We start from the raw sequence: 135,424 nt of genomic DNA, 5'->3' as shown, positions 1-135,424 counted from the left end.
AGTTCTGAAAACTGTTCTCCCAGTGGGCCCTGCTATTATTTTTACCACGGCTTTAGCTGGGCTGCCTAGGCGCCCAAAGGAAGGCATTTAATTAATTTCTTCATACCGGGTACACATTCACCTCACCCGGGTTGGATGCAGCACAGTGTGGATAAATCTCTTGTTGAAGGATATTACGCCATGGCCGGGATTCGAACCTACGACCCTCTGTTTCATAGTCAGAAGACTAATCCACTGGGCCACAACGCCCCACATAAAAAATTAACATTCCGAGCACTTTTTGTAATCATGAAAAACGGATTAACATTGTTAACACTAGGTGTAACGATCAATAAAATGTTATCAATATTTATATTCTTTATCACCATTTTTATTATGATCATCACTAGTAATGTCTTTATTATTCTCTATATTATTATTTTTATTACCAGCTCTTATTAAAAATGACATCACCTCCAATACAAATCCTATTATCTGGAGATTACTCGCACGCGACCAACACACTTAATCCCCTGCATCTTGAAACCAGCAATTGCTGAGATAAAATCGAAATTAATCGTATGCTTGATCCGGACGCCTATTCTTAAATCAAATACATGCTTTGGCAACAACACACACATGTATCATCGTTCGTTATTACTATTATTGCATAATATCCTGTTATCTTGTAAGGACAACATCATTCTTGTTACCAAAATGAATTAATTTCATTTTCGGAAATACGAAACTTATTTAATTTTCGGACTAACGAACCTTATTTCGTTTTCGGACTAAAGAACCTTTGGATTAACGAACCTTATTTCGTTTTCGAATTAACGAACCTTCGGAATTACGAACCTCATTTTGTTTTCGGACTAACGAACCTTCGGAATAACGAACCTTCAAAATAACGAAGCTTTGGAATTACGAATGTATGCGGAAAAATAGGCTAATGACGAACATTTAGCACTGGTGAAATCCATTGGCGGTGGAGCAGAGGATTATCTTTTGTGTTTGGGGGACCGCATACATTTGTAATTCCGAAGCTTCGTTATTCCGAAGGTTCGTAATTCCGAAGGTTCGTAATTGAAGGTTCGTTAGTCCGAAAACGAAGTGAGGTTCTTAATTCAGAAGGTTCGGTTAGTCCGAAAACTAAATGATTAGCTTACCTTATTTCGTTTTCGGATTATCGAACCTTCGGAAAAACGCCACAAACGTTCGGATTAACGAACCCTTTTACAATTTCGTGTTTCAGAATTACGAACCTTCGGAATAAAAAACCTTCGGAATAAAAAACTTTCGGAATTACGAACCTTCAGAATTACGAAGTGTAACCGGGGGACGCCTATTGTTGCGTCCCCCCCCCCCCCCAACACAAAAGCACATCCTCTACTCCGCCGCCAAAATGGTGAATTCAAATTACAATCATGAATTCAAATTGTACTCCAGAGATGAATTACAGTTAATTTCCAATTGAATAACGGTACGAATATTGCGAGTGAAAGGCTTGACCTCCAAAACATTTTTTTTTTTTTGGGGGGGAGATGGGGGGGGGGCAGATCTTCCATCGGTAACATTCGTTAATCCGCAGGTTCATTATTCCAAAGGTTCGAATATTCTGAAGGTTTATCTTTTTCGAAGGTTTGTTATTCCGAAGATTCGTAATTCCGAATGTTCGTTAGTCCAAAAAATAAATAAGCTAGCCTGTGTCCAAATTTTCTTTATTTTGACTGAAAGGCATTTGTGTAGTGTGCTTGTGAAGTTTGATTGTTTCTTTGGAACCTAGATATATATATATTGTCACGAAATGGGTTTTATTTCGTGTTTAGAAAATTTTCTTTGGTTGATTTCTAATGTTTTTTTTTCTCGTAGCTGGCGGTACTTCATGGATGCTTCTAAACTAATAATGATGAAGATAGAAACATGTAAGTTTAGCATATTTTGTACGGTTTTCCTGGAATAGTTATTTCCTGGAGTTTTAGTTGATTTATTTGGTTATTACAAATATTAAATTGAAGCGTTCATTTTGCTCCAGCTAGTGATAACCAAATAAATCAGTTGAAACTCTCCGGGAAATAATTATTCTAGGGAAACCATACAAAACATGCAAAACTTTCATATATAAGCATGCATTGAGTACCGCCAGCTACGAAAAAAAACATTATACAGTCATCAAAATCATACAGTCAATCAGAAATCATTTAGATAAATATTTTGACAATAGAAATATGAAGGGAAAAGACAAATTAAAACAAAATATCGTGAGTCGTGATTTAGTATTACATAGAAGCATGAATACATTAACTACTGCCCTCTAGAATATCCTGTTTGCATTTTCAGCGTCGGTTCAGATGGAAGAGACAATATGACAGACAAGATAAAACACCAAAAAAGATTTTGCGTTTATGATACTTGGCGTTTATATTTTACATATACATGCATTTCTATTTGAGGTTTGTCTCTAAGCGTTTGTGTTGTAAGCGATGATAATGCAATGTGTATCGATTCCAATTATCGACCTCTGAAATTGAAAACGCCAAACATCAAAATATAGATATCATAATTTGAAACAATTTTTTTTAATTCAAGCTTTGAAACAAAATTTTGATAGATTTTTCTAAACTTTCCCGGGTTTTTTTTACGCACTGTAGAGTGATGTGTCAGAGCAAAGCTCCATCCAAGAATCATTGATTAAGAGGATGGCGGTAGTATTATGATCCTATCTTAATATGCGATTCTTGGATTTTCAAAATATTAGTCTCAAATTCGAATATTATACAAAAATATTGCACAGCCAGACACAAAACCGCGATTATAAGGGACTAAGTTATTGAGTATATTGATCAGAATTAGAGCAATATTTTAATTCCTTCTCTTTTTTAGCGTATCCCATTTCAGTTCATATAGATTGTCATTCCCGGATGAATCCCAGGGGTAATATTAAAAACGCAAGATCATAGTCGCCGGAAACTGGGGGGGGGGGCGGGGTTGGGGACAGGTTCCCCCTCCCCCTGAATTTTTAGTTGATAACCTTTTTTTTTCTTTCTTTTTTTTGGTCTTTTTTCTTTGCTTGTCAATTTTGTTTCCTGCGTCCCCCCTAAATTCCGGTCGACCCCCCTAAATTATTCCTGGTCCACCCTAAAGCTTTGGTTGATAGCCTTCTTTTTCCCTTGTCAATTTTTTTCTCTGTGTCCATCACAAAATTTCAGGTAGACCTCCCCCCCCCCTCCTAAATTTGTGGGCTTCCTCCGCCAATGCGAAAGATGCCCGATTTGAATCTTTTGGAGGCTGTCTTTTAGACATTTGCCACAATTCCCCCTTACTTCATTACACTATGATAGATGAGATGAAATCAAAACATTGTAGACTAGTACATAAACAAACCGCTACTACATTTCTTCTGTGTGCTCTGAATTTGTTTTTCCTATGACAAATTCTCATCTGAATCTACTCCTAAATGTTTGTACTAGCTAACTCTTGTTCGGGGGGTTCCATCAATTTTAATATAAAGCGATATTCATCACACGAGCATCCTGTTGAGGATTACCAAAAAAAGGTACTTAAAACAAGTAAAATGTCCCATTTTCAGGCATGCACAGCACTCTCATTAGGCCAATTAATTAATGAGATATAAATCTTTTTCATGAATTCCTTCGTTAGACCTATTTCGGAATAACAACTAGATTCAGATTGCATTATTGAAAATAGATTTTTCCCTGAAGAAAGATCGTGTAACACAAGAGGCGGGAATCCCAATATTGAAACACTGATAAAGACTGAATCTGTTAAAGGCACTTTTTACGTACAGAGGCGCCAGTATCTGGAACTCGGTGCCCACAGATATTCAAGCTGCACAAACAAAACACAATTTCAAGGCAGAGCTCTTTGTAATGTGGATCACTAATGTTTTATGTCTTTAATTATGTTCAATTGGTGTTATCAGATATGAACAGACAACTTTTTTCTGATTGATTGCATTTATTCTTTTTCATTCCAAAATTTAACAAAAGTTACAATGTAAAGCATAACACAAAAATATCATATACAGAAATGAAAAAAGGGAACCCACTGGAAAGCAAAGCTTGTTAGTTTGGGTTCCCTGCAATAAATAGTTAATTAAAGTATATCTTTGATCAGTGAAATTCAATTCGTAAATTAAAAAAGTTTGTACAATGAAAAAGAATACCAGTGGGGTCAAACTTTTTATGTTTACTCACTAAGTTACAATTAACAGAAAAAAATGTTATATCATACCCTGTTGTATAAAAAAAACCCCTGAGTTCAGGAGTGTGTGAACAGACAATCACTTGGACAAGACAGGACGAATACTAAAAACAAAAATACTTTCTAATCATTGTTGCCCAGTACTTGTATTAATTTGCAATAATTGTTGCAAAGGTTTCGTTTTTGTTTTCCATGTTCAGTGTTAAGTTGTCACAAATTTGTTATTCATTTTAATGGATTTAGTTATTAGCATTGATAAATCATGTATTCATTTTTACACGCTTGATTTTTCATTACAGAAACATCATTTTACTTGGACATTTTCTTTTTATGCCCACATTTTTTGCCTTGTATATTACACCGCATTATTCGATACTCGATAGATACGCAACCACATTAATTTTTTTAATACTGTTGAAGTCTTAATTTTGTGAACGGTATATCATTTCTTCGTCTCCTTATTCTTTTGTTCCTTCAATCTATTGCTCTTTCTTTTGCTCATTTTTTTGCTCCTTTTCTTCTTCTTCTTCTTCGATCTTTTTCAACTTCAATTCTTCTTCCTCCTCTCCCTTACTTTGATTCCTCTGTAACATCTTTTTGATGTTTCTGTTCATGTTTCTAACTTTTTATAGTGTAAGTTCCTCATTGTTTTTTTATGTTTAATATTTCCATTGTATATTATGTGCCACGACGGAAATCAGTCTGTGAACTGTTTGGGCATTTTAACCGTGTATGAATAAACTCAATCTTATCTTATTTAATCTTATGTATCCTTAATTCGTGTGAAAGGATTAAAGTAGATCAAAGACACCTATGAGGTGGTTAATAGGATGATTATTCCTCGAAATAGGCTGATAATCCACTTTTGTTTTCTTTGGAATTACTTAGAAACGTTTACATTTCATCACTTTCCACGATATCTAAGCTTTAAAGGAGAATAAAACATTTGAAACAAGATAGCTTGTGTGAAAATAAAAAAATCAAAGAAACAGATCAACAAAAGTTTGAGAAAAATTGGACAAATAATGAGAAAGTTATGAGCATTTGAATATTGTGATCTCTAATGCTATGGAGATCTTCAAATCGGCGATGCGACAAAGGTGTGTGATGTCACTTGTGAACAACTCTCCCCATTACTTTAGTATATATTTCACTTGAATTGCCTCTGTTATCACATCTATCAGTAGATCGTGTTTTTTTTTTATATGGGAGGCCATGTAATAAAGATTTTTAAAGATTAAATCATACATAAAGAGTTTGCATCACCATAAAAAAGAGCAAAAAGAGACATTTTGAGGGTATTTTATAGTCCATCAAAGGGGAAGTTGTTCACATGTGACATCGCACATCCTTGTCGCATTGCCAACGGGAGGATCTACATCGCATTAGTGATGGCAATATTCAAATGCTCATTACTTTCTCATTGTTTGTCCGATTTTTCTCAAAATTTCTTTGTTCTTATTCCTTGATTTTTCTGTTTCGACACAAGCCTACTTGTTCTAAAGGTTTCATTTCCCTTTTAGTTGCTGAATGTAGCTACCCGTTGCCCGTTTTTATGTTAGAGCCTATCCGACTTGACACTTCAACCCGTAACACGCAACGTAAACTTTATACTATACATTGTAATTTGTCTTTTTAAATTGCCAATCAAAATTTGGTATCAAGATGACGTCTTATCGGCTTTGAATTATGTTCAGTTGTTTTTACGCCCGACATTACCAGTAATTTAAAAAATATAACACGGAACGTAATTTTGGCGCACTTTTAACTCATCCTGGACCACTGTGCGGTGTAATGAAAATATGCTTTAGCTTTGAAACGAATTTTCATTTTTTTTTCGATGAGAAGAAAATGGTATGCTTTGGAAATTTGTGTGTAAAAATGGGGGTCCTGTCCACGGCACATACCCACTACGCATTATTTACTGAGTGCCCGCCCCCCCCCCCCCCACTGATGGATGCATTAAATTATCTGGAGATTGAAGAGCGCCATTACACATGTAAAACTGGTTAATGTGCTTAAAATCATGCAGCTGTCTTGAGTTTTTAACATCATATCTTTTCATCCAACACGCTTTCGATGATTTACTTTTATGTTCTTAAATATAGCTGTTTCCTACGGAATGTTAAAAAGTATCTTCTTGTTGCTAGCCGTTTAAAATAATTCTCTTTCAATTCGTAACTCTACCAACGATATAAATTCGAGTCAAAGGGTCGAGATACCATTTCTTAAAACATGCCTGCAAAAATTGACCGATTTTTTTTTGGCGTATTCTCTCACATTTTTTAAAGTATTTTTTTCCCAGGATATGGTGCCAAAATAGAATTGACTTGAGTCATTACAAGTAATTATTTGAAGAAAAAAAATGGTCAAGATGGAACATGCATCTTTGTTGGGTCGCCAAAATTACGTTTAATTGTTAATCTTGCACAAATTGGCGTATACTTTACACATCACTATGATTTTACCCAACAAAATTTACATTTACCGTTTCAACTCAATATTGGTGATTGTTTTTTACAGACCACTTATAATAACTCCTTTAGAAAAATCATACTAAAAAGAAATAGAATACGCTTTGGAATTCGGTCGATTTGGCCCGAAACTGACTGCCATAAAATCTTTGATAGTGTATTGAGTTGCGCTGCATATTATTTATCATGCTGATTGACAAATTTGTAATTTGGGAATGGAATGTCATTGGACTCGATTAAAATCCTCTGTGGAGTACATGAGCATTTAATATATACTGTGGGTCTATATACATAGACCGTTTTCATTGTGTTTTATGTCTTTCAAAAGCGATGTAAAGTGGATTCGAAGAAAATGCTGGTATCAAGATATAAGGGTATAACGCTCATTAGGCCTTGTACTTTGGCCCTGCTGGAATTTTAGTGGAGTTTGTCTACACTCGTGACACCGCGATCAGCTGTGTTCTTCACTCACTAGCTTGACGAATCTTGAAAGGCAAAGGTCCCGAAGCTCACCCGTCAGCCCTTATGTACCCCCATCTTAATAGTTCAAGATGATTTGAATAAACAGATCTGGGAAGGCCTAAAATAGAAATTTGATGAATTAATTCCTTGATTGAAATGGTTTAATCAAAACTGCAAATAACAGGTAAGTAACTGAATTACATCCCCTTTACAGAGTGGTATGAAATTTTATAGTAAATATTACGTCTTCGGATACATCTTCTCTGAAAGTTAGTAAATATAAACAAGGTTTGGTGTAAAAATGTCACAGGTAAAAACATGAACAAAATCCGTAGTAAAAATGAAATTCATTGAAATTTGCAGAGGGGGAAATGCCAAAGGAAAAAAATTAATAGTAAATGTAAAAAAGGGCAAGGATACCAAAAATTAAGACTTATACCCAATGCAATCAATATTCCATAGCAAAGCCCCCGCAAATATAACGGATTAAAGTATTAAAGAAAAAAAAACAGAATTAATCCTAATTTATATTACAGGATTTTTCAGCAATTTACCCAAAGGGGTCTATTAAAAGGAGGAGGGATTTTTTTTCATCACAGGAAATTGGTCTGGTTTCCTACACCATATACCTTGTACACAAATGGCATGTGATAATTTTACACAATCCAAGATTACATGTACATGCTACAGCGTAGTTGAGACACTGCTGCAGGTACCATTTTAAGAGAAAGCGTGAGCATGCGTAGTAAGTGCTACATTCTATCTACGAGCTTCGCCTGATACATGCATATCCCTTTAATATCAATCATGAAAATCAATCGAAGTCATTTTGGCAAGTGTGATGAGGACCTATAATAGTAAGAAAAAAACGCACCCGCACACACACACACACAAATCAAATGGAATTAAAATCCCGGACAAGCAATGGTTACAAAATATGACAATATTTTTTTGTATCCTACTAATATCGTGTTCTGGCATGTTGTCATATTTGCCCATTTTGTTTTACAATAGGCCATATTAATTATACCCATCTCCGTTTCCTGCCAGATGAGAAACGAATTTCCGGCTGATCATGTATATATACTTTTTTTTAAATTAAGTCTTTGAATATATATATTCAAAGACTTAATTTAAAAAAAACATCAGAAAAGGTATATGTTTGCAAACTACCACAAAGTCAAAATGAAAAGCTCAACATCAGCTTAATGGTTTACATAGACCAACACTATACACTTCTTAAATGTTATTCATGTTGAAAACTAAGATCTACGGATATAAATATGCAATTAGTAACGTTTTCGTTGAATTGAACTTCTTGCAATAAGTTAAATCACAACATATGAGTAATTTTCCTTCAACTAATAAGCGATATCCATGGTTATGAAGATGCTTATAATGGTGATGCCGATTATGATGGTGATTACACTCTAAAAAACGAAGAGCTAATTTAGCTCTTAAAGAGCGTGTATAGTGACTGCACTTCAGAGAGCTGATTTGTCTCGTTCAAATTTGAACGAGAAAAATCAGCACTCTGAAGTGCAGTCACAATACACGCTCTTTAAGAGCGAAATTAGCTCTTCATTTTTTAGAGTGTATAATGAAATGATTACTCATTATGACATTGATGGCGTCAAGGTGATAATATCATGATAAATACACTTTCGATGACATTTTGCTTTAATATAATTTTCATCACATTATGACGGTCCTTCTTATTCTATAGAATAAGAATGACCGTCATAATGTTATACTGATGAAGGCCGACATGTGGCAATAAATAGAAACATTATTTGAAGAGCTACGTCTCACGCATTATTATTCCTTATGTTTCATTGAATAGTTAGTACCTGCATGCACATTTTACCATGAGGGACAGCTTAGATCATGAATTTTGAATTGAATTTATTACAGAACGTCACCGGCAATTGCCAACATTTTGTTCAAAACAAGAAAATATATACATAAACAGATAAACAAAAGCAAAATAGTATTTTTTGTCAAACAAAACAAAAACAAAATCAAAACAAAACATAACAAAGCAACTTATATATAAAAATATACATGTAGATTTGTAAATCTAATACCCCCAAATCGTAATGAAAATATATCTCGTAAAAAGTATAAATATAGCTACCAAAAACCTCTTTGGATTGAAGATGTGACGAGCAATTACAATTTTCGATTGTTCGACGAGAGGGACGCTCGTTAAGATAATTCAAATGTTAAATAAGGCAATAACAACATTCATTATCTTTCCACAATGTTAATTAAAATACATATTAACCAAACAATTTCAAGCTATTGTCTCTTTGCTCCATTTTCAAGAACTATACATGCAAGTGAAATGACATCGGATAGGCGTATTAAGTGGTTTCAAATAGTACTTTCATCTTTGATACACTACACTGGTTAAAAAAAAACGCCGAGGTGCACAAAATGCACCGTTATCAGTTTAACAACTCTTTTTGTTACGATTTTATAATGTGTTTGTTCTTTGACAAAACCTAATGTGAACATAATGTATTTTATTATATTTCCCGATATCATTTCAAAAGTGTTTTTCTTCTATGATAAAACCATTGATTAATATATACATTTATACAGCAGAATCGATATAGAGTACATTTCATGAAAAACAGCAGTAATGTAATTTGAGCAATGAAGATGGAGATAAGGATGAAGATGATGGTGAAATGGTGAAGATGAAGGCGATGGAGAGGATGATGATGGTGGTGATGATGATGATAATGCTTTAATGATGACACATCGACAAATAAATTTTACTTCAAATATTCTGATATCAATATAGATTCAACATTTGCCTTAAATGAGTAAAGAGACGTGAATCTTTTTTATAGATTCTGGTAGAGAGTTCCACAAATCCGGGACCATGGTTTCTTATGGATCTCTGCGCAATAAGCAATTTGGGGTTGATTAAATGGAAATTAGAAGAGTTCCGCGTAGGGTATGAATGGATAGATGTGTTCATAGTATAAAAATTGTGAAATGAAGGTGGGAGCATGTTATTTACGTATTTGAACATAAGCAGTAAGCTTTGAAATGAATTTATGTTGAAAATGGTTAGAGTTTTTAGTTTATGGAAAAATGAATTTGTGTGTGATAAATATTGCGAATTAGTACAAATTCGAATTGCTTTTTTCTGTAATAAATATATTGTATTAATTTTAGTTTTTGCACAGGTTGCCCAAACTATATTGCAGTACGATATATACGGCAATATTGATAAATGATTGTATAGTAAAACAAGTGTGGTATGAGAATTTTTTTTTTCATTTTGTAAAGTACACCTACGTTTCTGGAGATGTTAGTAGTTATACAACGTATATGTTTATTCCAATTTAAATTTTCATCTGTTGTGACACCTAAAAACTTTGTTTCTTTTTTTCCTTTTGAGAGGAATATTATCTATGCTTATGTCGTACGGAAACTCAGTAATATGTGAACTTGTATGCTTAAAATACATAAAGTTTGTTTTGTCTATATTAAGTGAGAGCCTATTACATTTAAACCACAAAGATAGTTTAGGTAATTCACGATTAAATGTATCAACTAAAGTTTCTAAGCTAGTGTTTGAACAAAAATGATGTCACTCACTCACTATTTCTTTTGTTTTATATTGTTTGAATTATACAATATTTCAATTTTTACAAATTTGACGATTAGGACCTCCTTGCCTGAAGCACAAAAAATGTTAATATAATGGAATTCCACGTGTTTAGTGAGGAATGAAACTTCACGTCACATGGCAATGACGAGAAAATAGAAATATTTCATATTTCATATAATAAAATACAAAAGAAATAGTGAGTGAGTTATGTCATTGGTTCCTCATTTGCATACCAACCGAGATGTGCGTATAACTGTTTTGTGAAAATGAAGCGAAACTTTAAAATGCCATAACTTTCTTATTTTACATCCGATTTTCATGAATTTTTCAGTGTTATGCTTGTTGAAGTTTTTTCTTTTTATTCAAATCAAGTTTTGTTGGGGTGGACTTGTCCTTTAAATTAGCTTTGAAACGGATATTGATTTTTTTTTCGATGAGGGAAAATGGTATGCTTTGGAACGGAAATTTGAGTGTAAAAATGAGGGCACATATACCCACTACGCATTATATACTGAGTGCCCCCCCCCCCCCCATGATGGATGCCTTAAATTGTCTGGAGATTGAAGAGCGCCATTACACATGTAAAATTGGTTAATGTGCTTAAAATCATGCAGCTGTCTTGAGTTTTTAACATCATATTTTTTCATCCAACACGCTTTCAATGATTTACTTTTATGTTCATAAATATAGCTTGTTGTTGCTAACCGTTTAAAATAATTCTCTTTCAATTCCTTACTCTACCAACGATATAAATTCGAATCAAAGGGTCGAGATACCATTTTTAAAAACATACCGGCAAAAATTGACCGAATTTTTTGGTGTATTCTCTCACATTTATTAAAGTATTTTTTCCCCAGGATATGGTGCCAGATAGAATTGACTTGAGTCATTACAAGAGATTATTTGAAAAAAGTGGTTAAAATGGAACATGCATCTTTGTTGGGTCGCCAAAATCACGTTTTTTTTTCAATTTATTCAAATTCCATTTAATAAAAAACACAAGATACAATATCGGAGAAATACATAATTGATAAGAAAGCCATTAAACATGCATGAATACAAAATGAAATTTGGGAGACTGCAAAAGACCGAAAGGCCTTGTCGAGGCAGACCCCGGGTGCCATCATGGCGATACGTACATGTATATTGACATAGGTTTAGGTGGCCCAGTGGATTGGTCTTCGGACTTTGAAACAGAGGGTCGTGGGCTCGAATCCCAGCCATGGCGTATTTTCCTTCAGCAAGAAACTGATCCACGATGTGCTGCACTCGACCCAGGTGAGGTAAATGGGTACCGGTAGAAAGTAATTCCTTAAGCTGTGTGCGCTATGAACGCCTAGCTTAGCCGGGTAATATAGGAGCGCCTTGAGCACCTAACAAGGTGGATATGTGCGCAATATAGATATCCTATATTATTATTATTAGTAGGTATAATTCATCTAAATACACTTTAAGAAAATTCATGAGTAATATGATGATATGATATGTTTTTTTAGCTTACATTTAAAAGAATAAAGCGAAGAACATTCTTTTATTTCACGAGGCAGTGAGTGCCAAACATAGGGTCCTCTATGTCTGATGGATTTATAAGCAGTACTGTTTTGGGATTACTAAGATAAAAATTGTTAGAACGTCTGGTATTGTGTTCATGAACCTGGGTATTGCGTATAAACATTGAATCAAATTGCTTGGAACCAAGTGATTAGCATAATTGAACTTAAAATTTGCAGTTTGTAAGATGTTGATATCAGATATTTCTAATATGTTCAGTTTTTTTTTAAATTGGATCAGTATGGGCTAAGTAAGGAAAACTTGTGCAAATTCTTATGGCTCTTTTCTGCAATAACAGTAAGGAATTAACGTTTCTTTTGGTTCCACAACCCCACGCAATATTAGCATAAGATAAATAAGAAAATATGAAAGAATTGTACTTTGGCATTAACGTATCTTTTAGTTTGAACATAATACCAATAATTCTAGAAATATGAGTTCTTAGATGCTGAAAATGCAAACTCCAGTTTAAATGTTGATCGAGAATAACACCAAGAAAATTGACATTAGTTTTCCTTTCAATTAAGGTATTGTCTATTAAGATTTGGCTCTGGTCTTCCCTAATCTGTTTGTTTCTGCTGTGAAATATAACATAGTTTGTTTTACTGAGGTTGAGAGATAACTTATTACGTTGCAGCCAGTTAGTTAAGTTACGTAATTCTATATTGATGGTGTTGATCATTTTATTAAAATCGTGATGAGAATATAGCAGTGTCGTTTCATCTGCAAATAACACATAGCTAAGCATTTCAGAAGACTTTACAATATCTTTCTTATGTATTATAAAAAGAAGCGACCCAAGTATGGATCCTTGTGGGATTTTTTTTTGATTTATGAACATCGACCTCAATGTATTGAATTCTATTTTTTAAATAATCGTTAAACAATTCCAGAGGCGTACCCCTTATGCCATAACATTCAAGTTTATGTATCAAAATTGAGTGATCGAGCGTGTTTATGTGCTAATCTTGCACCAATTGGCGTATAATTTACACATCACTATAATTTTACCCAACAAATTTACATTTACCCTTTCAACGCAATATTGGTGATTGTTTTTTACAGACCACTTATAATAACTCCAGTCAAATCTATTTTTGCACCATATCCTTTAGAAAAATCATACTAAAAAGAAATAGAATACGCTTTGGAATTCGGTCGATTTGGCCTGAAACTGACTGCCATAAAATCTTTGATAGGGTATTGAGTTGATCATGCTGATTGACAAATTTGTAATTTGGGGATGGAATGTCATTGGACTCGATTAAAATCCTGTATGGAGTACATGAGCATTTAATATATAATGTGGGTCTATATTCATAGACCGTTTTCATTGTGTTTTATATCTTTCAAAGCGATGTATAGTGGCCTCGAAGAAATGCTGGTATCAGTCATCGCCCTTTGGCCCTGATGTAATTTTAATAGAGTTAATCTACACTCGTGACATCACGATCAGCTGTGTTCCTCAGTGTCTAATTTGGTGGATCTTGAAAGGCAAAGGTCCCGAAGCCCCGGAGGGCCACTTACATTGACGAGTGGATACCATGCGCGACCAAAAAAACACGTAAAAGGATGTCTTTTTCACGATAGGGCACGTTAGGTACGTAACGTGATAAGGGTGTCAAAAACACAAAAAATAATGGAAAAAGGGTATCTATTTCGCTAGGAAAATTACGTGTTTAGGGTCGAATTTGCGGGGAAGATAAAACAAAATTAAAATGTTTTGTAAAGGATGTCATTTTTGCCCCAACACTTCGTGTTTAGAGTCCGATTTGCGCGAGGTGTAGAAGGTGGGGTCGTACTAAACCAAATAAGGTAAAGCCGACGACCGAAGGACCCGTAACATTAAAACATTCCTGTACTTGTTTAGGGGTTCATTTCAGGGAATATTTGCCAAGAGTATCGTTTTGTTTTCAATACTTGCTAAGGGTAGGGTTCGGAGACGCCAATACTTGTTAAGGGGTGCATTTTCAGAATATGGAAATTACGTGTTTAGGGTGCTTTTCGAGACCCCATGGTCGCGCATGGTATCCACTCGTGAATGGAAGTGCCCCCCCCCCCCCCCGGGCCCGAAGCTCACCCGTCAGCCCTTATGTACCCCCATCTTAATAGTTCAAGATGATTTGAATAAACAGATCTGGGAAGGCCTAAAATAGAAATTTGATGAATTAATTCCTTGTTTGAAATGGTTTAATCAAAACTGCAAATAACAGGTAAATAACTGAATTACATCCCCTTTACAGAGTGGTATGAAATATTATAGTAAATATTACGTCTTCGGATACATCTTCTCTGAAAGTTAGTAAATATAAACAAGGTTTGGTGTAAAAATGTCACAGGTAAAACATGAACAAAATCCGTAGTAAAAATGAAATTCATTGAAATTTGCAGAGGGGGAAAATGTCAAGGGCAAAAAAATAAATGGTAAATGTAAAAAAGGGCAAGGATACCAAAAATTAAGACTTACACCTAATGCAATCAATATTCCATAGCAAAGCCCCCGCGAATATAGCGGATTAAAATATTAAAGAAAAAAAAGAATTAATCCTAATTGATATTACAGGATTTTTTCAGCAATTTACCCGAAGGGGTCTATTTAAAAGGAGGAGGGATTTTTTTTTCATCACAGGAAATTGGTCTGGTTTTCTACACCATATACCTTGTACACAAACATGACAAATGGCATGTAATAATTTTACACAATCCAAGATTACATGTACATGCTACAGCGTAGTTGAGACACTGCTGCAGGTACCATTTTAAGAGAAAGCGTGAGCATGCGTAGTAAGTGCTACATTCTATCTACGAGCTTCGCCTGATACATGCATATCCCTTTAATATCAATCATGAACATCAATCGAAGTCATTTTGGCAACTGTGATGAGGACCTATAATAGTAAGAAAAAAAAACGCACCCGCACACACACACACACAAATCAAATGGAATTAAAATCCCGGACAAGCAATGGTTACAAAATATGACAATATTTTATTTTACATCCTACCAATATCGGGTTCTGACATGTTGTCACATTGGCCCATTTTGTTTTACAATAGGCCATATTAATTACACCCTTCTCCCTTTCCTGCCAGATGAGAAACGAATTTTCGGCTGTACATGTATATATTCAGAGACTTAATTAAAAAAAAACATCAGAAAAAGTATATGTTTGCAAACTACCACAAAGGCAAAATGAAAAGCTCAACATTAGGTCAACACAATACACTTCTTAATTGTTATTCATGTTGAAAACTAAGATCTACGGATATGAATATGCAATTTGTAACGTTTTCGTTGAATTGAACTTCTTGCAATAAGTTAAATCACAATATATGAGTAATTTTCCTTTAAACTAATAAGCGATATCCATGGTTATGAAGATGCTTATAACATGTATAATGGTGATGCCGATTATGATGGTGATTACACTCTAAAAAACGAAGAGCTAATTTAGCTCTTAAAGAGCGTGTATAGTGACTGCACTTCAGAGAGCTGATTTGTCTAGTTCAAATTTGAATGAGAAAAATCAGCACTCTGAAGTGCAGTCACAATACACGCTCTTTAAGAGCGAAATTAGCTCTTCAATTTTTTAGAGTGTATAATGAAATGATTACTCATTATGACATTGATGGCGTCAAGGTGATAATATCATGATAAATACACTTTCGATGACATTTTGCTTTAATATAATTTTCATCACATTATGACGGTCCTTATTCTATAGAATAAGAATGACCGTCATAATGTTATACTGATGAAGGCCGACATGTGGCAATAAATAGAAACATTATTTGAAGAGCTACGTCTCACGCATTATTATTCCTTATGTTTCATTGAATAGTTAGTACCTGCATGCACATTTTACCATGAGGGACAGCTTAGATCATGAATTTTGAATTGAATTTATTACAGAACGTCACCGGCAATTGCCAACATTTTGTTCAAAACAAGAAAATATATACATAAACAGATAAACAAAAGCAAAATAGTATTTTTTGTCAAACAAAACAAAAACAAAATCAAAACAAAACATAACAAAGCAACTTATATATGAAAATATACATGTAGATTTGTAAATCTAATACCCCCAAATCGTAATGAAAATATATCTCGTAAAAAGTATAAATATAGCTACCAAAAACCTCTTTGGATTGAAGATGTGACGAGCAATTACAATTTTCGATTGTTCGACGAGAGGGACGCTCGTTAAGATAATTCAAATGTTAAATAAGGCAATAACAACATTCATTATCTTTCCACAATGTTAATTAAAATACATATTAACCAAACAATTTCAAGCTATTGTCTCTTTGCTCCATTTTCAAGAACTATACATGCAAGTGAAATGACATCGGATAGGCGTATTAAGTGGTTTCAAATAGTACTTTCATCTTTGATACACTACACTGGTTAAAAAAAACGCCGAGGTGCACAAAATGCACCGTTATCAGTTTAACAACTCTTTTTGTTACGATTTTATAATGTGTTTGTTCTTTGACAAAACCTAATGTGAACATAATGTATTTTATTATATTTCCCGATATCATTTCAAACGTGTTTTTATTCTATGATAAAACCACTGGTCAATGACATATTGATATCTGCTCATAGGCATGATAGGTATATTGTACTATCACAACAATACACACAATAAAATCACCTTGTCTATAAAATTAATAATATTATGTAACCCCCGCAAAACTAAACTCCATATTCAGACAGGCAGCAATGGCCTCTCCCTCGAATACTGACCAATCAAGAGAGGTATGTGACATCGGATCCCCCGCCTGAGTTGCACGTGAGAGATTAGTATATTTAAGCGGGTGATATTTCATATAAAAAGATTTGGGCTTGGTGCAGGTTCTTTTTCATTTTCAGAAGGGGATTCTTCGCCTTTGCAACTTTTACCAACCACATATAGTAAGTAATGCTTTAATATTAACATGCAAATTTGTTTCAAATGCTTTCGTTAAATGTTTTATTCTCCGATTTGATAAAGGCCGTTAAAGTAAAATAAAAAGATAAATATTGAAAATGAATCTAATGTCTTTGATATATTTTGCACGGAATTACTGAGCAATGTAATAATGGATACCATTTATTTTGCACGGAATCACGGAAAATGTAAGAATGATTACCATCTTCACCAGAAAATGGAGACAGCATTAATATTAACTGTATGTTGATAGAATTGTTAACTTTTTTCTGGAAATAGGAAAAATAAAAAGAGAATAGAATGCAATATACATTTATTTTCATCAAGTTTTCAAAAATTATTGTTTGAAGACCCTTCTGGCTGCAGGGACAAAATAAAATATTTCTTTATCAAGATCACTTATACTGCTTGAAACATAAGTTGCTGAAGTTTTTTTTCTTCTTTTCATTCTTCTTTCCTTTTGCCTTAGTTTACTCTACTTACATTTTCTCTATCTTCGTCTTTTATTAATGTAATTACTCTTTTGTATGTTCTCCCTCTGTTTTTTATCTTTAATCTCGTTTTGTTCGTTATTTATCCTTTTTACATTTCTACTTACTTTTCTTAATCGTGTGCTTCTTCTTTTAATTTCTTCGTCTTCTGTTTCTTCTTCTTCCTACTATAACTTTTTTTTCTTTATAAGCTATTTTATCATCGTTTTTTGCTTATTAAATTTCCATTTCCTTTATATTTTTTTCATTTTATCCCTTTTTCTGTATTATTCTTTTCGTCTGCTTCTCCCTTTCTTTATTTTTTCTTTTTCATCGTAGACCTTTTTCTTTTATTTCATTCTAACGTTATTATATAAAATACAATATCCTATTTATATGTTTTCATGCTTCCCCCCTCTAACAGCTTTTAACATGAATTTAATTGCCGTCTTTGTGCCACTTTTCTGCATGTTTACATCAGGTAAGTATATTTTGTAATGAATATGCTTCATATTGAATACTACTGGATGATTTAGTATGATCATTTGTGTTTAATAGCTCCATGGTATACTAAATAATAATATAGGATTTGTATAGCGCACGTATCCACCTTAGGTGCCCAAGGCGCTCCAATATTAACATGATCAGTTCTTTGAAAATTTATTAATTCGTGAAAAAAAAATGACCTTTGCAAATTATGGTTTTAATTGGAAAACAAAAGGATCCTTGTATTTAGAACGTAAATTTAATAGGCATCAATTGGGTGCTAATTATGATAAATTATGTAATACCCCATATTTAAGTCTCCATCTGTAGTTAGGTTAGCTTTGTAACCGCACAAGCAAACACTGCGAGTATGGTACATTCCTTTCCAGAGCGATACAACGTAGTCTGTTGTGCAAACCCTTTACTCGAGTTAAAGTTAAGGGGCCTGAATGCAAAGCCTAAGGTGTCTTGTTTACTCAATGCCCTCTCGCTCAGGCTTAGTCTTTCATGAAGACCCACCTGTTGATCAAAGTTTCGAGGATAGTCTGTACTTGAGGAATCCATGCAGCTAGTATGCCTGAACATGCTAAGTGTATTTGATAAGTACATATGTACCTCAACTAAAAAGGGCCTAGAAAACATCATAGGTTAATTCGTTAAAATGCTGGTATGCACGTGGTTCAGTAACCGGAAATATAGATTATTTTATTGATTTTATTCATTATTTTCAATTTCTCTTAAGTTTACTTAATGACCCCTGATGTACTTTAAAATTTTGTTCCATCGATAATAATCTTGCAAATAACCGACAAATAACCGACGACAGTAAATAGCAGACAATGATTACTAAAACAATTTGTTTGGACAAAATACAGTAGATTTTCAACACGCACGATACTCGAAGCTTTATCAAAGTAAGAATTTATGATGATTAACGAGCTTGGGTGCTTCGTTTTCCATTTTTATTTGTTAATAATAATAATAGCTGTATTTAAAAAGCGCCTTTTGCCTGGGGATACAAAGCGCTGCTATTATTACCCCGGCTTTAGCTCGAGCTACCATCACCGGCGCTCAGTGCATGCAAAGAAATAATCCTGCCGGGTACCCATTCACCTCACCTGGGTCGAGTGCAGCACAGTGCGGATAAATTTCTTGTTGAATGAAAACACGCAATGGTTAGGATATGAACCCACGCTCCTCTGTTTGAAAGGCGAGAGTCAGAACCACTAGACCACGACGCGCCCGCTAATAATATTCAAGGCGTCAACTAGGAGCTATCATTTTCCACTACCCGAAGTTAATTTCTTTAATATTTCTGCCTCATTATTTCTTAATTCTTCAACTGGAATGACTTTGTTGAATGTGCAGTTTTACCTTTACTAGAGGCTTATTGCCAGGGCGTACCTAGGATTTTCCATGGGGGGGGGGAACCCGTCTGCCAAAAAATTTGACAAGCAAATAAAAAGGGGTCATCAACCACAAATAAAGGATTTCGTACCCCAAAAAAATTGACAAGAAAAAGAAAAAAATAATATAATATGTATACATATATAGGGCGTGTGAAGCTATACATGTACAACAGCTTTGGCAACTCTTTTATTTTTAAATATTGTGTAAAAAAAATGGATGAAAAGAACAATGGTAGGCGTAGCTTAAATCAAGGTTCCCCAGAGCTATCTACCCTTTGGAAAAAATTGGTGATGCCGAAAAAATGTCTCTGCCGGGAATCGAACCCGGGTCCCCGGCTTTGAACGCCGGTACCTTAACCACTATATATATATATATATATATATATATATATACATGTATGTATATGTGTGGGGGTGTATTAATACTGGGCTAATTTTCTGGACATTGTCTTTTCTCCATATTTTATCCTTTATCAGATATATGACAAAATCAGTATTCTGGTGCATGGATGTCATAAATTTAGTCATATCTTTTAGTACCAAACATCCCGATATCCTGCTGACTAAATGTCAAGCATACAGTGATATTATTTAGACTATATTGGGTTATTGGTTTCACTCATCATCAATGACAACTTTCACAAATATGTTTTCATGTTACAATTAGGCCCTGCGTTTTAATTCTTCATTCTTTCTATGTTTTTCTTCTTTTTCTATTTTTCTTCTAAAATCCTTCACAGCTCCCCGTCTCACCTTACAATTAAGCGCATCAATACCAGCAACTGTGTTAGGTGTACACCCCATGCACCTGCCACGGGGCCTTCCTATTGACAAGAAGGGTTCCCACTGCGAACTAAAAAATGATTTTAATTTGTGGAAGCGCCGTGGTGTAGCGGTTCTGACTCTCGCCTTGTGATCAGAGTGTCGTGTGTTTGAAATCCCACCATGACCTAGCGTCCTTTCGCAAGGCGTCAGTCCACAATGTGCCACTCTCCACCCAGGTGTTACATGGGTACCCGGTAGGATGCGAAAGCCTATGTAGTATGCCTAGCAATTAAGTCTTGAAACTCTTGTTAGAATGCTGCCCAGGGAGTGGAGAAGGTGCATACATTGTATGCGGGCATGCAAGGATCCGATGACCGGAGTAATAATATACCTGTAAAGCGCTTAGAGACATCGTTCCGACGTGTTAGGTGCTAAATAAATGCGGAATAATGTTAATAATACTTCTGAAAAGATGGGCAGGAACTAAGAAAGATATGAAAGAGAAAAGACAATGTTCAGAATACCGATTTGTGACAATCATAGCGATGTCATATCTCGGAGAGAAATTACAGAATTTATGACAGTGTTCCAGAATACCACACCTGGATATTATATCCGTCAGGCAGGATGAAAGTTTCCGTGTAAAATTACCAAATTTATGTGTAAACATAGATTTTTATTTCATATCTTTCACAATTATCATAACTCTTTTGTGACATTCCGTTTTCAAGGATTTGCAGGACTAAAATAAGGATGTTGACTCTTGCATATGGCGTTTTAATTTGATGACGGCTCATAAAAAACATATAAAATACAAATAGTGTAATTTGATTTCGCATGGCAGCTATAATAAACCGAGGAGATGTCACTCTAGCATCTCCTTGAAAGAACCATGTCATTTTGCCATTTGCATAAATTCGACTGATCAAACTCCCTCTATACAAAAGGAAAAATTGAATAGCCCCATCTTACGTTGAGATTGCAATATGCTATTTAAAAAAAAACAAGTTCACACCTAGTTACCATTAATGCATATATCATTTCCATTTATTTGAAGGCAGGATAAAAGAGCATTGTAGATTAAATGCCTTGCTCACGGGCATAGCTGCCGCGGCCGGGGATCGAACCCCGGACTTGTTCATGTACATGTATAGCTAGGCGCCTTAGACCACCCGGCCACGGCACTATTAAAGTATAACCTATTTACACTATAAGTCGATAATATTATATCTAATAGACGGGTTAATATACGACCACAAATAACCTTACCCGGAACAGATTGCAACAAATGGTTTTCAACGTTTGTTTGGTACTATTCGACCCCCTGAATAATTTACATGTATTAAAAATATACGATTTACCAAAATCCGCATCCGGGAAAGTGGGTATTTACAAGATGGAGTCCAAGATGGCCGCCATTCACTGAACATGGATGTTACTCACTTAAAAAAATATTGGGTTTTCATGAGTTTGTGTAATAAATCACAAACAATCAGAAACAGTTGAAAAACCGTTTGTTGCAATCTGTTTCTGTTACAGTTCGTAATTCCGAAACACGTAAATTGTCTATACCTCGATGTTCGTTAATCCGAAAACGTAAAAAGGTTCGTTAATCCGAAAATTTGTGACGTTATTCCGAAAGTTCGATAATCCGAAAACGAAATAAGGTTCGTTAATCCGAAAACGAAATAAGGTTCGTTCTTCCGAAGATTCGTTAGTCCGAAAACGAAATAAGGTTCGTTAATCGTTACGTTTTCGGAGTAACGAACGTTCGGAATTACGAACATCATTTCGTTTTCAGATTAACGAACCTTTGGAACTATGAACCTCACATTGTTTTCCGACCAACAAACCTTCGGAATATCCGAACCTTCAGAATAACGAAGCTTCGGAATTACGAATGTATGCGATCTGTTTCTATCAGGGTCAAACCATAATTATCTTGACCGGTCTATAAAAGCGGTGAATGACTGAGAGTTCGTAGTTTATTTGCAGTCATGCATCGATCCTCTAGTTATATCAAATTCGCTTAAATGAAATTGGTGATGATTTAAAGTTGTTTACTTTTAAACCAACATTCGTAATAACATAATGTAAAATCGCCATGGTTATAAATAAAGTCTCACCAATTTCGCTCACCACATTAATCAACAACGTAAAAAAACTATCACTGGTGAAGTTACACACGCCAGTTGACCCACTTGATGATTATCATGGGTCATTATGTAATTTGTCGTTGTGTCCTAGGGCATATTTTCATATGACATGACACAATAGCTTGCGCTTTAATATCTTCATCTTATTGATATATCTGTCTCCAATGTGAACGTTCAATTGTATACATTTGTCTTATTTATTATGAATAATGGTGATGTATTGTATTGTTTCATTATTAATGATTTACTGTCTTTTGATGGACGTTACATTGTATCTGATATTTTATGACATATGAAAATAAACCAAACTGAACTGAAGATGAATAATAATATCAATAATAATAATCATCATTATTGTCATTATAATTAGCTTTATCATTATCTTTATCATTGTTATTATTATAATCATCATTATCATTATTATTAGTAGTAATTCATCACTTTATTAACATTCAAATCATTCACACAAAGGAATAAAATATATACAAACATAGAAGAAAGGAGCGCCCAGGACATATCTCAGTAACAGAACAAGCAGGGCATACATAAATAACATAGATTGTATTAACATAATAGCATATACAATACATTACTATAATTATTTGATTCTTTTTTAAACAGGAGAGGCGATAACATGCATTATGTGCAGTGACATCACGACTACAAACAACGCAGCCTTAAACCTGACTGATCTCCCACCAGGGACGTGTGAAAAACCACAGGAGTCAGATTGTACTCCCGATGCCAAAGGTTGCATGACCATGGACTATAAAATCACCCTGATGCACAAAACTGGTAAGCAAGAAATAGGAAAAGTAAAACACTGATAACGGCTTATTATAAACACTCGCGTCGCGTTCGAAATCACTCGGGTTTTGGATTTTTGGCGATTTTTTAATATTTTGGTGCGATTTAAGCCCTGATAACCATACCCTGACTCTTAATTTCATCAACTTAGCCACACGCACAAACCCGTATCTTTCCTTCAGCAAGAGTTACACACACACACAACAAAATTTCCACAATAAAGTCGAACCAATACTACCCAAATATGGCCTGATTCGGATGAATTTGTTGGATTCGGAGCCTACTCGTCTCTGATTCAGAAAACTCCCCGAATCAGAGACGAATGCACGTACATGTTGGTCGGGATTAAATCCCGAATCAGAGCAGAATCGCCAAGAATTGAACCAAATCAATTTTTGCCATCCTGAACAAAGCCAAATGCCAACCCCCAAAAGAGACTCTACATGTAGCCAAAGGTGGCAAAAATCGAGCCGCATGTTGACCGAATGCTCCGATTACAGCCGAATAACTACCCGAATCGGAAAGAATATTGCTGAATGCGCCGATTACGCCACCGAATTCCACAAAATTAAAAGCGACCAGATTGGTCCGTATTGTACCCAAATCGACTTATTCGGCTGCTACTCAGCTGACATTCGATAATTTTCTTGCTTTTCGGCCCACTCGCCTCTATTCTGCTCTGTATTTAGGTCACAATTGAAAAAGCAATTTTTGTTTGTGCTAGTCTTTGCGTGGAGACACACTGTTGATCAAAATTTCACTCAGGGTCTGTGCCTGCAGACTAACCAAGACCAAGGATGAGCAATAATGAAAAGCCTGTCACGATTGGAAAATACATGTAAAATCTATATTCTATAACCTGAGAATATGATATGTCATTAATAGAAGGTAAAACCTTTGGTCTGTTATCATTATAGAACCTAGTCATTATAATGATTGATTTGCTAATTGATCACTTGAGGCGTAACGGGTATAATATTGACGCATTTTAATTTTTTTTTTCTTAATTTACAGAAGGTAAAATCGTCATGACAAGCATTGAGCGAGGATGCGCACCCCCTAACTACAATTACTTGATCCCCGACGGGGACGCATGTCTCAACGAAACTTCAACGGGCGTAATCGCGGCAGCTCTGCCTGATCCGTCCACTGTGCTTCCTCCTAATCTTGGGGCGACCTATGATAGTCATCAACTAAGCTTGTGCGTGTGCGACAGCCAAGATCTGTGTACACCACCAGAACCGGCCAGTCCCACGAATCAAACGGTTCCAAACGCCGAACCGACTCCAGGTAAGATCCCGTAGGAATGTGTAGACGCGTCTTGAACTACCATAACAAGGTATATATATATATATATATATATATATATATATATATATATATATATGTAACAATACAAAATACTACCATAGTAATCATCATTATTATTGTTATTATCATATATATATATTGTTATAATTAATATTATTTTTAGGCCTATTATTGTTGTTGTTATTGGATTAGTTTTATTATTATTGTTATTATTATTTATATTATTGTTTTAAGGGATTGGGATCACATGTCATCTGTCTCTCATTTAGGAAGACAGCACATTACATCGTATAACATACGATTTTTTTCTCACGGCAAGAGTAATAAGATGAATATCAAGTTATACATGTATATGCTGTTCATTAGCGTCATTGATCGCGCAGTCACGATGTCACGCACATACATGCGCACACACGCTCACGCACATCCACCACATGCGTTACATTAATGAGTAGGTCATCAACTTAAAAATCAGAGAGTACGGAGATACATATTGAAGGAAAATGATTATAAACTTAAAAAAAGTAAGTTTTTGATACCTTTTGAACATGGATAAGGAATTTTAAAAGCATTCCTTCTAAAAACGACTGGCAAATGTTAGTACTTAATACCACTGATATCCGTAAACTGGGTGGAGCTTGTACGCTTGCAAGCAATTCCTCAACTTACACACGCACGCATGACGTTTGAGGTGTAGAAAAAGTACTCCACGACACAATAAACAGTTTATGGGACCATACCAACGGGTAAATACGCAAAAAAAGTTTGCAACTTTGTGCGCACTTGACCATTTAGAGTAACCTTTGGTGTTTCCGATGATCTTAAATTAGCGCGCGGAAGCTTTTTACCCCTACTGATATTGATGCTTGATACTTGATTCCATTTCCAACCAAAAATATAGAGGGAGAATCAGGGTATATTTTGAAGTATCAGTATTTAATAAGTTTTGTTTCTAATACGTTATTTGGTTGTTGTTTTTTTATATTCCGCAGACATGGCAGGTACGATAACTACTGTTGCATCCGATATCACCACGTTGTCCGACTCACCTGGCTGTGATGAAGAAGTAGATTCTGCAGCAAAAGTGCTTATTGCAAGTTCCGTACTCGTTGTTGGTTCTCTTCTTAACGTCTTGTTATCCATATAATATAATACACATGAATCGAATGATGTTACTTGTATGCACTCTAAAAAAAGGATTGGTCATAATGACCAATCTGTTGGTTAATATGTGTCCGACCGATAAAATTGGTCAAAAGCAACCAAATTATTGGTTCAAATCGACCAAAATTTCGGTTGATATTGACCAATTTTATCCTTTCTAAGAGTGTGGCACGTTTTAATACTGCTACCACGTCACATTCGGAAGCGACTCCGGATCGACAAAACATACTACATTACCTCCAAAGCCATATACTATCGGTTGGTGTGGAGTCAGTGTACGTGATGTGACTGTGACGTTAGACCCGTGACTAGTAACACTTGATGACGTCACACTTTGCAGATGACTTTTGCCGAAAACAAAATGATGCATAAATATATTTAAAAACAACAACAAATGAAGAGTAATTGGATGATGAGGGTTGGTTGTTGAAATGGAATTTTATTATATTTAGTGACTGGTCTAATTGGTTTTGGAAAGCTCTGTATAAAGCGTGTTTAAAAAAGGTGGTCCAACCTTTGAGGGATTACATTAAGAAACAATTCAAACTTACCAAACAATGAAAGAGCAAGTTCTCAGATTTATATTGCAACCCTATACTTGTATCTCTTTCACCACTTGTGACTCATATTATTGATTTGAAGAAATCAGGTACGAATTGAACATATTTTTAATATATATTTTTACAAACTTTTGGTAACTACACCGAGATTAAATATTCAAAGATGTTTTATTCACATGATTAATCGGAATAGCTCTACTTTAGGCTTCAATATAGGGCTGAAGAAGTCGTATTTTTTTCAATGATCAGCTTCCCTTCACTTCAGCCATTTCAACAAATTTGGAATAAACATCTGTAATTATCGTCAGTAATATTTTTTTTAGTTATGCATGATGTCCGTGATACAAGTTGGGTATCAATAAAACAACGAGGATTTGCTCTTTCTTGTTATTTTTAATCTAGACTGAACCGACGAATCGACCCGGAGTCGTTTTGATAGGATTGACTGTCGTATATTTTATAATTTCTTTTGGTGTGTATATATAATCATTGAAAATAATGCATTCTGTGAGGACAGAGAGGGGGAAGGGATGGGGGGGGGGGTGAACACTCTGTTTTGTCCACATAGTATTAAGAAGTCCAGCTTAGATTTGGCAGTGTCTATATTATTCTGTTCTAATGGGAAGTAAGATAATTCAGAAATATTTTTGCAATAGCATTATAAATCAATTTGGTTAGTGACCTCTATTGAAGATCACCTTTTAAAAATTGATTATTCAAAATCAAACTTTAACTTGAATCATTTTTTTTCTTCTTAGAGGTTTAAATCTAATTCAGGTGCTCGTCCGGTCACTGGACACAGCTTGTGTTGATTTATTTCCAAACTATGTAATGTGTATAACAGTAATTTAGAGTATTCAAATTGTATATTACAGTGACTTTATATGTACAGTCTACATTTTTTTAATTATTCCAATATTATACATTAGCTGCATTATCTATAACTATACGGACGGAGGTCTTATTAATGTATGTATGGACAACCTTTACCTCTTTCATGTAAGATATCATAATTTTCAGTACAAATTCGCGCAGACATACTGTAATGTCAGGCGCTGAATTATTGTTTTAGTGGCACAAACATGGAATAGTGTGTATGTGCAGTTCTTTGTAACCGAAAGGAAATGCACTTTATCAAATGTCTATTGGATTGGATGAGTCCCTTGAATTTGTTGTTTGTTATGATTTCTCCATCACACTGGTAAGCTTCGCTTACTAGGTTTTTTACATGTTGTCTTTGTATAACTGCTTACCAACCAGTATTCATCAGAACACATTATCACTATTGTTGTCGTTATTTATTTATTCGGCATTTCAAAATACATTATTATACAATAAAAATACATTAACAGTGGGATATTGTCACGTGGGAACATAGGCGGCGGAAGCGGGGGGGGGGGACAGGGGGGACGTGTCCCCCCCCTAAATTTGAGGAGGGGGGACGGTCCCCCCCTAAATTTGTTGTTGATTACTTTTTTTTTTTTTTTTTTTTTTTGCTTGTCAATTTATTTTCCTACGTCCCCTCTTAAAATTTTGGGTTGAAAACATTTTTTTTTTCCTTGCAAAATTTTTTGGGCTGTCCCCTCCTAAAATTTGTGGCTTCCGCCGCCAATGCGTGGGAAGTGACTTTTTTTTAATTATTTAGCTACTGCTGCTTGACACCAAATAAGGAATACGTAAAAACTGAGGATTACAGTTATGAAAGATTTAATCAAAGCTCTTAAATCATTCTGTGGTTTCCTTTGATTTTTTTACAATGATTTACATGAAAATATACATGGATATGGATTATGGATAACAAAATATAACTTAACTTAAACGGTAATCGTTGATGGGAGCCCCCATCATCCTATCTGGTCTGACATGCCCCACTCGGCCCTGGTGGTCGGTCCAGTTCCTGGCCTCCGCAGGTTGCGATGTCTCTTCCACTCGGCCTCGGCCTCCGCAGACTGTGTTACCCCTCGATGAGTAGCCCCCAGATAAGAGAGATGTGGCTTCAACGAATTAGTGGACGAGATCGAGCCCCCAATGATGACATGAATTTTGACCAGTCATGTCGGTGGAGAACCGGCGGCAGCTGGGGTCGTTATCTCGTCACCGACGTAGTCCCTCAGTTATAACTTAAAACTGCCTACATAACACGAACATCTGTAGTCTATTCTGGCTTAGGTGGTTCTCCTCGAATTACTAAAATTAACCTCCTAATATACCCTACCGTTACTAGGACTAACTGTGAAATTTCTATTAAGTAATTCAAAGAATTTCAATGACTGATGAGTACATAAAGCAACACAATTCTGATTCTGTTTTCACAATTTTAATAACAAGGGACTTCCTGTGCATTTGTATACCTATATCCATCCATGCTAAAGCACAGTATTAACTATTTAAGACACCTGTATGAAGATGCTTTGCAGTGCGAAATATTTTTAACACTTGAACAAAATATGGCATCCACCTGATTTTGTACTATGGGGGGGGGGGGGTATCAAACGTTTCCAACGCTTGCCTTTGAAACATCCAAAACATTATGTACATTTAAACATCAATTGAAACATTACAATTGTATTAAATTTCTTTCCTGACAGATATACGTGACATATTACGAAAACCTGGAATTGAGAATAAAGAGATCGCTTAACTTTGTGAGCAGCTGATTAAAAAAATCTCAAACTGAGACGAAACATGTGTATGAGTGCCTGTATTTGTCCTCAAAAACCCTGAAACAGACCACAAAAATTATAGGATGAAAAACTCTAATTTAGATACAAGCAGGAATTTATTAGCTTGATTTTGAGAACCGGGTTTGAGATGGGTTCCAGCTTATGACCAGTTTTCTCCAATTCAAAAAGTCCGTTGGCTATGTTGACTGACTTCTGCTGTGTGTATCTCCTATACACACGCTGTTATTAGCTGCACTGTACATTCAGCGTATACCTTGTACACACTGTATGTAGGTCATGCTGTGTTCTATAGTTAATGTGTTGTATTGCACAGATTCGCTCTATACACATAGTCATTGAAACCAACTCCCAATTACTTTCAAACTTTGCTTTGAAACTTTTGGAATGGTATTTTTACGCTATAAGCCTAATGTTTAGCCCATTTTCTAGAACCAAAATTAGATTTTTTTGAATCAGAACAAAGTGAAATGATCACTTTAAGGGGCTTCATGGATTTGGAAAAGGTTAACTAAAATACCATGACCCACAGGTCTTCCTTGCCACGCCCCTTTACCTCCATAAAGGTCAGTTAATATAAAAACAAACATACATGTATGAAATAAAAAGTATACAACTGAAACTGGCTACAGATAATTTGGCGAAAAAAATGTAAAATGGATCCATGAGCAATTATCATTTCAATAAATTCATTGCAATAATAATAAAACATGAAACAATAATAATGAAAGTTATATCACTTGATAGTGTACATATCCAAGCTGTTTCGAATATTCATCGATTATATCATTATTGGTGGACACTCTGCAAGAGCTTATCTACGATCGCTTATTCTTACATGATATTGTAATTGTAAAATATCTGAAGAGAATACGCAATGTTGGTAGGAATAAACTCACTAAATGAACCTATATTTTTGTGCGTTCCCTCATTAGATTTGCATATCACCATGATCACTTATCGAAGATTCGACCATCCTAAGCCAACACTTAAAACAATTATTTCATTTAAATAGTAAAAATTTTGGGGTTTTTCACTTTTTTTTTCTTGCATCGGGTCTACCTTGGATATAGATTTTCTTAAGAAATTAAAAATTAAGATAGATGAATAAATAAATAAAAGTATTAATGAATCACATTAAAATCAATTACCTGATTAAAGAAATTTTGAGTGCGTGTACAGAAAATGTTTTACAAAATGGGATATTTTTACAAAAATTTTACAAAAATGGCGAATACTCTGGGTGCTACTTCTGCGGTGAAAGAACCATAAGAAAGAAAATTGCCGCTTCGGTCAAGAAATCGAATGCTTTAACTGTCATAAACTTGGACATAAAGCTAAATTCTGCAGATTGAATACTACATAGAACATCGGCCAAGATGACATTGCCGATCAAAGTTTAGACTCCCAAGAGACAAGTACACTTAATATTTCATCTGACTCTTACAAAAATGAGTATGATCGTTGTGCTATTCTCTTAAACCAAACTAAAGGATTGAGAATCGCCCACCTAAATGCCTGCAGCTTGTTTAATAAAATGGATGAACTGAAATTTTTAATTAACAAACTTAATCTTGATGTATTTTGCATAACTGAAACTTGGTTAACTCCGTTTATTACGAACAGTTCAATTTTGATAGATGGATACTCCATATTCCGCCGTGACCGCGCTGACGGTCGCCGTGGAGGGGGTGTGTGTATTTTTACCAAAAACTCATTGTCAATCAACGAACGAAATGATTTAAATGATAGAATTGTTGAAAGTGTTTGGGTGAACTTGAAAGGGCCTTCGTCTGAAAACATACTTATATGCTGTTTATATAGACCTCCAGATGCAAACAATGAATATTTTGAAAGAATGATCGATACAATTGAAAAGGCTTCATCTGAATCGAAAGAAATATTAATACTTGGAGATCTAAATATTGACTATCCTACCATACATGATATCAATGACAGTGTTAACCCTATTAATCTCATTGAAGATCTTTTTGCTCTTACTCAAATGATAGACAAACCTACTCGGGTGACGTCTTCATCATCCAAATGTATCGATCACATCTTATCCTCCATGCCTGAAAAACATACCATTAGTGATGTTGCCAAAATAAGTGTAAGTGATCATTATCTTGTATTTAGTTTTAAGTCTACCGTTAATGAACATAAAACCAAACGTTCTCGTAATTATAAACACTTCGATGAAGAAAAATTTATTTCAGCAATTCAAAATTCGGATGTTCTTAGTCAAAAGGAATATCAAAGTCAATCTGTAACTGATGTATGGAACGAATGGAAGGTTGAATTTATCAATATTTGTAATAAGTATGCTCCTATCAAGACAATTCGCGTAAAGAATAAAACATGCCCTTGGATCACACCTGATATTGTGAAGATGATTTATAGAAGAGATTACTTAAAAAATAAATCTAATTTACAATATTCTAATGAAATTAATAAAGAATATCGTATAATGAGAAATCGTATTACTGATCTCATTAGAAAAAATACACAGAATCATTTAAATGATATCACTCATAAATATAAGTCAGACTCAAAAACACTTTGGAAAGAATTGCAAAAAGTTACAAATAAAAATGTTAACTCAGAAAATTGTAATATTGAGAGCAATGTTATAAATGATTATTTCACTAATATAGGCCAAGAAATATCTAAGAGTTTTGAAAATTCATATATTCTAGATTGGAAACACCCCAAATGTATTCGAACTTTTGAAATTGAACAAATCAAATCTAAAAAAATATTAAACTATTTGAGTTGTCTTGATACCAGCAGTCATCTCGATATATTGGATTTCGATACAAAGTTACTAAGAATTGCTGCTCCATATATATATGAATCTCTATGTTCTATTTTTAATGCTAGTCTATTCACAGGTGACATACCCTGTGATTGGAAGATTGCCCGCACTACCCCTGTATACAAGGGCAAGGGGAACAAAGATGACATTACAAATTATCGACCTATATCTGTAGTATGCCACGTATCTAAAATGATAGAAAAAGAAGTTCAAATGCAATTATTAAACTATCTTAAAGTGAACGATATGATCAATATCGATCAATATGCATTTCTCCCTCATCATTCTACTGTCACCTGCCTTCACAGGGTAATTGATGATTTTCACGAGGCTCTTAACAATAAAGAATTAATTGGCTCATGTTTTCTTGACATTTCCAAATGTTTCGACTGTGTTAATCATCAATTACTCTTGTTTAAACTAGAGAAATATGGAATTTATGACAAAGAATTAAAATGGTTTTCTAACTATATCACTGGAAGAAAACAACTTGTTTCTTCAAAGGGTAAAAACTCCTCTATAAAGGAATTACCAGTAGGGGTACCACAGGGCAGTGTACTTGCTCCTGTTCTATTTTTGTTATTTATTAATGATATATCAGAAGGCCTTAATAATGCTGTATGCTCTATTTATGCCGACGATGTAGTTATCTATGTTACTGGCGATAATATACATAATGTTACTATAGATTTACAAAATACGGTAAACACACTAGATAACTGGTATAAAAGAAATCGTCTTAAGATAAATGTTAATAAAACGAAGACAATGTTAATTTCTACAAAGTCAACAGAATGTCTTAATATCTATATTGATAATGAACTCATAGAGCAAGTTCATTCTATCAGGTATTTGGGTATTATCATACATGAAAATTTAAAGTGGAATGACTATTTAAGACACTTATGCAAATCAACTGCTTACAAGATTTACTACCTTGGCAAATTAGCAAAATTTTTAAACAAAACTTTACTTAATACTATATATATATCGTCTATACAACCATGTCTCGATTATGGTGTCTCAGTATGGGGCAACTGCCCTAACAAACTGAAATTACCCTTATTGAGACTCCAAAAAAGAGCGGCCCGTCACGTAACCTCTAGCTATGATTATAATACAGATTCTGGTCTCCACATAATGAACAAACTTTCCTGGCAAACGATTGACGATCGCCGTGATTACTTCTTATCAACTCTAATGTACCAATGTGTCCACGGTCTTGCCCCATCCCGATTATGCAATGAAATAGAAATGTACTTCGACAGGCATGGATTGAACACTCGTAATGCTAACTCCCTTAATGTCGTACCACCAAAACCTAGCAATCAACTCTTTTGTCAATCCTTTAAGTATGCCGGTGCCAAAGTATGGAATAAATTACCCACAAATTTCCAAAATGCTCAATCCTTAGATGTGTTTAAGTCTCTATACAAAAAATCGAAATCTAATACATGTATGTCATGATAAATCCCATCCCTGAACTTATATATTTTCAGTTATTTACATCACAATTTTATTCTGTCTATTCATAATTCACTTTTAGCCCCTGCTTTCTTTTTTTGCAATTGTTTATATACTGTAGTTGCTAAGGTTATACGTATACCTACCCTTGTTATTCATATAAGCCTATCTATTTTTTTCTTACCATTAATAATAAGATGATCAATAATGTTTTCATGTTGAACTTGTATTATGCTGAAATATGTCTTACCCTGTTCTTTGATATATGCCTATCTTTGTAATTACTATTTTATCATGTCTTTTTATACACCAGGACCAAGATGCAAAACAGTAATTTTATCTCTGATCTTGTGAACCTGTTTAAATATGTATGAAATAATAATAAATAATATGGAATTTTTTATATGAATATAAGATATGTGTGCATGTGTCTGCGTGGGGGAAATCATGTAATGATATGCTTCATTCCTACAGTTATTTTACTTTGCTTTTAATATTATTTAATCATGTGCACATTTGTTGCAATACATATCATCACTGTATACTAATATTGTTCACGGACTTTTCGAAAAAAAAAACTGAAAGCAGTTTTTACCTATTAAAATAATAATAACAAGCAAACAAAGAAGAGCAACCCAACCAAAGTCCTTTGAATAATGAAATATTGACAGTTTCTTTTCTTGTGAAGCAAAGTTTTATTTTTCCCTGAACTTGCGGAATTACTATTGCTTTAACATTTTGGATTTGGTCTTGTCGTCCATTTATGTCAAATCTGTAAAAATTGAAAATTGTAATTTAAACAAATAAAAGAACAACAACATAAACATTGAGTAAGAGGGGCCATCGAATCTCTCATTTGCATATCACTGAGTTGTGGATATAACTGTTTGGGAAAAATAAATAATAATAATAATAATACTCAATATTTGTAACGCGCTTTATTTCCCAAATGGCCCAAAGCGCTCACAATTTCAATTAACATATAAAAGATACAAACGAAAATCAGAATGACATATTAAATGAAGGCAATTGCTTAGAACAAGAGAGTAATGTAATGTAACTTTCAATGTCATAAATTATTTTTCATCATATTTTGATGAAATTTTCAGCGTTGAGCTTGTTTGATTTTCTCTGTTGAGTCAAATCAGCATTTTTCTGGATTGGACTTGAGACTTTTTGTCTGCTAGGCACAGAAGACGCCAAATAATTAATAAAATAATGATAATGATGATGATGATAATAATAATGATGATAATAATGATAATAATAATAAGGCTTATATAATGATGCTATCAATAATAGTAATAGCTTTTGGCAAAACCTGAGGGAGTGGCTATCTTCGGGGGGGGGGAGTCAAATATATTGCTGTACACATGCGTGACGAAAAAAAACGCGTTTAAAATTGTGCTTTTTCAGTTTTGGACACGGGCCGCGCGCGCAATCGTTAAGGATATCAAAAATACCGATTATTACAAAAAACATGGTTTTCAAAGACTGGCCATTGGTCAATCGTGGGATTAAACGTTCTTAGGGTAAGTTTTTTGAATACTTTTTTTAAGACTAGCCATTGTGTTTAGAATATGTTTTTTCCCGAGCTTTTCCCCCGGGTCATGTTCTGGCTTTGGGAAAAAATGTGTAACTAAAACTTGTTTAGGAGGTGTTTTGAAATAATTTGGTCATGCATGTGTACATCAATAAATTTGACTGCCCCCTACCCCGGGCTATCTCTGTATGAAGAGTGTGTTCACGTATAAGCCTACATGCATGTGGAGAAGGTGCTTGATTTCTTCATTTTATCATCGAAATTATAAAAATGCTTAACATCATTTATGTTACTTTAAAAAATATGACTGAAAATACAAAAGAGCTTGATTCCAAAAGGTGCTAAATCCACTTTTGACCAAAATTGATTTTTTGATACAAATATGATGTATCATAGAGGTGGGAATCGAATGCAGCGTTATTAGCAGTGTTATTTTTGGTTATTTTTCCTATTTTGCATAAATTTATGCATTTAATTTTTAGGTACATGTTGAGGATACAAGTTCTCACATGAATATTTTGGATTTATTTCCAATTGGAATTAGATGGCGAAAAGTCACCGTTCATAGAAAAGATAACAAAATATCTCTTTTTTGTAATTTTCAATGGATAAACATCAGAAAGGATGTAAAATGGACTCTGCTAGCCATGGGTGTCGATCAGTATTTTTGGTTGATGATTGACACAAATGTTCATGTTGATGGGGATCTTTAGGACATTTTGGAGTGGTTGATATGCATCAGTGCATGTTCTTAGAAGTTTTTTCATTGTTGTAGTGTACTGAAAATTTGATTTGCGTTACAAGTAAGCCTATTCTAAACTCATACGAAAGAAAAAAATGACAAAATTGTCCGGAACTTGTACATAGTGATCTGTTTATTGAGCATGATGTATACACAGGGGCGTCGATGCATTTTTCAGATTGGGGGGCAAAGTCATGAGTCAACGTTCCAAAGGCTCTCGATCCCACAAAACGAACGAAGTCACCCATATATATACACTCTTAAAAATGCGTGGTTAAAAAACGACCAAAACGTGGTCGTTTTTGACCACGCACGCGTCGTCAACTATGCACACGTCACGCACGTGGTTGAATTGACCACGCAGCAAGTGGTTGCCCAAATGACCACGAAGCGTGGTTATAACTTTAACCCCAAACGTGGTTCTGTCCTAACCACGTTGCGTGGTCACATTTTCGTGACCACGCATGACCACGCACGCGTCGTCAACTATGCACACGTCACGCACGTGGTCAAATTGACCACGCCTCGAGTGGTTACCGAAAATGACCACGAAGCGTGGTTATACATTTTTGTGACCACGCATGACCGCGCACGCGTCGTCAACTACGCACACGTCACGCACGTGGTCAAAGTGACCACGCCTCGAGTGGTTACCGAAAATGACCACGAAGCGTGGTTATAAATTTTTCTGACCACGCATGACCACGCACGCGTCGTCAACTATGCACACGTCACGCACGTGGTCAAATTGACCACGCCTCGAGTGGTTACCGAAAATGACCACGAAGCGTGGTTATACATTTTTGTGACCACGCATGACCGCACGACCACGCACGCGTCGTCAACTATGCACACGTCACGCACGTGGTCAAATTGACCACGCCTCGAGTGGTTACCGAAAATGACCACGAAGCGTGGTTATACATTTTTGTGACCACGCATGACCACGCACGCGTCGTCAACTATGCACACGTCACGCACGTGGTCAAATTGACCACGCCTCGAGTGGTTACCGAAAATGACCACGTAACGTGGTTATCATTTTAATAACTCCAAACGTGGTTCTGTCCTAACCACTTCAGACGTGGTTATTATTCCTAACCACGAAACGTGGTCGTAACGTGGCCATTCCGCAGCCCTGCTATAGCCACGAAAACATGGTTATTTATGACAATGTGGATAACAAATGACATACATGCACACGAAATCAAGTGAAATTCAACAATTTGCATATATTCTTATAAATAATGGCAAAACAATTAACAAATAGTGTCTTAAGCTTGCATTATTATGGGGCAAGTTGGGATGACAATGAAATAATTGCAATGATTAAGGCAGGAATTAATGATATCTGTTTTACCCAATCGTGCATCCCCCATATCCTTCACAATTCAAATCACATGTACAAGTATAGAAACAAATTATGTGGATCCAATATTCCCATTACAAAATAGAACAAAGCTTCAATGCATAAATCAATTAATATTAATACATTTTCAGCAAATTGATAAACTATCTATATCAAATCGAATGAAACGACTGCATACAAAAAACAAGAGCCCAGAGTGGCTAGGACCTACCCCGAGATTCTCACAATACATTATAAAAACATTATTCCAACATATATTGTGAATATTTGTAAAACATTCCATTAAAAACATTTTATTAACATTTGATTTATGTATTAACCAAAACAACGTTAAAGGGGTAGTTCAACTTTGGTAGAGAAGGCTCTGGACAACTCACATCTTTAGCGAGGCAACAAAAAACTGAGTTGCAAATTTCAAGGAAAATTCAATTTCAAGGAAAATTCAATTTTAATGACAGAATAAAATTGATTTTGTCAGAACAGTTCATAAATAGCTGAAATATTGATAAATGTATCCCCAATCGTAATAAATCTGGGCCCTAAGATTTATTAGGCTTTTAAAAAAATAAGAACAAATGCTTGAACTATTTGAACATTTTCTAAGAGGTTTTAAAAGTTGTTGATTACTATATTTAATCATTATTGAAGAAAAAATCAAATGTATAATTTTGTATCAAAACAAAGTTTAAAAATTCTTTTTGGATAGCGCTCTCTTGTATTTAATGGTTCTATTGAATGATAACATGCTGGTCACATAATCTTATGTAATTTTCTATACTTTTGCAGCATAATACTAAGTTTGTAATGTTATTTTGCAAGTTTTGATTACTAAAACTTGGCCACACAACAGCTGTACTACCCCTTGAAATAAATCAATGTCATATAGATTCCATCTTTACTTCCAATTTGCAATTTTATGTTGTACCTTCTCCTATGCGATTGCCTAGCCCTAGCCCTATTGTAATTTCCTAACATACAATATTTTCATTGCAATTCATTTCCAAACATAAATGCGAAGAATTTACAATTATTGATTTCTTTGACAAAACAAATGAGTACAAAGAAACCTCGCATATGTCGAAGTCCTCGGGACTGAGAAAAATGCATCAACACAGCTGAAACTCAACTCCTTACTTCGGCAAATCCAATTTTATTTAACATGTATATAAGTAAAAATCGGGACTTTTCTTTTGCGAGGTTTTCGACTTTACCGACTTCGACACATCCGAGGTTTACTGTGTCTAATATAAGTTTAACAGACTTCTATAAATATTAAAAAGTGAACATTACAATATAAAATATAACCAGCAATGACCTGTCAGCTGTAAGAGCTAATTCTCAATCCAGAAATAGAATGTAAACATGTTCAACATAGCATACATTATACACAAATTGTAAACAACAATTGTATCTCATCATAGTCATAGCAATTTGAAATTTACAACTGAGTCCTTTTGTGATCCACAACTGAGTCCAACTCACCACTCACCAGGTCCAAAAATTCACAGCTTAGTCCTAGATCTCTAGTCCTAGTCCTCGACATCACCATCAGTCTAACCAGCATGACCAGGTCCAGGGTTTGGGCATCACGAAATGGATATCAATCTGTCTCAGCAGCTCAACATATTCCAAAACCAGCACAGGAAATGATGAAAACTCCACTCATCTAGGTCTAGACCAGGTCCAAGACAAATGGTCCAGAAATGTAGTCTACAGTTTCCATCAATATAGATCCACAAACAAGTTTAGACTGGTCCAAATAACAATTGCTCGAAAAGAAAACAATAAGAGCACAGCAAAGCGTCCAAATATCAATAATATTGAACCAGTTTGCACTCACTAGAACATGTTCAGCTCTCGTCTTTAGAGCGATAGATCTCCCCAAGATCCCAGTAAGTTACTGACTGTTATTCTAACTGCAAAATTCGTCCAAACGCACGGTATCGAACACATGCCATCAGCCAATAATCAGGTCTAACGTTACGCGTCGGCTCCCCCAAGCCAAGGACGAGATAACGAACGTTCATCCTCAGTCTAAACTACAAATACCGGTAGTAGGCCTACAAGTGCTCATGAATCACGGTCCTCAATCATCCGACGTCGAAACAGCGGAAGGTCCGGCAACTCAGTCCAGACTTCAGTCTACACTAGTCCAGGTTTCACTTCAGCAAACCACAGTTCACTCCTACTTCCATCAGAAGCCTAAACAAAATTGTGAGAGTTCCATTCCGAGTCCGATCGTGTGACCTCTAATCGATCAGCGATCCAATGCCCGTACAGCCTAGCTAGCCCGATCCCACGTCCGGTCCAGCTACACAATACACACACGCATTCCAGTCCAGCAGACGGTCCATTCCTCCAACGCTTCCGGTAACCCCGTCAAATGTCCAGTATTTCACATTTCTGACATGAGTGCAGTTCTGCTCGCTGCCACCATGTCCATGTAATATTACGTTGGTGGAACACTGTATATTACTGAGATGGACACTCTCAATTATCAAGTTTATTTAACAACGACTCGGAGCACGTAGTTCTTACATCTCTTGGTTTCATGTCGCGTAGCCAAGCAACTCAACCACTTAGCAACCACGCGCATGTGCATAAACATATATGATATTATCATGAACCACGTACGCCACGTGGTCTTTTTGTCTAACCCCACTGTGCGGGGTCACCAAATTAAAATGACCATTTATAAGCATGGCTAAAATTTGACCACGACTGGGTTAGACAAATAACCACACTATATGGTCATTTTGGCTAACGGTGTGGGGGTTATGTTATATAATGTTATATCGAGCTTTTTACCAGACTGCTAGAGAGCACGAATGCCTGTGAGCAAGCAACCAGGGGACCGAGGGCTTAAGGTCCTCTCCGAGGAACCTGGTAATGAGGATAAATGCCTTACCAAAGGGCACTAGCGCACCGGCACTTGGGAATCGAATCCGGGTCACCGGAGTCCGAAACCCTCGCTCTATCCAAAATGACCACAAAGTGTGGTTACAATTTGACACGTCAAAGTTTAGGTCAAATGTTTAACCGCGCTATATACGTGGTCATTTTGGCCACTGTGCGGGGTCACCCAAAATGACCATTAAGCATGAATTATTATTTTCCATTTGAAATGTTCTGCGTGTACGTGGTCGCAATATAATCATCGTGGTTAGTTCTACTTGATGCTGACAAAAAATGACCCAATTTTTGTGACTAGTATCATTATCGTCGATCAAACCGTGACCACGAAACGTGGTCAAATTATGCTCTTTCATCTGACCACGTTCTGAGTGGTCAGTATAACTAATCATCGTGGTTAATTCTAGCAGTGGTTCTGACCAAAGAACATGTTTCGTCGATCAAACAACCACGAAACGTGGTTAAATCATTTTGACCACGTAAAACCACGCAAAATCCGACCACGCATTTTTAAGAGTGTATATATATATATATATATATATATATATATATATATATATATATATATACACTCTTAAAAATGCGTGGTCGGATTTATATATATATATATATATATACATATTCATTTATATATATATATATATATATCACCCTCACCAACAATGACATGAAACCAGGAAAACTGTACCTGTTTAGGTTTGTTTTTAGTAACTCATGAGGAGGATAGATACATGTATCTCACTAGAGAGCGAGCTGAAATATTCTGACCTGAAAGCTTAATATTCTAAGCATTTTTTTTTTTTTTTTTAGAAGAACAATAAATGCGAGAGCAAAGCACGAGCTGAAAATTTTGATATTTCGATCTGGGAAAAAAAGATAGTTTAATGGACGCTTTTAATAAAGAACAATATATATTATATCCCACAAAAGATTATTGCAATTCGAAGCGGGAGTTCCTTTGAGGTTTAGAACTGAAAACGGGACATTCTATTTACCTATTTAAACCCTTTGCGTGCGGGCCCGCGAAACTGGATATCTCTCCCAGCGGCGGAGCCGTTTTTGTACATTGCTGGTATTTGGATCTGTGGCGGTGTTTTCCTAATCTATTGCCAATTGCGCCAAACTGAAGTATTTTCAGGATTTTTAGTAAATGTAAAGATGAAAGATCAGACATTTTTCTTTCTAGAATTAAAGGTTTCGAGGAAATTTACGAGGAAAAAGTCCACTTATTTTGTCAAATCTTCGCTTTTTCCCAAGTCAGTAGGCGCTGTGTACAAAAATGCGTAAGGGCAATCAGCACGCGCGGCCAAGTCGGGTTCGATCGATACCGCTTTGTTGTCTGCTCTGGTGCCTTTTTTTCATTGCCTATTGTCACTCTACTCATGAATGGTCTCTTTACCCCATTGTAAACAATCATTTGCAAAGTGTATAATTACGACGATAATCCGTTTTGGGTGAAATCACAGTATACCAAATACCTTCATCTTCCAGAATAAATAAAAGGGGTGAATTTTCCCATGCAAGTACGATGACGATGGTGCGCAACGAAAGATTGAAACTACTTTGTGATTCTTGGCTTCAAGACGGTGGCCTCAATGTTTCACTAAAAATCGCCTTTGGTTTCTTATTTTCATGAATCATAGTTTGTAATAAAAAATAATTTTGTTTCTGAAGATTGGAATTCGATTTGTTTTCCTGTTGCAATTTCAAAGAGCGAAGGGGGTAAATGTGACTCAAATAGTGGATCTAAAATCATACCTTTCAACGCTCTCCGTCTCATTATACGTTTCATTTTGCTCTCTTTCATCTTTCATCTCTTTTTTCCCTCCAAAATAACTATGCTACCAATTACTGTTCGTCACAATGAGAGAAATTAGATTATTTATATCTCTTGAAATTGCAGCATCTAAACTAAAGGTGTTTTATTTTGTTCATTCTTTTTATTCATTTTGTAACCGTTCTTGATTTTTTCACAACCAAAAACAAAAGTAATAAATAAACCAAGAAAAATTTGTATCCCGTTTTGTCTCTATCGTTCAATTAAATACAGATGCGTTGGAGTCGGTAGGAGGCGTCAGTCCACCTCCCCCTCCATTCATCAAACGTATACAAAAACACGAAGTACATAAATTTGTGATTTTTTTGGGCCGGATCACTCCCTCCCATATTCAGCTCAACCCCTCCATTATAAAAAATGCTCAGCGGGCCCCTGTTATTTACATATCTTTTTCAAATATTTGGGCGTTGATACTCACCAGGGTAAGCGCTCCAATAGTATGTTTGCCGTAAAAAACCCTTTTCTGCCACGCTGTTCGCCAGAAAAACAAAAGACAAAAAAAATAAAAAGAAGAAACTGGCCAAAAAAAAATAACATTTTAGGGGGGTAGGTGTAAAATTGAGAGGGGTTTGTCGAGACAAGTCAGACAAACGTGTTTTTTTAGATGTATGCCTCAACGTAAATTCTCGTTCTATTTCCTCAATTTCCGGCGAGGAAACTTTTAGTTTATTGTTAGTTTTAGCGTTTGAACTGATTATGCTTTTGTCGAATTTTCAGTGCAAAAATTGTCACATGGGAGAGAATGAGATGAAGAGCTTCTAAAACCTGACATGACAAATTCATTCTACAAAATGGCGTCAATTACAAATTGAGGTGGGTGCCTAATATTCTATAATTCTTTATAATAAGTAAATGTTCATGCCATAGCAAAAGCGCACATTATGGTTTGCATTATACCTTTTTGGTCTATTTCCTCTTTTTTCCCTCCCATCCTTTCTGTCATTTTATCATTCTCCTATACGTGTATCTCGATTTGCAATTTCTATTTTTTTTAATCTCACTTGCATCTTCTTCCACCCCTAGCTATGTGTATCATCACCCAGGGGAAATTGTATTTTTGTGAAGCACTGTCATTACTGTCATGCTCAAGAAGAAAATGTTCTTGTCATGTCTTAAGCGCCTGCATGTTTTGTCAATAAATGAGTAAACGTTTACTTTTTTTAATGTTACTGTCGTAACATGAAAAGCAGTATTCCTAAGAGCTTTTCGTATTGCTAAATACGAAAATAATTCAGTAGGTCATCCTGTTTGGGGAGTGCCGAGACCAAGAACTGCATGGACGTTTTCATTTTCAGAAGAGCAGAGGATAAACGGTGTTCTAAATTCCTTTATTTTCTGTTTGTTTCCTTTGAAATAGAAGACAAAAATAAGAGCAATATCGGATGAGACAAAGAGAGAAAGCGGGATGGGGGGGGGGGGTCAAAATTTCACCAGGGCCCGTTTTATATAAAATTTGTTTACAAATTTTCAATAAGACTTGAAAGGTACTGAAATTCTTCTATTTTACTGGCGGATGGAAATTTGTTTAAATTATTGCGCATTTGTCAATATAAAATGTACATGTATAATGTATTTATAAAACGGTACCAATTAGGGATTTCCTCGTTTTCCCTTTCTTTGGTTTCTAACCTGTAACTAAATGTATTATCTACCGCTTTTCTCTGAGTTCTTCTCATTATATCTGTATCGTCTTCCTTCTTCCCGATATACGAGGTATATACGCCCCATCCCCCTCAATCCTTTCTCTCTGACTTTTTCTTCTCAGTACCTGTCATTTTACATTACAGCTAGCGTCCCCCCCCCCTCTCTCATCATCGGAAACGGTTCCGAGAGAATGCCTGGTTTTGCCAACTTGTATTGATCAGAGAGAGTTGCATTTGTGGGCCTCTCGTCCTATTGCATCGTGGTCATCATGTCGAAATTTTTTTTGGTTTTTCCCCAGTTTCTCAAATAATATCCCGAAAACGTTTTGTAACTGTCATTTTACAATAAATTCTATATCATCTTCCATTTTCTATTTTGATAACGTGGGTAGATATCTTTTGCAAAAGAAAATATGATGATGATGATCATCATCATCATCGTATACAAATGCGCGACTAAAATATTTTTGAGGGAACTTGGGGCTTAGGGTTATGGCAAGACAGAGGCCTCAATCTTTTACTAAAAGTAATTTTTTTATAGATTTTTTTATAAATTATATGTCTCATTTAATTCGATTTTCCACGCAGCTATTATAATGATAAAATGATTTTGTTTCTGAAGTTTGCGCACCGGTATTCGATTTGTAATATCCTGATTTTTTTCAAAGATTTAAACGAATAAGTGACTAAAATTGTAAGTCTGAAATCGTACCTCCTAACTCTCTACTTTTCACTTTCTACGTTTCTTTCTTTATCTTACTGTTCCCTAAAAAAGAGCCATGATAGCAATTACTGAAATTAGGTGAAAATATTTTTCTTGAATAAATTATAGCGTCCGTAATCATAAGTTTTTTTATTTGTTCTTTCGTTTTGTTCAATTGTCTCCTTGATTTTCACAACCGAAAACAAAGTGATGAATAAATCATTTAAAAAATTCACAATAATTAGAATTCATTTTTGTCACAATCGTTTTAATCGTTCAATATAATAGTACAGAGGCGGCGGAGTTGGTAGGAAGTTTCAGTCCTCACCCCTTACAGCAAACATGTACAAAAAATCCGAAGTCTATATAAATTTGTGATTTTTTGGCCGGTTCACTACCTCCCACATTCAGCTCAACCCCTCCATTATAAAAAAACGCTCAGTGGCCCTTGTTTTTCATTTAAAAAGCCCAGATATTTAGGTTTTGATGCTAACCAGGGTAAGCGCCCCAAATGTTTGTTTGCAGTAACAGAAACATTTTTTTTCCTCTATGAATCTTGTCTACCACGCTATTCGCCCATTAAAAAGGGAAGAAAGAAATTGGCGAAAAAGTAGGATAATCACTAAAAGTTTGGTCGGTATCAACATTTTTTTTCTTTTTCTTGGGGGGTGTAGGTCACATATAAATAAAATTTTGTAGGATAGAGAGGGTTCTATCGGGTGACACGCCAGACAAACGTGTTTTCTTTATACTGTTATAAGGGGTGCCTGAACGTAATTTCCCATCCTGTATCATTTTATTTCCTCCATTTCGCGCGAGGAAACTAGTTCATTGCTAGTTTTATAATTTGAAGTGATTGTGTTTCCGTCAACTTTTCAATGCAAAAGTTTTCATCTGGGAGAGAAAAGGAAAGAAGATGAAGAGCTTCTAAAACCTAACCTATTATAAATTCATTCTGTAAAATGACATGAATTAACAAATTGTGATTTTTTTATAATTTCCCTAAATGATTCTTCGTTCATCCTTACATGCATCATCCCCCAAGGGAAGCGCTTTTACGGTATGCAATATGAATCACTGACGGATGTCATAAGCACCCATGTCCGAAATGAGACAAAGTTTTTTTTTTTAGATACGGTATGTTGGTCGAACAAAAAAGTATTCATAATTTTTTTTTTGCATTGCTAAGTAGAAAAGCATTCAATGGTTCATCCTACCGATAAAGACTAATCTTCCTTTTGTTCGGGGCGTTGACCATCTGCATCCTGCTCTTTTCGGAAGGAATTTGTTTGAGTGGCCGCCCAGACATTTTTTTGTTCGGGTAGTGCCGATATCATGAACTACATGGACGTTTCCCTTTTGAAAAGAGCAGAAGATGAATGGTGTGCTAAACTGCTTTCTTTTCTGTTTTTTCAGAACAGTAGACAAAAATAATGAGAAGAAGAGGGATGATGGGGAGGGAAAAAGTTCAAAAGTGCACCGAGTACAGCTCGAAGTACTAAGACATTACAAGCTTTTTGTTTTTCTGAAAATACAATCGATCTATGAAACCAAGGAGGTATCATTCTATCTAGAGTGATATCTTCTTGATTAAATAAATAAGACAAAAATGGTGAATAAACGCGTAGCTTATTACGTGACGATCTTGCAGAAGGGATGTAAAGGCCTGGTCACACCGCCCGAGCGTTGTTTTTTGTTTTAATCATATTTATTTCTTCCTCATATCACATATAAAAAAATATATATATAACATGACATCATTAAAACTTAATTGTTTCAAGTTTACACATAAACATTTTAACATGGTGAGAAAAGGAATATATATGAACTTCAAATGTAAACTTAAAATTAATCTGCTCACATTTCTTTAGCAACTTATAATCACGAAGGGATAAATACAGAACAGAATCCGGGTACAACAGCAAAAATCTAAATTACGGAAAATAAACTTATAATCTGTATATAAAACTCAAGTTAAGATTCTCCATACTCTTCAATCAAACTGATTAATGAGGAAGTTTTATAAAAAAAAAAACATACACACATCTTAAAGCCACACCCTTAGCTACACTTAACCCCCCCCCCCCCCCTATCCCCATAAACTACAAATAAAGAATAATAATAATGGTAATAAAGAAAAAAAAACTAAGTGGTGGAAGACTGTGAGGCTGATTCGTCAAAGTGCTCCCATTTTCTTAAATCTAATGCCAAGGTTCCCCTTTCCGTTGCAAGCCGTTTCTCTTCTGTTCTATTTTCAATTAATTTATCTCTAATTTCCTTTACATTTGGAGGTAACCCCTTTTCCCTACCATGGAAGATCATGAATTTTATCAAAATTATAATGTGGTTTGATAATTCTGTTGTTTTTACATTAGTCCCATTTATTCCAATATGAATTTGTTTCCAAGATATTCTCCTAAGAAACGGTAAGTTTAATTTATCAGCACATTTCTCCCACAGTCTTTTAATTATATTGTGACGGAACCGCTCGGCGGCGGCGTGGGTTCGGTCCGCCGGCAGCTCGCTCTTGTCAGGATGCCTGCCGCCGGCGGGTGTGTCGCCACGTCGATTTCCAAACTTTTAGTCGTGGATCCGTTTGGCAGAGATATACTGCCGCAGTTGACACTTGCACACGCCTCGATCCTGTCAGTACCACCACCAGGCAACCTCCAGACGGCTACACTCTTTGTTATCAGCTCCAAAAGCTCACCCGACCATATACATCTGATTCCTGTAGTTAAGCTCTCTCGACCATAGGTATGGGTTTCTCTGTAGTTGCACTCCTACGACCATACCCATGGACTCTGTTAATTTCATCCGTCGTCTGCTTACGACCAGCTACTACGTCTGTTCAGTACAGCAACCACGTCTGCTCCGTACTGCAACCACGTCTGAATTCCGTACTGCAACCACGTCTGTTCAGTACACGACCACGTCTGAGTCCGTACTGCAACCACTGACATCTGTTCAGTACTGCAACCAAGCACGTCTGTTCAGTACCGCAACCACGTCTGTTACCGTACTGCAACCAGGAACCTCTGTTCAGTACCGGAAACGACGTCTGGTTCTTCGACCATATGTATGGGTCCTTCTGCAGTCAGGCTCTCACGACCATACCCATTGGCTCTGCTCTACTTGTAGTTTTCCCCCTTGTCTGCTCCGGACCTCCGACCGTCTGCTTCCAGACCAGCAACCATCCGCTTCAGACCAACTCGTCTGCTCCGGACCACCAGCCGTCTGCTCCAGACTCCGAACCGTCCGCCTCCAGACCAACCAGACTACCAAAAGAGCAAGCCCTGGTATAGTCTCTTGCTGGCGTGCAAAAGACCCAACATACAAGGAAATCTAACCACAGTCGTCGCCTAGGATTCTAGGTTTCCCCGTGGAAAGACATGCGAACGATCATATAAATCATTTCGATCGCATCCACCAACTTTATTTATTGGATAGCGAATCCAAATCGATCTGCATACTTTACGTGCAATGCACCCCGTGGGTGCCGTATTTCAACAGATCATCAGCAAAGCTTACATGTACATCATCTTACTGTGCATGCATTAATTATACAATATCTCTTATAGTTAACCTCTGTTACAATCTTAAAACAGCTATAACTTTGGTCTCCAAAACCGGATATGCATGAATGACATATCAAATTAAAGCTTTCATTTAGATCAAGCTAGTGATAACCATAATAATCAGTTAAGCATCTCCAAAAAATTGTTATTCCACAAAAACGGTTCAAAACATGCATAACTTTCAATGTCTTATCTACGTCGTTATTACTGTAGAAACATGCATGTAATATCGCCAGCTACGACAAAATCATTATAAATCAACCAACAATAATTTCGTAACACGAAATAAAATCCATTTCGTGACAATATATATTACACTAAAAAAATACATGTTGGTATGTTTCTTCTAAAGTATTACAATATGAACACAACCCATTTATCCGAAGTTTGAATCTGTGTAGATGATGGTTCGTATAGACTATTCTATACAATAATTTAAACTGAAACTCTCTCAATTTGCAAACTAATGTGCACAACCTTGGCCGAACAAAAATCTTTTCCACTTCCTTAACTGTTATATTATAAACTTCCATTAAGTTATAAAAAGCAGAGCTAATTTCTACATTATTGCTTATTTGACTTCTATAAACCATTTTGCTTTTATTTCTTCAAATTTATAAACTTTCTTTGTAAATACTATTTCTAGGCTGAGGCCACAAGCAGTGGATAGACTTCCTTTCCGGCTCAACGTTTCTTTTCCATTCATGAGGAATTATTGAATATATTTTTCCAATTTTGTAATTTCTTCTTTACTTAAACCCTTTAAAATAAAATAAGCATCCTTTTTCAATAACCCTTTTTCATCACAAATATGGTGAAGTCGATATATATTTTTCAAAAACAAATTTTCATCAAATAATGTTTTGCCATCCAGCTGAATATATTTATTGTTATACAAAATTTCATTTCCCATGTGATTCTCTTCTGCTTTAACATAATTTTTCATATCCGTCCATGTTTCCATCAAACTTCGATAGAAGGTAGGTAGCTTAATATTCACACTCTTGTCCCAATAGTTACAATAAAATATCAAATTACCTCCCATTGGTCTCATCAAATATTTGAAGTATTTTTTCCAATTAATACCTTGTTTTCCTGTAACAAGCCTTTTTATCCACATTATTCTCTGTGCTTTCACCAACAGTCTGAAATTCATCATTTTGAGCCCCCCTTGCGAATAGTCTAAAGTTATTATGGTATGTTTAATTTTGTTTCTACCTTTCCACAAAAATAAAAACTTATTTCTTCAATCTCACTATGTTCCCACTCCGGAACTGGCATCAATGATGATAAATATATCAATTTGGAATAGCCGTATACTTTCATTAATTGAATTTTTCCCATTAATGTTAAATCACGTTGCTTCCACCAATTAAATATTTTTTTTAATTTTACTTAATATTTCTTTGTAGTTCATTTTTTCCTTGATATCTTCGTGTATCGAAAAATAAATTCCTAATATCTTAACAATATCGACTTGCTTCCCAAAAGGAAAGTTATGAGTGGAAAACTGTGGGCCTAAAAGTAATATAAACGTCTTGTCGTTGTTTATCTTTAATCCTGATATTTTATAAAATGCTTCAAAAATGCGTTCAGTCTCTTTAAATGAAGGTAAGTCTTTAATAAAAAGCGTTATATCATCTGCGTACAAAACTTGTTTTAATTCTGTATTTCCAAAACGGATCCCTTTTACCTGATGATTATTCCTAATCATGTGAGCTAAAATTTCAATACACAAAACAAACAGATATGGAGAAAGAGGATCTCCCTGCCTTACTCCTCTTCCAACCTTAAAGTAACCTGTCGATGCGCATCCATTTATAACACAACTTTCAGTATTAGTATAAAAAATATTTACCCATTTGCGAAACCTTGGTCCAAAATTGAATGATTTTAGTACCTTATGTAAAAATAAATGTGACACAGAATCAAACGCTTTTTAGAAGTCAATGGCTACCAAAAAAGTCCTTTCTCTATAGAAAGAAGTATGAAAGATCATATCATCTATTATTCGGATTGCTTCTGCAATATTTATAGCCCAGCTGATCAAAACCTACTATTTCCGGTAAAACTTCTTGTATTCTGTTTGAAAGTACCTTAGATAAAATTTTGTAATCTACGTTTAGTAACGAAATCGGTCTGTAGTTTTTAATAAGTTCTGGATCTTTGCCGTCTTTGTGTATCAAGGTAATAACTGCTTGTCTTTGAGAGGCTGATAATTCTCCCAATCGCACAGCCTCATTAAAAGATGCAAGTACTAAATCTCCAATTACTGACCAAAATTTCTGATAAAATTCTAAACTTAAACCATCATTTCCTGGAGATTTGTTGAGTGTCATACCTTTCAATATCTCTACACATTCTCTTTCAACGATTGTTCCTTCACATAAATTTTTTGATGTATCATTTAATTTTGGTAGGTTACCAGGAAAGAAATTTAAAGTGTCGTCCTCTATAGTATCTGTTTCCTTATATAGTTGCCTGTAGAATGATTTTATTCCTTCAATAATTTCCTTTTCGTTAGTAGTGATATTTCCATCTATAATTAATTTCTGTATTATACTGTTTTTCCTATTTGATTGTATTAACTGTTTAAAAAATGCTGTATTCTTTTCTCCACTTTCATACCATGAGGACCTTGAACGGACTTTCAAACCTTCATTAACATAATCGTAAAGTGAACTTAATTGTTGCTTCTTAGTTCTTATATTTTCAAAAATGTCTTTCTGATGTCCACTATCAATCGACAAAAGACTCTCTAAGTTCTTTATCTCTTCTTCCAGTTTTTCAATTTTTCTTTTCTTTCCTTCGCCCTTTCTCTTGATATTTTAATAGTAAATTTCCTTATTTCCATTTTCATAAAATCCCACAATACTCTTTTATCTTTAATTTCCACTGACAATTTCTTCTTTAAAGTCTTAATTTTTTCTCTCATTTTCTGAACATAATCATTATCGTTTAAAAGACTATTATTAAATTTCCAATAAGATCTTTTATTATTCTTTGACTGTGATCTTTTATGGAAAACTAGATTAACTGCAGCATGGTCTGGGGCTATAGAGGGAACGATATCACAGTTGGATGTTATCCGTTCCAAGTTCTCTGATATAATCCAATAATCTAAGCGACTCTCCATAAATGGATTTAGCTGTTTATACGTATATTGTTTTTTGTCTTTGCTTTTATTTCTCCATATATCAATTAATAAAAAAAGTGTCCATAAACTCTTGTAATTTTTTACTGAATTTTGAATCTTTTTTTTGATACACGTCCAAAATAATCTAAATTAGTGTCTCTAATAACATTAAAGTCACCGCCAAGTACTACTGGACTTCCCTCTAAATTATTCCTTAATAATAATTGACCTAAATCACTTAAAAATTGTATTTGGTCATTTTCGTTATTTCCCGTGGGAAATTATACACTTCCAAATAGCAACTTCTGTCCTTGTATCTTACATTTAATTAAAACATATCTACCATTTTCATCTACCCAGGTATTACCAATTTCAATGTCTATCTTACTGTCTATTAACACAAGAACTCCTCTTCCATGGTGCGTACCATGACTAAAGATACATTTCCCACCCCACTCTGATTGCCATTTATCCTCAATATCTGGCGAACTATATGTTTCTTGTAAGCATGCTATGTCAACGGATTTCGTCTTACACCAACTAAACATTTTTCCTCGTTTTGTTTTGTCTCGTATTCCTTTTACATTAAGTGTGAGGAAATGGCATGAAAATACATTTAATACATTATCCACCATTCTAAAATAAATCAACCTCACAGCCCTTGAAACCGAGGGGGGGGGGGAATAAAAGAAAAATAAAAAAATATATAAAAAAATTAATAACAAAAAAAAGCGGAGGGAAAAAATCACTACCGCTCAATATCGTTCACCATTTTCGATTTCGATTGTTTGTTTTTTGTTTTCGATTTTTGTTTTGAATTTTTTCCCCTAATTTTGTGAGCTAAATTCGACCCTCTCTCCCTACCGCTCCACGACCGCCACAACAACACACGGGCGGTGTGACCGGCTTTAGCGTAAATACCATAAGAATAACGATATGGATCAAATCACGTGATCAGGTCTTGTGCGCGCGCGTACGTGCTCGTCACAGAATTTATCCTCCCCGTCAGACTCCAACGAAAAAATCGGGTGAAGTTGAAATTATATCCTTTTTTCGGGATTTTTTCCCACGTAGCTGTATATTTTTTTCAATCTGTTATCGAAATAGGTTTATAAAGGGAATAGTGGCAGAGGTTTTAGCACATAACAATTACGGAAAAGCTGAAAAAACTTCATTGAATTAAACCAAAAATATCTCGGCTTCTGTAGAAGCCCGTCGGCGCGTTTCCGTTTTACACCCTGGCGAAGGCATTCTCCGCAAAAATAGCTAAAAAGCGACTAGTGAAGAGTCTACGTTTGCTTACATTATCAGCTGGGCGCGATGCAAAAGTCCGCACCGAAGATAACAACAGAACATGTTCAAATCATTGAGCTCTGTGTTGAAATGCAGCTGTATTCAACACAAATGTTTGCCTTGATCATTTGCCTTTGCCGAATTGCAGGTAATTTGCATCCGATGGACCTATTACAACGTAGTGGTATAGTTCAATGGTAATTTGCCCCCTCACTATCATGGAAGAAGATGATATTCACCGTTGTATTACACTGCATTCTATGAGTAGGATGTAAAATAGACCTATCAAAGTTGATTTTGAAAAACAATCATTATAGATAGACGTAAGACAATGTTTGTTGATCACTGCATTATTAATGTAAGATTAAGATTGATACAAGCTTGATGAATACAATTTATTCCGTCTATTCACTTGTTGGCAAGAAATTCTTATGTTATTTTTTTCTAAACTTTGTTTGATGTAAACTACTGTATACTTTGTACCTTAATTTGACGATGGTATTTGGGGCCGTGTATTAGTGATAAAAGGCATAAAAACTCAATAAATAGAGTGAAATTCGCAAAGCGAAATGCTGGAAAATTGATCAAAATCGGATAACAAATAACGAAGTTATTGAATTCTAAAGATTTGCATCATTCCTGTGAAACAATTCTAGGCATGTCTTCATGAATTTTCATTAGATGGGCTGATGATGTCATATTTTGTATTTTATTTCATGAAATTAGGTTTATTCAATTGTTTTTTCTACCAAGAACTAAAACAATTGGATTGACAACTAAGTGCATTATTTATTTATTGCCGCAACTTATTTCATCATAATGGAGACAAATCATTTACAGATTTATGAAAAAATGAAGAAAAAAAATATAATTTCATGTATAATAACATAAGTAAAAGGAAAGTGGGGATGTGACATCATCAGCCCACCTTGATGATGTGCATATAACTGTTTTCACAAAATATTGATAAACTTTTAAAACTTGTCCGATTCTAATAAATTGTCAGCATTTTGCTCTGAGAATTTTACTGTATTAAGATTTTCAGCTTGGACGATTCCTTTAAAGGGAAACTAACTGGACAAATTATACTTTGTTGATTATAAATTGCTACAAGTAGTTTTTACTTTGTTTTCCAAATTATAACTATAATAGTAATATTAGTAGTCGCCGCATCGTCGTCGTAGTAGTAATAATAGTGGTACATTTAGTAGTTAATGTATTTATACATTTATTATTGCTATATATGATAAATTATTATTATCATTATCATAAAAATAGTAGTAGTAGCAGCAGTAGAAGTAGTAGTAGAAGTATAGCATACTTTATTTTCATTAGCGTCATTTTGAAACTGTTATTATAAATTGCATAGTTTGTTGTCAATATCATCATCATTATTATCACTATTATTATTATCATGATTATTATTATATTGTTAGCGTCATTGTTATGAACAGTATGAGTAGTTATACTGTTATTAATTATTTAATTATTACCGTTCGTCTTGTTCTTGTTCTAGCTTCTCCTCCGGCCTTCTTCTCAGTCTCTTTTTCCTTCTTCCTCTTCTTCTCAGTCTTCTTATTCTTCTCAGTCTTCTTGTTTTCTTCTTTTTCTTCTTTTTTTCTTATCATCATCACTATCATTATGTATTATGTATTATTTGATTATTATTATTATAATTATTACCATAATTATCATTATTATTAGTAGTAGTAGTACGTAGTAGTAGTAGAAGTAGTAGTAGTAGTAGCAGTAGCAGTAGTAGTAGTAGTAGTAGTAGTAGTAGTAGAAGTAGTAGTAGTAGTAGTAGTAGCAGCAGCAGCAGCAGCAGAACATAGTAGTATCGGTGGTAATATTTTAATTCATCGTAACTTATGGTGCTGTCACACCTTGGCGTTTTAGACAGCGTATGCCCGACGTATCAAAATTTCTCTAAAACGTCGGCATACGCTGAACTTTGATTTTTTTTTCAACTCTGGGCGTATACTTAGCGTATTCATAACGAGTTGGACGTATACATAACGTATTAGTAACTTATATCGAACGCTTCGTTAACTTATAAGTAACGTATTCCAACGAATGCTTAGCGTATTGCTGGCGTACACAACTTATGCCCTACGATAGCCTAACTTACGCATAGCGCGCGGCAGCGTATCGCTGACGAACACGTGTCGTAGCCTATAAAAAGGCTGCCGCTCGACTATTCAAATCATAACCGCACGATACATCACCGTATCAACACCACCGCCATGCCGAAGAAAACTACGAAGAACGCTGCCAAGAAGTCCCCCACCTTTGAACCCCACCTTTATATACCAATTCCTATAAACGTTGTCAATACGCCATTATACGGTAGCTGTAAGTTATAAACACGTTCAGTAAGTTTTGTGGTCGTCCGGAGCACGTCTTCATACGTCAATATACGTTGGAGTTAAGTTACACATACGTTCAAAGCACGTTACTCATAGGTTAGAAGTAAGTTTTAGGGTACGCTGGACATTATCTCGACGTACATCGACTTATGAGTAACTTACGAATAACGTGTGTCAACGTGTATCAACGATCGCGTAACTTGCCTACAACTTATGGCCCGCGTATGCGGGACGTATGAGCCATACGCTGGCATACGTCGAAAAATTTTGTGCTTGCACAAAATTTTTCGACGACCTCGCCGTATGACGACGTATACCAGCGTGTTTTAGCGTACTCTTAACGTATGCAAAACTTACCCGTAACGCATTCGACGTACGCCAGCGTATTCGCCAAATTCCTCATACGTCGGGCATACGCTGTCTAAAACGCCAATGTGTGACAGCGCCTTAAGACATGTTAGAATCATTTTGAAACAATTATAGTTCGAAACAACTGGACTTCTTTCTACATGCTGTAGATTCTCTTTCTTTTGGTACTATTGTTGCTATTCTTGTCTTATCATTAATCTGCTTACTAAATTAATTTTGGCTATCGCCCGCTAAGTTTCTCACCTCCCTGAGTACACAAACGGCACTGCAAGATGAAAGCTCTGTGTACATATGAAGTTATGTGGCCGTGTAGCCACTGAGATTGCATGCGGTTGTGTGTGGGGAAACCACTGATCTCTCCCCTAACTGGATATGCGGGGAGGGTCCTTTGTTTGAAGCCCGCGAGTTCTATTGTCCGCCATACCAGTTCCCCAAAAGGAACGCGATCGCTCCATTAGCATGTGCATTGTGAGCGATATGCTAGCTGTCTGCACACTGAAGCACTCATTGCTTTTTATACAAAACTTCATATATTCAAGGTGCCAGAATTCGCAATTTTCTTGAAACCATGGTACTTTCCCAGTATACAATCGGAAACATAATTTTGAAGGGGTTGGTGTTTTCCTCACCTACGGAAGAATGGATGAAATTGTCCAGGGGTATTTTGGAGGTTTTCCAAATAACCATCTTAGGGTCGATATGGCGAGGACTTTCTAGGTTATGAAGGCTTATAACACTGGGCTTGAACCCCCCTTTAATTTAAGTCTACCCCACCCCCCCCAAAAAAAAATCAAACAAGTGTAACACCGAAAAATTCATCGCTTAAGTGAAACTTTAAAAATATAACTTTCATATTTTATTTCTGATTTTGACTAAATTTTGAGCATTGTGTTTTTCTCTCTATTCAAATAATCATTTCATGAGGTGGACTCGCCCTTTAAAGAACAAGTCCACCCAACAAAAACTTGATTTGAATAAAAAGAAAAAAAATTAACAAGCATAACCCTGAAAATTTCATCAAAATCGGATGTAATATGAAAGTTATGGCATTTTAAAGTTTCGCTTCATTTCACAAAACAGTTATATGCACATCTCGGTTGGTATTCCATTATTTTAACATTTTGTGCTTCCGGCAAGGAGGTCCAAAACGTCAAATTCGTAAAAATTGAAATATTGTATAATTCAAACTATAAAACACAAAAGAAATAGTGAGTAAAATCATTGACTCTCTCATTTGGATGTAACTGGCTCGTTCATATCACTATTTTTTTAAATAAGCGAAACTTTGAAATGTCATAACTTTTTATTTTACATCCGATTTTAATGAAATTTTCAGCATTGTGCTTGTCTGATTTTTCTCTATTGATTCAAATCAACATTTTTCTGAGGTGGACTTGACCTTCTCTCTCTCTCTTTCCTTCTGTCACATCGATCGACCCTCTTCAATTATCCTCTACCCAGTTTGTTCATATACACTGTAGGCAGCGGAAGCGGGGGGGGGGGGGGGTCCTGGTCCCCTTAATTTTAGGTGGGGGACAGACCCCCAAAAATTTATGTTGACAACTTTTTTTGTTCTTTTTGCTTGTCAATTTTTTTCCTGCATCCCCCCTAAATTCAGGTGGACCCCCCTAAAATCGTTGTGGTCCGCCCTGAAATTCTGGTTGATAACCCTTTTTTGATACTTGTCAGATTATTTCTTTTGTTTTGCATCCCTTCCTAAATTTGGGTTGATAACCTTTTTTTGCTTGTCAGATTATTTTCATTGCGTCACCCCCTAAATTTCTGCTGATAACCCCCCCCCCCCCTCTTTTTTTTTGCTCCACCGAGACATTTTTTCTTTGAAGACATTCGGCATCTCAAAATAAGTTCTGTGAAATTTCTGAAGTCTGTAAATCCGTCTCTGTAGCTTAATGTCTTTTTTACGTACTTAAAAAAAAAGAGTTCTTGGAAAAAATAATTTGATCTATTGTTGACAGAGAAATATCACAAATTCACATGCCACAAGTTACATAAGCCCCCTAAAGTCCTAGTCCTATACCGTACATGTACCTATAGCTTGTAAATTTTATTGTCCTTTCACAAATAAAAGATAAATAATTTTCAGAATACCTTGTAGATCCAGTCCTTGTCCCAAAAATCAGTCTATTTCGGTCAGGATCTATGCTTTGCAAAAAATATTTTTGTTTAACTCCTCCGAAACGGCAGATTTTCAGTCTTGCTACACACGCTTCGTGTCTCAGTCGTGATATTCTTCTGTCCAAACATGATTGATAAACTCATAAAACTTGGTGACATTTGTGAATATTAATAAACTGAATATTTATTTGAATCATGGTTTGAATTCATCACGCTTCCAGAGAAATCACAACAATCGATAACCCCCCCCCCGGAGTTTTAAAGTTTTGGAAACTTGCTCTGGTAATTTAGAATTACCACACATGTATTTGAGCACATAGGACTACATAAAGTCTACAACTATGCAGTTCACCAGCTTGTCTTATCTGTGAAAAGTAATCCCATTTTCTCTGTTTCCACGGTCGTCACAATAAGTGCAATTATACGTGGCACAGGACGACATCTTAAACTTTGTATCAGGTATAAATTCACATTGAAAAGTGCTGTTATAAGAGTTGATTTGGTAAGTATAATTAAGAATTGACACTATTGCCGTGTACCAGACTTTACTCCGATTTTGGCTTTATTGGGGGAACTCGGCGTGCGGAGGTACCAACTTCCGGTGCTTCAACACGGAATAGGCCAATCAGCGTTATTGTTCCCATCCAGGTAGGCGAGAGATCAGTGGGGGAAACTCGCCAGTGTTGGACTCTCAATAACCAGCGACGGGTGTAGACTCTTCACTAGTCGCTTTTTAGCTATATTTGCGGAAAATGCCTTCGCCAGGGTGTAAAACGGAAACGCGCAGCCCGTCGTAGCTAAGTGAACGACTAGCTGGGCTTCCACAGAAGCCCGTCGCACGCAAAGGCATTTCATTTTCAGGAGGGGATTCTTCGCCTTTGCAACTTTTACCAACCACATATAGTAACAAGGTAAGTAATGCTTTAATATTAAAATGCAAATTGATTTCGAATGCTTCCGTTTTATCCTCCGATTAATTAAAGGCCGTAAACATGAAAAAGAAAAAAAGGAAACATTTTAAAGGCTAAATTCAATGTCTTTGATATATTATTTACTAAACGTCTACCATTGATCATTCACCAGAAAATCGAGACAGCATTAAAATTAACTGTATATTGATCTTTTTTCTGGAATGTTGATTTTCATCAAGTGTTAAGATTGATTGTTTTGTTCGTTATTTATCCTTTTCACATTTCTACTTCTTTTTAATCGCGTGCTTCTTCTTTATAATCCTCGATTTCTTCTTCTTCTTTTTTCCTATTATCCGTTTTCTTTTTAAGCTTTTTTTATCATCGTATTTTTTTGCTTATTAAATTTCATTTCCCTTTACCTTTTTATCATTTCATCCTTTTTTCTGTACATTTTTTTCGTCCTCTTCTCCCTTTCTCTTATTTTTTTCCTTTCATCGTATCCCTTTCTCTTTTATTTCATTCTAATGTTATTATATGAAATAGAATATGCTATAAATGTGTTTTAATGCGTTTCACTTCCAACAGCTCCCAACATGAATGTAATTGCCGTCTTTGTGCCACTTTTCTGCATGTTTACATCAGGTAAGTATATTCTGTTATGAAAATGCTTTATATTGAATACTACTGGATGATTTAGTATCAACGTGATCACACGCAGTCACATGAAGTTCATATCTGGGCCCCGTCTTACAAAGAGTTACGATTGATCCGATCAATCGTCACTCTATGGAAATCCATCAGTGTCATATTTTTTTCAACGAAAAACTTGCTAAATGCCCTCTGTAAGCAACAAGAAGTGCATTGAATTTTCAAGAAAACAATGAATGCATGAATATACATCATAGCTAGAAAATATTTTGAACAAACATGCATACTAGATCTTGACGGAGCTGGCTGTCCATAGATACGATTGACCGGATTAGTCGTAACTTTTTGTAAGACGGGACCCAGACCTCTTTAGCAATATTCCTTGTAAGAGATGAAACAGTGTTTAAGCCAATGTGTTGCCAATCCTAATCCACCTTTTCCAAAATATTTTAAGGGAATAACAGAGGATGGTAATGATAAAAGACGTAATGATATGGATAAAAATGAAAATAAATCGATTATACTGATGAAACTACACAGACAAAAAACTACACGGAAAAAACAGAGAAAAAAACTACATAGATAAAACGAAGAATAAACATTAAAAAATACGGAGAATTGGAGTCCCTTCCATATAGAGTATAGACATAAAGGGGATGGTGCTCCTAACATGGGGGAGGGGGGGGGGGGGGTTGGGTGGTACAATATCACATTTTATTTTTTTTTTCTCTCTCTCTTATCATTTCATACATCTTATTAATATTTCATTTTGTAATTGGTGAAACGCATTAGTATTAATTTCCAGTATCTTTGAAGCTTAATGTATAATCTGTATAATTATACTTGTTATGGATTTATTGTATGATTTATAATCATGTTTCAAATAGTTTGTACAACTTGCTTATGGAATAAGAATGTGTATTTTGATTTGAGAGAATACAATAAAACATCTTTGAAAAAAAAACTAATGTCAATATTACAAGGGACGAAAGGGATGCTAAACATGAAAAGTTTTCATATAATATACAATCTATATAACATTCGAAATGACATCAGTATGTCTTGTGATTTTATGGGATGGGACGACTAAATATAGTGTAAACCCATGTTGCAGGCTGGCTGATAAAACTATGTACGTAACTTAAAAGATAAACATTTCGATGACAGCTCAGAATAAGGTAGACTTTAGAGTTATAAAATGCGTAACTCTTTTGCCTCGAAAGAGTTCTTCACAGGTATCACTGCTTTTAGACAAAACGAGATTGCCAACGTTGCTATAATTTTAACATACAGCCTTTCTATAAGCTGACGTATTTTTTTAATGTCATTTTTTCAGAATATCAGCGATATGCATTTAACCGTTGGAAGCTCCTTGATTTAACATAACTACTAGTTTCTGTCATGAAATATTGCGACCATGACAATAATGGTATATACATTTTGATAATTACGAATATTCATGATAAATCGAAATTAAGAGTTATTATCCAGTTCTTTAGAAATGTATTCATACGCGATTAAAATGACCTTTGCAAATGATGATTTTAATTGGAAAACAAAAAGATCCTTGTATTTAGAAAGTAAAATTAATAGGCATCACTTGGGTTCTAAAATTATATGATATCATAAATTATATAATGCCCCCATATATAAGTCTCCATCTGTAGTTAGGTAAGCTTTGTAAGGGCACAAGCAAACACTGCAGTATAATACACTTTCCAAAGCGATACAGCGTAGTCCGTTGTGCTTACCCTTCACTCGAGTTAGGTTAAGCTAAGGGGCCTGAATGCAAAGCCTACAGTGTCTTGTTTACTCAAGGCCCTCTCGCGCAGGCTAGTCTTTTCTGAAGACCCACCTCTTGATCAAAGTTTCGAGCAGGGTCTGTACCTGCAGAATCTATGCAGCTGGTATGCATTGACATGCTAAGTGTATTTGATAAGTCCATATCTACCTCAATAAAAAGGCATAAAAACATGATTCAGGTGAATTCGTCAACATGCTGGTATGCACCTGGTTATGTAACCGAAATTAAAAGTAATTACATTCATTGTATTCAAGTTGTAAGTTACTTTTAAACTAATAACCCCTAATGTATTGTTGAATTATAATCGATAATAATCTTGCAAGTAACCGACAACAGTAATAGCAGACAATGATGTTTATATATAGATATATATATGCATTTGCAGTGGATTGCTCTTGTTTTTGCCTCTTACTTAACCCTAATTTTTATCGGGGGGGGGGCGTGGGGGAACATGCCAACGACAATTTTCGCTATATATCTGCGGCGCAAAATTGTTTGACCTCGCCGCTCTCTGACTTTTTACTTTCATGTCTCACAAATTTTGAGACCAAATTTGTGACGGCCTGGTACGCGGTTTCGACATTACGCAACATTATGCAAGTGCATGCCAGCCGAGACCCCAAATTTCCCCAAAACGTGATTTCATGTACAAATCCAATGCAAGTTGTGTATTTAGCCAAAATTCATAGATTTATCATTATTTCTACTTTTACTGATTAAACTTATTCAATTTTGCCTTTTTATGATCAGAATTAAGTCTAGAACGACTTCCATAAAAAATAATAAAGAATCAAAAGTAAAAAAAAAAAAAAAAAATACACCCCCCCCCCAAAAAAAGACATCGGTCTTGGTACCAGAATTTTTTCATTCACAATAGTTAGGAATTCTATAAAGAATATCTTCACCCCAAAATAGCATTTTAGGAGCTTTATTTAGTGAATTAGAGCAAAAAGTATGATTTCATGAATAAATGAACATAATTAATTCATATAAAATAAAAATATATGAATTCAGTGAGTTTACCAATGCAACTGCGTAGATAAAGTCATTCTCTACCACCATGCAAATTTTCGTTGCGATCGCGCAATCCGCGGTTGAGATCTAAAGGGGGGGGGGGCATAATGCCCCCCAGGAATGACAAAGGTCAAAATACCCTGGGAGATTTAAGGTTAATATTAATTCATATTTACATGCTAGACATTAAATGTAGTTTAATTCGAGGTTCACTTGACATGTTATCAAGACTACGATAGATTACAAAAATAATTGTGTTTGAACAAAATCGGCAAATTCTTAACACGCAAGATACTCGAAATTTTAGCAAAGTCAGAATTTATGATAGTTTACGAGTTTGGGGGGGGGGTCGTTTTTCTCCTTAATTAGTTGATAATATTCAAGGCGTCAACAAGGAGCTATCACATGAAGTCATTTTTTAAAACATTTCTTCCTCATATTTCTTACTTCTTCAACTGGACTGACTTTGTTGAATGTGTAGTTTTACCTTTACTAGAAGTTTTTCAAAATTAGCCTAACAAGAAATAATATAAAGAAAGAAAAACCTTTGTGAAAGTAGGACGTTATTTTACTCGCTAATTACATACTTATGGTATTATTTATTCTTCGCGCGCTGAATTAATTTTTGGGGATGATAATGACGATTATTTCCATGTTATTTTCTTTAATTCAAGCTATCCATCTTGCACCATTTATACTTATTATTATTATTATATAGATGTTATCCAAGAACTGTTGATTTTATTAGCTTATCTAATTTGAAGTTAGGGGACACAACTAATTATTACAATTGTTGATTTCAATTGTACGAGTGTACAAAATTCCAACATCAGCGCGCAAAGGGTTAACTGCAGTAGTGCCAAACATTTGTTGTCGACCGATTGTAACGTCGATTCCATTATTTGCTATTTGTGTTCGCTATATAATTTAAGACTGAATGGCCGCTCGAATGATTATTTTAAGCACTTGTGAGGTTTTTGCAATCTTAGAAAAGAAAAGTGTTTTTAGAAATCGTTTAAATGGCTGACTGCATTTGAAATGGATCTTAGTTACTGTAGCGCCCTCTCTCGGTAATGTGTTTTTAAATAACTCTACGAACAATCATCTTACAAATTTAGTGATAGGATGTTATGGAAGTAGAGACATTTTATTGCATATCCTGACATGTCCAGTCCATTAGATTGTTATAATTCTGTTTATACAATACCTCGATATTATTTCCGTCAGGCAGGATTAAAGTTGCCATGTAAAATTACCAAATTTATGTGATAAAATAATTTTTAATTCATATCTTCTAAAACTATCAAACTCCTTTTTGACATTCGGTTTTCAAGGATTTGCAGGACTAAAATCATGTTTTACCGGCAATGGTGTTTACTCTAATGCATGTGGCGTATTAAGTTGATGCCGGCTCACAGAAACATATAAAATATAACTAGTGCAATTTAATAACCTTGACCATTTCGCATAGCAGCTATAACGAACCAAGGCATAATGCCATTTGCATAAATTCGACTGATCAAACCCTCTCTATACAAAAGGAAAAACTGAATAGCCCCATCTTAAGTTGAGATTGCAATAGGCTATGAAAACTGTTGATAAATTAATAATATAATACAATACACGACCACATATAACCTTACCCGGAACAGAATGCAACAAATGGTTTTTTTTGGTATTTTTTCAACGAGTTTTTTGCTCTATATGGCCTCAGCCATAATATATCAAAAATATACCAAAATCCCCATCCGGAAAAGTGGGTATTTTCAAGATGGCCGCCATTCGCTGAAAATGGATACTAATCGCTCATATCCACCCGAGAATTCTATTTCGGTTCATATTCCATGGTCTACATGGTCTAGTGGTAAGACAATTTGTCGATACAGGCTAAAGCACTCCAGGGTACCTAGAAAATCCAAGATGGCACCACAATGACTGCCGTAGGCCAAAAAATCCATAATTCATCTACTAATTAAGTGGCTTTAATATGGTTTCTATTCAATGGTTTCAAGAGTGAAGTAGTACATTGGAACAAGATACAAGGACAGTGGGTGGTCCAAAAATCCAATATGGCTTTAAAAAAGGGGTATGAAATGACTGCTGTTACTAAAAAGTGGATATAGAACATTAAAAACACACATGAGGCCTGAGGGATAATATTCTGGTGTATACTGGGGTTTCAAGGGTAAAAGAAAATCATTTGTGGACTGGTCACAATGATACGCAATTATCCATGTTGCCAAAAATCCAAGTTGGCTTTCAAAAGTGACTTCTTATTTATGTTTTTGTTATTACTTGTATTAATTTTTTATGATTTGTTGTACAAACTCATGAAAACCCGATGAAACTTTTTTTAGTGAGTAATATCCCTGTTCAGTGAATGGCAGCCGTCTTGGACCCCATCTGGAAATAGCTATGATCTCCCGGATGCGGATTTTGCTAGATTTGTAGTATGTTATACCTGAGGTCAAATACTATACCAGAAACAGTTGAAAAAAAAATTTTGTTGCAATTTGTTCAGGATCAAACCATATCTTGACCCGTCTATAAAAGCGGTAAAAGTCTGAAAGTTTGTTGTTTGTTTGCAGTCATGCATCAATCCTCTATATAGTAATATTAACTTCGCTTAAATTGGTGATGATTAATTTGTTTAATATATGCTCAAAGCGTCATTGTTATAAATAAAGTCTCACCAATTTCGCTAACCCTATCAAGTATAAATGGTTTATTTTCAATTCGTCCGATTGCTAACCCGTCTACTACCACTTGGTCTGTCATCAGTTCGTCTACTCACCACATTGTCTACTTTCATAGTGTCTAACACCATTCCGCCTCATAACCAGTTGGTACAATAGCCATTTAGTCAATAAACCATTTGGTTTAATTAAACTAAATTGTTCATTGTGCAAAATGAATGGAAAAGAAAATAGGTATTAGACCAACTGGTTATTAGACGAAATGGTAATAGACGAAATGGTGATTAGACAGAGTGATGATTGGACCAAATGTTTATTGGACCTAGTGTTGATTGACGAAATGGCATTATACTAAATTAAGGTAGACCATGTGGTGAGTGGACGAGTTGGCAGTGGATGAATTGACAATTTACCTTACAAAGTAATAATGTAGTAGGTTTATTTTACAATGTTTTAATCTGAACATTCTTTGTGACCTGTTATAATAGGAGTTTTCTCAACAACTACGTTTTCTGTAGCCATGGTAACGTGAATCTAAAGTTCTAAACGTATAAAACGTGGATCAAAACAGTAGTTCCGTCGTTGACTCGGTAAATTGCCAATTGGTCTACTGCCAACTCGTCGACTCACGACATGTCTAATACCTTTCCGTCCATCAACATTTTGTGTAACAAACAACCAATAACCATTTAGTCCAATCATCACTTCCCGTCTAATCACCATTTCGTCTATGACCGTTTCGTCTCATAAGCAGTTGGTCTAATTTCTTTTTTAATTTAATAATTTTGGACAATTTAACACCTGGTCAAATTAGATCAAATAATATACATGTATGGACTAAATGGCCATTGGACCAACTTGTTATTAGACGGAATGGCATTAGACTAAATGAAAGTATACCATGTGGTGAGTGGACGAAGTGATGGTAGACCAAATGATAGTAGACGGACTTGACAATTGGACGAACTGGCATTAGACGAATTGGAACAAAATATATATACGTGCAATTTTTCGTCAGGTCCGAATATTACGACGTTCCAGAAAGCGTGTGCGTAGGGGTTGGGGCTAATTATTATGTTCAATATACTCTTCCCAAGCTCTTCAAACTGACCCTTTTTGATACGATGAACGAGGGTATGCCCTACAAGGTTTAAAGAATGGTAATTTGAATGATCATTCCAGTGAAAATGAGGCTAATGACGATTTTTTAAGCACGTGTGAAACCGAACTAGAATCACGAACTCTAATCACAATCACGAATTCAAATTGTACTCTGAAGGTGGATTACAGTTAAGTTTCACTCAAATTACGGTACGAATTCTGTGAGAGTGGTCTGATGATTCTAAAGACGAATTGCAATCGTGATTACAGTGATAATTCAAGATTCACGTGTGAAAAGTCCCTTGGGCCCGTATTCTGAAGTCGGATTTAACTTAGACCATGGTCTAACTCTGTGCTAAAATTATGGAAAGCCGAAAGTGTCAACATTTTCATTTAGTTGTATGTTTCTTATGCTTACTGTGCTCTGTCCTTATTCATCGATCTTGAAGACAATCATCTATTCATACTTCCTAGACAATTTTGAATGATTTCAGAGCCAAATTAGCTAAAGTATGATATCTCTACTGTTAGTGATTTATGTAACAATTGGCTCTCCATTCTTAAACCACAACTTTAAACCTAAGTTTAAGTTAAACCAGACTTCAGAATACGGACCTTTGAGTTTTAAAATGCTTTTCTTCTCTCTATTAATGGTGGAACCACATTAATCACCATTCCTCAATGTAACGTAAAAAATAATATTGGCGGTTGAAGTTACACACGTCAGATGACCGACCTGCTGATTAATATAAGTCATATTACACATTTAATTTGTCTTTGTGTCCAAGAACATATTTTATATTACATGAAAAAAAAATGAGATGCACATAGGTCTGTCATCGTAAGAATTTGTAAGTATGTCATAAGGCATGCAATGGCTGTTCAATTCGTTCATATACTACTACTAATGATAATGATAGTAATGATAATGATAATGATAAATCATAATCATTATTATTTTTATTATTATTACTATTATCATTTTTATTATTATCATCATTATCACTATTATTATATGTTTCTTTTTTGAAACAGGGGAGGCGATAACATGCATTGTGTGCAGTGACATCACGACTACAAACAACGCAGCCTTAAACCTGACTGTTCTCCCACCAGCGACGTGTGGGAAACCACAGGAGTCAAATTGTACTTCCGGTGTCAAAGGTTGCATGACCGTGGAATATAAAATCACCCTGATGCACAAAACTGGTAAGCAAGGATAAGAAAAACACACTGACTCTTTATAGCCACACGCACACACTCGTATCTTTTCTTCAACCATGGTTACACGCACACACAACAGATCCGAATTTTCCATAGTAAAGTCGAGCCGATTCTACTCGAATATGGCCTGATTCGGATGAATTCGATGGATTCGGAACCTACTCGTCTAGCTCTGCTTCGGAAAACTCCCAGAATCAGAGACGCGTAGGTCGGGAATAGGTCCCGAATCAGAGCAGAATCGCTAAGAATTGATTCAAATTATTTTTTGCCATTCTAAATTAAGCCAAATGCCAACCCCAAAAGAGGCTCTACATGTTGCCAAAGGTGGCAAGAATCGAGCTGCATGTTGCCCGAATGCTCCGATTACAGCCGAATATTGACCCGAATCGGAAAGAATATTGCTGAATGCGCCGATTACGCCACCGAAGTCCGAATTCCACCCAATGAAAAATAAATTCCAGTTCTGGTAACGATCTCATAATGACTTTTTACAAAATCTAATATAATGACCACCCAAGTGTCTGTTAGTATGAATAAAAAAATATGTGCCAAAGGATTCTTGAAGGAATTGTGTAATTGCTGAGAAATAAGCGAAATAATCGCGGATTCGGTCACTTCCGTCGGGTCTTTATTCCAGCAACAATAATAATACACTGTCCCACGTGTGCCTATCTGTGTTGGCGATCTTCAGTGTGATCGTATTTCAGCTAAGATTTTATGATTTCACAAAGTTCAGTTCATGTAACTGTACCAGATCTAGATCCACGATGATATAATCATGCTTAACCTTGGTTTTACAGACTTTCTGACGAAATTAGTGTTTTACTGCAGCTACCATAATTTAGCTTTAAAAGCGACCAGATTGGTCCGAATTGTGCCTAAATCGACTTATTCGGCTGCACCTCGGCTGACATTCGATAATTTTCTGAATTTTCGGCCCACTCGCCTCTATCCTGCTCTGTCTTTAGGTCACAACTGAAACATCAATTTTTGTTTGTGCTAGTCTTTGCGTGGAGACACACTGTTGATCAAAATTTCAATCAGGGTCTGTGCCTGCAGACTAACCAAGACCAAGGAGGAACAATAATGAAAAGCCTGTCACGATTTGGAAATACATGTAAAATTTATATTCTATAACCTGAGAATATAATATGTCATGAACAGAAGGTATAATATTTGGTCTGTTATCATTATGGAAGCTAGTCATTATAATGTTAAAGCTAATTAATCACTTGAGGCATTACGTATGTAATATCGAGTCACTTTAAAACCTTCTTTTCTTAATTTACAGAAGGCAAAATCGTCCTGACAAGCATTGAGCGAGGATGCGCTCCCCCTAACCACAATCACTTGATCCCAGACGGGAACGCATGTCTCAACGAAACTTCAACGGCCATATTTGCGTCACTTATGTATGATCCGGCCACCGCACTTCCCCCTAATCTTGGGGCGACCTATGATAGTCATCAACTAAGCTTGTGCGTGTGCGACAGCGAAGATCTGTGTACACCACCCGAACCAACCAGTCCCACGAATCAAACGGTTCCAAGCGCCGAACCGACTCCAGGTAAGATCCCGTAAGAGCACCGGAAAATGCTTAAGACTCGTCTTGAACTGCTATAACAAGGTGGATTTGCACGCTATAAAAATACTTCCGTAGTTATTGTTATGGTATTATATGTATCATCATCATCATTATTAGGCCTATTATTATTGTTGTTGTTATTATTTTACTATTTTAACTGTTGTTATTATTATTGTTACTAAAATCATAATTATCTTCCTGTGAGAGAGAATACATATGATCCCCATCTCTTATTATAAGAGATGGGGATCATTATAACATAAACGAGAACATTTTTCCCCAAGGCAACAGCAGTGACATAAATATCAAGTGATATATGCTGTGAGGTGACGTCATTGTTCCTTACGGGCTGAAGCCACCGCCTTGCATTCTACACCTGGCGCATCTCTGACTATTTTCGCTATCAAATCTTGTATCGTCTTTGGGAGGGTATTTTGAGATTAAATTAAGACATTATGAATCAATGAAAACAGAAGATGAGAGAAATTTGTCCCCACAATGATTCACAATATTCCCTCTTTGTCCCAGAACTCGTCAAAGACACATTCGGGTTTTCTTGCAATGCAATACAAAACGGATTCAAGAACATAACAGATGCATTTTTTAATTCCCTTCATAAGAAAAAAAAGTAACCAAGACGTTTTCGCCGGTTTTTACAAAAATCGAAACCGTATTCTCGTCTTGGACTCTGCATGACAGACGACATATTAAAAAAATCGTCAGCTGCAAAACTTAAGACGACCTGCTGCTCGGTTCACATTTTTTTTAACAAAGACCTCCCAGCTGTTCACTCTTTTTTCTAATAATGCATTCTCGAAGTCGTCATGGTCGTCGTGCAAAAATCCCTATAGTAGTAGCACGTACAAGAGACGTCAATTAAAAAAACATGGTTAATTACGTACCCATGACATCTACAAACCTTTGACGTGTGCCCCATGATTGATCAAGTACAAGTTTACTTATTTAAAACAAAAAACATCATATCATAATAAAAATAAATATACATACAATGCACATGAGTACATAAATACGTATCAATTAGATTATAGCATAGACGAATTAGTTTTGGCTTGTGTACATGTACGTGGGCCTGGAATACTTCACATGATCAATAACATAAAATATAGGATATACTAATCTACAAAATACAAAGAGAGAGAGAGAGATGGTCTTGCTCTGGTTAAGATGCTATACTAGACTGGAACCAAACACATATATGCGCACAAACCTACCTCACCCGCCCCATCCACACATACACATACTTAACATTAATGAGTAGGTTATCAACTTAAAAATGCAAAAGTACTGAAATATATTATATTGAATGAAAATAATCATAACCTTCCAAGAGAGTAAGTTTTTGATAACCTTTCGAACAAAGATAAGATATCTGACAAAGCATTCCTTCTCAAAACGACTGGCAAATTTCAATACGTAATACAACTGATATCCGTAAGCTTGATGGGGCTTGCACGCGATTCCATAACGCACACTCGCACGCGCGACTTTTGAGGTCTATATAGAAAATAGTACTCCATGACAATAATCAATATATGGGACCATACCAACGGGTAAATACGCACACGCATTGAATAAAACCGTGAAACTTTGTGCGCACTTGACCATTTGGATCACCTTTATTGTTTCCGGCGATCTCAACAGAGCGCGCGGAAGCTCTATACCCCAACTGATATTGATGCTTGATACTTGATTTCATTTCCAATATCCAGAAGAGACAGAGAGAATCAGGGTATATTTTGCAGTATAAGTATGTAATATGTCTTGTTTCTAGTATGTTTTTTTTTATTCCGCAGACATGGCACATACGATAACTACTGTTGCATCCGATGACACCACGTTGCCCGACTCACATGGCTGTGATGAAGACGGAGATTCGGCAGCAAAAGTGCTTGTCGCAAGTTCCGTACTCGTTGTTGGTTCTCTTCTTAACGTCTTGCTATCGATATAACACCAATGCATCGATTGATGTTACTTATATGGCACGTTTTAAATACCGCTACGTCTACGTCCCACAGTCGGAAGCGACTCCGGATCGACAAAAAATATTACATTACCTCCAATGCCATATATATCGGTTAGGGTGGAGTCAGAGTACGTGATGTGACTGTGACGTCAGACCCGTGACTAGTAACGCTTGATGACGTCCCACTTTGCAGATGACTTTTGCCGAAAATAAAATGATGCTTAATTATATTAAAAAACAAGAGTAATTGGTTGATGACGGTTGGTGGGTGAAATGGGATATTATTATATTTATTGACTGGTCTAATTGGTTTTGTTTAGCTATGTATAATAATAATAATGATAATAGTAATAATATAGGTATATTTACCCAGGGAAGCCACTTCAGTTTCGAAAACTGTTCTACCAGCGGGCCCTGCTATTATATAGTATACAGTGTGTGTAAAAAGGTAGTCCAATTTTTGAGGGATTACATTCAGGAATAATTCAGATTTACCAAATAATGAAAGAGAAAGTTCTTATATTTATATTGCGACCCCAAACTTGTTTTCCTTTCACCACTTGTGACTAAAATTATTGATTTAAAGAAATCAATTACGAATTGTATTATAACTTGTATATATATTTTTTTTCAAACTTTTGGTAAGTTCGCTGAGATTAAATATTCAAAGATGCATCAGCCGAGGGATTTTGGGTTTTATTGACATGATTAATCGGAATAGCTCTACTTTAGTTTTTACAATGATCAACTTCCCTTCACTTCAGCCATTTCAACAGAATTTGGAATAAACATCTGTAATTATCGTCAGTAATATTTTTTTAAAGTTATGCATGATGTCCGTGATACAAGTTGGGTATCAATAGAACAACGAGGATTTGCTCTTTCTGGTTATTTTGAATCTAGATTCTGAACCGACGAATCGGTCTGGAGTCGTTTTGATATGATTGACTGTCATATATTGTATAATTTGATTGTGTGTGTGTGTATATTACTATTGGAAATACTGGATTCTGTCAGGACGGGAGGGGATGGTACAGTATTAAGAAGTCCAGTTTAGAATTGGCAGTGTCTATATTATTCTGTTCTAATGGGAAGCAGGAAAATTCAGAAATATTTTTTGCAATAGCTTTATAAATTGATTTGGTTAGTGACCTCTATTAAAGATCACCGTTAAAAAAATGATTAATCAAAATCGAACTTTAAATTGAATCATTTTTTTCTGAAAGGTTTAAATCTAATTCCTGTGTTCAGCCGGTCACTGGACACAGCTTGTGTTGATTTATTTCTAAACTATGTAATGTGTAATTGAGAGTATATTCAAATTGTATATTACAGTGACTCTATATGTATAGTCTAAATTTTTTATAGAAAATTAATTAAGCTGCATTATTTACAACTATACGGATGGAGGTCTTATCAATTTATGTATTGCCAACGTGTACCTACTTCATTTAAGATATTAGCCCCTTTGTTAATAATCTTAAATAAAAATAATTTTATAATTTTCAGTAAGAATTCGCGCAGACATACTTTAATGTCAGGTGCTGAATCATTACTTTAGTGGCCCAAACATGGAATGGTTTGTGTGCAGTTACTTTATGAAATGGCTATTGGATTTGATTCGATCATTTCCTCTGAATTTGTTGTTCGTTATTCTTTCTCTATCACGATGGAATAGCTTTGCTTACCACATTTCTTTACATGTTGTCTTTGTATAACTGCTTACCAACCAGTATTCATCAGAACACATTATTTTTATTATTATTTTTGTTGTTATTTATTCGGCATTTCAAAATAAATGAATTATACAATGAAAATTACATAAACAATGGGATATACGTGACATATTACGAAAGACCTGGAATAGAGATGAAGGGGCTTCCTGCGTTTGGAAAAGGTTAACTAAATTACCATGACCCACAGGTCTTCCTTCCCACACCCCTTTACCTCCATCCAGGTCAGTATAAGAATATAAAACGAAACATGAGTTATAAGTATACAACTGAAACTGGCAACAGTTAATTTGGCGAAAAAATGCAACATGAATCCATCAGCAATTATCATTTCAATTGATTCATTGCAATATAAATAACATAAAAAGAAACAAAAATAAAAGTAATATCACTTGATTGTGTACATATTCAAGCTGTTTTGAATATCAATTGATTACCTAATTATGAGGAATCTTTAAAAAAGCTTGTCTACGAATGGATATTCTTACATGATTTTGTAATTGTAAATTATTTGAAGAGAATACGTATATGCTGGTAAGAATAAGTCCACTAAAATATTAAGTATAGTTTTGTGTGTTCCCTCATTGGATTTAGATATCAGTCATCGAAGTTTCGACCATCATAAGACAACTCTTTGAAAAAGCTCTTCCGTTTAAATAGTAAAATTTTGGTGGTCTCCTCACGACTTTCTTTTCTTGCATCGGGTCTACCTGAGATATAGATATAAAAGAAAATTGGAAGAAAAAAATATAGATAGATAAATAAGTGAATGTATAATAAACAAATATATATGAATGGGTGAGGTCCGGCAGCTTTTATATGGCAAAAAATATGGAATAAAAAATAACAAAAAAGAAAACAAAATTTTTCATTCGACTGATGAGAATTTCAGAGCTGTGAAATACTGATGAATCACTTAAATGTCAATTTCCTAATTAAATTGTTTTGCGAAAATGGATATGGAATTCTTTTAAATATGAATATAAGATTCGTGTGCATGTGTGCGTGCGTGGAAGATATCATGTGATGGAATGTATTATTCTTACTGTTATTTTACTGTTATTTTACTATGCTTTTATTATTCAATCATGTGTATTTTTGTTGTTATTTTCTTTTATTATCTCTGTATAAATTTTGTTCACTTACTTCTAGAAAGAAAAAAAACAGCCTGTCGCCTGAAAGCAGTTTAAATCTATTAAGATAAAATAATTAAACATAAAAGAGCAACCGAAGTCCTTTGAAATATCAAATATTCACATTTTCTCATCATGTTCGTCCGAAACAAAGTTTTATTCGTCCCTGAATATGCTGAATTACTAATGTTTTAACATTTTGTGGTCTAGGCTATTGTTTTCAAATCTGTGAAAACAGAAATACTATGTAATTCAAACAATAAAAAAAACAAGAGAAATAGTGAGGGAGGGTCCTCATCGAATCTCTCATTTGCATATTACTGAGTAGGCGATATAACTGTTTTGCAAAAAAGCGAAAACTTTCGAATATCATAACTTATTTTTGCTTCCGATTTTTATGACATTTCCAGAGTTAGGCTTGTTTGATACTTCATATTGATTCAAATCAACAATTTTCTAGATTGAGGCGTTTCGCGCCTTCTAGTCACAGGTGACGCCAAACAAATAATAAAATAATAATAATGACCAACGATGGTAAGGATAATAATGATAATTATAATATTAATAATAATAACAATAATAATGATGATAATACTACTAAATGGCAATAACATAATAACAAGAACAAAGTCAGAATGCTATCTTTCGGCAGAACCTGAGGGGGGGGGGGGGTGGAGTCGCTAGCTTTTTGGATGAGGAGTGGGGTTTTTATATAACGCGACTCTACCCACCCTTTCAGTACAAGCCTTTATGGTGGAGGTGCTTGATGTCTTTACATCACTCACTTTGATTATAACTCAAAAATACGTCATGTATAGAGGCTTCGGGTTTCCAAGGTAGTTCATATGATTCGCATCGTTACAATATCTTTAAGAATTGATTGAAACTAAATGGGTCACTGTTTTCTGTGTTTTTTCTTTGTTATAAAACTCTTTGCTTCCATTAGCTTTCAAAACGAAATGAATAAAATGCTAATTTCGCCACAGAACGCTCTCATCATCGTATGGCTTCAAAGCTGCGGTTGACATAGCAACCATAGTGTAATTTTCATAATAGGCGCGCTTCCTCGCTATTCCGATCAACGGCTAGGATAACACGGGGAGTCCGTCTCATTTGGTGGCTAAGGGCGATGAGCGGACGATGATGCAGATGAATACATGAATTCGTATATTGTAAAAATCAGACACGGAGTACAAATCTTCGAATCAAGATGTTAATTTCACCATGATAAACAAGCATTCTTCGGTTTCGTGACAAGTCGTTTTTGGCGGGAAAAGATTGCGCTCGCCTGGAAAAGGCGTGATTAACATTTTGACGTCGAGAAAGGAAATATGTACGTACTGCTACGTTTCTAAAGAAAGGAGGAAAACAACGACGTGTGTAATCTATCGATTTGTAATAAGACTTGCAGGAGCGGACAGATCAAGTTCTGTATTGTTTTATACACACCAATAGCGTAATAATGGGTAATGGAGCCTCATACAATAAGCCACGCACCATTTATTTGGATCTTGATGGGAGGATAGAAAAGGTAAGAAAACAACGTATTCAAATTCATAATATTTACCAGTATATCCATTCGTGCGTTGATATTATAAGTTGCACTAAGCCCATTCAATAATTCATCTATTCTACTGCCTAGGAGTATATTATGCAACAATTCTTTGGCGAGGTTTTCATACCATTTGAATGAAAGAGTGCATTTCTTTTCATAGCAATCATCCTTGTTTGATTTCGTTGTAAAATGTGATCTATTGCTTAAATGAGAACCATGCGATTTAAAGATTGCTGTCATTTGTCTTTTAATCAATATTCATTAAGGTTTATACTGATATGGTAACAAAAAACAACTACTAGTACTACAATATTTTGATATGGACAGACTGTAAAACAAATAGGAAAAGAGAGAGAGGGAAATAGAGGAAGGGGGAGGGAGTGGGGAGGGGGGGGGGGGTATGAGACAGAACTGTGAATGATTGATCAGAATCTGCTTTTAAAAACAGCCTTCGGTGATACTATACAGTGTATATAAATTTTTAAGAAGCGAGTAAGGCCATTGCAGAATCGATTATTGTAATATTTCTTTCAATCAAAAGCGACGATAACGTCTAAAATCACTATTGTATAAGAACCCCACACGCACACACATTATACACACATGGTACATGTACATGTATATACATCTTTAAGTATATGTATTTCAAGCTGAAAGATATCGAATGATGGTTATGAGTAATATTTTTTGTGAGTTTTCAGGCCTTCTTCATACCAACAAAAATCAAAATTAGAACGAAAATCAACAGCTATTTTAAAAAGTTATTATTTTCATTATTTATTCGCCAAAAAAAGAATACATCTCTTTATTTATTTTTTAGTTAAGAAATACATTTCAGTTTTCATTTTAGTATAAACGATAAAAAAATAAGAAATATCCACTATTGGAACCCCAGGGACAGAAAACAAAGTTAACTGAAGTAATGTGGCATGAAGCCTCCTTTCCCAATTCCATTTATAATACTATAAACGGGTGTAGCATGCGATATAGATATTTATTGAAAAAACTATATTGACGTATTATGGGTAATAATATTATGGGTGATAACCTTACCCCCTTCTACAGTTAAGAACACAATTTCTAATTCAGGAGGGATAGACAAACCCGAAATTGAAACATTCTGCAATTAGACATCAAGTAAAAAAAAAATCCTGAAAGCCCAAAACAATATAAACAAATGCGTATTCATTAAATAAATGTATAATCACTTGTAAATAAAAATGACTAGAAATGACGGGGGGGGGGGGCTGAAGATGACAAAGGGAGAGAAAGGGAAAGAGTGGGAGAAAGAGGAAGGGGGGGGTAAAGAAAAAGTTTCACAGGCAAAGGAATTGTAAACAAACTCAAAATGGTATAATAATACTTGAAAAATAAAACTTATTGAGACTTAACTTCTAAGGGATTAAACACTTAACAACTCATTTAAATTGGGCGCTGGCGGAGGTAACGCCCAAGCGTTACAAGATGAGGACTTTTCGACCACCCCCGTGCGCAATGCGCATTTAGCCAGTAGGCGCTGCGCGTCTGCATTTATATACTTAACGCATGCAATGCGCTGAATCGTAATTTTTACAGTGACGTCACCTTTTCCTGATTTGTGCAACTTTGTATCATTGACGGTACATTTATGATGATACGTGTACAACGGCATTTGCTCGTGTATAACAAGCTAAGTAGGCGTTTTACAATTTACTGTAATAAATAATGAACGTTTTATCATACAGTATTCGATATACTGGAATACATTAACTCCAAATATAAAATCATCCCTCGTACAAAAAACCTGCACTAGTGATATTTGTCGTACATGTAATACAGTATATTGTAGAATAGATGTACACTATTTATATAATACATATATATGTATTGTGAAAGAAATGGATAAAGAGAACAATGGTAGGCATAGCTTAAATCAAGGCTCGCCAGAGCTCTCTGCCCTTTAAAAAAAATGGTGATGCCAAAGGAAATTATAATTAGTGAGTGTCAAAAATATGTTTATCTTGACGGTCAATCGGATCGGGGTCACCCTTGCCATTAACCAGTCTCTGTGGTCTTGTGATTAAGGCACCGGCATTCCAAGCTGGGGGCTCAAGTTCAATTCCCGGCAGAGACATTTTTCGGCATCCCCAGGTTTTCCTAAGGGCTCTGAGGAACTTGATTTAAGCTACGCCTACCATTGATCTCTTTATCAATTTCTTTCGCAAAATACATGTATTTAAATAAAAGAGTTGCCAAAGCTGTTGTACATGTAAAATTTCTCACATTTATACATACACATATATATATATATACATGTATATTTATGTATACATGTGTATATATGTAAAGTTATACATGTACAACAGCTTTTGGCAACTCTTTTTTTTAATACTGTAAAGAAATGGATGAAGAGAACAATGGTAGGCGTAGCTTAAATCAAGGTCTAGTGGTTAAGGCACCGGCACCGGCGTTCAAAGCTGGGGGCCCGGGTTCGATTCCCGGCAGAGACATTTTTTCGGCATCACCAATTTTTCCAAAGGGTAGATAGCTCTGGGGAACCTTGATTTAAGCTACGCCTACCATTGTTCTCTTCATCCATTTCTTTACAATATTTAAATAAAAATAAAAGAGTCGCCAAAAGCTGTTGTACATGTATAACTTTACATATTTGTTTTTCTTCTCCCGTACGTGTACTGTATCGAAGCAATAGTTTTGATCCAGCTGAGGCATGGCGGCTTGTCATTGTTCTAAACCCACCTTCACCCGACAAAGGAAATTGTAAGTGGTATAGTGTCGAAAATCTGACGGTCAATCGGACTGGGCTCAGTCTAGCCACTAACCCTTCTCTGTTGTCTAGTGGTTAAGGCACCAGCGTTTAAAGCTGAGGGCATGGGTTCTATTCCCGGCAGAGACATTTCTTCGACATCACCAATTTTTTCCAAAGGGTAGATAGCTCTGGGGAACCTTGATTAAAGCTACGCCTACCATTGTTCTCTTCATCCATTTCTTTACAATATATATATATATATATATACACTACACACATAAGTAAACTTATCATCACACTATATATATGCATATATAAACACACACACAGTAAACTTGGCTGCGTTTGAGGTTTTTCTTTTTCGCCAAGTCTCGTTCTTCAAACAATAATAAAAAAATTAAAATGCCCTTTTGTTCCCATCAGATCATCTTCAGTACCCATTGTGGATCCAGGGATATCCATGATCTATTGACCTCGGCTGCCGGTGTGAGTAGGTAAGATCTATGATTCCATTAAAGGGAAAGTTCACCCTGACAAAAAGTTTATTGTAAAAATAGCAGGAAAAATTATTAAAAAATATTGCAGAAGGTTTGAGAAAAAATTATCAAATAATTACAAAGTTATTAAAATTTCAATTATTTGATTTGTGACGTCATATGCCAGCAGCATTCCTACATAGCGAATGGTAAAAAATCAATGAAATGTCATTTTCTCAGAAAATTGAAAATGGCTTTCACTGTACCGTTTGTATATCAATAGACAAATCATTTTACACCCGATCATGAATAGAAAACAAAATTAAGTCATCAGGAACCATACAAAATCTGAAATTCATGCATTTTATATTACATAACACATGGGGCAGCTGCTCGTTTATGACGTCACAAATCCAAAACTTTGAACTCTAATAACTTTCTTACTCTTTAACGGATTTTCCTCAAGCCTTCACCAATATTTTTTACTATTTTTTCTGCTATTTTTACAACAAAGTTTTCTTCAGGGTGAACTTCCCCTTTAAGTCCAATATGAAAGCAGTATACAGTCATGTACTTATACACAGGGGCCTCGGGACCGGAGCAGTCCGCAGGGACAGAACCTGATCGACACTTTGATCATCAAGTGTGCGGTCTTCAGCCAAAGACTAGCACTCAGTACATGTGGCATGTTCAGGCTGCTCATTCAGACCCTTAAACTCAAGTAAAGGGTTTGCACAGCACACTACATATAGGACCGGAGAGCGGGGGTCTGGGGGATTCAGCCCCTCCCACTCCACACACGCACACGCAGGTTTCGCCCAAAGACGCGAAAATGAATATCTGATAATGATTTCTTTGCATGGTCTGAAACTTGGTCAGTCCTCTACTTTCGGCTATACCCCTCCTCCACTTTCCAAACTGCCCTGCGGCCCCTGTTACATGCCTCAATTATTTTAACCTCTTTCGTCAATTAATTTTAATGCCAGTATTTTTTCATTGGAAACCTTGAAATAATAATGTTTATCGTCTCTGTCATTCTGCTCTTTTCGTCGTTAAAATGTCTATCTGCGCACCCTTCTGTGGATTGAAGGGGTAATATTGAATAAGCCCATGGCCGCGGCCGAGAATTATTGTGAGGTTTTTTTTAATTATATTAAAAACAAAACCTTTTTGCGATACACGAATCGACTCATTGTGGCCGGGAGGGGGGCCGGCCGGGGGTCCGGTTGAGGGGGAGGAATAATTTGAAATCCTGGAACTTTCCATCCACCGAGCTAAAATGAACGACCTTCCTCTTTTTTCTTTTTTTCTCTCTCTCTCTCTTTCTTTTCTTTTCATTTTGCTGTTGGCAAGCGGCGGGGTTCCACGGAACCCAGGGTCCCCCTGGCTACTACAAAATACAAAAGAACAAGAGGGAATATGACATCAGTTTGCTCATGCAGACATGCCTGGAACTGTTTCACCGAAATAACGCAAATCTTTGAAATACCATAACTTTGTTATCCTTGACCGATTTTTTTTTTATATAAAATTCTCAATATTTTGTTTGTCTGATTTTTCTTCATCTGTTAAAATAATATCGTTTTCAGCCTGCACTACCCCCTTTAAAACCTGCTGCCTTTATTCTTGGTAAATCCTCCTCAATGTGTCTGCAACTGTATCGTATCATAAATGCCCCAAAGTGGTAATGATGTGAATGTGTTTTACAGGGCAGATTTTGTGATTATATTTGAAGATTTTTGTTTTATTAGGCACCCGGCCAAAATAGAATTTTTGCGTATTTCTTCATTATACAAATATTTTCAAAGTCTGATATCCGATCATACAAATTTATTTCCAAAAGCAAATTGAGATTTGTGGCTGTCAAGGCGCTAGATATCTAATATTTGAATACTTGAGTGTTCGCAGAATTAATAATCGGAGGAATGCCACGTTATAAACTATTAAGACTTGCTTTACCAAAGCTGAAGAAGAAAAATGTAATTTGCTATTGCTTTAAGCCATTGAAAACCATTTCTGACATGAGATGAATGCTTAACCACCTCACAGTCCATCAGCTGCCTTCACAAGTAACATAATGACGCCACCAGTAACCAGTAAAAAGCATTAATGAAATTACATACAATTTTGTTTTTACAAATGTCACCTACACGTGGTCTTGCACGTGAGAGTAAAAGCAACAGTTTCCTCAGCGAGAAAAACAAAAAGGGAAATCGTTTGCAGATGGGCATCGAATTTCCATTTGAAAATGTCAGCCACCAAGAAATAAATGACACTTGGATTTGGCAAAGAAGGCAGAAAAGACATGCCCTTCCAGCCATCAAAATATCGATCTTGTTTCAGAATGTCATATTCAGTCTTTCAATAGCTGAGCTAAACCCTTCTTCGTTACCTCTGAGAAAACACAAATTACCATACTATCATTCTGTACTTTCCCATAGAAACATAGATGTTTAAAGCAGAATACGCATCATTTGTTTGTATTATTTGATCTCGATCTTTTTTCATATTGTTCGGAGATTTGTAAAACAAATAGTGACACCAATTGATCTCGTTTGTAAAGAATATTGCACGAGTCTTCTGGAAATGAATTTCTGCAATTGCGGTTAAAATACCAGCTTACCTACACCCCGCTTTTCACACTCGCCACTTACACACGCACACGCCCTCTTCATTCTCTCCCACACACACTTGCGAAGCATTCACACAACAAGACCAACACGCGCACGATTTAGCGCATACACACACACACATCATCCGCACACAGTCTCGCAACAAAGCGTTATAGGTATCAACCCTAAATACAGTGGTTAAAAAATATATCATCGTTGCCCCTTCCCCCCCCCCCCCGTCACTATCCATCCCTCTTGAAGCATTTCTTTTTAATTTCACACTCTCTCCCGATTCGCAGATGGGCAACAATAGCTCTCAAGGATCAGCAAGGAGCATTAGTTTCCATAGCTCCAACAATGCCCAGTAACACAACAAGGTAAGCCTGGATTTTTTTTTCTATTTATTCGATGGTAAACATTTATTTGAAATATGAATAATGAAGATGATAATGATGAATATATGATTTGAATTCAAAGTAAAAAAAAAACAATACATACACATAAATGACACGGACACGCCCCCCCCCAAAAAAAAAAAAACAAGGAGTAACAGTCAATATATATATATTTTTTTATTTACTTGTCAGGCCTAGTAATGGATGTTTATTGATATTGTTGATTACTTAGTATCATTATAAATGCGGCTAAGGTTTCAATTAATCATAAATGCATTAGCTGGTATCCTTGGCTAGGAGACTCAGACTGCATTAGGTAAATTAAGGATTTTTTTGGCCTACCTTTTCGTTTGTCGTTTACCTATTTTGTTCGTTGCTGCTGCTACTATCAGTAGTAGTGCTCTTATAAGAGACTGATGGTAAGATGATGAAGAGTATGATAATAACAACCATAATGATTTTACTAATAATAATGATGATAATAGCCTCAGAGTAACAATAACAATAACACTTATTTCAATAATTGTTAACTTTCATATCATTAGTATCATTACTACTGCTACTAATATCATTATTATCTTCATCATCTTGCTCACCGTCAACAATTACATAATTGCTTAAATTGCATACACCAAAAATGCATACACACCCGTTCTCACTGAAGGTGTACAGGAGTATATCGAGCCATATCGAGTCATATCGAGCATTTTTATTAGTATCACAGTTTTAGGGGTTACCAGAATACTAATTCAAACAGTGTTTTGGAATTGACCTAAAAGAAGAATTATACAGAACCGGGGAAAACGATTGAACTGATATTTTCTTTATTTATCCCTGGGTCTTGTAAAGACTTCTGTTTTTTTAAGCTCTTTTTTCTGTAACAAGCTTGCTATCAGCCAGTCCGATTGGATGATTTCAGTAGCTTTTAACTTTTATTGTAAATGGGTTTTCTCACAAGTTGTATGAAACGGTACACAGATCCCCTGTCGTCACGCCTGAATAGCAAGTCTGTCAATCAAGATGAAATCTGTTAAACAGTAACAGATGCTCAATAGCGAGTCATCGCAGTTGTAACGGAAACAGATTCTACGACTAATAAATCTTTGGAAAATGCCTTTTTAATCATAATTAACAGCTTTTGAGCCCCACGTGGAAAGATGGTGAACCGCGACAGCGGTTCGTCGTAAAATTCTGAACTGACGAAAAAAATATTTTCGACAAATTCTGCTTTGGTCATCATGAAGGGTTTTTACAATATGTTCCCTACGTTCTAGAAAGCGTCTGTTTAGTGGTTGCAAAAACGTGCTAATATAGACATATCGTAAAAAAGTAGTTCCAGATATCATGTAAAAAACAATTGTTCTTAAACGCTTTTTTTGTTCAGGGATCCCTACAAGGTGGTTGTCACTCAAAGCCGTCCTGGTGAAGGTATGTATCAAATTTGATTTATTCCCATTAAATTTTAATTTCTTTATTTTGATAAATGAAAAAAACTTTGTTGTGGGTGTGAACATTTATTGAAATAAAGTATTGAACCGCAGTCTTCCTACTCAAGCTCAACCCTTGCATTTATTCGGATAGGCCTATAGGGACGGGTATCATCCTTATCTACACATTACTAGTTTTACCCAGGACGTATATTATGTTGCACAACACTTTTAAAAATAGTGGACAATATGCTGTCCACACAACAATTGGTTAAAACTTTATCCAACTCTGTGTAGTTTTAATCAATAACGTGTGCTTTGAATGGAAACTACACCTACACAGTATTGATTGAAAACTACCCAGAGATGGATATTTGTTTCGTCCGCCTACATTCGGTCAGTTGTGAGGGGGATATAAAGGGAAGCGTGGGAATACTACATACTTCTATCACACTTGCATGATGAGTTTATTTGAAAACATTACTTTCATATTCCCCCTCCCCTATTTTCTGGTATTTTATTTGACATCAACTTAATCCAATGTCCTGTATCACGAATCATATTGGTTGTGAAGTTGAATCATACGATTGACCGCACTCAATACTCAATTATTTTTACGACTGCGTTTATTTCATTTCAATTGTTTTCCACTCATTAAATTTATCCGATTTTACTTGTATGTATACACGTTTTAATTCGATTGATTGATAGATTCATTTGTATACTTTATTTGTTTTGTTTACTTATTAACTTTTTTCATCTAACTATTAATTTTTCATTCTTAGGGCGGGGGGGGGGGGCATTATGCATCATCCGGTCCCCTCCCCTTTTCTCGGTCCCATTATTTGTCTATTAGTTTGTGAAGGTTTTTTGTTCTGGTTAATCAGTAAATGAGCCATGCGAGGGTTATTAATCATTATCCAAGGTCCAAATGCTGTTATTTTACTCGCTATTAAAAGATCCATCATTTAGCGCACCGAGGGGACATTGAAGCTCTAGTGGAATACGGATTAGGTAATGGTTTATTCGGCAAGTGGGAAGGGGGAAGAGAAAAGAATAGAGGACGATGGAGAAGGTAGGGGTACACTGTAAAAAAACAACAGGAATTTTTCTGCAGTTTAACAGAACAGTTTTCTTTAAAAAGAGGAAAAGTGTGTTATATTAAAGGAAATTTGTAAGGTTCCATACACCAAATACCAATTTCCTGTAAGATTACGCAATCTGGTAAGATTACAGGTGTTCTCGAGACTCTGCTGCAGGAACTGCTTTTATTTTTTTTAAGGATTACATTTTCTAACAGTGTAGGGAAAGAGAGAAAATGAAAAGCAAAAATGGGTCATAAGAGTGGGGGATATGGGTGAGAAAATAAAAACAAATGAAGACACAGCCAGAGTAAGAAAGAAAGAAGAGAAAGAGAACCAGAAAGAGAGGGATTTAGGCAGAGAGAGAGTTGGGATAGAGAGAGAGAGAGAGAAAAGTAGGGATTGCCGCTGGAAAGAAGGAGGGGGAGAGAGAAAATCACTCCTTAATCAATGTCGAAGCAGCTGTCTCTTGTTTATCTTGAACATTTTCTCATTTCTAGATAACGTATGTAGATTAAAAAAAAACATTAAACATTTTGCCAAACCCAATGCCGGAAAGATGCGGATATTTTGTGGACATTATGGGGGCGTGGTTATGACTCTTGTCTTTCAGTCTGCGGGACGTGGGTTCTATCCTAGCCATGGCGCATTTCCTTCAGCAAGAAATGTACCAATATTGTCCTGCACTTAACCCAGGTGAGGTAAACGGGTACCCTGTCGGAAGGAATTCATTGATTAATTGAGCGCTTATAAAAAAAAATGATAAAATGACACCCACTGGTGTCGACAGAGGATGTTAGAATTACACTCTTCATGTTAGACAACAGACAATTAGTGTAGACGTGAATGCCCGACGAGTGGAGGGGCACTTCCATTGACGAGTGGATACCATGCGCGACCATGGGGTCTTAAAAAGTACCCTAAACAAGTATTTTCCATATTCTGAAAATGCACCCCTTGGCATTGGTATTGGCATGTGATAGCCTACCCTTTACAAGTATTGGAAACAAAACGATATTCTTGGCAAGTATTCTCTTAATTGAACCCCTAAACAAGTAGAGCGATATTTTAATTATTAATGTCGGTTTTACCTGTCCTTACATGTACATCATTGGGTTTAGTAGGGCCCCCACCTTGCGCAAATCAGACTCTAAACGCGTAGTGTTGAATGTTGGGGCAGCAAGTGTATCCTTGAAACATTAGTCTTGTTATGCCCTCGCAAATGTGACCCTAAACGCGTAGCTTTCTTATCGATATAGATATCCTTTTTTCTTCATTATTTCAGTGTTATTGACACCCTTATTACGTTACGTACGTAACGTGCCCTATCTTGAAAAAAACATCCTGTTTACGTGTTTTTCTTTGTCGCGCATGGTATCCACTCGTCAATGTAAGCCCCCCTTCTCCGTGGTAAATACCGAAGGTGCTGTAATAAAAGTTGTCGAGTGTTGAAGAAAAGGTGTTGATCTAACCCCCAAAATCTGACATCTGACTAGAATGACCGGTGTTGTAACGTATAAACAGCACAGTTTTTGTGTTGTGTACTCAAATCGAAAATATCCGGTGGAAAGACAAACTCTGACCATGCTGACCATGAACTCATTGATTTCTGCGCCATCCTATAGGCTTTATACGACAAACCACTTCTGTTGCTGATGTGGTTTACGGTACACCGTGTGGAGTGTTATAGAAACAGTGGATAGAAGAAGAGAAGAAATGGACTGTCCGTCTTCAGGAGTCTCCTGAAGACGGACGGTCAACCTCATAGGCGGATCCAGGGGGCCCGAGGGGCCAGCCCCCCCCCCCAATTGGCGGAGTAAAGAAAAAAGGGAAAAAGAAAGGAAGGGAAAAGAGAGGAGAAAAGAAGAAAGGCAAACATAAGAGCAGGGACATGATTGAATAAAATAACATGAGGGAGGACTTTGAAAATAATTTTTTGAAAAATCTTTTTGTTAGGATATAAAATTTTCGCTCGCGCTTCGCGCTCTTATTGTCTTTTAGGGGATTTGCATATCTTGCTCAATATGGAGCTTGAAATATCAAACTTTGAAGTCAATATACAAAACATATTTCAGCTGGGAAATTGAACTTTCATTATTTTGTTTGATTTACAAATTGATTTTAAAAAAGTGCTCTGTAAAAATGTCTGTGTTATGGTCTGAATATTATCATTTTCTGCTTGCGCTGCGCGCTCGCAAAATTTGATTTGTCAGGTACCTATTATTTTCCTGTATTCCATAAAGTTCTCAAAAAGTTCCCTATTCAGGTCAGATTGTCAAAACGTATCAGCTAGCGCTGCACGCTAGCATTTTGATTAGTGAGTTATGTATATCCCAATATTAATTCTAAATCAAACTACTTTGATGACAGTTTATCAAAAATTTCGGCTCGCGATTTCCGCTCGCATTGATAGATATCATGCATTTTATGCATAATTACAAAAGTGCTTTAAATGTCCAGTTTTCAGGCCATAATATTAACAGATTTCGCGCTCTCATGCTTAGGAAGAGAAATAGGAAGATAGTCATCATTTTCTTATGATGACATAATGCCCTTATAGAATGTCCCGGTCCTATGTAAAAACTCAAAGTAATAATAATAAAATACATCAGCTCTTTTTTAACTGTCATCCATCACGATTCACAATTTTCCCACAAAGTGTTTGCAATACAGAGCTTAAATTGACCCTTTGTTAGATCGGAATATCATATGTTTGTAGCTCGCGCTTTGCGCCCGCTTTACTGATTTTCATGATAAGAAAGGTACAATACGCAGATTGTTCTCTATTTAAATCATTATCCAGTTTCAGATCACAATATCAAAAATTGTCTGCTCGCGGATATCCTTTTCATGATTTACAAAACATGAATAGAGTGTCCAGAATTTTTCCGCTCGCGCTTCGTGCTCGCATCAATAAAGTTTAGTTTATATACTTAGAGTCCTTCCAAGATTACAAAAAGTGCTTAGCATTTCCATTATTCAGGTAAAAAAGGTAAAAATATTTCTGCTCGCGCTTCGCGCTCGCAATATTTGAATGTTGAAATATGTAACGTCTTCATGGCCAAATTCAAGCAGTCCAAAACAGGTACAATTTCGAGCAGTTCAAAACGTATACAAAAATTTTCTGCTCGCGCTCTGCGCTCGCATTATTAATGTAAGGAAGATCCCCACTTACTCATCCTTTTCATGATTTACAAAACTAATTGAATAGAGTGTCTTGTTCAGTAGGTCTAAATCTCGAAATTTTTTGCTCACGCTTCGTGCTCGCATGTTTGATTATATACCTATTCTGTTAAAAAAAATATGCTAAGAATTTCCATTCCTTAGGTAAAAATGTCAAAAAATTTCGGCTCGCGCTTCGCGCTCGCATTATTTGATTTTTAAAAATGTGTAACGTCTTCATGGCTAATTGCAAGCAAGTATTTAACAGTACCTTTTCCATCACTTCATTTCATTTCATTTCATTTATTTGTCCGCTAAACGGATAATTGTATAACTTGACAATTCTTGCAACAAACATAAAATTCACAGAATAACATAACAATGAACATACCAGTAACATAATAACATGAACATGAACATAATCATCGTGATTGTACTGAGTTATAAAATACATGGAATGTATACATAAATTAAAATAGATGACTTTGCCGGCAAAGCTATTGAGCATTTATTTATTTATTCAGCTATTTATTCATTCATTTATTGGTTGATTATATTCTTAAAGTTTTTATGGTATAAACGTTGTGAATATATATTATGTATTAAACATTATTTATTTTCTTCATTCTGAAAGTGATATAATTAAAGCTGTAGCTAAATCTTGGTTTTACATCTTCCTTCTTTCAAGTTAAGACATGCGGGCGGACTGCGGACTGCTCACTCTTTACGTTCGTAGTAATTATTAACTTGCATAGACATCTTTTTTTTCAGGAAGACAAACATTTCCCAGAATGTTCAAAATTTTAGGAAAAAGTACATAAGATTTCCAAAAAAATTAGCTCGCGCATGATATAAATAAGGATTATGGTATTATACATTTATGTTTCATAAGAATAAAGCTAAAAAGTGACCATTAGGACTACCCCTTCAAAGAAACAAAAAATCCCGGCAAAAATCATATTCGAGCGGCCGATCGGGGAAAATATGGCTGAAAAAAATTCCGGCCCCCCCCCCCCCTATTGGCGAAGGCTGGTTCCGCCCCTGGTCAACCTGTTCGAAACGTCGAGTCTCTCTACTACTCATCATCTCTACTCGCCGACACAAGCCAGCATCTCCTCATCAGCTCTACTACTCAAGCTGTTCTCACTCAACATTCCTTCTGGTTTACAGTCCTTTTCAGGACTACTTTCAAGAAAGAATACTCTCCTCTCAAATTTCCACTTTCTCGCCTATCCATTTCTTCTCTTCTTCTATCCACTGTTTCTATAACACTCCACATGGTGTACCGTAAACCACATCAGCAATTGTACAAGCCACCATGCAAGCCTTCAAACCAATTCTGTCTTTTGCATTAGAAACAACCGGCATTAAGTTTCTCTTGTTTAAAATTATGTGCATTGTGTCGACCTCTTCCTTTTTTTTCTTGTGGGAATATCACCTGCGTCATAAATCCGTGCGTAATATGATCATTATTTTAATTTCTAAATTGCATCTTGACTGTTCATGTTATCTTGAAGCCAGACCATTTAATGTTGTTGTGATTTGTAGGAAACCGAATAGGATAGCTTGTTGTCATAGCCTCTGGGGAGTAAACATGAAAAACCAAAGGAAAAGCCTTTTTGGATTTTCAAAATTGTGCTGCCCTTATTTGTTGTTGTTGTAATCTGGATTCATTTTCTTCTATTTTGTTCTTAGAGTATAGTGGATACGGGTTTCGACAGGGGGTTTCGCCCATACGACTTTTTACGTCATGAAAACCCACGCCCCAGAAAGGAGAAATATTGAGATTCATATTTGGTCTTTAGCTTTACCCCGGAAAATGTCAGTCTTAAAAAAAAAGATGAAAAAAGATAGAATAAGGAACATAGAAGACAGAATAACAAAAAAATGAGAGGTTTATTATATGTAAGTTTTGTAACCATAACCCCGCAATTGAATAATGAACAAATAAAAAAACATGAGAGCGTCTCACCCCCACCAGATTTAAAATACCCCGGCAACGACCCTGCTCATATGGCCGTCAAAATACGAATGACAAGACTTTCATCAAATACATCGTATTAACAAATGACTTAAAAAATGCACTGCGTTTTATTGATTGTAAGCGGTATGACTTGGAATTATTGATCAAGTAAATCATCCGCCGTTTCATAATCCTATTAAATCCTATTTAAATTTGAATTTATTCGATAATGGTTTGTTTGATAGGAGAAAAATAAAAGTGACTTATAGATATGTAAAGAAGATTGCAACCCGGGCCCTGTAACATAAGGCTTAGCGAGTGGTCATGGTTGGGATTTTTACGATTTGTATCGCAAAATGATAAGTGCAACCAATCCACCCCCGACCAGTCGTACAAATCAGCCTCATGCACGATCATCAATCGCTATGCTCTATACAGTGCGTCCCAGAAAAAACGAAGCCGAGATTTAGTGATGATTTATCATAACTTAATCATAAATGAAATAGACAAATGACCTACCAATGTAAAGCTTAGAATCTCCTCTTTCATCTGATACTACTTCGATTATTCCTCATTCACGCACGAGTGAGCAAAAAACAATTCAAAGAAAGGATGCCAAAAACTCATTTGGCGGGGGGGGGATATCTAGATTTAAAGAAAAGAGTCACATGACTAAAAAGTTCAATATCTGCTCTTTTATTTGATACCTTAATAAAAAAAAATGATCAAGAAGTAAAAAAAGTTATGATCTCTCGAAATAATGCTTGTATTTCCATAATTTCATTAAATAAACGTGTTTTCACCACTTTCCCACAAAAGCTATCGCACGGGCATGGCTGATCGCCAACATGGTCAACAAAACGGAGCGTGAGTTTGAACGCCAGCCTGTAAAACCTCTTAATTTTTTGAAATTATTGAAATTCAAGCCTTATTTCAAATAAACAGAACTTTGTTATTCCTTGACGATTTTCCGTAATTGAGGTATCAAATTAAAGAGCAGATATTAAACTATCTAAAAATGTGGTTTTCTTTTTAAAACCCAGATACGGCCCGCCAAGTGACTTTTTAAAATTCCCTTTTAAATTGTTTTTTGCTCACTTTTGCGTGAATGAGAAATCATTTAAGTAATTTCAGATGAAAGAGTAGATTCTAAGCTTTAAAATGGTAGGTCATTTGTCTATTTTATTTGTGATCAAGTTATGATAAATCATCGATAAATCTCAGTTTCGTTTTTTGTGGGACGCACTGTATTACGGGATCCAATCTGCTTAAAGCTGGGTTATAGTGAACTATATAAAACCTCTTATTCTATCACTGATGGGTGTTATTACTAACAGCTGTTGATGATGAAAGAACTTAAAAATGAGAAAATCATTTTGCCCTCTTAAAAAGGGGGAAAATGGCCCAATTTTAACTCTCACTGGGCGAAATACTGTCCACACAACTATTGGTTAAAATCTGTCCAAATTGGGTAATAAAAACCAATAACTGGATAATAATAAATGTGTTCAATGGGATAATAGTTGTCAAGAAAATATAAATATTTATATTGTATTTACCAACATACAATTCCCAACACAGTGGACAGTGCGTTGCCCAACATGTTAAGTGTGTACAAACAGAGAGTTGTATTTGTAAAGAACGACACAAGCGACATACAAGTCCATTTCTTGGCAAAACTGAATTAAACATGGGATATTATTGTTTATACATTAGCCTATCTTGTTTGTGATTTATATCCCGAAATTCCATCCAACATTGTCCAAAAGTGCCTGAAATTATTGATTTTTTTTTCAATCTTAGCTTTAAATTCTTTACTTTCTTGAGTAAAGGTATTCATTTCATAATGGTTAGGATTATCTCTTGAACCTATCACATGTATTCGGAGATGCAGTCAGATGACATTACATTTTTGGCACAAACCTAGGATTTTCTTGTTGAAAATTTTAAAAGACCGTCCTCTCCCATTTCGAATTTAACTATAACTTAATTGGATGGGTATGAAAGTTATCATTGACAAAGAATTCCATTACTTTCTATATTAATTCAATTCCTACATTTACGTAGGTTTTAATATTCAAGATATAATCAGGTAATTGGTCAAGTACAGACTTCTCAATTTGAGGATTTGCTCACCAAGAATCGATATTTAGGGAAAAAAACCGGTGCTGAGACGTTTGTCGATTTGCTGATTAATTCAATGACATTTTGCTAATGAGTAACCCTAGTCATGTGAATGACATTCAAGAGGTAGACGTGTAAGACTTAGACACTAAAGGGATGAATTGGGATGCAGGCCACACTTCGAACCCATAGCTGTACTTGCGTATATGTCTTAAATGAGAATAAAACGGTTGGAACAAGGTAGATTTTGTAAGGACAACATATTCAAAGCAAAACAAAGAAAAATAAATTTATGATAATATGAACAAAAAAGTATATGAGCATTTAATTGTGGAAATTAGTTAATGTTGATAGATTTTTTCTTGGCACTACGACCAACATGTATGATATAGAAATTGTATCCCATGTATTAGTTTTCAACAAATTATAATACTTAAAATCGCCTATCAAGTCTATTAAACGATCGAGTCTTTTCTCATGGAATAAACAAAAACATGTATAGAGATTTCGTAAAATAGATCATGGAAAAGCAATTTTCAGTATCACTAGAATGAACAAGAAAAAAAAACACTTATATTTTAGGGAATATTTCAAAGGATGGAGTTGTACCTGTGTAATATCAAAAATCTTGGTTGTATTGCCAAAATGAACATCGAAGCATAGATGATTTCAGTTTTCAAATGCTTACAACTTTTTCAGTGTTTGTCTAATTGCTTCCAAGCTTTCATTGATCACGTTCTTAGATTTTGTTAATATTTTCTTACAAAACTAGCTCGTTCAAATGGTGTCATTCTCCTTGAAACCTTACATCCCTCATGATGCCTCAGCCATTTTACTGAAACCGACCCCGGATCTACCACAGGTATTTTTAATGGCATATTACGGGTCTCTTATGGGGACGGTTTCACAGGTGTGACCTCATGGTAAAGATGCGAGTTGATGGGATGTGTGATAGCGCTCATAACAAGATATAAATAGAAACGAAGCGATATTTGAGTAGAAGAAAAAACTTGACCTGCCCTTAGGAATTGACTTCTAATTCGATGACAGCGTATGCTTATAATTCGATTCAATCTCGTAACAGGAACAGTAATGTAAAGACAACCATATCCTTATGAATATGGATGAAAATAAACAAACATATGGATGAAGTAATAAGAAACAACCTTAATCATCATCTTAAATCATTATGTGTAATTATCTTGTACAATACAGGGAGGTGAGTTTTAACAACAACTACATTTTTATTTTGTTTCATTCAAGTTATCGTTACTCGACCAAAGCCAAAGATATATCTCTAACATTATACATTTATTTAATTCCTGATCTGTATTCGATAAATAGATAACTTAATATGATGTCTTCTCTATATTAAATTTCAATTCGTCATTTTCTCTTTGTCTATACTGATGTGTATCTGTATAATAATTGGAAATCTATGGAAAATGTATTGGTACATTACTGATTTATACGACATACAGTTACGAATATTTTTGATTATGTTATCATTGTATATATTTTAAAACAAAATGTTTATGCCACACTCTTAAAACAAATCAGTCAAATTGACTAGACCAGTAGTCAGCTGGGAGCAACTGATATGGCAATCACTGATATTCATATTTCTGACATATATTCTAGTCAGAAATAACTCTTTTCTAGTACAATATGACTAGAAAATAGTGAAATATGACTAGAATAACAGTTGCACCCAGCTGACCCTATTAACTAGTCATTTTTGACTGATTTGTTTGTAGAGTGCAAATGAATGAACTTTGTTAACAAATTCAAATTCAATATCAGTCTATATTCAAAATAATGTAAGACACTTATTTCTATGATCATTATTTTTTCTTCTTTGAATTATTCATCGTCTCATTCTGTTAGTCCTTATTAAATCATTTCTTTCGAGATAACATCACGTTTGTAGGTGCTTTATATCACGGATTGACAGCTCCTCCACTGATAACCCGTTTGTTTTCACACATTTATGATATTATCGACCATGCATATAGATCCATACCTCTCAAGAGTGAAGAAGAGGGTGCAGATGGAAGTCATCACGCTCAAATGAAAACAAATACAATCATAAATCAAATAAATATCACTTTGAGCCCCCATCCATGGTGAGGTGAAACAAATAATAATTCAATTTTGAGTTTAAACCATGACAAATGGATCTAGGGCTATATTTCTGACACGTGTGCTGGGTGGGAGGATGTACATGGTGTATGGGTGTGTATGTGTTGGTATGATTGAGATTAAGAAAGATCAACAGATAAAGAGAGAGAGAGAAGGGGGATAGAGGGGGGGGGGGAGAGGAGGAAGAGGGCGAGGGTGTATGTGGGGTGTGTGAATGTGGATGTGCGTGCTTGCGTGTGTTTCGGATGGGGTATCACGAACATCACTGGGAAGATACTCTCACGTTCCTGAGGAAACTGTAGCAAACGTTGTAAAACACAATGGCGTTATGGGGCTATAGAATAACTATATAGGCGTATCACATTCAAGCGGATCGGGGAAGGGGGGGGGGGTAGATGACTGACTGTTTCACGTATCCTTGTTTCGAAAGACCCCCCACCTCTTGCCTTACTGTCTATTATATGAACCTTCACAGCAATACTTGACAAAAGGGTATTACACTATGGCCCTGGGAACGACTAGAGATAGTCAGAGATCTTCACTACAAATTGGAGGGCATTTTGGCTACATTTTTTTATTTTTTACACATTTTCCACAATACCTGGGGCGCTGCACCACCCACGCTTGATTTTTCTTTTTATTTCTGTGCCATGAAACTGCATTAGAAGGAAAAAAAAGGTTTAATATGTGGAAAGTGATTTTATGTCATTTAGTCAAATTTAACCATTTTTTGTAAGAAGAAAATAAGATGGAAATATGCCTAATGTAGACCCCCCCCTCTGATTTGAAACACCTTCATCTTTCATCCATTCTTGTCCACACCAGTTACACTACCATAACCATTACCATCATCACCAGTTAAACCAAAGTCATCATCGCCATCATATCATTAAAAGAATTAAAACCCAATTATATTCATCTTATTTGCTATCTGTGTTGCACCAATCTTCAATAATTTATATTGAATAGTAGAGATTGTGATGTGAATGCACACATTTATGCGATGCAAATGCAATATCTGTTCTATGAAAGGGCGCAGTATGACCAAGCCCGTGACCTAGTTTCCTAACCGCCGCCCACAGCCATGACAGCAATCGCGATAAATAAATCCGAGAAATTGAAAACGGTATGTGACAAGACATAAATTTCTCGGTGCAAGGCAGTGAATGTATAATCATAATGCCATGATAAAGTAAATAATAAGTCCATGAAGCATCATAACAGTGGTACATGCACAAACTTCATTTTTTTTGTTTTCCATATGAAGGAAATAATTATCATATTTTACATCAGTAGTTGTTTTGCCTCACGTGACCGAATGACAATAAGGAACATTTGAACTTAAAGTGATTGGTTAACATTGGTTTGAAAAATTCTGAGCTAGAAGGTCACACTTGTCACCTCTGTCTGTGATATGTTACAAAAATGAGGCCCAGAAAAAATTCCGTTCAAAAATGATTATTTAGTGCTTAGAAAAATTGAAATATAAAGTGACCGGAAACACCATCTTAATTTCATCTCATACACTTATGTGTACTATTTAGGCGTCTATAAGACGTCTATTTACAAAATCGGGGTTTGCCTTCTTGTTTTAGATTTTCATTCTCAATAATGGTTGTTTTCAGGGTTTATTAGTTCTAATACATGCACTTGTACACATGTTTCATCTTGGTTTGAGAATCTTTTAAATCGGCTGGTCACAAAGTAAAACAATACCTTTAATGTGACAGATATCTGCTTCTCTTTTTTTATCTTAAAGCTTTTCCCTTTCCCTACCAAATCTTAAAGTTTTTCCCTTTCCCTACCAAATAGGGCAAAGCACCATTTGACCTTGTTAGTACGGTAAAACTCAAAGCGCCTTAAGTGTATTTTTAATCAAGGAAACCTATGAAAAGTACCTTAAACATTACCTGTATCAGCAACAACTGGAACATCAATTTTCATATTGTGATTGTTAGGTTGATACTCGTATAAGGGTTAGCCAAAAGTGGCAATACGTTTACCATATGCATGATATGTGGCATCATCTGGCTTTATGTTAGATCAATGCATTGAATTTGTACATTTGTTTTCGATTCGTTGTAACAAGTAGAATATTGGAGGAGTTAGACGTTAATTACAAATAACATTTCAAAATACCTGACAAGAAGTTTCAAGGTACCAATGAAGAGCTGCTCCGAGATTTGTTTTTCTTTAAATACATTAAATGTTAAGGCTTGCTTCTCCTTTTGGCTTTGGAGTTCAGCATCTTGATATTTTCCTTCACTGATACTTATACCTCCTGAAAATTTGATAGAGCTGTCATGATCACATTGTAATCAAAACAAAATATATAACATTAAAAAAGTTTTTGGCTGTTCATTTATCAGTGTGGAGCATTAGGGAATTGAACCCAAATTTTGTTTTTAACAAAGTTGCAATGAAACGAATCACCGAAGCATTTTTGTCTTCAAATTTTCCATTCAAAAATCGATTTTGTAATAGATTCTGACATTGACATAAATGGTTATATTTTGAAAAATTGTATGTTTCATCTTCCCGCTTCCCTTTGCTTTATTTTCCTACTTTGTTTGGCGGTTGTACGTGTCCCCTACAGGGTTTCGTTTTTGAGATGCAGTCTATCTGCAATGTCCGTGATGATATCCGAATGAAAAAAAAAAGTTACCTCGAGGGAAACTGTATATCAATTTCGATTTCACACACCATTGACCATGCACCATACATGCCATAGTGCTAATGAATTAATGCTGCTGCATTCAATTCGTAATGTAATTGCAAACGTGTTTTCAACGTCAGGCGTATGTGATCCCCTTAGTTTTTGCCATAACCATAAACTTGCAATAACATAATAAAGAAATCAATCAATTTTAATGTGTGTTGAACGTCAGTGATAACCGACTATGATTTCAGTTGTGTTATTAAATTCGATTGGCGGTGTTTTGAGTGTCACCTTGAGAACATTATTTGTATCATTTATATTGATTTTGATGACTGTGCTTATTACTACGATGGCGTTTCTTATCATTTTTGTCTCGCCTGCGTAGCGGAGCGAGACATAGGTATCACTATTTCCGGCGTCGGCGGTGTCGGCGGCGTCGTCGCCAACAATTGAGTTGTACACCCAATAACTTTCTATAGCTTCGAGTTGGGATCACCAAATTCATACTAGAGGTCCATCTCCTAAAGGCACAGGTCAAGTTCGAATATGAGTCGAATTGGAATAAGGTCAAAGGTCAATGAAATTTCCATGACTGGCACAATCGTGTTGTACACCCAATAACTTTCTATAGCTTCAAAACAGGTATTAAAGACATCTGACTGTTACTGTATGTTCGGATGCTTTTTGCATCTGTTTGTTCCACTAATGGCACGACCTTATCTGTTTGTTCCACTAATGACATGACCTATAGTTTTGACATGCATTCTCTTCATGACTGCAATATGCATGCGAGACGACGCTTGGCGTTTGCCTTGTTATTATTATTATTCTTATAACTATTCATCATCATCATCATCATCATCACCATCATTATTATTTGTCAAGTATTATTATCATGATTAATATCAGTATCACTATTATTTTGGTTTTGATTATCATTTCTATGTACATGTATATAATCATTTTACTTTTGTTAAGAGGGGGGGGGGCTGAGAGACAATTATATTTTCATCGACCAAAATCACGTTCTCATCAATCCATTAATCGGCTACTTGAGAATGAGATACCCAATACACGAATTAGAATGAAAGTCAAGACAGCTGAGTCTCTTTGGAAGATTGCGGAAAAGAGACGTTAAACCATAGAGCTTTTACAAATAGCTTCATGGTTAAACAATGGTTTCGCCTACCTCAATTATTACCGCGTTCACCGCCATTAAAATCTACTTTTCCATCAGATAATAACATACATTTAAAACGTGTTACGTAAGCGCATCGTGAACATGGTGAATATTACATTTACTTATTAATAAGCGTTGGCCGGGCAACCCAGTTGTGTTACCAAGGAGATGGTGATAATTGGTAACTAGATAATTCAACAGTCCTCACAATTGAACCCATTTCAATAATGGGAGGATGTATATTTTATCTCTCTTTATTTTTAATGCGTAAAGCTTTCAGCATGATCATATCGCGCTGGCATTTAGAACATCATCCTCATCACGGTGATGTGACGAAGCATTGTTGATTTTTTTTCCAGATTAAAAAGGAAATACATAATTTAGAATTCATTTTTTGAAGATGTATGCATAATGACAAAGGAAAAATCAATGCTCGGGAAGAAAGGTGAAGAAGAAGAAGAGGAAGTAGTAGGAGAAGGAGGAGAAGAAGGGGGATGAGAAGAAGAATAAAGCAAGAATTTTGAAGGAGGAGGAGGAGGAGAAGAAGAAAAGAAGAGTAAGGAGAAGAAGAAGTATAAGAAGAAGGATAAGAAAAGGAATAAGAAGAATAAGAAGAAGAAACAAAGAAAAGGTGTAGAAGAGGAAGAAGGAGAAGAAGAAGAAGAACAACAACAACAGCAGCAGTAGGAGGAGGAGTAGAGAAATGGGAGAAGAAGAACCGTGCCTGAGAAAGAGAGAGAAAGAAAGATGGAGAAATGGTTGAAGTTGTATGAGGGAATTGCGCAAAAAATGAAGCATTGTTGATTTGAAATTGACTTTGACGATGCAGAATGACGAAATAAAAAGAGAAGTGGGGAAGAAGAAAAAAGAATGAAGGAGAGAAATTAAAGGAGAGGGATCGCGTATAAGAGGAAAAGAGAGAGGGAGAAGATGGGCGATGATATGTGAGGAAATGAAGGATGTAGCCAGTGAAATGCACAGTGGTGGTTGGCAATGCGCGTACATGGCAGAATTTGATGCATTTGTTGAACCTTGTACTCATCTTTGATCATGTTTATACCATTATGACTTTGATCAGCAATTTTACCACACACCTGTAACGTATTCTACATTATAGTGTCATTCTCAGTTAATGTATCAGAGGTAAAGGTGGCTTTTGTGTTTCAAATGTGCTTAAGTTTATGGAGCTTAAGTTGTGGAGCGTTGTGGCCCAGTGCATTAGTCTTCGGACTTTGAAACAGAGGGTCGTGGGTTCGAATCCCAGCCATGGCGTAATTTCCTTCAGCAAGAAACTGATCCACAATGTGCTGCACTCAACCCAGGTGAGGTAAATGGGTACCGGTAGGAAGTAATTCCTTAAAAAGCTGTGTGCGCTATGAACGCCTAGCTTAGCCGGGTAATATATAGGAGCGCCTTTAGCACCTAACAAAGTGGATATGTGCGCAATATGAATACCCTATATTATTATTATTGTAATGGAACCATTGACATGATTGATGCAGATAAAAAATAATATTTTGATTTTTCAAAATGAAAAATATATAACGAAATATGCCTATATTTGTTGTAAAGGCAACGAAGGTGTGGATGCCTGGCCGTGGCTTGGCGCGAATGAGGGATGAAAGAAATATGATAGAAGAAATGATATTTGATAATCAGACATACATATGCAATGCTTACTGGAAACAACTCTAACTTTTTTAACTTATTATAATGATGATGGGTGTCCCATGATCGTGTGGTGTATACACTGTAAAATATGAAGTGCTAATTTAGCACTTACAGGCTTGTATAGTGACTGCACTACAAGCGTTGATTTTCTAGTTCAAATTCGAACTAGAAAATCAACACTCGTAGTGCAGTCACTATACAAGCACTGTAACTGTTAAATTAGCACTTCATTTTTTTACAGTGTAGGCTTATTTCAGGGGTATATTTGTAATTTCATGGATATGACTATAGATAATTTCCAAATATCATTGTACATTTCAAAGCCAGAATTTAAATTATGTACTGTATACATGTCTTTAAGTGGTATATTCTAGGGATATGATAATTGTGTAGTGCATATAAAGCACTAACGGATTTGTCATTTTCCCTGTCATTAGATTCAATTAGTCATTCTCTCGCACAATGTACGTTAACTACTGGATAAGCTAGAATGACTTTCATATCGTATCAAATAAATATTTAGCACCCAAGAAGAGTGTGGATTTGCGCCTTTTTTTAGAAGAAGTTTATTGAAACAAGACGGATGTGGCGGCCATACATTTTATTCATTTCTAATTTTATTTAAGCGCAGGTACTTGCGATCTGATAGAATACTGTAGTATAGAAGTAAAACCATTATCCCGAAAAGGCGTGACGTGTGTGTGTTGTTTTGATTCAGTTTACTTCCACATACATCAATTATAACCGAATTACCAATTACGAACATAATGAATACTTCTTAATTTATTTTACTTTTACTCAACAGCTCACGACGAAGTGCTCCATGGAGTTCTCACTCACGTTTCTGAACAAATGACAAAGTAAGAGAATCCCTTTAGTTTCCTTGTAATAATGCGTATTTTGTTTGTAGTTACTTTATTTTTATCCCATTTGTTTGCATTTTGTTTATATCAATCGTATGTATTTCAGTACCTTTTGATGTTCTACATCCCCTTAGACGTAATTTCCCATCTCCTAATTTTCTTCTTCTTGTGGGTCTTCCTCTTTGTTATGTATTTTTTTTCTTTCAGTCTCCTATTCTTAACATCGCCGGTTTTTGCTCTTCAATTTTTAAATTTCATATGTGTGGGGAGGGTGAGTGTGTGTGTGGATGTGGGTGTGTGTGTGCAATGATGGTCATCAATTATCTTATAATAATGGACAAAGGGTAAGGTTGTTTGAAACTACAAACACTCTCCATAATGAACACGATGGCCTTAGCTTTAATGTCGGGGGAATATATCATTAGGTATCTCTTCAGGGATTTTCACTGACGAATCTGCTTAAGGGGCCAATTAGGCGGAATGATTCCGTATGGTTATAAAAAGTATCGGTGAAAGTCATCATGTTATTCATAAAATACTCCCCGGTGTCCATTTGTGATAAGTGCCAGATGCATGTGCGCCATATCTCTGTTGAATGGACCAAACTGCAACAAATTTCTTTGGAACAATCTTCCTCTACAAATTCGCAATTTAAAATAATGCTTGAAATTCATCTTTTTAAATCTTAAATTTGTCATATTATATGTTTATTGGCCCATTTGATGGTATTTCTTTATTCATGATATGGTGAGAAAAAAATGTAAATTGCTATATTAGTTTTGATACATTTTGTTCTGCAAAGTATTTCTATTTCTATTTCCTTTATACTTCATATTTCCTTTCCCTCAACCGCTTAGAGGCAGTTTAGTGGGGTATGGTGTGTCATCCCGTAGGACTAGCGTGCCAAAATTGATTTTTTGGTTGTTTTGGCTTCAATAGGGTCCCCTTAGACCAAAAACGATGGGGTTCAAATTTTCAGACCCCTCCTTCCCTTTGTGGGGGGTCCTTTTTGGCGCCATATTGGCCTGTACAAAGCCCAATAGGATAATCCATTGTTTTCAACCTTATTTCTCACTTTTCCTCGCCAATTTTATTTTTAAGTTGTCTGAGGTACAAGAATGAATATTTGATGATGTTGTGATGTCAATATATTTTCACTTTTACCATACGGGGGGCGGATTTTGCGAAAAATGCCCCAAAATTGTAAAATATTACCCCAAAAATATAATTTTCCCCCTTTTTGGCACTAGAATTAGGACAAAAAGATTACAAAATAAAGTTTATATGTCTTGTTGTACAGTCCAATAACAGAGGAATACATCACATGTAATTTATATGATTATTCTTGGTAAATTAATGTAAAAGTCACCCCCATTTCAGGATTTTATGCAGTGAAAACCTAACTACAACACTAGAGGGCGCCATAACTTATCATGATGATATTAGTGTGGTACGGTATATCATGACACAGCTCCTGCAGGATTATTCACTTGGGTCCAATCTATCAGGAAATGATAGGGTTCTAATTTTCCCCACCCTCACCCACTGCCTGAGGGGGTCACCTATATCAAGACCCACTAAAATCAGGAGTATTAGTAATTTTGCGCCCGGTTAAAAAATGAATTGTTTTATGGTATTTTATCATCCCTAGACAGTTAGAATGCCTATATCTGAAGGCTTCAAGTTAGACGAGCATCCTACCAACCATATCCCCTACTCCCCCCCCCCCCCCCAACTGACTGGCATACAACTTTCACCATTCGGCCACTCGTTCTAGAGTACAATTTACGATTAAAGGACTTCAATTCGAATTGTCAATTATATACTTCTCGGCTAATTTCCAATTACTGATAGACAGAAAGAAACACATAAAATATATTTTTAGCCCCCCCCCACACGCACACATGCACATAATCATTATTGAAATAACATGTGGTGTTTAGAGAACTTCCGAACTTACATTGTTTTTCAACAGTTTTTAGTACTAATTGATCTCAGGAATAATGTACTAAAAATCTACCAAAATCTGCATCAGGGAAAGTGGTTATTTTCAAGATAGTATCCAAGATGGCCACCATTCACTTAAAAATAATGAATACGACTCACTCATTATCCACCCTAGAATCCTAATTAGTTTCATACTCCATGGTCTAGGAGTTAAAATAATTTGTTGACACAGGATAGAGTGAATATAATGACCCCAGGATACCTGGAAAATATAAGATGGCATCAAAAAAGGCTACCGTGTGCTAAAAATCCGCAATTTGATTCAATGATTTTAAGGGTGAAGTAGTAAATTGGAAAAAGTTACAAGGACAGTGAGTGGTCTGGTGGGTCCAAAAATCCATGATGGCTTCAAAAAAATTATTCTGAAATGGCTGCTAAACTTAAAGCAGACGTAGCTGATTTCATATCGTCCATGGAAATGTGATTTCGATGTTTAATTTTAAACCACTGGTTTGGGTCAAGTAATATAAGGATAAGTTACAAGGACAGTCAGTGGTCTGGTATGTCCAAAAATCAAAGATGAATTCCAAAAAATGATCTTAAAATGGCTGCTGATACTTAAAGCGGACATAGTTCATTTCATATCGGCCTGGGAGATATCAGGTGGGTGTTTCATAAAGCTGTTCGTAAGATAAGAACGACTTTAAGAACGACTGGTGATCCTTTCTTTTGGTAAATGGTATACACCATAGGCGATGGTTTAGCGCGTAAGAAAAGATCACCACCTAACGAACAGCTTTATAAAACGGCCCCAAGTTTGGTGTCTAAACCAATGGTTTCAAGGGTCAAATAAGACATTTGGATAAGTAAATAAGGGCTGTCAGTGGTCTGGTATGTCAAGAAATGCGATATGGCCTCCAAAATGCAGGGTCTAAATTGACTGTGGTTCTTAAAAGTAGACATAGTTCATTAGAAATGCACATTGTGGATTTGATTTTGGTGTCTACACTAGAGTTTAAAGGATCAAGTATTGTTTCAAGTTGAAAGAACAGTCGGATGTCAAGTTTATCAAAAATCCAAGATTGCTTAAATGACTGCTATTACTTAAAAGTGGATATAGAACATTAAACATACACCTGGGGATATTATTTTGGTGTCTACACTAGTATTTCAAGAGTTGAAATTAAAAATATTTATTAAGGACTGGCTACAATGACTATGCAGTTATCCATTTTGCCTTAAAATCCAAGTTGGCTTTAAAAAATGGGTTCCAAAATGACTATTGTTACTTAAAAGTGGAGAAATTATTCAAACAATACCAACCTGTGAGAAATATTAAATGTATATACACTTAAATGTATGGGATAAGTTATCATATTGATTCATGAGTTTGTAATAGCATCCATTTGATGAATTTTTTAAATCTACCATGGATTTTAGACGAAATGGAAAACTAAATATCCTTGTTATTTGTTGAATGTATTATCTGACCCTTTATACCACCATGTAGACATCCAAATTATTCCTCACATAATAATATTGTATGAACTCTGACCATTATTAATGAGTTTTAGGAATAATTTTAGATGTCATTTTGAAAACTTTCTTCGATTTTTAGGCAAAATGGACAAGTGCATATCTTTGTAACTAGTCGAAAGTATCACTATAATCATGAAACCATTGAGTGGACACCAAAATCATATGTCCTTGGTGAATTTTAAATGAACTATGTCCATTTTTAAGTAACATCATTCACTTTAGACTCAGATTTCTTCACGCCATCTTGGATTTTCCGACATAGACCAATGACTGCCCTTGCTGATATGATAAATATAGGTATATTAACCTAGGGAAGCCACTTCAGATCTAAAAACTGTTCTCCCAGCGGGCCTTGCCATTATTATTACCCCTGCCTTAGATGGGCTGCCTAGGCGCTCTAGCATTCAAGGAATTTATTCGCGCATTCAGGGAATTTCTTCCTACCGGGTACCCATTTACCTCACCTGGGTTGAGTGCAGCACAATGTTGATAAATTTCTTGCAGAATGAAACTATGCCATGGCTGGGATTCGAACCCACGACCCTTTCAAAGTCAAAAGACCAATCCACTAGGCCATAACACTCGAACGGTTGTAACTAATTTTCTGACTTTAAAAATCATGGTTTAGACATCAAACCATATTCTTGATGGATATTACATGTCCACTTGTAAATAACAGTGGCTATTTTATATTCTATTGTTTAACATACTCGACCAACGACTCTCCTTGTAACTTATTCTAATGTATTATTAGACTCACTTTTCCATGGTAGTCACACACATTCATATTCCCGGATATTGAACAAACTATATCGGTTTTTCAAGCAGCAACAGCAATTTCAAACCCCATTTTGGAAGCCATCTTGGATTTTTTAACATACCGGACCACCGACTGTCCCGGTATGTTGAGTCCAAGATGGCCTCCAAAAGTTAAATAAATAAAAAAGGAAACGGTATTCTTGTCCCAATTTTGATCGTTGAAACCATGGTCTAGACACCGATTCCATCTATCTCAGGTATATAAAATGTGCTATGTCCATTTAAAGTATCAACAGCCATTTTAAACTCCATTTTTGGAAGCCATCTTGGATTTCTGGGTCCTTGTAACTTTTCCCGATATACTTCTTCACCCTTAAAAATCTTTGAATAGAAACCAAATTAAGGTCACTTAACAAAAAAAAAAGAATCCAGGATTTTTTATTTTAGCCTAAGGCAGCTATTCCCCCCCCCCCCCCGGGGTAGAATCAAACAAATTAGATGCCCATACTATGAATCGGCATTGGAAATAATTGCTCTTGAAATGTGTCAGCTTTCAAATTTATTGATAAAATTACAGTGCCTAGAATTTGATTTTTTTTTTAGGGAAGTGCTTATCATAAGTTATGGCGCCCTCTAGTGTTGTAGTAAGGTTTTCACTGCATAAAATCCTGAAATGGGGATGATTTTTACATCAATTGACCAAAAATAATGATATACATTACATGTGATATATTCCTCTGTTGTTGGATTGTATAAAAAGACATATTCATTTCATTTTGTAATCCTTTTGTCCTAATTTTAGTGCCAAAAAGGGAAAAATAATATTTTGGGGGCAATATCTTACAATTTTGGGGCATTTTTCGTAAAGTCCGCCCCCATATGGTAAAATTTAAAAACATTGACATCACAACATCATCAAATATTCATTCTCATACACCTCAGACAACTTAAAAATATAATTGGTGAAGAAAAGTGAGAAATAAGGTTGAAAACAATGGATTATCCTATTGGGCTTTGTACAGGCCAATATGGCGCCAAAAATGACCCCCCACAAAGGGAAGGAGGGGTCTGAAAATTTGAACCCCATCGTTTTTGGCCTAAGGGGACCCTATTGAAGCCAAAACAACCAAAAAATCAATTTTGGCACGCTAGTCCTACGGGAGTTGTGTCAGTGACATACCGTACCACACTAGTTCGCGAATTTGCGGTATACAAAACTGTTATTATTATTATTATCATCATTATCATTATATACTTGCCCCATTAGTGCCCCGTTGCATAAAAGTTACTATTATAGTAAATTGCTGATCAATGGTAACTACTATGGTATACTGTAAAAACTGGGTAGCAAATTGTTAAAACTGACACCAATTGGTGTTAATAGAGGACCACACCCTGAGGTGTTAAAACTACACCCTAATGATTGAATATAACACCAAAGAGTGTAAATGTAACAACCAAAGGTGTTGTAATAACACCTATAGGTGTAAATCTAACAACACCTATTTAACACCGGTGTAAAATAACTGGTGTGGTCCTTTATGTACACCGGTTAACACCACAGTTTTTACTGTGTAATGGTGCTCAACAACGATTCCATGCAAGTTACCATAATGGTTACTTTTATACAACAGGGACCTGATGGGGCAAGTAAAACCGAGGAGCTTCCAACACAAGTTGGAAGCTCCTTGGTAAACCTTGCATCTGTTGTATTTGATGATGTCCATTATTGAAGTAATGCAATCTTAAGTACATTTTTGTTGGTATGTAAAAACTGAACATGAAACGTACTATTTGATACACTTCACATTTAATGGTTTTTTTTTCTTTTGAGTGCTAAAATACATGTGTAATTTTAATGTTCAATCATCATCTTTTATTTTTGAAAACTGTCATGTGATTTATCAAGTTTTGTACATTTGTATCAGCAGGGTAGTCCCGTTAGTAATGGAAATAAACTTTAAAGAAGGAGTGAACTGTGTGTGGATTCTCACTGACTGTGTAATAAATACATAGTCTTAAAATATACGTTTTCAGATATCTACTAATACTACAGAGAATGAATTGACCTATAATTGTATTTGTATAGAGGAGCTAAGATGTTCTGAGAGGAAAAGTAGTTGTTTTGCTACTTGGTAACATATTTATTGCGGTATAAATGTATTGAGTGGTTAATTGGCATGTTATCATTCGATTGGCCGGCTGGGTCTATATTTTTAGACCACATTAGCATTATGGGTCGTGAAACTGGCCAAGTATGAGTATTTGAGGACTCGAGATGGCGCTATTGGGTCGTATCTGCTTTCAGACAGGGACCTGCATTGAATTCGGAACAATAATACATCAATTTATATCCTCTATCCCTTTTATTTCTTGTTTAATTTCTAGGGCTTTTAGGATCAACGAGATGAAAGATGAGATGCTTAATCGACTGAACGTGATGCAGCAAAGAATCGAAAGTAAGATTCATTCTATTTTGGTTTCCACATTGCTCGACATATCGCCAAATATTACTCCTTCATACAAATCAAACGAATACTCAAACGGTTTTTTAACGATATTGGATGAAATTCTAACGTCAAAAGCCAGAAACGAACGGAACTATATTTGATTTCCGATAGGTACACTGTATACAAAAATATTGGGTAAAATCTTAATCAACGCGTGGGTAATCATGTGTCCAATCAATTTGGGGCAGTATGTTACCCAATGCTGGAAGCATATTGTTCGGTAAGGTTAAACAATAAGCATCAATTACTTTAAAATGGGCAAAATTTCCATCACACTGGATGAATAGAAATGCCCAAAAGAAAATGTCCGGAGTTTTTCATTTCATGTCTATTTCGAACAATTAATTATGGATTTTAAAAATCTAAATCACGATTATCTTTAAAGGCAACGAGCAAGCGGTACCTGAACAGCAATGTAAGCAGAAAAAAAGAAAAACATCCTTACTTAAACCTTTCCTGCAGTAGCCCTTAATTATTTTCTTGCATGATCTTCAATGCAGTGTCAAGTTTGTATCTTTCCATGAAACACAAAATAGATGGCCTTGTTTTTTTTTTAAACTCTATTCCTCGCATCTTCCCTTGCAAAGCAAAGTGTTTTACCCTACACGTGTTTTAATACTGTGAAGTGCTAGTGATGCTAGTGGTAAACTGCACCTTAGGTGTCAATTTTTGTTACTTGGAGTTGTATAGCACGCTAATTGCACGTAAATTGCAGAGACAAAACATGCCAGAAGACCTCCTGAAAGTGCTTATTTAGCACTATAATTTGATCTTCAAATTTTACACCTTGATAGGAAACGTGAAATGAATGGATAATAATTGTATGAATAAATAAATGAATAAATAAATAAATAAATACAAAATAAACTAGAATTTTAATTCGTCATGAGGACGAATTAGGTGATCTGTCTCTGGTTTTCATGATCATGAATACAATCATCATGTTTATTGAGATCAATACGATGCTCATATTGAAAACTAAACTTTTATTACGAAAAGAACATGTTGAATACTCTTGAAAAGAGGGAAATGAGAATATGTGAAATACATGTAGGTGTAGGCGATACACATTGTTTATGTTATAGGCCTATCAAAAACGATTTTAACCTACTTTATTGTGCGATATTTGAACTAATATACCTTGTAATGGTGATAAAAGAACATTTGCGAAAAGTTGAAAAGAAAAAAAAAGAAAAAAATTTATGTTCACTTTTGGGTTCGAACCGTGGACCCTAAGGACGCAAGTCTGATGCCTTACCCATTGAGCTACACACTTCCCATAGACTTTACACATAAGCAAAACAAGAGGATCTAAAATCCAATTTTGAAAGTGAAATACGGGCATGATCCCGGCATCTGATCGAAAAACGAAGACCATATTTGCGATAGCTTAAAATCTCAGCTACAACATACTCCAAGCTCAGAGAAAACCAACCAATAGAAATGGAGATATGGCTCGCGAAATTGAGGAATGTAATATCCAGTTTTGAGAAAAAGTCATCTCCCATAGAGATTGCACACATAATGAGCGAAAATGACATGCCTCTATAACTTGCCATTTTTCAGGATGATCCGATCCTTAAAATGTGAATATACCCATCACAATAGAGAGAGAAAGAGTATGTCCTCAGCTTCAACGTAGAAAAAACTGAGCAAAAATTGACCATGACCAATATTAACAGAGTTAGAGTCAAATTTGCATAATTACGATAACGCCATAAGTAGCAAAATGGGAATTTTGAGTTCCGACGCCATTTTGATGACGTCATGATAAAATTTCGGGTCAAATGTGATATGAAATCACATCTCCCATCCATACTCTATTCGAATATGAAAAAAATGGGGGTCAATGGACTACTTTAAGAGCTATAATGAATTTTGTATAGGCATGTTTTTGCACATATATTGTCTATGGTTAATGTGCGCGCGCGCGCGCGTGCTGTAAACTTTGATGGAGGCTAATTCCTTTATTACTTGTCGTAGAAGGTTGATCAAGGTATCAAATTGTTCAGAATTATATCATCGGTGCATTGATATGAAAAAATGGCGATCCTATGTTTTATAGTGCCGTTACGCGCGGGAACGCGCGCGTAACCGTGCGCGCGCGCAAATTTTTGAAATGCTTAAAATGACCTGATTCGTACTCTGTTTTGGTCAAAAAGTGATTTTGAGCATTTTAAAATTTTGACGCGCGCATACGCGCACGTCGTGACCTTTACATGACCTTTGATGACATGGGCGGTTGACCCTTGACCTGAAGTTAATGTGATGTAAATATTGTTAATTTTCGATCATTGATAATGAAGATATGGTTGATAATGTGATTTTACAAAATGGCGTCTAGATGACGTCATGATGACCTTTTGACCTTGAACTTGCTTTATACACATCACATGATAAGTCCCATATCTGATGATATTTTGAAGATAATTGATGATGTAGATTTGGAGATTTAGTACTAACAAGAAAAGGGCGGAAAAATAAAAATAAAGAAATAAAAAAGAAAATTCGTACGAAATTAATAGTTGATCTGTCCATGAATAAAAGTAAGAAGGGGGAATAATCCCTTCTTTGATCACCTGAACAAACATCTACGTTTCTTTTGCCAATATGCATCATTAGAAATCGACATTTAATCCGAATGGAGAGGCATTAACTCACCTGTAAAATACATAATTATGGTCTAGGGCAGAGAGATAATTAGCCAAATTTTCTACATATCGCTATAAAAAAAATCAGATTTGGTAGAAACCAAGTGGAGCTAAAAGAGAACATTTCGCCTAGTTTCTATCGTTCAAAGGAATAGCTTGCAATAATTATATAGGCCCATAGAGCTCCGTTGAAGACGGTGTGAAAAGATTTTTTAAAGCCTTTTTACAAGGTCGTTGTGAGATTTATAATGGACGTTCTATGGGGCCAAGCAAATCTCCGAAAATCGTGTGCACGAGTGGGACTCTACGGAGGTCGTTCCGGGCTCACGCGATTCCCTTACTAATTAAAGATGCCGCTTAAGGTGTGTTTAAGGTTTACATTTACGGTTGTATTACTCTAGCACAAACACACTGTTTGAGAATACGGAAATACATCACTGATACCATGACAAGTTTTCAAACCCATTCTCAAACCCACCATTAACCTTTTATTCAATAATTGAAATTTATTTCGACATAGTTGCTTTTATGTAATTTCTTTCAATATTCGACCTATTTTATTTTTGATGAAAAAGAATTTTATTTCCAAATGAAAAGCCTATTGATGCCCAACCTTTTCACTTCAAACATATTTTTACTTACCATACTTACAGAGTGCACGAACTAATTTCATACAACTTCATTAAACAAAGTTGCAACCTTTGTGTTCCATTTGTCTTATTGGCTTTAGTATAAAATATTAGTATTTATATTTTTATTCATTTTTATTGTATGACCTTCGCTCAATCTGAGAATTACGTTACCGAGCTCATACATTCATCATCATTTTACTTCTGACCATGTTCTTATTTTATTTTGTTTCATTTGTTAACTCAATCAAAACTAGGTGTGTTTTGCTTTCGCATGATGATTTTAGTTACTTTAACTTTAGTTTGCCCAATATTAGTTTGTTTTATTTTTATTTTTTGGCAACTTTCCAATAAGTTTGCTATCTACAATCTAGAAAAAAAAAACAGTCCGGGGCTGGCTTTGTATGCTTTTAATGTGCCAGATAGACACATAACCTCATTATGAAGCGGCGTTTCAAATTCAATTTGATTTTTTTTTTCATAGATGAAAATGAGAGTATAGTTACACAACTGAGGCATCCCTTCCCGATTCATCCTTCCTTTCTCTTTTTGTTGTACTCCCTGCACGTTTTCCTCTTTTTCTTGATACCAGTAAAAAATATATTCCTTTATTTCCCGTATGTATTGGGTCAGATGCATAAAAGGTATCAATTGCTGGCAAGCAATTTCTTCAAGCACAAGCGATAGCTAGCCAAGCAAAAGATCATGCTTTATTTCATAAAGTGGTTGAACCCTTTTCTTGCCTTCAGAACGCAATTGCTAGCGGTTTAGCAATAGGGACGTCACACTGGTGCGACCAGGACTTAAAGAAAAGACAGGACCCGAACGCAAAGGTGTGGCAGTGTAAATTACTGCTTCTTTCCAATAACATATTTTCCTTAGACGTAGTGTCAAACTAGCTTGTTTCATTTTGATAAATTTTATTCGTGGCAGACAAAAAGAACATTTGTAGGTTACGGTACACCTTGGGATTCTCTCTCAAGTGCATAAACATGGTTAAAAACGCGAATACGCTGATAAAGCAAACACTCAAGCTGCCCTGACGGAGCTTTGAATAAACCAAGCAAGTGAAATGCTCGCTTTAAGCATACGCTTTTTAGAGATAGCCTAACCCTCAAGGAAATGCTTGCAGTCAGTTAGCGATTGCCTGAACGTACTAGCAAAAACATTTGCGCGCTCATTTTTATACATACGGAATGAAGGAAAAAACCAAGCAAAATCTTAGCAAAGCAATAGCTACTTTTTTATGCAGCTGACCCAATGTCCCATTAATGTAAAGGAGTGATTAAAAAAAAAATGTTTTCACGGTATATGATTTGAAAAAGTGGGCAGTATTGTTTCGACCCGAAAATACGGCCATGTTTAAATGAATCAAAACAGGGCGCCACATCAACAATTAAATTTAATTTGCTACAACGATTAATGGCATTGGGGAAAATACATATGGGAAGTAAGGGTAAGGCAATAGACCATTGCCCCCAACACTCCCACTAGTCTGGCAGGGCACAGCGTGCATGCTACAAACAATTCAGAATGGACAGAATTACTTCATGCCATTGTAATAACAGTTATACATGTAGATGAAGGGCTTAGTAAATATTAAGTGTGTACTGTAACTTGTACATGCCTCCATCGTATGAAGACAAACTTGATATGAATAGTGGTAAAGAAGCTTACCATTTCTTTTGAAACGCTAAGTTCTATCAAATCAAGCTTTGCATTGTGAAGGAACTGTGTTGATGTATTAAAACAGAGTATCTGCTGCACGGCTGTCCATATTTTGCGTTGAAACTCTTTCAAGACAAAACGTGTTTCGACCGTATCAACCACTCTTTAGAATATTAAGGACATTTATCTTTATCTTTCCCCCTTCATACCTGTATCGATGTAATGCCAGTGGAGGGCATGAAAGCCATAGAGATTGAGAAATGCAAGATGGAGATAAGAGCAATCAAGGACGAACTACTTGCAGCAAAAAGGTACGTAGTCATGGCAACAACGCTTTCTGTAGTTAAAATATGTATAAATAAAAGAAATCGCTTGACTTGCAAGCTCTCTGTGCATTTTGAATGGAGGAAATTGATTCATGTTGCAAAACGAAATCAACCATTGCAAACGTGGCTTTCAGTAATAAAGAGAAATATATTTTTATGAAAATTGAAATGGATGCCAATACTGCCAATGGTTATAAGAATTTGTACTTCCCGTTTCCACAAATATCTCAAAAAATGCAATTCTGATACTGTTTTTTATTGTGTTTTTTTACAGGAGAGAATCGTCAACTTATTAAGGACACTGAAATTTGATTTATCTTATGTAATCTAATTAAGCCGCATTCATTGTTTTCAGTAAATTTTGTCAATACCCTAAATACAATTTTTTCTATGATCGTTAGTAGCTTCTGCATCAACCTATATTGTGAATTCGGTAATAAGAGCACACCGGTAGATGTTTCATTAAACTGTTTGTACAGTAACGCATGACTCTGCGCACTGGAATAAGTTCTTAGGTGCTAAAGAAGTTGGAAGTTATATATTATTCAGCAAAATAAATGGTCACCAGTCGTTCGTTATTAAAGTCCTTCGTAAGTTACGAACAGCTTCATGAAACACCTGTATGCTTCATGTGAAATTCGCCATAATAACTTGTTCTCTCCTCTGTGTCTACCTTCAAGCCGCCATGCAAATTTCTGTAAGTGCACCATACCAGCCGCTCTGGGGAACGACACACAGATCGTCGCAAAGCGTGATGTCCCAAAATACCCGAAGGTAAGAAAGATACTCATCCACATTTTGATGCAATCAACCCAGGTGAGGTGAATGGGTAGGAAGAAATTGAAGTGGCTACCCTTTGTAAATATACCTATATTATCATTATGATTATTATTATTATTGTTATTAAAACCTTGAATGATTAACGGAAATCACAGCAATCATCCGTGAAGTTTTCACTGACCATGAATTACAATGAACTGGGCAGCATTTCCTGAAGCAGAAATGCGGATTTGTTATAGGCTACTGAAGTTCTTGCATCAGAATAAAATTGGCAGTGAAAACCACTGATTGTTTTACGAAATGCTCCTTGAAAGATTAAGTAGGGTCAGTATCCACTTAAAAATTGGGCAGCATACTATCCGCTGTGTTCGGTAATGTGCACGTATGTGGGTAAAAAATATATATTCTGGGCAATTATTAGTTCTTATTACCCATTTTGGGCAGATTTGAACCGATAGTTGTGTGGACAGTATGTTGCCCAGGGTTGATTAAAAGCTGGTAATGTTTTGCCCAACTATTTTAAGAGTGTATGTAGTGGCGCTATAAAAGGTAATTTATTTATTTGTTTATTAGAACATATCTAATCAGGTACAAAAGATCAGCAAAAACTGTTTAATTGTTTAAGGTAATTACTGAAAGGTGTTTAAGGTAATTACTGAAGGTGTTAAAAACAACTGCGCAAAACAACTTCGGCACTATCGGAAATAAAGGACAATTCAGTATTTTATAAACATAAGAACTACCGAAGTTCGTCTTATAGCCACATTGAGTTGAACGCGGCAAATTAATGCTTAAACATGGGCTCGTCTCATGTGCAATTCACATCTCAGAATTCCATCGAAAGGGGATCAAACTAAGCGAAAATTTAATCGAATCCTCATTGGTCATACTTTATCATGGACCTGCATGCGTCGTTCATATATTCATATACCCATTATTAATATTTAACAAGTTGAAATTCAAATATCAACGATAAAATGATTGAAACCGTTGTGGTTTCACCAAAGGTATTTTCGCATGATTTCTGTTCTTATAAAGCCATTTACTCATTTCATTGCTGGGTCTTTAAGCATGTTAAGTGGTTAAATTAGCTGATTCGAACTTGACAACCATTGCGGCTGTATTTCCTGTTCCCCGGGTGTCTTTAATGCTTTATGCGGTATGTAATTTCTGCCGTTTAATGGGTTCTTTTATTTCATTTGGAATCGAGATACGGCTTTCAGCATTCATCGCCTGCTGTCATTAGCTTTGGTATCCATGGCAACAAACAAGTAATCATTTTATTTCTCCTGAATTGCCACTTTCAATGTATTCATCCCCGAGATTTTTTATTTGCTAAAGGACGTTTGAAATCATGGTCTCCAACCAGCGTACACACGATAGAGGCATTAAATTTATGGCGTACATGAATACAATGTTTAAATAAATATATATATGTTTGTGTGTGTGAGGGTGGGTGTGTGTGTGCGTGTGGGTGGGTGTACATGATTTTTACTATTCTCTTATAAATCAGGGCTTCGAACGTTGAAAAGTTGTGACCATTTCCCTTTAGAAATTCTACGATACAATATCCACGGTAGCAATATGTGTGTGTATATGCGGACGTTAGTGCGTGGGTGGGTGTGTGTTTGGGATGAGTTTTGTCTCCGATATTAAATAAGCAATCCTCTTGTTGATTAAACATTCATAATGCAGCAACAATACAGTATTAGGAAAAAGGGAAAAGGTGTTCAATAAAACCTTGGAGTGATTAATTTCGCCGTACGATTCTTATTTTTTTTTTGTCTTTTTATTTTTTTTTTCTTCTTTCCCTGCAGTACACCCTTTCAAGGGAGACAAAGGAATACCTCAAGAAACCCACGTTTGATATCTGGCATTGGGAATCTAATGAGGTAAGCCGACTTTGTTGAGCTTTACCAAATCAACATATTAAAACCTTTCCAAGCATGCCAAAGATTCAACATGCTGATCATTGAGAAGAGAGGTGGCGTTTTTTATCCATCTATAATTTGTGATAAGTTTTATATGATAAGTTTTAATTTTTTTTTATATATTTCAAAAGGTCATTTCTATTTCTAAAAATGCCCTAAGAACGCCTATCCTCTGAAATGAGCAATTACCGCTGATAAACTAAATAGAATTTGAATTTTATGCAGGGGTAATTCTTCCATACCCGGCACTCGCAGTTCGCAATTTCATTCCAAAACTTGAATCGTATTACGGACAAATCAGGTTCAATGTATTTTCAACCATTTTTGTAATTGTTGGATTGTTTGTAATATTCAAATCGTATCAATCAGAGATGATATTGGAAGTGATTTCACAAAAAAAAACGGCCGTGTCTTTCATAAACCTGATGGTAAAGGTCAGGTCACACCGCCCGAGCGTTGTTGGAGCGGTCGTGGAGCGGTAGGGAGAGAGGGTCGAATTTCGCTCACAAATTGGGGAAAAAATCGAAAACAAAAATCGGAAAAAAAAAATCGAAATCGAAAATGGTGAACGGTAGCGAGCGATGATGATTTTTTCTCTCCGCTCCACGATCGCTCCAACAACGCTCGAGCGGTGTGACCAGGCCTTTAGTAACAAGTGACTTAACGAACGACTGGTGACCATTTCTTAGGAGTTAAACCAACACCAATGAAAATTTGGTGTATGCCATTTTCTACACAAAATGATTACCAGTCATTTGCACTGTTGTGTATAACTTTGTTATCATCTATATATGAACAGCTTAAGGGGCTTTCACAATTGCTCGTGTCATCATTTCGTCACAATATGTGTTGCACACAATTGCAATGGATGCAAGCAGTAGCACCACCAATTGTGAAAGGGGTTTTAATGAAGCGGTTTTCGGATTTAGTATTGCAAGAATATCCACCCCCGGAAGCTATAGGAGTAATGGTAAACAACCATTGATTATTTTTTTATTAAAAAGGCCTTAGAAAGTTCTAAAATATATTCGATTTATTTTGAACAGATGTTGTGTCTCCTGGAGCATATGTACCACGAATTGGGTTTAGTAAACGAGTTTCATATGAATCCGATTGTACTCAGGCGATTTCTGGTGAGTAATTGAAGAGCTTAAAGGTATTGTTTAACTTTGCGAGCAGCCGATTTAAAAAATTCTCAAACCAAGATGAAACATGTGTACAAGTGTATGTATTAGAACTAATAAACCCTGAAAACAACCATTATTGAGAATGAAAAGCTAAAAACTACAAGGGAAACACCGATTTTGTAAATAGGCGTCTTATAGACACCTAAATAGTACACATAAGTGTATAGGATGAAATAAAGATGGTGTTTCCGGTCACCTAACATTTCAAATTTTGAAGCACTAAATAATTATTTTCGAACTTTATTTTTTTGGGGGGCTTTATTTTTGTAACATAATATCACAGACACAGATGACAAGTGTGACCTTGTAGCTCAGATTTTTTAAAGTCGAAACCAATGTTAACCAATCACTTTTAATTGGATTGCAACGTTCTAACGTAAATCTGGACTGTTTTAATTTATTATTGTCATGAATCGTTTTACAGCGAGTCCAATCCTTTTGTGTTACTTTGAGACAAGAATCCAAGAATCCCCCCCCCAAAAAAAAAGAGAGAGAGAGAGAGAGAGAGAGGAAGATTCATATTGTGTATTGCCTTTGCTTATTTTTTGGCAAAATAAATATTTCATGTCTTTTACACTATCAATTGTCAGTTTTTTTTCCAATGAATGTGTGCTATGTAATTACTTCGCATTATCATTTTTCCCTTTTAATATGATAAATACGAATTGAATTTCATTAAAAGGGTCGACACAGAAACAATACCTATTTCAAATTTGTTTTGGGTCGATACCACTGTAGTATCATAATCAATATCGTTCTCCGCATCATGAGCGCCCAGCTGAGGCGGATACAGGCGCTATACAAGAACCCATCATCATAATCATCATTTATATCTTTCTTCCTCTTTTAATTCGCCTCCGTATAGCTTTGCGTCCAGGAGAACTACCGTAATAACCCGTTCCATAATTTCCGTCACTGCTTCTGTGTGACGCAGATGATGTATGGTATGATATACCTGTGTGATCTTCAGTCCAAGTTTTGTCTCTCAGACCTTGGTATCCTTCTCACAGCGGCAGTGTGTCATGATTTAGACCACCCTGGTTTCAACAACACGTATGTACCAATTATAAATTCATTGGCCCGAATTCACAAAGGTGGTTTTGAAAATCCATGGTTGAGTCCATGGTTTATGCAGATATCTGTATAAATTACGCTTACTTACAGCGTATATTGAAAAAAAATCCCAATGCTGATGCGCGCTTTTGTTAAAGTGCGCCAAATCTTCACCTGGGGCCTGTTGCATAAAACTTTTTACCCGAGAAAACTCTGGTAAAAACTTAAAACTAAGGTTAGTCTGATTTCTCCCATTGACTTTAACACAGGGCAAAAACTCTGGTAAAAACAACCTGAGTTTTCTCAGGTAAAAAATTTTATGCAACGGGCCCCTGTTGTCGTGGTTATCCCCGCCGCTATCGTGAGTCCACTATTTTGAATAATGAGTCCACTTTTCAAACAGTGAACTCGTGAACAAAATAGCGTATCTTGCCACGGTAACAGGCGTCACTTTGGCGCACTTTGACAGAAGCGCGCATCAGCATTGGACTTGTTTTATATACGCGCCCGATACGCGTTAAAATAAGCGTAATTTATACAGGAAATCTGCATAAACCATGGACTCAACCATGGGTTTCCAAAACCACCTTTGTGGATTCGGGCCAATATGTCTTAGCTACAGTCATGATTGAATTCAACTGAAACGGATTTTTATTTTTGCCTTGAGCCTACTTTTAAACATCAGCTGTTTTTGTAATTTGTTTATGAAAATGTTATTTTTTTTATTTCTAACAAATGTCAATGATAATTGCTAAGGCATAATTGATTTCCTATGTTTTACTGTTTTATGAATTTCATTTCATTTTATTTTATTGTTTTTCGACCCTTTCTATTTAACTTTTTTTTCCAATGAACATTATCAGGCAGACTCTTACGACTATAAGCAACATAACATAAATACATGTAAACCAGCAAAAATGAAAAAAATCAAACATTAGTAATTTGTGGTTGAGAATACAATTTGCACTGACTTTGTATTCAAAGATTTTGAGCAATTTGGGATATGACAGGCACTCACAAAATATTGCATAGATTTCGAACCGCGTACCAGGGAGCCGAAAAAATAGTCTCAAAAGACGGGCACAAAGAATGCGCAATACTTGGAAGTGAACGTCAGCGAGCGTTCATATATATATTTGTATATATATATATATATATATATATATATATATATATAGGCGTATATGTATATGTATACGCGGCATCGAAACAGAGAGGACGGTTCGTGGTGAAATCGTGAGGCGCGATAGCGCACTGTATCTATTCCACGAACCGTCCTCTCTACTACGATGCCCATTGTGGCGTAAATAATTCACTTCAAGAAAATATAAAGATACGGGATGAAACTTTGGAACCTGAACTTTTAAACGAAGACACCGGTAAACAATTTGCTCTCCTTGTAGGTGCACTTATTGCTGGTTTTAAAAAGCTTTTCTATAAATGCGTTTTCTGCAAAACTAACTTTCGCATCGAAGTGCGCAGAGAGGACGTTTTGTGGTGCGTACGACGAATTGTTTAAAAACTGTAACAATTACACAGCCATACTTCGACAAATTGGCTAAGTTTGATTTTTCACTTTTATGTGATTGTTGACATCACAAGGAAAAACTTTCAACATGGTGACAAATTTCTAATGGTCATCTTGACCATGTTAGTGGTCAAATCGGGGTCAATAGTGGTCAATCTTTTAAATTGCCTCGATTCTGTCTTCGAATGAAAGTTTAATGTCCTTTTTTACCTTTCCATGACCTTGTCTTCGCACTTTTTATCTTAAGGATAAGGACTTCTGACGATGGACTTATCAAAATCGAAAATAAAAAAGTACCCACATGCATAAAAACACCGAAAAAATGAGCTTTTTTAACCTTTGACATTTCCGGTCATGAATTTTTAACGGAAGGTCAAGAGTATATAGTTGTGTGCACTTTTTTGTTCAGTATAACAAAACAAACAATTTGATGTGTCACTCAACAGACTTAGGGCAATTTAAAAAAATGGCCCCCTATTGACCTTATTTTGACCCCTAACATGGTCAAGATGACCATTAGAAATTTTCACGAAGTTGAAAGTTGTTCCTTGTGATGTCACCAATCACATGAAAGTGAAAAATCAGACTTAGCCAATTTGTCGAAATACTGTAGCCGATAAATCATGACATATGCTGCCTGACGAATATGCGCAGATCCCTCCGGGGACGTCCCTTTATTAAAGCGGGGGATAATCTGAACACTGTTATCATTCATTTTTCGCCTTGAATCTGATCTAGGTTAAGAACTTCACTTTCTGTATCCAGTGGAAAAGGTATACATGACAGTTTATTCTGCGAAAATTCTGACCAGCCTAGATATGTTGGTGGGTGTTTACAGTCAACCACGTTCATGTCTGTCCTTAATTTTTTATATACGGCTTCCATTTCGAAGATATTCTTAAGAAATCGGACCTCCAAGTAGTGTGACGTTGACCATCGTCATTATCACTTGGAAAACTTTCACCGGAAATGAAGCTTTCTCCATTTGTCCTTTCCTCCATCCAACGAATCTCATTCACAACTTTGGAATGTTTAACTTCTAGAATATTAAAAACAAATCCAGATACATAATAGAAGCGTTAATCTTTGGAATGACATACATTTGCCCCCCCCCATAAAAAACAAACACGACAACAAACAATAATTTCATATAGCACACAATGTGAACATATGTCACTGTAGCATAAACAAATCATTACACAATCCTTAATGCACATTAACCTAATAATAATTCACTTAAATTCAATTCAAAGTGTATTGACATAAAATCATGATTTTGAATGATCATCATCAAAATAAAACAATAACTCGACGAAAACATAGTAAAGCTAATACTGAATTATATCTAAACAGGATAGAAATGATAAGCACAGAGGCTGTTTTACATTGCAGGACTGTGACGTAATACAATGAATAAAAGTCACAATTATGTGCACAAATAAAGGACAAACAAAATCATATAATTCAAATGTTAAAAATATGCAATAAAAATTGAAAATGATATAACCATTGTAACTTATAAAATAAAGTATCATGATTATATGATAGAAAGATAGATAGATAAATAGATAGATGGATAAATGGTTTATTAATATCGCGTTGAAGATAAGATATTAATATTAAAAAAAGTCATGATGTTCCACGTAATAGGTATTTGATAATTAGAGGAATTAAATGATGATCGATCAAAATAATGCACTGAATGCCATTTCTAACAATAAATTCATTATTCAAATTTTAACGGCCTTCCCTTTCGTCTTGGAAAACAGCGTCGTAACTATCAGTTGTCTGTATGCCTTCTACTGTCTGTTTAGAGCACCAAGGTGCATACATTCATAGTTAATCATTGTTCGAATTAACATTGACACGTCCTCAACGTAAAACTAATTATGAATATTACCTAGGTGTTTGTTTGTCGGGAAATGGCAAAGTTCGGACGCTTGTTCTGTCCATCTATTTGTAGGCAAAATGTGCGTGGATGATAATGTCGGGTTTTTCTTTCATAACATGAACAACCGTATGGCTTCCTTGAAATTCCCAATTTATACATGTATATTATATATGAATATATAAATATCAGCCCCTTTTTTTCATGCTATGAGGGGGTAAAGTAATCAATGATAGTTAATTCATGCTCGTTTATTTTTTCATACTTTCTCTACTCAGAGATCAAACTTGATATAATTAAACGGTTACAAATCTTATTGAATTGAATTACCATACAATGATTTAATGGTGCCCCACTCACATATTTTTAGTTAACGAATCCGAAACCATAGAAATTTCCATCTTCTATTTTATAGTCTCCCCCCCCCCTTCCACCGTTCAGAATATAAATGTACAGGGGCCGTGGAAACGGGGCGCTACAGGGCTCCAGCCCCCGCACTTTCCGAAACCGTGTACAAAAACTTAAAAATCGCCATATGTGATTTTGCATGGTCAACCCCCTCCCTTTTTGGGGGCTCAGCCCCCCCCCCCCCCCAACTTTCAAAACTGTTCCGCGGCCCCTGAATTACATCATGTATTTCTAGTCTATAATGGGTCCCAGTATATAATACAACTTGTATTTTCCCATCTTTATTTATCAATTTGTTGGGCATGTGATAATTTGTATTGCCAACCCTTCTAAATGCATATTCAGAATTGTAAATTAGCGAAGTCGATCTAAATACCATGGGAAATAGGCGAGAAAGTGAAATCAGCAACCCAATCAGCCAATGATGCTTAGTTATGATAATATCCGTCATGACAAGTGTTCCAAAATGGACTACAACTTAAACATCGCATTCATATTTTGTAGTAGTAATGTATCGACTGTCTTACCTAAAAAGGGTGTTTCATTCCCACGTCTCCCTTAAACTGTCTCAATTATCTTTGAAATATCGTCTTTTGTATACGAGTATTGATATCATGTGTTTGTGTTCGAAGAAATTGCAAAGATGGAATGCATTTGATGGAGATGCCTCAGATGCGTCTCATCTGTAGGTAGTTTATGACTGTTGTAATACTTTACAGCAGGCTTTTAGTTCAAATAGTTTACCGTATTTATCCGGCCTGCAGGTATCAGATAAATGCTCGTACCGATCTGGCTATCCGGTACAACGACATATCACCGTTAGAAAACCACCATTGTGCAGTAGCCTTCAAGATCATCAGCAATCCAGAGTGTAACATTTTCCGTAACGTACCCGAAGAACAGTTCAAGGACATCCGGCAGGTAAATGCAGCAACAGGGCAAATTGTTCAATAGGGGAAAGTTTCATTTATTTTTTTTCCGGAAATTTTCAGTGACTTTATTGGCATCAGCAAATCAGATGCAGCAACAGGACAAATTGTTAAATAGGTGAAAAATTCATGTAGAGTTTTGTCGGAGATTCTCAGCGGCTTTATTGGTCTCAAAAGCTCAGATGCAAAGATTAGAGGAATTGGGGGAATTACTGCAAAACAGTACATGAACCGTTCTCATTGGAAAGTTTTCTTGGTAATTCTACATGTACGTGACTACTTTGCACTCAGCGAATCAGACGCAACGATTTTCAGTACGTTGCATCAAAATATGTGGGTCAAAATCAACGTCAACGTCTCAATGAAATCCTCCGTGATGAACGCTTTATAACCATCAGTTAGTTAGGTAACGTAAGAGACCTAACGCGACATGGCAGACGTGAATGTTGCCATGGCAAACATTGGCGATCCAACCGAAATGGAAAAAATGGCTTTTCCATTGATTAGTTTTTCTTTTTCTTTACATAATTTAGGTTTTTGTTATTATTTCTTTAAACCACATTTATCCATAGGGATTTAATGTTGTCGTTACGTAATTAGTCAAACGTCTTCCCCGTCAAATTTGAAAATAGGCGAAAGCGGAGTTATATTGAAAATAGTTATTGAAATTGAACTACTGCCGATTGATTGTGGCGGGAGGTGAGTTTGGATCTCTTTTTTTGCGTTTCTTCTTAAATTAATGATCATTTTCATCCAAACTCACTCTTGAAGATTTGTTAAAATATTATTATTGTTAGGGTGAACGATTGGGTTGCGCAATTAGTGATCTTTGATTTATTTTCTTCCATTTTTTCCCCAAATTGCACTCGTTTAGAAAACGGTCATTTTTGATAGAGGTATAGTTGAAGCCGGCTATCTTTGAGTATATAGTTTTATTTTAGAGTGTATACCTCATGTTCTTATTATCTGTCTGAAATGATGTTCTTATCACAGGGTATCATCATGCTCATCATGGCAACCGATATGGCTCGTCATTCTGAGATTCTGGATCAGTTTAAGGCCCAGGTGGAAGGTGGTTTCGACTTTGAAAACCAGGAACATCTCAACTATGTTAGTATATTGATTTCATACACCATACTAACTAGTACCAGGCCGACGAAAGTCTTTACTTGTTTATTTCTTATCCCCCCCCCCCGCCTTTTTATCAGGATGGCGTTTTCCCACTTTCTCAATAGCCTTTCCAATTTCCCCAATACCAAACAATGCACTTATTTACACGACTCTCTGAATATTTAATTTGATTTGCTCTGTTGGATTCTTCATTGTCATTTCATTTTCATTTCTAAATTCAACAGCTATGAAATTAATTCTTTATTTCCTAAGCGGGCTAGTAGGCTACGTAGAATTAATTTCCTCTAATTTGCAAATACTGCCATGGTAACCACGGTGTCAGATCATTCAACCTATGCAGACTGTCAATATATTTGATTAATCTCACTAATTTCTAAATTATTTCCGACTTGACATATCCAGCTTCGAATGGTTTTGATCAAGTGTTGTGATATCTCCAACGAGGTGCGTCCATCTGATGTATCGGAGCCGTGGGTGGATTGCTTACTCGAAGAATATTTCATGCAGGTTGGTAAAGCATCTCCCATGAACATAGCCTTTTTTGTAAAAAATAAAGATTTAAAATGAAAATTTGAAAAACTTTAAATATAGTTGAAAAGCAAACGCATTCCATTATGTATGTTTAGTAGGTCTTCTCAGGGTAGCCAATTTCAAGGTAGTTCATTATGTTCCGATACATGTTTATTTTTAATTTCTTTATGAATATAATTATAATATTGATATGAAAATGCCTTTTACGTTTTTGGACATTTTCGAGATCGAAATATTCAATTCCTGTCCCCCGCTCCTTTGAAGTCGTTTCGGTATCGAAAATTATCAAAAGGCAATAAAGTTATTAACATGTGTGTTTATGCAAGAAATAAAAGACATTGTATTTTTATCATTCAATTCTTTGAAATATTTTCAAGTAAAATAGGAAAATTAAGCTATCATGCTTTAATATCTTTTCCAAAAGGTCTTGAAAATTTCTGCTAAATATTCATAAAAAAAATATTTGTATGCAATAAAGTATACCTTTTGTTTTACATTTTGTTTTACAATGTATAGTCCAAAACATTTGAATAGTAACATTTTGCAAAAAAATATATATATATGCATGTATATATGTGTGTGTGTGTTACTTTTTTAAATGAAATAATGTTTTAAAAAAAGCAAAGAACTAAAATACATGTTTGGAAAAAGTATAAAAAAAGGTTAATGGCGAATGTTATTTAAAATATGCTCTCATTAGTCAGCAGTCTATATTATATGTTTATATTTAGTAAATGTTGTCATAGTATTTACAATACCTTTTCACCTTTCAACAATTGTATATAATCAAATTCCAAAATCAATCCTTCCTGATTAACTCACCAGCACGAGTTCTAGAAATGATCAAATGAAAGTGCATGGGGAAAAAAGGGGATTTACTCTTTGGCTCACAACTTCACTAAGGTTTGAAGAATAATTGGAGCAATTTTCTAGCGGTTCTAGCTAAACGAATGGGATTGATGAGATAGCTCGAACGTACACAGTAAAGTTGTTTAAAAAATATTAACGTTTTTTTTCTCTATGAACCTTACCGTAGCTGTTTAAACGGTTTAACTAAATATTTAAAATCTTAAACAACTGATAGAAGGTGAATAAAACAATTTCACCGATGTGTCCACAGATGATAATCTCCCAAAAATAAATTCAAAATATAGATAGTGTTTGAGATCCAAGAATATTTAATGAAAAGAACACGAGGCCGAGCAACTTTCTTTTATTAAGTGTGATCACAAAGTTGAATCATCGAGATCGCATTCAACAAAATTTTGTAAGCAAATGCTTGATTGGCTGATCAGAAAATGGTTAGGCATAAAAGGTTTGAAATGCACGTATTTGTAAAGTATCATAAAACAGGAAATGTCTGGACGCTTAGAAAATATGAGAAAGCAATTGATATAAATGAACATATTCATTTTAGAGCTTTTATCTGTTTATGTGTGATGTTGATGTGATGTGTGATGTGTGATGCAACTTATGCATATTCAAATATAATCTGTACGTATGTGTGTATAATGTGCACGCACTCTTAAAACGGATTGGTCAAAATGACCAATCTGTTGGTTAATATGTGTCCGACCGATGAAATTGGTCAATATCAACCAAAATTTTGGTCGATTTAAACCAATATTTTGGTTGCTTATGACCAATTTTATCGGTCGGACACATATTAACCAACAGATTGGTCATTTTGACCAATCCTTTTTTTAGATTCAGCTTGGATCAACATGGTCTATATTTTGGTTCAAATTCAAATTTGTAATTACAAATTTACCTTTGTATGATTTTATTCAGAGCGACCGAGAGAAGATTGAGGGGCTACCTGTTGCGTCATTCATGGACCGTGATAAAGTCACTAAACCAACCGCTCAAGTTGGTTTCATCAAGTTTGTTCTTATTCCTATGTTTGAAGTGGTTGCCAAGGTGGGTTTTATGATCTTGCTAGAAATGATAAATAGTATAATTTCGTTTCGAATAGTGTACAATTGTAATGATTTTTTTCTCCAAGTAGTTTTGTTTAGACTTCGCGAAAATAAAACAAGAAATGTCAGCCTTTCCTTCCATTTTATTTTGTTTCGCTCTTCTCGGCGACAAATAACACACGTTTTTTATATTTAAGGAATTATTTGCAGTGACAAATGCAACAGAATTCATGGAAATTTTTGGGTGGGTGTGTAGGTGGGTGAGGGGGGTGGGCAGAGAGTGAGTGAACAAATGGTCGCGTTACAGCATTGCATCCGAACTATCCTTACGGTCAAAATCAGGTCCAAACTAGAGGCCTTGAGGCACACTTGAAAACAATATGATTTTGTTATATTTTCACCTCTATCGTGATGTGTTTATTCCAGCACGGGTGAATGCTTGGCGGTCCGACCAAAACACGCATGTACAAATGTTAGAGAGCAAGCCGTTGAATTTTGAGAACAACCTTTATTTCAGTGACATGTACTTGTTGGAATTTGGCATTGTATTTTGCTAGCCTTTGCAAGAACAAATATGTTGAAAATAAAATATTAAAGTGTCGTTTTAATGCTAAAAGGGATATTGCACAATTCATAGATACTTCACCCTTTTATTTATGTCGTTTATACCCGTCGTCCAAACACTGGTCTGAAATCAAAAGAAATGTACCCACCGCCATGTGCATGCTTTATTAACTTCATTACTCTGAAAATAATTTTCAAGTTCTGTGCAAAGATCAACTATGTTAAGCCAACAAAGTTAACATCTTAAAATGCATGTTAGTGTTAACATCTTATGCTAACTAGTAGGCTGTATTATCCACACGGTCGTCGCTTTACCGTTCGGTGTGAATCTTTTTTTGTTTAAAGGACAAGTCCACCCCAACAAAAACTTGTTTTGAATAAAAAGAGAAAAATTCAACAAGCATAACACTTAAAATTTCATCAAAATCGGATGTAAAATAAGAAAATTATGACATTTCAAAGTTTCGCTTATTTTTAACAAAACAGTTATATGAACGAGCCAGTTACATCCAAATGAGAGTCGATGATGTCACTCACTATTTCTTTTGTTTTTTATTGTTTGATATATGAAATATTTCGATTTTCTCGTCATTGTCATGTTAAATGAAATTTCATTCCTACCTGAACATGTGGAATTCCATTATTTTAACATTTTGTGCTTCAGGCAAGGAGGTCCCAATCATCAAATTCGTAAAAATTGAAATATTGTATAATTCAAACAATAAAAAACAAAAGAAATAGTGAGTGAGTGACATCATCGACTCTCTCATTTGGATGTAACTGGCTCGTTCATATAACTATTTTGTTTAAAATAAGCGAAACTTTGAAATGTCATAACTTTCTTATTTTACATCCAATTTTGATTAAATCTTCAGCATTGTGCTTGTCTGATTTTTCTTTATTGATTCAAATCAACATTTTCTGAGGTGGACTTGACCTTTAAAAAGGACATTGTGCAAATTCTCTAAAGACGCAAGCAATATGACATTGATGGATTTCTATATACTTGAGGATGATTAGACCTATTATAACTCTTTGTAAAATTGTGTCCTAATACGTTTGATTTTGGATGTAACTGGCTCGTTCATATAACTATTTTGTTTAAAATAAGCGAAACTTTGAAATGTCATAACTTTCTTATTTTACATCCAATTTCGATGAAATCTTCAGCATTGTGCTTGTCTGATTTTTCTTTATTGATTCAAATCAACATTTTCTGAGGTGGACTTGACCTTTAAAAAGGACATTGGGCAAATTCTCTAAAGACGCAAGCAATATGACATTGATGGGTTTCTATATACTTGAGGATGATTAGACCTATTATAACTCTTTGTAAAATTGTGCCCTAATACGTTTGATTGCACATTCGTTAAATAATATTGCTGCTCCTACCATCACGCATCTCGTTTATGGTAATTCTACAGCTTTTTACCCAGCTTAACGATTCCGTTGTGGAGCCACTGAGGTCCGCCCTCTATCGATACGAGGAGCAGAAGTTGAAGGAAGATCAGATTAAAGAAAAAATGAGAGAGGTATTTTATCTGCATTTTCATTTATTCTTTCATTCTATCAATATTACAGTCATTGGACTATTTCATTTGTCCCTGTGATTCCAATATGTAAACATACGAAATATAGGCCCCATATAGGCCTAATCAAATACATGTTTTAGGGAGGGGTGGGTACGTCGAGTAATTCCTCCTTTTAAAGGAAACCAAAACCCAAGAAGAGAAGCAATCTTAATGGAAAGAATAAAATGAGAGGAACAATTTAAAAAAAAGTTTCATCAAAATCGGTTATGAAAAAGGCAAGTTATGGACGATTAAAAAAGTCTTGTACTTACTATGTCGATCCTCAAATTGGCAAACGTGCTTCAAAATGGCTGATTTTGTGTACAAATCTCCATTTGTTTTGTACACATATTTTCAGATTTTCCCCTTTATTTTATATATTTCACATTATCTCCTCCTGACCTTGATATATATGGTGTGGATTATATTTTCCAATGACATATGTTGTGCTCAGAAGGAGGCAAGATGCAATTTGAAAGATAATAAAGTACAACAATAGTTTTCAAATTCCCATAACTTGCTTATTTCATAACCGATTTTGATGAAACCTTTTTTTTAAATTGTTCCTCTCATTTTACTCTTTCCAATAAGATTACTTCTCTTCTTGGGTTTTGGTTTCCTTTAAGTTAAAAGAGCTGCAAAGTTAAAATCGTTATAATGTATCCCAGTCTGCGTAGGCATTTGAGGAGTCTTCCGTCATCATAGTATTATTGTGTAATAAGTGAGTAAAATAGCACTTGCAGTTAAATTAATTGATATTTTGTGTTCACACACATAAATGATCATTATTACCGCGGATATGTAATAAACAAAATAATATCAATGACCATACTTTGGATTCGTATAATTATGTGAAGTGTTAGTTTTAAAAGGTTTTATAAGAAGCTACGGTATCCGTATAAATAGTAGGCACGGGAGGAAAACCAAACAAGAAGTATGTTGTTGTTGTTCCTCTTCTCCTTTCTCCAATACCCATTATTGATGACCGACAATTTGTAGATTGTCATTTCACTGATCCTACCATCTTTCAAATTGAATATTTTTGTACTTTTGATATATTTTTCAGACAACGACAGTTTGACATGTTATATTTTTTTATGTTCTGTTCACAGAAGGCAAGGCTTCGCGCAGAGCAGGAAGGCGTGGACTAGACATCTATAACTGACCAATCAAAGGCTATCTTCACTTTTATTCTTGCTACAGACTACAAACATATATTTTCGCACTATCACGGGTCATTTTGAATGCCTTCAATTTTCTAACGAAATCGGTGCGATGTGATATCAAGCATAATGGCGAGACGGTGCTTGTCTAATTTCTGTAAATATGCAAAGCTGTGTTGTGTAAATTTATTTGCATTTGTGATTTTGACTGGTCTTATCACAATGGTTCATAAATGTATCATTCATTTTATAATATTATTAATAATAAATATTATCATTATTATTTTCTTTCTTTTTTTTGCAATTTTTCACTACCTGATTATTTTACGAGAGTAACAAAAGAAAAGAAAGTCTGAAATGATAGTGATGATGATGAACACCATTTTGCAAAGCGTCATTTATAAAAAAGGAAAAAAAAATATTCAAATGCACCAGCTCTATCTCCAATATGCATGATATATCATACGTTACATTCTGGAAAAGATGGGTGCTTAGTTCAGATTTGAATGTCTCAATTATGTGACAATTACGAAGTTGGATTGATGGAGAATTCCAAAGACAATGAGCCACAAGTCCAACCGAATAATATTATGATAATCTCATTTGTACTTGATACTTGGTTATACTGGTATACGCCACGACCAAGCTATTTACTGAAATTGCAAAAATACATGTATAAGAAATTATAAATAATAAACGTAATTAACATACATTGAATAGAAATGGCAATTATAATAAAGTTCAAACCGATCTCATATCCTAGCATTTTATTTTATAAACCATTTCTTAAACTACAAGTTTCCTAATTTTATTTTTATCTTCCAATTTTGATATAAATTTTGTATTTTTAAAGATCCTTAGATTAATTTTCGGAGCGCAATTACTGAAACCCGTCAAAACAGTGGTCATCTTTGGGTTGTATTATATGTTGTATTGTATGATATTTGTGTGTATAAAAGAATGTTTTATTGGGCCAAGATGTTGGTTAATTTTATTAGAATCCTTGTTAATTTCCGAATCGCAACTACTGGAACTCAGTCATTTTTTGTCTCACGTACATAGCAGAGTGAGACTATCGGCGCCACTTTTTCCGACGGCGGCGGCGTCGTCATCAAATCTTAACCTAAGGTTAAGTTTTTGAAATGACATCATAACTTAGAAAGTATATACACCTAGTTCATGAAACTTGGCCATAAGGTTAATCAAGTATTACTGAACATCCTATTAGAGTTTCATGTCACATGACCAAGGTCAAAGGTCATTTAGGGTCAATGAACTTAGACCATGTTGGGCGATCAACATCAATGTCACCATAACTTAGAAAATACATGGACCTACATGTAGTTCATTAAACTTGGACATAAGGTTAATCAAGTATAACCAAACATCCTGTTTGACCAAGGGCAAAGGTAATTTAGGGTCAATGAACTTTGGCCGAATTGGGGTATTTGTTGAATTTCCATCATAAATTTGAAAGTATGTTGCTCTAGTTCATAAAACTTGGACATAAGAGTAATCAAGTATCACTGAACATCCTGTGCGCATTTTAGGTCACATGACCAAGGTCAAAGGTCAATGAACTTTGGCCATAATGGGGGTATCTGTTGAATTACCATCATAACTTTGCAAGTTTATCGATGTGACTTTTGAAACTTGGACATAAGAGTAATCAAGTATCAATGAATATCCTGTGCAAGTTTTAGGTCACATGATCAAGGTCAAAGGTCATGTGAGGTCAATGAACTTTGGCCACATTGGGGGTATTTGTTGAATTACCATCCCATCTTTGTAAGTGTATTGGTCTAGTTCATAAAACATGGAAATAAGAGTAACCAAGTATCACTGAACATCTTGTGCGAGTTATAGTAGTTTTCAAAGTCAGCGCTGCTGCTATGTTGAATCGCGTGATGCAGGTGAGACGGCCAGAGGCATTCCACTTGTTTTTATAAATCAGCAGGTGTGCTTTTGATTAGACTGTGTATATTTGTACTGTATGATATTTATTATGTAAAAAAAAACATGTCAAAGTATGTATCTTGTATGTATATGCCTATGAACGTTTACCACTATACAGTTATCATGTTGCACTCACACTATCAGCGAAACTGACTCCAAGCCATCGATATCAATTAATTCATGTGTAGTAGGTCCGTGATTAAATGGATGAAGCTTCTACGCGCTCATTTGAGGCCACCGGAAACAATAAAGATACTCCAAAAGGTCAAGCGCGCACAAAGTTTCATACTTTTTATATTGCGTGTGAGTGTGTGTACGTGAAGTACTTTACGAGTTGGTACGATCACATACGGTTTATTGTGTCATGGAGTACTTTTCATCGGCCTCAAAGGTCGTGCATTCGAGCAGGGGCGGCAGAAACCGGGGGAGCAGGGGAGCAGCCCCCCCCCCCCAAAAAAAAAAAAAATAATCCCCGTAGGAAAAAATGTATTTTCTAAATGGAAAATTTCGAAATAGAATGTGCCCTTTCTAAAATGAAATACCCTTTTTGAGGTAAAACATAATGCATTTTTGGTTAGATAATCAAATAAATTTGGCTCGCGCTTCGCGCTTGCATCTAATATTGTTTAGTATAGTAAGGTATTCGTCCTGTTCATTGTTACAAAACTGCATAGAATGCAAAGTTTTCAGGTTAGAATATCACAAATTTTCAGCTCGCGCTCGCATTCTTCAATTGGTGAGATATGTAGCCCATATCCTATTCCTGAGTCACTAAATGCAGTCTTTAAAAGGTTCTTTTTCATGTCAGTGTATTAAAAACTTCAGCTCGCGTCGCGCTCGCGTCAAATATTTAGTTAGATTCAAATCATTTTTTTCATAATCATAAAAAAAACTGTTCGGAATGTTTACCTGTCATGCCTTATTATATGGAATTTCCAAAAGTTTGAGCTCGTGATTCGCTCTCGCAACATCCCAAAATAATGCCATTTTACGAGTAATGAGGTCCATAATTGACACAAAAGCGAGTTTTAAAACTTCAGATTATATTTTTTTTCTAAAACGCTCGCTCACGAAAATCTGAAATCACTCAAAAAAAATTGCTCAACTTAACTACTACAAAAAACACAACTACTTCACTCAGATTATAATCTCATTTTGAAATTATCCGTTTGCACCAAAATGCCCTTTTTGACATATATGTGTCCTTTTTGGCTTTGCCCCCCCCCCCCCCACGAAAATACGTTCCGCCGCCCCTGCGTGCGAACGAGCGTGCGTCATGGAATTCTGTGCGTGCGTGCAAGCTCCATTATGCGTATGGATATCGATGCCCCAAATTAAACCAACCAATGACCATTCGAAATGACGTAATATTTTAATAGGTGCGGAGTCGGTTTCATTATGTGCGACTGAAGCTATAGATTAGTGCATACATGTAACAATGTCTGGTATTTGTTCTGTTTCTACATTTTTTTTTTCGATTTACTTTACAGTATTAAAATGTTCAGCTTGGAGTGTGCAATATTGAGCGTACGGCTTTAAAAGATGTAGGCAATTCATCGGCGTTGTAAATTTCAAATTCTTTGTACAGGTTTTGTTTTATGTAATTATTGGATGTTCACAGTGTTTGTTATAACCAATCACAGGCGGCGAATTTGTTTGTGTGATTTTTCGATGTTCCGCTCTTATAGGCAGCTCTCACACAACAAAAATGGGTGGGGGTCAAGTCCCCCCCCCCCACCTCTCTCGTCCCATCATGAAAGGCGCCAATGTCCCAATAGCCTCGTATAGACAGAAAAGGGCAGCACCCGATTTCTTTTATTTGCCCTTGCATGGCGATAGACAATGGTAAATGGAAATGGCAAAAAAAAATGGTGGCAGTGTTCAAGGCGCTCTAAACCAATACTTTAACATAAAACGATATAAAGCAAGGCCTGGTTTATATCTTTAATGCCTGTAATGGACTAGCCGTGTATTTGCCAATCTCATCTTGAAGTCTTTTGAAAGCTTTTGCGATATAGTTTTTATAATGTTTATACTTTTGTTATTTTCCGCTAATAATATTCTTGACAGTTTTGTTGGGTTTTTTTAATCACTGGATCTCTCCATCACAAATGAGTAAAATGACAACAAAATGTGCAATAAAAGTAAAAGATGAAGCATGAAAATAAAATACTCTTCTTTTATTGATTTTCAAATATGTTTCAAATCTTTTAAGATCTTCAACCAATTAAATCGAGGTTTACAGTTTGCTAAAAGGTCATTTGATTACAATAGAAGGCCTTTGGCTTACAGTTCCTTTCTCGGCATCCATATGACTCTCGTTATTTTATTGCTTGTATTAATTTTGTTGGTAATTAGTGTTTCCTGATTATTCCGAATAAAATAATAATATCAATAATTATAATGATAATGTTAATGTTAATAATGATAATAAAAAGCAACAATAATGATCATGAAAATAATACATATAATAAATAATTTTCTAAGTAATTACATATTACGCATGCGCAGTTAGAAGAAAAACTATTCCCGTTTTCACCTATTTTGGCGATTGATTGATGTCATACACTATTTTCATTATGGACAGTGATTTGTATGTAGGGGAGCATAAGTCTTGTCGTAATTCGATTTACTACAGGACGTAGACATTTTATCTCGTTGTAATTCGAATTACGTAAATAATTACGTCGTGTTGTATATGTCGTGCAGTAATTTGAATTACAACACGACGTTTATCCATTTTATTAACGTATCATGCTTCTATATATTTTTAGCTTATGCTACACTATTATCGTCTGCGTTTTTATCTGCAAGTCTTTGGTTAATTCACGTAAATGTCATTAAAGTTACATCAGAGAAGATGCACTGTTAGAAAATTTATCCTTAAAGTAAAAGAAGTTCCTGCAGCAGAGTCTCGAGAACACCTGTAATCTTAACAGATTGCGTAATCTTACAGGAAATTGGTATTTGGTGTATGGCATCTTACAAATTTCCTTGAATAAAACAGTCTTTTCACCTTTTTAAACAGACCTGTTCTGTTAAATTGCAGGAAAAAATCATGTTTTATGAATTTACAGAATGATTCTGTAATTGCTTTCTGCAAAATCTTCTTTTATTTCTCTGTAAAATCACGGGTTTTTTAACAGTGTGTTTACTCTGCTACTGATGAAAAAAAAACACTCACGCACCAACTCACACTCTTAACGAGAAATAGTTAACAAATATTTTGTCAAATCGATGGAGACTGGATGGGGGCCGTTCTGCAGTTTTGCGAAGTCATTGGATTCTGTTTTTTTTTGTGTGTGTCATAGTTTTGTTGGAATAATGTACCTCCAAACAAATGGGTTTACATCGATCAAATTTTATTTCTAGACTTATACTTTTAATATTTCGCTAGTTGATTTTTTGTTTTGTTTTTTAATGATAGGAAATGTCATACATATTAATTTTCATACATTACGAAATATGATATTATACATTTTTTTTAAATATGTTTAATTTCAATGCTCATGATTTAGAGCGTTTCAGAAGTAGCTTGTAGGCCTACGGCAGTAGCGTATTTGTCGTATTTTCATTGCAAAGCAGCAACAAACAAATCGGTATTTCTACACATAACCTCTTTGATCTATTTTGCAAAGGCTATATTGCACCTATATACTTTTATATACACTCTAAAACACTGAGTAAAACTTTACACAGTATTGGTTAGAAAGGGAACATGCATGTTTGATGGGTATTTTTAAACCCCATTGGGCTATTTTGGGCTATTTTTACCCAACCAACATGCATGTTCTCATTTGACCCAATATTTGGTAAACCTTTTTTTAGAGTGAACATACATATGTATTTAAAATGTAACTGGTATTTATGTATTAGTTTGTCTGAAGTAAATATATTTGTCATATGATTGTTTTGCACTCGTGTGGCTTTAATAAAAACGTTGAATGCAATCTCATTTATTTCTATTGTCGTTAATGATATTTTGATGTTACAGGTATTCCCGCACTGCAAAAACTCTGGTGTTGATTTACACCAGCCCGGAATCTATATGTTCACACCAGAGAAGTGTTAAACAACACCAGATAGGTGTTTATACAACACCAATTAATATCGAAACCGCATCGGTTTGATTCCAAACTGGTGTTCTCTGGTGTGGACATGGACATAGTTATATAGATTCCGGGCTGGTGTAAACTCAACACCGGAGTTTTTGCAGTTCGTTGACATTGTAACCACTTCAATTATCATGATTATAGGAATTGTAAATTAATGGTAGAGATTCTGTTTCTCACCCAGGGTGGCTTAACTTGCTCTACGTTGCTGTTTACTGAACATCATTTAACATTTTACTCATTATTTCTAATGAATTTCAGTTATTTATGACAGCAGAGCACTTCGAAAATCACTTATGCTTGGCAGGCCTAATATATAGTGACCGACCGTGAAAGATGGGTTTGTTTCTTATGTTTTTTGTGTGTGTCTTTTTTTATTTTATTTTAAGAAACATGCAATCCGGTCAACAATAAAAGAAAATGCTATATACCTGGAGTTCATTCTTCCATATCTGGGGTGCATTCCCATACCACGATTTTGGTTTCGATTTCATAAAATGTCCTGATCACAGGGACAATGTGTTGTAGGTTTTACTTGAAACTTCATCTTGCTGTACACAAAATAAAGTATTGACTCAAACATGCGACCGCCATAATTAGGTCCAGTAATTGAAATAATCTAACGCATGATAGTGGAATTCGTTTTGTTTATATAGACCTTTCAAATTTACCTGCCAGACTGAAAACTCAGACGAACTGACCTCTCCGGGAAAAAAATCTTAAGACGCATCCTGTTAAATGTAAATACTCTCCAACAATAGACTCATTCTAGCGGCGTAATCAATAACACTGTTTATTGGTTTCTTAATTATTCGATTGCGTTGCAGGCACGTCCTCTTACTACCCCCCCCCCCCCTCTTTCTCTTTATCTCCTCCTCTCTCTCTCTCTCATTCCATATATATCTGGCTACTAGTCTCTCTCCAACCCACACGCATCTTTCTATATATCGCCCAATTTCCCTCCCTCTCTCAACATAAGAATAAACATTGAAAAATCTTTGCATATACAGCATACACATTTTTGTGTTAGTATTTCTATTACCAGTAATAATGACGGACCTGTGTGGGTAGGTGATGCCTGATTCCTAACCTGCTAATGCTTCAACAACAACAAAAGAACAGATATGTGATATTTCCGTGTTAATAGTCTAAATACATTTAAATCAAAACCAATGAAAAACCTTAACCACTTTCAACCTTGGCAAAGAAATGCGTATTATAAATAAAAATAATGGATATTAAAAGAATGAAACGAATAATTTATTGTTAGAAGAAAATTATAAAAAAAGGATTGATAAAAAGGAGGGTGGAACAAGTAAAAAAAAAAAAACTAGATTAGATATTAACAGAATACTGAGAAAGGGAATAAGTAGAATAATAATAAGAAGAAGAGAAGAACAAAAAAAGAAGGAGGGGAAGAAGAGGAAGAATAAAACTAAAAAAGATGACGATGATGAAGACGATGAAAATAAGAAAAAAAATAAACAAATTAAGAAATACTGATTATAAAGCATTAAAATTAGCCATGAGTTTGATCAGCAAAGTTTGCTTACATTCAACATTAAATAATGCACTTTTGATATCCACTTTCCAACAGTCATGGCAACATATTCAGGAAAATGTTATTTCACTAAAATATAAAACTCTCGTTAAAATATTGAAAACCCAATTAAAATCATCAAAAAGGTGTGATGGAATTTTTCTTTTGTTACGTATCGGCTGTTTTAATACAGACTTACATGCTAGATATCCAATTTTAAACGGTCGTGAGGAAATATTCATAAAAATAATATTGGAAATGACACATTTTACTCTCCTTCAATCTTACCATGGCGAGTTGAGTGCAATCTAGCAGAAGGGTCAGGGGCAGCTTT

The 135,424-nt window shown here is 35.4% G+C and overlaps 3 protein-coding genes across 5 annotated transcripts; all 3 read left to right on the top strand.

Moving 5' to 3' along the window:
* Window positions 1-17,098: 17,098 nt before the first annotated feature.
* On the top strand, window positions 17,099-26,205 carry LOC121419872. Of its 2 annotated transcripts, none has more exons than XM_041614335.1 (5): window positions 17,099-17,242; window positions 18,153-18,209; window positions 23,166-23,339; window positions 24,366-24,641; window positions 25,655-26,205. In XM_041614335.1, the coding sequence occupies exons 2-5, from the start codon at window positions 18,161-18,163 to the stop codon at window positions 25,807-25,809; spliced, it is 654 nt and encodes a 217-aa protein (XP_041470269.1). In that variant the 5' UTR covers window positions 17,099-17,242; window positions 18,153-18,160; the 3' UTR covers window positions 25,810-26,205. The 2 variants fall into 2 exon arrangements, with proteins under 2 accessions (XP_041470269.1, XP_041470268.1); XM_041614334.1 differs by having other exon boundaries at window positions 17,099-17,245; window positions 18,148-18,209.
* Window positions 26,206-57,783: 31,578 nt separating this feature from the next.
* LOC121419871 lies at window positions 57,784-71,924 on the top strand. Its single transcript, XM_041614333.1, has 5 exons — window positions 57,784-57,891; window positions 58,477-58,533; window positions 66,190-66,363; window positions 67,670-67,945; window positions 69,778-71,924. The coding sequence occupies exons 2-5, from the start codon at window positions 58,485-58,487 to the stop codon at window positions 69,930-69,932; spliced, it is 654 nt and encodes a 217-aa protein (XP_041470267.1). The 5' UTR covers window positions 57,784-57,891; window positions 58,477-58,484; the 3' UTR covers window positions 69,933-71,924.
* Window positions 71,925-73,812: 1,888 nt separating this feature from the next.
* Window positions 73,813-128,590, top strand: LOC121419870 (high affinity cGMP-specific 3',5'-cyclic phosphodiesterase 9A-like). Of its 2 annotated transcripts, XM_041614331.1 has the most exons (18): window positions 73,813-74,344; window positions 77,538-77,608; window positions 80,502-80,579; window positions 81,982-82,025; window positions 98,813-98,867; window positions 105,504-105,574; window positions 106,011-106,040; window positions 110,803-110,884; window positions 111,580-111,673; window positions 113,497-113,571; window positions 114,657-114,743; window positions 115,663-115,850; window positions 120,439-120,595; window positions 121,597-121,713; window positions 122,137-122,241; window positions 124,057-124,185; window positions 126,173-126,280; window positions 127,432-128,590. In XM_041614331.1, the coding sequence occupies exons 1-18, from the start codon at window positions 74,276-74,278 to the stop codon at window positions 127,468-127,470; spliced, it is 1,599 nt and encodes a 532-aa protein (XP_041470265.1). In that variant the 5' UTR covers window positions 73,813-74,275; the 3' UTR covers window positions 127,471-128,590. The 2 variants fall into 2 exon arrangements, with proteins under 2 accessions (XP_041470265.1, XP_041470266.1); XM_041614332.1 differs by lacking the exon at window positions 106,011-106,040.
* The last annotated feature ends 6,834 nt before the right edge of the window (window positions 128,591-135,424 follow it).

The sequence above is a fragment of the Lytechinus variegatus genome, chromosome 8, assembly GCF_018143015.1.
Source record: "Lytechinus variegatus isolate NC3 chromosome 8, Lvar_3.0, whole genome shotgun sequence".
Lineage (NCBI taxonomy): Eukaryota > Metazoa > Echinodermata > Echinoidea > Temnopleuroida > Toxopneustidae > Lytechinus > Lytechinus variegatus.
Note: the sequence above shows the minus strand (reverse complement) of the source record. Positions and strands in the feature narration are given on the sequence as shown.

Bases quoted from the DNA above. Each gene is read 5' to 3' on its own strand.
- LOC121419872 (XM_041614335.1), top strand. From the start codon at position 18,161: ATGAATTTAATTGCCGTCTTTGTGCCACTTTTCTGCATGTTTACATCA. The intron at 18,210-23,165 runs GTAAGTATATTT...TTTTTTAAACAG, and splicing joins TTTCTGCATGTTTACATCAG to GAGAGGCGATAACATGCATT. The intron at 23,340-24,365 runs GTAAGCAAGAAA...CTTAATTTACAG, and splicing joins CACCCTGATGCACAAAACTG to AAGGTAAAATCGTCATGACA.
- LOC121419871 (XM_041614333.1), top strand. From the start codon at position 58,485: ATGAATGTAATTGCCGTCTTTGTGCCACTTTTCTGCATGTTTACATCA. The intron at 58,534-66,189 runs GTAAGTATATTC...TTTTTGAAACAG, and splicing joins TTTCTGCATGTTTACATCAG to GGGAGGCGATAACATGCATT. The intron at 66,364-67,669 runs GTAAGCAAGGAT...CTTAATTTACAG, and splicing joins CACCCTGATGCACAAAACTG to AAGGCAAAATCGTCCTGACA.
- LOC121419870 (XM_041614331.1), top strand. From the start codon at position 74,276: ATGGGTAATGGAGCCTCATACAATAAGCCACGCACCATTTATTTGGAT. The intron at 110,885-111,579 runs GTACGTAGTCAT...TCTACCTTCAAG, and splicing joins GAACTACTTGCAGCAAAAAG to CCGCCATGCAAATTTCTGTA. The intron at 115,851-120,438 runs GTATGTACCAAT...TCCGGCCTGCAG, and splicing joins CACCCTGGTTTCAACAACAC to GTATCAGATAAATGCTCGTA.